Here is a 144,179-nt window from a genome sequence, read left to right as displayed (position 1 = left end):
CCCTCTCCACCATGATCATCCAAGTACACAACTGTGTTATCTCCCTCTAACACCTCCGGCACTGACACTGTATGCTCGAAATATATATCAATCAATCCCTCATTTGTCCTAGCACAATTCACCATGTCTCTTATCTCTTTGTCACTGTTTACATTTCTCAACCCCTTCTCCAAACATTTTCCAGGAACATGCCACCAGCACTGTTTAATGTCATTGTACCCAAGCTCCCTATGGTAGTTCCTTATGTAGAACACATCCAGAGTATCAGTGTCTAGATCACCTAAACAAGCCTTATTGTCTGGAGAATATATCATAATTCCTTCTGCATTTTTTTTGAAGTCACCCCCATGATGAAACATGATGTCCAACTTCTCCTCCATCTGCAAGAAATTTAAAATTTTTACAATACATAGGGAGAATTTGAAAGCCTATTCATGCATTAAAAAGGAAAAATAATCACCACAAGAAAACTTTTTTTTCCAAACCTCCATACTAATCCCTGTTTCTTCCCTGTTTCATTGGTATTACAGCAACCCCACAAACCCCAACCAACATTCAAACCCTAGACACTACAATGACACCAAAACTCCAGAACCTCAACAACACTGACCAATGCTATCATCAAACAACACTGTATTCAAAATGCAAACTTAAAAAAAAAAAGGTTACCTTAAGTCCGATCACAACGTCAGAACCTCGTCTTTGTGGTGAACGAAGGGAAGGGAAGAGCAACAACAACTTCTGATCAGATGACTTCTTCTCTCAAATTTTTGTTAACCCAGCACATACAACCCTACGGCTACGCCATTGTTGGGGAGATGAAGAAGAACTCAGAAGGTGGAAGAAGAAGAGACGAAGTGTTTGTGTTGGTGGAGAAAACTGTTTTTCATATTAAGTAACAACTATACGGCGTCGTTTTTGGCTTTCAAGGGCGCCAAACCCAAAACGACGTCGTTTTGGACATGTCCCACGTGGCAATCTTAGGCCACGTCAGCGTTCCGGTGATGAGTCATCACCTGAAATATGGCCAGGGACTAGTTTGAGTGCTCGGAGCTCTATCTGGAGGACTACAATAGGGAATTCGAAATCTTAGGGATTACTATGAGTAATTGCGTGAATCTCAGGGACTACTATGGGTATTTACTCAATAAAAGTCTGATGAAAACTTTTGAACGAATAAACATCTAAACATCTATTTTAGGTCGTTCAAAAAATCAAAAGCATACTTGAAGAAATTGATTAGCCAAATAGGTACATTATGATGCTTTTACCAATCTGCTACTATTTTGTAAATTTATTATCGAATTGTCATCCTTTTCAATTAATTTGTACACTTATTATCATATAAGAAGTAGTTTAATATCACGACATAGAACCAAGTGAAGATGCTGAAATCAGTGATAACGTAATACAAACTTTTTCTTAGGCAGCGTTTAGTAGAGAGATAAAGATAAAAAGATTGAAATTGAAAAACAAAAATTAAAAGATAGAAATTAAAACAAAAATAAAATTTTAATTTAATTTGTATAAAAAATAAAATTAAAATTAATTAATTAAAATAAAAATATTTTAAATATAAAATAATATTAAAATTTCAGTCTTTACCTTTAAAAATTTTAGTCTCTTATATCTTTACTTTTTAAAAGTACTAAAATATTAAAATTTTAAAGACAAAAACAAATTTTAATACTAATTTTTAAACTAATAAACATAATATTAAATTTTAGTTTTTTCGTCTCTATCTTAATATTTTAAAATAAACGCTGCCTTAGTAATTTTTTTTTTTAAGACACCAGCCGATTGTGTCTCTGAGCCAACATTGAAAGAAAAAATTAGATGTAACTAAGACGACAAAGTGACATCTGTATAAATAATTAAAACAAATGGTAAGGTAATAAATTTAACAGATAATGGCAAACTAAAAAAGTCGTACATGATTGAGCAAAGTAGAATAGTGATGAGTAGACATTTAATGGCAACTTTAACTTATCAAATGCTACTTTACCAAAATTTATGTGGCTTTATTATAAGGCTAATTTTATAGTATTTATGAGTTAGTGTATATATTTTATTTTATTTATTATTTTAATAAATTTTAATTTTTTTAAAATTATTTATTTTTATATTTTAAAATTAAATATTAATTTTAATTTTTTTAATAAATAAATATTATTTTTTAGACACCATAGCATTTGTCTTATTATAATAATAGTTCTAAACTTCTGATGACTTTCTGTTTTTCTTTTATTTAAGTTTCAGACTCTTTTCTTTTACTGTCCCTTGATCTTCTATTTTTATTTTCTTGTTCTTGCTTTTAATATTGGTCCTATCCACCAAGGCACTTATGCTATTATCTAATGATGACGATGATTTGTGGACAATAGGCAAAGATTAGAGACATTTGTTTCGATCTAAATTCAAGAAGTTTTGAACCCTCGTGATCTCTTTGAAATCATGTTGATATTAGTTTTTCTACTAATATTACTTCGGAAATTTTTATATCTTGATATAGCACGCACAAAAAAAGACAAAAAAAAAAAAAAAACGCGCACAAAAAGTTAATAATAATAAAACAAAAATAATAGAGGGTAGGGTCACTCAACAATTGACATTAATAATTGGAGTAATCTAAAAGTCAATGTGTGCCCCGTATTTTCTCAGCGGGATCCATGCATGTGAGATATAAGGATTATTGACGCACTGTCCTAATCAGTGGATTAAGTTCCATATATTATATGTGGTTATAACTTATTTAAAATTTCGAACTGAATATTTGTGATGACAGACAAGAAAATTGTATACTTCAAATTTTAAATACTCATTATTTTTTTTACATAATTGTCACTTTTCATTTTTTTTAATTAATTAATTTTTATAATTATTTAATACATCAAGTATTTAATAAATAAAAATATGTAAAAAATTCCTTATTTAGTTATTTTTAAAAGAAAGGAATATGGTGTTTATTGTTTAGAATTCTAGAGCTCCACACGAGGCAAAGTATAAAATAATATAAAATATTGAGTATATATTTATTTTGGTTCTTAAAGAATTTTAGACTGGACAATTTAGTCCCTAACTAAAATTAGTTACTCGATTGGTCCCTAACAATTAACTCCGTTAGTCACTTAGGTAGCGTTTGTTTTGAAGTACTGAGACAGAGAATGAGAGACTGAAACTCAATATCATGTTTGTTGGTTCAGAGACTGGTACTAAAATTTCTGTCTCTGTCCCTAAAATTTCAGTATTTCAGTACCTCCAAAAAGTAGGGACACAGGGGACTAAAATTTTAGAGATGGAGACTGAAACTTTAATAACATTTTATATCTAAAATATCTTCATTTCAATTAATTAATTCCTATTTTATCCTTTGTACAAATTAAATTAGAGTTTCATTCTTATTTCAATTTCTGTCTCCCACTTTACACCAAACAGAATACTGAATTTTATTTCAATCTCTGTCTCTCAGTCTCAGTCTTTCCATCTCTGTCTCTCCACAAACGCTACCTTAGGTCCTTTACTCCGTTAATTCTAATTAACGGAGGACAAAATAGTCCTTGACAACTCTAACAGGGGACAAAATAGTCATTGATCTCCTCTGTTCGGAAACGACACTGTTCTCTCCCAATTTTCGTCATATCTCGCATAACACTAACAGTCTAGCACTGTAACTTCAAACTACACAATGCACACTCTATAAATTTAATATTTACAAGGAAAAAAAATCCTCAACTTGTTCTCAACTAATTCATACTCAGAAAACTAATGCATATGTCTCTCAACTAGTTGTCGTCTTCGATGGATCCCATGAATCTAGACAGCAAGTCTGATTTGTTAAGACTCGTCGTTGTCGTTGCCATCTCCCTCCTCCTCTGCCCTAACATCTCCATGACCACATTGTCCACCACTCCGATCGCTTCCTTCAGCTTCTTCTCCGAACCAATATTCAGTAATCGCTTCAGTTTCTATATGAGCGGCAACGGTGACATTGCTCGTTGTAATAGCTTGGATGCGAGGTCGAAACTGTCTGCTAACTTGGACTTCAGAAAAGAAGGAATGAAGCACTCGGTGTCTATTTTAAATGAGAATTTACATATGATGTCGAAGAAAAATCTTCTCATGATGTCCTAATGTCCAACAATCTATATTGCTTGCCGGAGAGTGGAGAAAATGTGTGCCCTTGGAGTAATTGTGGAACTTGGTCTTGAGGATGTCGTGGACGTTGTCGGAGTTGGAGGTGATGTTATTAAAGATGTGGAAGTGGATGCTTTTGGTAGGTGAAGTGTAGAGGAGGTGGATGTACCAGTCACAAAGATTTAGGAAGTGTGTGGTCTATGACATGTTGAGGTAGGTGCGACACGTGTGACAATTACACCATAGCTTAATTTTGGAGCTAAAGAGGATGAAGGAAAAGATAGAAAAGAAGAATGTGAATGTGAAGAAGGAGAGTATGAATGTTAGGGTTATGCGAGATATGATAAAAATTGGAGAAGAACAATGTCGTTTTTGAATAAAGGGGTCAGAGATCATTTTGTTCATTGTTAGAGTTGTCAGGGATCATTTTGTCCTATGTTAGAGTTTTCAGGGACCATTTTGTCTTCGGTTAGAATTGACGGAACCAAAGACCTAAGGTAGCGGAGACATGGACAACACTTGTTTAAAAAGTGTTTGGAAGCAGAGACATGGACAGTGGACATATTGTCTCCGAGACAGTTTTTTATACTTTTGTGTCCACTCTTTCACGAAGGACAATGATGGACACGGGATTTGGAAGAGTGGACACAGACAATTTTATAAATTTTGTTTTCCTTTTTTTCCACTATTACCCCTTCTTATCTTTCCTATTGCGTTGTTCAGAGATACTTTTTTCTTCTTGTTCTTCCTCTATCTCTTTCTTTTCCAGGTACTCTCTCCTTTCTGTAGAATTTTTTATTGGGGGTAGATAATTCTTTTCTTTTTATCGTTTTACTTCAATACCATTTTAACCTTATATTATATTATTTGATTTGTAATAAAAATAATAACAAAAATAATTAATCTTAAAATTTTTGAAAGATAAATATTAGCAAAAGTAAAATTAATCTTTTAAAATGCTAAAAAATAATTTATAAATTGTAATTGATTTTATATAATTTAAAGAAAAATCAGTTTTTTATAAAGAAAAATCAGTTTTTAGATAAAAAAAAATAGTTTTTTTTAAATAAAAATAGATTTTTATATGCAAAAACTAATTGTTTTTTCATGTAAAAATGGATTTTTTTTTTAAATTAATTTTTTATTTAAAATTAATTTGGCTTATTAACTTAAACAAAATTTTTTATTAATCAAACTCAAATTTATTTTTTTGTTAATCTTAACCATATGTATTCTTACATATTAATAATAAATTTTAAAATAAAATAATTATATTTATAAATTTTATTTTAATATAAATACTAATATATTTTTTATTAAAATTTTGTGTCTCTTCAAATATTTTTTTTAAGTTCCGTCTGTACTCCTACGTACTCTCATTTTTTATTAAATTAATTTGTATTGATGTAGAAAATTTGGAATCACAGGACTATTTTAGTCATTTCATATAATATTTTAGTCTTGTCCATGTGTATCCAAACATAATACTAGACATTACATTAGTGTCTTATCCATCGTATCCAAACACAATACATAAAAGATAATTTTTAGTGTCTCCGTCCTATTGTCTCCATTTCAGTGTCATGTTCTGTCCTGTCTCTAAAAATAAACACAGCCTAAGTGACTGACAGAATTAATTGTTAGAGGTCAATCGAATAATTAATTTTAGTTAAAGACTAAAATGTCTGATTTAAAATTCTTTGAGAAACAAAATAAGTATATACTGTAAAATGTTATATGGCTAACTGGTGATGAGCACGTAACCAGAAATCATTGAAATAATTTTTAAAAATGTTGTATACTAAAAATCAGACATTAAATTAAATATTATTTATATAACATACATATATATATATAATAATAATAATAATAATAATAATAATAATAACTAATTAGTAATTAATTTTTAATATACATATAAGATTATTTAGGGGTGTGCTACACATCCATATAACCATGTAACCAAGTTGGCCGAAACCCAAATAGAGTCACGCGCATTAATGATTAGTGAAAACACGCACCCAAAAATTTTTCGTTACTTCGCGCTCATTATGAAAAAACGTTACTTCTTCCTCAACACAAAACCGCTCATTCTCTTCGAATATCTCTCAAAATCACTCAAACTTCAGTCACGTTTTCTGCGAAAATCACTACTAGAGAAGAATCGCGAGAAGATTTGGCAAGAAACAACCAGAAACGAACGAAAACAGCAACAGAGATTCGCCTTCCTCCTCCTCCTCATTCTCCTCCTTCTTTTTCGAGTTCCTTCTTCTTCACGTGTTTTCTCCTTATCTTCATTCTTTTGATGTTATTGCTGCTGTATTTTTTTTTTTTTATCTTTTTCTCTTTCTCTCCCTGGTGAAGAAGCAGTAGAAGGTGAGGAGGAAGAATTTTGAATTGTGCAGAACAGAAATAAACTGAAATGACCAACTCCACTGAATTGAAACATTTTTCATGTGCTGAATAAAACGTCATAAACATTTAATCATCAAGAAAAATATTTCTACATGCACAGGGACTCAATTGAACACACTAACAATTAAGTAAATCAAAATGAGCAACTCCACTGAATCGAACAACATTCATGTGCTGAATAAAACGTCATAAACATTCAATCATCAAGAATAGCATTTTTCATACAAAAGAAGTTAACTGAACACATAACGATCAGGTGAATTGAAATGGTCAACACCACTGAACCGAACACAAATCATGTGCTGAATAAACATGATAAGCATTCAATCAGTAAAAAAAATATTTCTGCACGCACAAGGACTCAACTGAACACATTAACAATCAAGTAATGAGCAACTCCACTTAATCAAGCAAAATGTTGGTGTTGTTGGTGATGATTATAACGAAAGAAGAAGAACCTACATGCGCGAATTTGAAAGAAGAAGGAGAAGGAGGAAGAGGAGGAGAAATACTATTCTTATTGATTGAAAGTTGATCACCATTTATTCACCACATGAACATTGTTCGGTTCGGTGGCTTTTGTGATTTTGATTCACCAGATGAATGTTATTCGGTTCGGTGGCCTCTTTTTACTTTATTCAGTGTTTAAGATTATTGTGATAGCATGCAACAATCATTTCCTAGCTGTCTCAACGTAATAACCTCATTCCACTGATTTGAAATTGAATCATTCATTGTTTCCATTCTTATTATGTTGAATTCAATGCAGATCAATAATGAAGAATGCGAGCAGAGAAGAAAAACGCGAATAGAAGAGAACGGCGAATTTTATTAGGTTGAAGAAGAAGAAAAACGAAAACGCGAGAAGAGAACAAGGTTTACGTTGAGAAAGGTTTATCACGCAACATAAAGTTTACGTTATATACGTTATATATGAGGCGCGTCTAATTGAAGTTACTTGGATAACTTAGATGAATACATGGATGTAGAGCTTTTCCCTATTATTTATAACTCTTCGAAATGAGAAAAACTAACATAGCAGATAAGAAACCATCATCAAATATGACTACTGCTAAGTGCTAATTTGTCAAATTAATAATTTCAAGTCAGTGAATTATAATTTAAATGACATAATTTCTCCATTTTTACCTAAAGATTTTGAGTTGGAGCCTCACTTCTCACTTTAAAAAAAATTAATAACTCCAAATAATAACTGCAAAATAACATTGTATTCTCCTAGTGAACGATGAAGAATATTTAAAAATAAAAAATACATATCAAACTTCTTCTTATTTCTATAAAATATAGAGAATAGTAGATATTATAAAACCCATAAATTTAATTTTTATAAAAAGAGGATACCTAAAATGCCAAAATCTATACCTTGAATCTAAAATTTTGGGTTCGAATATATATTGTTTCGCTCTTTTTAAGCCTGTCCGAAAAATATTACTATACACTTAAATATACAGGTGAGTTGTAGACCCCATTATTAATATTGGTCCCGCATGCACACAAACCTCAAGATTCAAGATATTGGCCGAGTAAAAGTGAATTGCATCTTGTATCTTTCTTTAAGAGGTAGATGACACATTAGTTTTTCTAGAAATATTATTTAGTTCGAAAGTTTCTATGTTGAACTGTTGATGAAGCCGTACCAAAAAGAATATGGAATAATAGATCAACTAAAAGATTTTGCAATAAGAGAGAGTCGTCACTCACTCGGTATCAATAATTATTGGAGGGAACTCAACTAATAGCCAGATATTGTGAAGGGGCCGTATGTATCCAAGAGAGCCAGATTTGTAGTTTTGAAAAGTATTCAAGTTATAAATACTTTTCAAAGCATTTAAAAGTGTACTTTTTAAAATTAATATATATTTATTAAAATTTAAATGTCTAATATAGTTATTATATCTTAATAAATATTTCAACGCAAATTAATCTTAATTAATTATTATTAATCATATATGACTAAAACTTTTTCATATATATCTATTATGATTATTTTAATTAGATTTTAAAAAATATTTTATTAAATACAAATATTATTATTTATATTTATAAAAAATTATTTAATTTATTAATTATAAATGCACAATTTCTAAAGTGTTACCTTTCAAAAAGTAATTTTAATAAACTACTACCAACAAGTTAAAATTTTACTGAACTGAACCTAACAACATCACCTTAGCTTTCATAAGTTATTATGAAAAATAAAAATATTATTTGTATATTAAAATTAATTATTAAAATTAGTTATTAATGTATTTGTGTGTAAATATATATATGTTATTTAGTTTATTTTCAATATGTATGTATTTATATTTTTATATATTTTATACCAATAACTAATTTTAACGTATACATAGCATAGTTGTATGAAATATTATGGGTATATAGTGAATCAAAATATTATGGGTAGCATTCACCTTTTAGATAATAGGTGCAAATAAATAACATATTACAAATTGAAAAAATATAGGTACCAACATATTATTTGTTAATTTATTGTCAACAATAATTAATTATTATATTTTAAACACATATATAAAGAAACACATCTAGAAAATATATCTATAAAGATATTTTTATTAAACACAGTCATAAAAAATATATTTTTATTAGACACATCCACAAAGACACTTCCATTAAACACAATTATAAATAAAAGTTGGTAGAAGTCGGTAGAAATGCTAACGTAGGCGGAATTGTCACAAATTTTATTGCAAGAAGAAGATAAATAGAAGAAAGAATTGAAGACAATAGTAAAACATTTAAAATTATGCAAGTCCTTGGAGAAAGAGAGAAGCAAAGGTATCCATGGATTCTTTGTTGGACACCAAACCAATCTCAACACCATCACCATTGCTGCTATCTGAGAAACAAAATGCACCAGTTCTATCAATAGACACCATCTCCACCTTCTTTGGCTTTCCCCACCCAAAATCATTGCCATAAACCTCAAACTTTGGTGTCCCAGCAGCACTCATAAACTTATCATCATGCAAACCATCATGCAAAAGTGATGACCAATTCTCTGCACCACTCAGCACACCATCCTTCAAAGTCTCCAATGCATTACTCAGTGATTCAACGGCAACAACTATTCCATCTTCACCCAACAATCCTTTTGTTTCAGCAACCGCTAATCTTGCACCAATACAGTTTCCAAAGTAAGTTGGAGGAAGAGGAGGATCCAATCTTGATCTGCAATCAACGTTCAAACCCACAAAGACTCTGTTGGTGTTAACCTTCTCAGCTTTAGCTTTGCAAACAATAGCATATGCAAGAGATATCACAAAACTTGACAGGTGAAGATCATTCATAGTCTCTTTCTTCTTTGACACCACTAATTTTCTGAGGCTTTCAATGTTTGATCTAGATAAATGGAACAAACCCCTTATTGAATCTTGTGGACCTTGAAGATTCCAAACCTTGAGGCTTCTGTTGTTGGGTCCACCTTGCTTTAACCAATCACTCAGATATTTTGCTTCAACTCCTTTGGGATCTTCCACAATTTCTCTGTCCAAGAAAGGACTCAGTTCAGGAGGCAAATCACAAGGTGATGATGATGAATCTCCTAGCTTGTTGCAGAGATAAGCCCAAGATTTGATGAAGGATGTTGAGGTTTTTCCATCAAGAACAGCATGGTGTGATGTGATTCCAATGGAGAAGCCATGGTTTGGAAAAAGGGTAACTTGTAAGGCCAAGACAGTGGCTTGATCATCAGAAATGGACAATTCAGGAACAAGATGGTGAACCTCTGAGGCTTCACAAAGGTCAGATCCTGAAAGATGGTTGAAATCAGCATCAGATTCAGCTACAATAAGTGAGAGAGTGTCACCAACGTTGTAGATGATGATGGGTTTGTTGGAATCATGAGGCCAGGTGAGGATTCCAGCAAGAGGGAAATAGTAAGCAAGTGCAAGAGAAAGAGAGTGTTTGAGTTTGGGAAGAATGGTATCATAGAAGAGTGAGGGTTGGTGAGGGAATTCATAGAAGAAAACTCGCTGAACTGGTGGCAACCTTAGCCATAGTATGTCAAAGAAGGTTAGAGGAAGAGAAGTTGAAGAAGGTAACGAATTTTGTGATCCCAATGAAGAGGGAGATACCTTGAACAATTGTACAGTTTTCATGGCCTCTTGCTGTTATGCTTGTTGCTTTCAGATCAAGCAACCATATGTAGATACTTATAAGGTGCATAAATTTTAGTTAAAAAAAAAAAAACAAATTTTAGTTGAGTAACACAGAATATAAATTTAATAACAAAAGTTATTTTAAATTGCACAAATTTATTAGTTGAAGAATACCAAAATAATGAGAGTCAATTAATTCTTAATGAGGGAGACAATGGATTATTTGTACAATGTGTACAATGAGCTATTGAGTTACAAAATGAACATCCTATACTATCTAGAATAACCATTCGAGTACTAGCGATAATAAACATCTTCCTTCCCAAAATCTTAAACTAATTTTGGGGTTCACCAAGAATCGAACTCTTAGACCTTTCGGATCTAGCACTCTAATACCATGTCATGATACCACTCATCCCAAAAGCTTTAACTGATAGAAAAAGGTAACACTAATGATTATATCTCTAATACTCCGTAAACCTCCATTGTACACATTGTATATATATTCTATTGGTTCCTCGTACTTTCCCTTTTTGTTTTTATAATGGACTAACACAAAATGTGGGCACTAATGGAGCTGGGCCATTGGATTGGTTTCTATGTCAGCCTTTCATTTGGGATTTTTGTGTCTAAGGCAACCTTCCTTTGAATAAGACATTCAGGATTGATTTTGATACATAAAAAAAAAAAAAAAAATCTCTTTTCTGAATAGGAATTTATTTCTTGTAATTATGTAAAAGTACCAAAGTATCCTCAAACAATTTAGTGCCAATGTGGCAAAAATATGAGTGGTGCAATGTATCCTCAAGCAATTTTATGGCAAAAATATAGTTTGTGTCAATTTAAGTATTTTTATAAAAATATTAAACAAAAATTGGAATTTTTTATAAGAATTAAAATGAAATTATTTTTTCAAAAAATAAATATAGTATTATTAATATATTAATTTATTTTGTGAACAAGATAATTTTTTTGTTTATATATTATTTACAAACAAGACGGGTAAAAATTATGTTTACATATATCTCGTTTATAATGTCAGAAAGATCACATCATTAAAAATCATGTTTGTAGTATAGTTTGGATTGATTTAAAGAATAAAAATAATCTAATTTTTTATTATTTTGTTTTATCGACTTAATTTTTATTTTTCAAATAAATTCAATTTTAATCAAACGATTGGATTTGCATGGTACAATTTGAATTTATTTTTTAATCCAATAACTAATCTCAAACTATTGTCATTTGAATTTTATTAATTTATATCTTATAAAAAATTTAAATTTTAAAATATTTTAAAGTTAATCATACACATTCAAATTTTAAAATTTAAATTGTCAATTTTTAATAACAATAATTATATTTTACATATTGTGTCAGTTGTAATATATGAGAATAATCACCCTTGCAACTCCAATGATGGTGAGAAAAAACAATTTGTCAATTTCAGTTCGAGTACAGTGTGTTTTTTTTTTTTAATTCACAACATGATAGCCACTAACAAACCAAAAATTTCATAAAAGAGTAATGCTTTTGGAAATCAATCTTCAATGTCATATTTAAAGGAACACCGCAACTAGGACTTTGGTTTGGTTGAGTAATCAAATATGTTACTTTTTAATATGTTGTATTCGAATTTAAATTTTGGCAATAATTAAGAAATAGATAAAATTTTTAAATGTATGATATGTGATGTAATATTTTAGAATATCAATATTTTGAAATATATATATATATATATATATATATATTAGGTTTAATTATTTTGTTGATCTTTATAATTTGTCAAATTTATAATTAAATTTTTATATTTTTTTAGTTAAGTTTTTATATTATTTTTAATTTTATAATTAAATCTTTTTTAGTGTAAAAAATATTAAAATTAATTGAATATTTTTTATAAATTATAAGTATTTATAATTAAATAAATTTTTTATGGTGTATATTTTAAAAAAATATTCTATTAATTTTAATACTTTTTATATAAAAAAATACTTAATTATAAAATAAAAAAATATAAAAATTTAATTAAAAAATATATCTTAACTAAAAATTTAATAAAATTATAAAAGCTAATAAAATGATTAAATTATATTCATTCACCAACAAAAAAAAATGATCAAATCATATAATTAAGATTCTTTCATTCTATCTTATATAGGACAAAAGATTTAGAAGTCCTACTGGTGTCGGACGGCTTGTTGGTGGAATTGAACCTGGCACAAATAACCTTAGACCATTTTTAGGAGGAAATTTATCCCAATCTCTATTTATGATTTATCTCTCATAAAAAATAACTCTATATTAGTTTTTGTATCATAAACAATAAATAAAAATTAAAAAAAAAAATTTTTTCTATTATGAAAAATTAACTTTAGTCTTTATTGTGGTTTCATTTAATTAATTAATTAAAATAATTAAAATTAATATAATTATTATTTTTTATAATAATATTTTTTAAATTTATAAATTAAAAAATAATTCACAGTTAAAAATATTAATATTTAAAAAATTATATATAAAAATAATACACAATATATAATTCGAAATTACACTAATTTATAAAATTATTTAATATAAAAAAAACATAACTAAATTATTTTATAAGATGGAAAAATTAAGTTTTTTTATGTAAATAAATTTAATTAATTATTATAATTATTAATAAATTAAACATGATTAATTTATTCAATTTTTTCAATTAATAATTAAATTATTTAATTAATTATTATTTAAATAATTAATATAATTATTAATTAAGTATAGGTATAATTATTTAATATAATTAATTATAATTTTATATAAATATTTACTTTTATAATAACTTGTAACATCACAAATTATTATTGGAAAAAGAAAGTTTCTATTCAGAGACAGTTATTCTTACCTCTTTCCTCTTGAATAGTGGATTTGGATCTTCTAAATTTTGAATTTGTAATTTAGAGAAAAAAGTATGATCTTCTACTTTTGAATGATTTTTTTTTTATATTTATTTTTGGTCCCACATATAAAATAAATGGTGAAAGATCATACTTTACTCTTTAAAATAAAATTTAAAATTTAAAAGATCTAAATCTTTGAATAGTGGACAGAAACTTTTATTTTTTTCTTTTTCAATAGTTAGTCTCTGCATCTATTAGAAAGAAGACTTTAATTTTTTTTTCAATAATTAATCTCTGCATCTATTAAAAAAGGACTCTAATTTTTGGCCCGTTAGAAGCGCTTTTATAATCCACCACTAATCGTCGAATTAAACCACAGAATTCCCCTTGACCAAAAAAAAAAAAAAAAACTACGGAATTCCCACCTATTGTATCCACAGGTGTGGATCAGTGGATGTTTTAAATAATTCACACCATTTAATTTTTTTAATATATAGTCATAATTTTAAATATTTGTGAGGCAAGAAAAGTATATATATTGTTAAATACTCGCTATTTTTCATATAATTGTCACTTTTCATTTTTTTAATTCGCTAACTCTTAGAATTGTTTAAATACATTAATAATGTAAAAAACTAAAATATATAAAAATTGGTTATTTTAAGAAGAAGAGTATGTGTTCACTGTTCGGAATTGTAGAGCTCTTAGCACGAGGCAAAGTATAAAATATTAAAATATTATATGGCTCACCGGTGTCCAGTTGTCCACGTAACTAGAAATCATTTGACATCTTTTAAACGATTATTATTTACTAATGATCCTTAGCTCACATGACATTCCGTTTCCTCTCCATCTAAATAAAAGGTTCCAGCTCAATTCCTACCAATTGTAATTGAAAAAGAAAAAAATGGTAAGTATTAAGAGTATTTAAATCTAAATCGATCCAAATTAAACCGCTCATTCAAATTGAAAATCGATTAAAATCGTACTCATATTTATTTTTCATAATCGATCCAATTAAATCCAAATCGCACAATGTGATATAATATTATTATTTTATTATTATATTTACAATTATACTTATAACATGTTCAATTTGTTATACATTTTTCTATTATTCATATTTTATTATTACTTAATAAATATTTTATGTTCAAAATGTTATTTATTTATTTATTTTAACTAACCTATAATTTTATTTCTATTGTTATGTTATCGTTAGCTTTTTAAGATATTGTTAAGACTTGTTATGTCATTGTTGATTATTTAAAATTTGATGTTGAGACTTGTTATATGTATTTAATTTTTTAATTAAAAAATCGCAAATCCAAACCGATCCAAACCGCTTGTAATCGGATCGGATCGGATCGGATTTCCAAAAAAATTTCATCCAATCCAAACCGCACCGCATATAAATTAAGCGTTCGGATCGAATGACTCTTTTCCTTAAAACCGAACCAAACCGCATCGCGAATATCCCTAGTAAGTATGTGAGGAGCGTGTGGGTGTGTGTTGTACCTAGTATTGGAGGTTGTCCAATCCACCCGACAAAAAAAAAACGATTATTATTTATTAAAACTATATATTAAATAAACTATCAACATAAAGAGAAATGCTAAATTATTATGATATTTGTTTATTAATTAATCATTAATATTTAAAAATATAGACAAAAATATATTATTAAATTATTAAACTAAAAAATAAATTAATAACTAAAAATAATAATAAAAAATAATAATTTTTGATAATTTTTTAATATTTTTCTATTATAATCTATTTGATAGAACACCCAAATATACCGAGAATAAAACTATTTTGGACTTTTTCTCAACGGTTGACTTTTTCATTCCTAATACATGTTTTAAAAAAGAGACAAATATCTTATAACCTATAAGAGTGGCATGACAAGCTCTCAAATCTACTTCTTTTTGTTGAGGAGAGTCAAATTTTTTTTTACATTAATTGTAAAGTTATTTCTGGAGAAAGTTCAACAATACAACATAGGATGCTAGTCATAGATTTTCACGTTGATCAAAAATTGAGAAAAAGACATCATTCGAAGAATTCAAGGATAAGGTGGTGGCAGATGAAAGGTAAAAAACAAAGAAACTTCCTAAAACGGATAGGAGAAGAAGCAAAGTGGGATAGGAATGAAAGTGCTTCTTCCACAAGAACAAATTCTTTTGTTCTTCTTCTTCCATTAACAAAATTCAAAAATTCAAATTTTTAAATACAGTTAACAAAATCCAATTACAAAAATTAAAAATATCCAAATTCATCTTCAATTACAAAAATAAAAAATTTATAATTTAATTACCAAGAAATCAAATATAATAACAAGACTAAAAGTTAGAGAGAAACAAAAAATTCAAAAATAAAAGAAAAGCAACAACAATCCAAAAATTTAGAAATAAGAACAAGAACAAAACCAACAAATTAGGAGGACAAAAATATTTATAAAAATCACATCACATAATAGTTGACACAAAAGTTAGGCAAACTTACATCACCAAAAGAAACACGAAAATGGCCAAATCCATTTTCAATGTCACACTCATGAATCCCATAATCTGAAAACAGAGTTGCATTGGAGCAAACTCCTAGTGATTTTGGATTGCACAATAAAGATGTTGTCTCAACTATCTCAGTACCACAGCAACCTTTCCTTGCTTCCACAAAACCTATGTTGAACATTTTAAATCAGACGATTAATTAAAAATTAGACAACATGATTTTTTAACAAGACATGAATGCCATGTATGAGATTATTGTATTCCAGTCTTACCAAATTTTAAAGGGAATTGAACAAGGTCATAGAGAGACTTGTAAATATCAAACACAACAATCTAAGATCTCTCAATTTATGCAAATCATGTATTCATGACAAAACACCATTGAATGGTTTTACAAGTTTATAGTATTTTCCAAATAGTTGTCTTTGTTTGTAGAGAAACAGTAGGAAATACCTTAACAAAACTTGAGAATAATCTAACTAGATACAAAGAATACTGGTCAATAAGAAATGAAGGAGGAAGAAGGAAGTTGGTTATTGCAGAAGCAGAGGAGAAAGCAAAAACAGAAGTCGAAGCAAGAAGCAGAGACAGCGAGGAGCAGCGGCGAGAACGCGGCTGTTAGAAATAAGAGACTAAACTGGAGGAAGGATTTGTATATTATTGAATATATTCAAGTTGTCTATTCAAGTTGTATATTCAAGTTGTCTGGAATGATACAATATAAAAGGGTATTTATAGGTACTAAGAGAATCGTAATAATAAAGACATAATCTCCTATAATAAATATTCAGATCTACTAAATAATACTAATTGATCCTAATTGATCCTAAATATATTCTAACATCCCCCCTCAAACTCAAGTGACAACTTGAGTTTGAAACTTATTTAAAACAACGAAATAAAAAAACTGCATAAACTGATAAAATGGGTATAGACGGAACTGTCGGAAGGAAGCGCAGACGGAATTGCCACTTGTCTGAAGGAAGCGCAGACGGAACTGCCGCTAGTCTGAAGGAAGCGCAGACGAAACTGCCGCTAGTTTGAAGGAAGCGTAGTCTGAAGAAAGCGCAGACGGAACTGCTGCTTGTCTGAAGGAAGAGCAGACAAAACTGCTGCGCAGACGGAATTGCCACTGTCTGAAGGAAGTACAGATAGAACTGCCAGAAAGAAGCGCAGATGGAACTGCCGCTCCACAAAAAAATGCAGACAAAACTGCCACAAGGAAATACAAACGAAACGCGGATAGAACTGTCACAAGAAAACGCAGATGGAACTGCCAAAAGAGAGAGAAAACTATATGATTTCTTCATGAGAATAGGTAAGTAGCGGATGACAATGGTGTTTGATCATTCGACTTGAAAAAATACAAAATAGAGAGAACAGGCTAGTCGGCGAGGTAAAAAGGTATCAAATGAGTGACAAAAGTTAAGGAAAAATGGCATAAAAAAAAGTGTAAAAACTACGGTGATTTCACCGCAAGGAACACAATCTATCATCTTCAAGGAGGATACCATGGCTCTGATACCATGTTAGAAATAAGAGACTATACTGGAGAAAAGGATTTGTATATTATTGGATATATTCAAGTTGTCTATTCAAGTTGTATATTCAAGTTGTCTGGAATGATACAATATAAAAGAGTATTTATAGGTACTAAGAAAATAGTAATAATAAAGACGTAATCTCCTATAATAAATATTCAGATCTACTAAATAATACTAATTGATCCTAAATATATTCTAACAGCGGCGATGAAGAGCAGCGGTGCAGAAACAGAAGCTCTCTCCCTGGCTCGCGACGGCAACGGCGACGACGGTCTCTTCCCCTCGTATCTTTTCTTTTTTTATTTTATTTTTTTTAATAAAAAAGACATTTTATAAGAAAATGGTATTTTTGTTATTAGAAACAAAAAATTATTAGAAAGGACGATCTTAAAATGAAATATAACGTTAAGGATTATTCTAAATTAAAAATTACATCAGGACGGTTTCATTCTGACCCTCAACGTTAGGGACCAAAACAATACTTATTCCCTTATATATGATTTTAGTTTTAAAAATATAAATATATCAATATTTAACAAAATTTATTTTAGTATATTTTTATCCTCCTAACCAAAATTCTTTGGGTCATGGATAGAATTCATCAATTTTTAAATGATTATTATTTATTAAAAATAGATATTAATTAAATATAAATTTAATTTTGATGTATTAATATTATAAAATATTTCACACAATTGTATAATTACATCCATTTTTTATGATTATTTACGCAATTAATGTGAAAGGTAATTATTTTTACTAATGTGCCATTACATAATTAAATATATGTGTAAAATTATTTTACACTAACAGTGCATCAAAATCAAATTCATAAATTATTATTATAAAATATTAACTATGATAAATGTATACTAAAATTAGATATTAAAATACACATTGTAATATAAGATATATATTAAAAATAAATAAAATTATACATATGTTGTACATAAATAGGGGGTGGCAATATGTACTCTACCCGCGAGTACCCAACCCGACCCCACCCGATCGGGTAGGGTTGCCAACCCGATCCACAGCGGGTAGGGTAGGGTGCGGGTAGGATTTTCGTGCGGGTTGAGCCTCAACCCTACCTGACCAACCCGCACTCTATATATGTTTATGTTATATACTTATATAAAAATATGTTTTAAGTGGATGTTGAATCAAAGACTTCTCACTAAATGCAAAAGATCCTTAACCACTAAAAGAAAATCATTAATTGATAATTTAATATTTTTTTACATAAAAATCACGGTAAAACACACAATTAAACCAAACCCAACTCAATATTACACAATTCACCCAAATGAAAAAACGTTACATAGATCTCTCCATTCACTTCTCTATGTAAATCGAATGATTTATACTAGATTTAGCTTTTTATGTAAATCTAATTAGTCTGTTTCGATTTATGCATGCATGCATAAATCGAAACAGACTTATTAGATTTACAATATGTAATTTGATAAAAATAATTAAAATACTATATCAACAAAAGTAGGCTATTTTTTTATATCTCATCTATATTTTAAATTTAAAAAATAATTAATAATTTTTTCATGTTTATTTCTACTGAACTTTTTAAAATAGATGGTTTCAAATAACAATAGAGATAGACGGTTAGTTTTAAATTACTAGCATACACGTAAAAAATCACTAATTTTTAGAAAAATAGATGAATTTACATAAAAGTAGTGATTTAAAGCTGTCCATTTAAAATCCGCTCATTATATTTCTAAAAACCAACACATTTGAATTTTTAATTATATATGTTCAAATAAAATTTATCAAAAATTTTAATTTTTTTATAATTTTTTATTCTTTTGAAATACTAATTTTTTAATACTAATTTAAATGTGTTTGTTTTTATAAAAATAAAGTGTTAGTTTCAAATGAACAATTTTATATCACATCAATTTTTTTAGAAATTAGTAATTTTTTGTTCGTGTAAGCTATTAAAATTGTTCATTTGAAACTAACACATTATTTTCATAAAAACAAACACATTTAGATTGGTATTCAAAAAAAAGTATTCCAAAAGAATAAAGAATTATAAAAAAATTAAAAATTTTAATAAATTTTATTTGAACATATATAATTAAAAATTCAAATGTGTTGGTTTCTAGAAATATAATAAACTGGTTTTAAATGGACAGCTTTAAATCACTAATTTTACGTAAATTCATCTGTTTTTCTAAAAACTAGTGATTTTTTACATGTACGCTAGTAATTTAAAACTAACCATCTATCTCTATCGTTATTTGAAACCATCTATTTTAAAAAGTTTAGTAGAAATAAACATAAAAAAGTTATTAATTTAAAATTTAAAATATAGATGAGATGTAAAAAATAGCCTAATTTTGTTGATATAGTATTTTAATTATTTTTCTCAAATTACATATTGTAAATCTAATAAGCCTGTTTCGATTTATGCATGCATGCATGCTGTCCTAGTAAATCTAATCACCCTGTTTAGATTTATTAAGACAGGGCATAAATCGAAACAGCGTGATTAGATTTACCAGGACAGTATGCATGCATGCATAAATCAAAATAGACCGATTAGATTTACATAGAAAGCTAAATCTAGTCTAGCTCATTCGATTTACATAGAGAAGTGAATGGGGAGATCTATGTAACATTTTTTTATTTGGGTAAATTGTGTAATATTGAGTTAGGTTTGGTTTAATTGTGTGTTTTAGTTCTATTTTAAATTATCATCAAGTTATAGAATAATATTGTATATTTTTTTAATCCGCGGGTAGGGTCGGGTACCCGCGGGTTAAGAGTGGGTAGAGTTAGGATTGGGATATTATCAACCCGCGGATAGAATAGGATTGAATTTATATAAAAATCTCTAACCCGCGAGTAGGGTTAGGGTTTGATCCAAACCCTACCCTACCCTACCCTACCCATTGCCACCCCTATACATAAATACATATAGATTAATTTTAACGTATAAATAATATTTTAATAATATATATATATTTTTGAATATATAACATATAAAATAATGCTATACAGTATTCATATAAATCAAATTAAATAATTTTAATTTATTGGGGTAAAATAAAATCTATATATATACAAAATATCCACACGGATCATGTCATTCAATCCGTACTGTGCAATGTGCTGCTTATGATAATGGTTACAAACAAGTCAAACAAATCTTAGAAAGTCACACATGCATTGTATATGATAGGTTGATGCGTTGTCGTCTCAGGCATGAAAGCATGAACTGAATAAAAAACATTGGAAATTCCAAGAGAAATCTTTTACTCATTTCTTATTCTTTTAAAAAAAGAACAACAATAAAATACTGCTGGCACAAACTCATTATCAGCAGGACCTAATCTAATTGATTGACTAATTAAGTCCGATAATAATCACTAATCAAACAATTAATCATCTTCAAGTCCTTCACGAAACAAAGTCCTAAACAGATCCATCACCTGCTTATTAAGAACAAGACCAACCTCAACCCCACCTTCATTGCCATCACTATTCTCAGCCAAACCCATCGTTAGACCTCTATCAATCGAAGCTATCTCAACTTTTTCAGGTTTTCCCCAACCAAAATCAATACCATAAACACCAAACCTATTAGAACCAGCAGTACCAATCATTTCAACTCCTTCTTTAGCCATATTCATGTATTTATCAAATGCTGATGCTTCTACACCACGAAAACCTTCAATACCCAACATTTTTGTCGTCTTGTAAATTCCCTTAGCGACAAGAACCACTCCGTTTTCTTTAACAAAGTCCTCTGGTTTTGCGTCCACAACATAGGCCCACAGACAGTTACCGCAATAGTTTTCAGGTATTGGAGGCTCTAACCTGTTCCTACAATCACCAGTGAAAGCGAACCCGAATTTCTTTCTCTCCTTAAAAATGCCATTAATCGCCTTAGCGATACAAACCAAGACATAGCTGCATGTTAGAACAAAAGTAGAAAGAGTACTAGGTGGTGTGTTTGTAGATTCTTCATCATCACCATTATTAACGTTGCTGTTCCAATTGGACAACACCTTTTTCTTCACCTTCTCCAAATCTGAACGCGTGAGCTTGAACGTTGCACGAACCGAGTCCTTCACCTTGGGTTCGAACGGTAGAATCTTCAAGCTTTTCTTGATGTTGTTCTCATCAGGGAACATTTTGGACATGACATCCGACCAATGGTTCAATAACAAGAGTCCAACATCCTTTGGATCTTTGATAACTTCTCTATCAAAGAAAGGCTCGAATTCGCGAACCAAAATCCGTGATTCTTTCTGTTCTTCTTCTAGGCTTTGACATATGGAAGCCCATGCTTTGATGAACATGGTGGAAGATTTCCCATCGAGAGCAGCATGGTGGGTGCTGATTCCGATGCTGAATCCACTGTTCGGGAACAGAGTGATCTGAAGAGACATAAGAGCAGCACGAGATTCCAGTGTTTCCAGTTCTGGTACGAAGCATCGAGTTTCAGAAGCTTCACGCGGTGAGTTATAGCCCAAAAGATGGTTGAAATCTGCATAGGATTCTGCTATGAGAAGTGAAACACCATCACCAGGATTGTATTGAAGGATTGGTTTATCTGAATGAGAAGGCCAAAGTAGGTTTCCAGCAAGAGGGAGGAAGTGTTGGAGGGTAAGAGAGAGCGAGGTTTTGAGCTTGGGAAGCACATGTTCGATGAAGAAAGATGGAGGAGAGTGAAGCTTGTAGAAGAAGACACGCTCAACGGGGTGGAAGCGGACCCATAACATGTCAAAGAAAGTGAGAGGCAGAGAAACAGTAACATCGGTTGATGGTGTTGGCGGTGGAGAAACCGTGCATTTGTCAAGGATTTTGATGGAGATGTTGTTGTCAGAAGAAGCCATGGATGATGATGATGATGGTGGTTGAAATTTGAGAAACAGAGAAAAATGTGTGGTATATTTGGGCGGCCTGCAATGGCGGTTCTAATGGATCTCTTTTTGTAGAAAAGAGTATGGTGTTCACTGTCCAAAAATTGTGGAGTTCTCAGCACGAGGTAAAGTATAAAATATTAAAATATTATATGGCTTACCGGTGTACACATAACTAGAAATCATTTGACATAATTTTAAAAGTTAATTCTATGTATTTTTTTCTTAAATTATTTTTCATTATATATTAAATAATTATTAAATAAAATAAATAAGTTCGTCATTTAGTGTTTCGAATATGTTGAGATTTTTTTAACGGTTTAAAACAATAATAACAAAGTCTTGTCCTATTAACTATAATAGACTATATGAATTAAATATGTTATTAAGTTCTATCATGTATTATATCTATAAAAAGACCGTTTACATATAGATCTCGTTTGATCACTTTTGAATGGTTTTTTTAGTAGGGATAAAAACAGGTCAGATCAAACTTTATTCTTAATAAACTTAACATGTCATGTAGTTAAATTGGCTTGAGCCTGACCTATAATCTGATATAGACTTTTTTTTAAGTACTAAATTTGACTTGTTATTCAGTTTGGCCCGACTTAACGTCTGTTAAAAGGTTTGATAATTTTTTATTACAAAAATAAAAATATTATTTAAAAAAATCATTTTTTAATAAAAATATTTATATGAAAATTCATGGAGGTAGTAGAAACCATGACAAGGAGTAAGGTTAACATCGTGTGCCTACAAGAAACAAAATGAGTTGGTGCGAAAGTTAGGGAGTTAGATACTTTCGGATTCAAACTATGGTATACAGGAAATATGAATAATAGGAATGGAGTAGATATTATCGTGAATAAGCAGTAGAAGAAGGACGTAGTGGATGTCAAAATGGTGGGAGATCAGATCATTTCTATCAAACTTGTGGTGGAATGAGGTACTTTTCATGTGATTAGCGCCTATGCACCGCAAGTGGGTTCGAACGAGCAACACAATATAAGGTTTTGAGAGGATCTAGAGAGTTTGGTTCAAGACATACCTTCTGGAGATAAGATTTTTTCAGGAGGAGATTTAAATACATGGCCATGTTGAAAGAGAAGTGACTATGTATGGAAGAATCCAGGGAAGCCATGGTTTCGGGGTGGTCAATATCGAGGATAAAACTATTTTGGACTTTTTCTCAACCTTTGACTTTTTCATTCCTAATACATGTTTTAAAAAGAGAGACAAATATCTTATAACCTATAAGAGTGGCATGACAAACTCTCAAATCGACTTCTTCTTATTGAGGCGAGTCAAAATTTTTTTGCATTAATTGTAAAATTATTTTTGGAGAAAGTTTAACAATACAATATAGGATGCTTGTCATAGATTTTCACGTTGAGCAAAAGTTGAGAAAAAGACATCATACGAAGAACCCAAAGACGAGGTGATGGCAGATGAAAGGTGAGAAACAAAGAAACTTCCTAAGACGGATAGGAGAAGAAGCAAAGTGGGATGGGAATGAAAGTGCGGAGGAGATGTGGAGGGAGATGACATAAGTTATTAGAAGAACAGTAAAATAAAGTTTTGGTGAATCTAGAGGGATAGGACTAAGAGACAAGGAGTCCTGGTGGTGGAATGCAAGTGTACAAGAAAAGATAAAGGCAAAAAGAGAGTGCTTTAAAGAGTGGTATTTGTGCCGTAATGCAGATAATTAGAAAAAATATAAGGTGGCTAAGAAAGAGACAAAAGTGATTGTAAGTAAAGTAAGAATAAGAGCATATGAGGGTCTTTACTAGTCTTTAGGCACGAAAGAAGGAGAAAAAAGTATATATAAAATCGCAAAGAGTCGTGAAAGAATAACAAGAGACTTGAATTAAGTTGAGTGCATAAAGGATAAAGATGGAGAGGTGTTGGCTCAAGAGGAGAAGATCAATGAAACGTGGAAGAGATACTTCTACAAGTTATTTAATGAAGGATAGAAGACTCTTTCTCGCCTTAGTCGGTTATGCATGAGGGAAGAATATCAAAACTTTGACTACTATCGAAGGATTCGAGGCTTCGAGGTAAAAGAGACTCTAAAGCAAATGAAAAATGGCAAAGCAATAAGACCTGATAATATCCCGATTGAAGTTTGGAAGGGCTTTGGAGAGAAAAATATCAGTTGATTAACCAAGCTTTTTAATGAGATTTTAAGATCAAAGAAAATGTCAAATAAGTGAAAAAAGAGCACTTTGGTACCTATTTACAAGAATAAGGGTGATATACAAAGTTACAAAAACTATAGAGGGATCAAGCTTATGAGCCATACCATAAAGTTATGAAAAAGGGTAATAGAACGGAGGTTGAGACAAGAGATACAAATAACAGAGAACCAATTTGGTTTTATGCCAGACAGATCCACCACTGAAATGATATACCTGTTAAGAAAGATGATGGAGAGGTATTGTAGTAATAAAAGAGATCTTCATATGGTGTTTATTGATTTGGAAAAAGCATACGATAGGGTACCAAGGGAGGTCTTATGGGAGGTTTTAGAAAAGAAGAAAGTCAGGATCACATATATTCGTGCAATTAAAGACATGTATGATGGGACTACAACTAGTGTGAAGACTCAAGATGGTGTGATAGTGGAATTTTCTATTAGTATAGGATTACACCAAGGATCATCCTTAAGTCCGTATCTTTTCACATTAGTCTTGGACGTACTCACAGAGCATATCCAAGAGCCTGTGTTATGGTGCGTACTTTTTGCCGATGATATCGTCCTTTTTGGGAGAGTCAAGGAAAGACCTAAATAAGAAGTTGGATTTATGGAGATAACCTCTAAAAGTGTATGGTCTGCGCATAAGCCGTAGCAAGACGGAATATATGGAATGTAAGTTCGGTCTGCGAAGGAAAACCCTAATATAGAAGTGAATATTGGAGAAAATAGCATATGAAAAATTAAAGTTTTAATTATCTTGGATGCATCATACAGGATAATGGAGAGATTTAACAGGATGTAAATAATAGGATCTAAGCAGATTGGTCAAAATGGCGGAGTGCGCCTGGTTTATATGTGACAAAAAAGTGCCTTTAAAACTTAAAGGTAAATTCTATTGCACTGCTATCAGACCGACTATGCTTTATGGTACAGAGTGTTGGGCAGCTTAAGGGGAGTACAAACATAAGCTAAGTGTGGCAGAGATAAAGATGTTGACTGTTGAGATGGATGAGTGATCATACGCGATTAGATAGAATAAAGAACGAAAATATAAGAGAAAGAGTTGGAGTAACACTTATTGTGAAAAAGATGGTAGAATCGCGTCTCAAGTGGTTTGGATATGTGAGAAGAAGACCAACAGAGCACCCAGGAGGGTGGATGAGATGAAAGATGGACAAGGGATGAAAGGCAGAGGAAGACCTAAGAAGGCCATCTATGAGGTGGTCAAACAAGATCTACATGTAAACAATCTCTCTATTGACATAATACATGATAGAACTCAATGACATCGTTTGATTCATGTAGCCGACCCCACCTAGTGGAATAAGACTTTGTTGTTGTTGTATTAAATTTAACATAAAACAATATTTATCTTATTATAAATATCAAAATTAAAAATAAATAAATAATTAAATAAATTTAACATTAAATAAATATTAATAATATATTTTTAAAACTAACCAAGTAATTAATTATTAAGTTAAAACTGAATTTTCTAAACAAAAATAAAATTATTTTTTTTATCAAAAATTAATTAAGATAAGAAAGAATGTTATTTATCTATTAATTAATATTTTTTAAATTAATAATATATCAAAATTAAATTTTAAAAAATATATAAATATAATATTTAATTATTTTAAAATAAAGAGAAGAAAATATTTCAATTAATTTTTTATTATTTTAAATTAATATACTTTTTAGTTTTTATACATGGGTCTAATTTTTTTTGGATACTTATATATAGGGATAAGTATTGATTTGGTCTCTAACGTTGAAGGTTAGAATTGAAACCGTCCCTAATGTAATTTTTTATTTAGAATCGTCCTTAATGTTGCATTTCATTTTAAAATCGTCATTTATAATAAATTTTTTTATAAATGACAAAACTACCCTTTTTCTACCATTTCATTCTTCTTGTTCTTCTTCTTCCATTAACAAAATTCAATTACAAGAATTAAAAATACCCAAATTCATCTTCAATTATAAAAATAAAAAATCTATAAATTTAATTACCAAAAAATCAAATACAAGAATAAGACTAAAAATTAAGGAGAAAGAAGAAATCCAAAAACAAAAGAAAAGCAACAGGAATCCAGAAATTTAAAAATAAGAACAAGAACAAAACCAACAAATTGGGAGGACCAATATATTTATAAAAATCACAGCACATGATAGTTGACACAAAAGTTAGGCAAACTTACATCACCTGATCACCAAAAGAAACAAAAAAAATGGCCAAATCCATTTCCAATGTCACTCATGAATCCCATAATCTGAAACAGAGTTGCATTGGAGCAAACTCCTAGTGATTTTGGATTGCACAATACCACATCAGCCTTTCCTTGCCTTCGCAAAACCTATGTTGTTAATTAAAAGATTAGACAACATGATTTTTCAGCAAGACATGAATGCCATGTATGAGATTATTGTATTCCAGTCTTACCAAATTTTGAAGGAAATTAAACAAGGTTATAGAGAGACTTGTAAATATCAAACACAACAATATGAAGATCTCCCAATTTATGCAAATCCTGTATTTAAAACAAAACACCATTGAATGGTTTTACAAGTTTATGGTATTTTTCAAATAGTTGTCTTTGTTTGTAGAGAAACAGTAGGAGATACCTTAACAAAACTTGAGAATAATCTAATTAGGTATGAAAAATACTGGTCAATAAGAAATGAAGGAGGAAGAAGGAAGTTGGTTATAGTAGAAGCTGAGGAGAAAGCAGAAACAGAGGTCGAAGCAAGAAGTAGAAGCGGCGAGGAGCAGCGGCGAGAATACGGCGGTGAGGAGCAGCAGTGCAGAAGCAGAAATTCTCTTCCTGGCTCGCGACGGCGGCTCCAAACTTTGCCGGCGGCGTCCCCCTCCCCTTCCCCCTTTCCCCTTTTACTCTCTGCCCCGCGCGTCCTTTCCCCTTTTCCTATCTTCCCTCCCCGTCGTATCTTTACTTTTTTTATTTTATCTTTTTTAATAAAAAAGACGTTTTATAAAAAAGGATATTTTTGTCATTTAAAAAAATTTATTAAAAATGACGATTTTAAAATAAAATGCAAGAGCAATTTTAAATAAAAAATTATATCATGACGGTTTCGATTCTGACTTTCAACGTTAGCGATAAAAACAATACTTATTCCCTTATATATATGATTTTAGTTTTCAAAATATAAATATATCAATATTTAATAAAATTTATTTTGGTATATTTTTATCCTCACAACCAAAATTCTTTGGGTCATGGATAGAATTCGTCAATTTTTAAATGATTATTATTTAGGGCAATTCACCTAAATAAATTGTTTCACTTTTAAAATTATGTAAATGCATTGTTTCCAAAACGAAGACGTAAATACATTGTTTCATATATCTATAGAAACCGCTACTGGTAGTAGCGGTTTACACAAACACAGAATCCGCTGTTGCCAGCCGCGGATTACGTTGAGTTGTGGCAGCATGGAACCGCTGTTGACTGCCGCGGTTTCTGTATGATTATGATTGGTCATAAACCGCTACTGCCAGTAGCAGTTTATGTGCATTGGGATACGTGTATAAACCGCTAGAGGCAGCAGCAGCGGTTTATGTTGAGTATGAAAACAAATAGTAAAACTAATTTTTATCTAAAAAAATAATTACAAAACAAATAATTAATAGTATATACTATTTAAATAATATACAAATTAAAAAATTTAATTTATCATTCCACAATATAATTTAAAAAATATAAATATGCATGTAATAAATTTTTTATTTGTATTTATTATTAAAAGTGAGACCAAATTATAAATAAAAAATACAATACTCAAAGTATTAAATTATATAAACCAAGACTAATTTTTTTATTCTCATCTCTTTTAAAATTTATAAATAATAAAATAATTTATTTTTAGCCAAAAGTTCACTAAATCATATATTTTTTTCTTTAAAAATCATTTCATTCTCTTTTATTTATATCAACCATACAAAGGAGATTAGGAGAGTTTGGAACATGGGTTGTGTTCTTTGCTGTTGATTTGCAATTGAGGTTCTAGCTAAATAATTTTTTTTTTATTGTGCAACTTTTTTGTTTTATGCCAAAAAATAAAAATTATTTGTATTTTATAGTTGATTGATTGGATAAATAATAGTGATAGCATCATAATTTTGATGAATAAAATAAAAAATATAAATATGCATGCAATAAATTTTTATTTGTATTTATTATTAAAATGAGACTAAATAGCAAATCAAAGAGTGACAGAGTACTCAAATATATAAACTAAGACTAATTTTTTTTATCTTCATCCCTTTTAAAACTCATGAATGATAAAATAATTTATTTTTAGTAAAAAATTCACTAAAGCATACATTTTTTCTATAAAATAATTTTTTTTATCTTCATTCCTTTTTTTATCTTCATTCCTTTTAAAAATCATGAACTTTTGGTTAAAAATAAATTATTTTATTATTTATAAATTTTAAAAGAGATGAGAATAAAAAAAATTAGTCTTGGTTTATATAATTTAATACTTTGAGTACTATTGTATTTTTTTATTTGTAATTTGGTCTCACTTTTAATAATAAATACAAATAAAAAATTTATTACATGCATATTTATATTTTTTAAATTATATTGTGAAATGATAAATTAAATTTTTTTATTTATGATATTATTTAAATAGTATATACAATTAATTATTTGTTTTGTAATTATTTTTTTAGATAAAAATTAGTTTTACTATTTATTTTCATACTCAACGTAAACCGCTGCTGCCTCTAGCGGTTTTCACACGTGTCCCAATGCACATAAACCGCTACTGGCAGTATAGTAGTTTATGACCAACTATAATCACACGTAATCCGCGGCTGGCAGCAGCGGATTCTGTGTTTTGTATAAACCGCTATTGATATATGAAACAATGCATTTGCGTCTTCGTTTTGAAAACAATGCATTTGCGTAATTTTAAAAGTGAAACAATTTATTTATGTGAATTGCCCTATTATTTATTAAAAATAGATATTAATTAACTATAAATTTAATTTTGATGTATTAATATTGTAAAATATTTTACACAATTGTATAATCACATCTATTTTTTATGATCATTTATACGATCAATGTAAAAAGTGGTTATTTTTACTGATGTGCCATTATGTAATTAAATACAGATGTAAAATTATTTTAGACTAATAGTGCATCAAAATCAAATTCATAAATTATTATTATAAAATATTAACCATGATAAATATATACTAAAATTAGATACTAAAATACACATTGTAATATAAGATATATATTAAAAATAAATAAAATTATACATATGTTGTACATAAATATATATAGATTAATTTTAACGTATAAATAATATTTTTAATAATATATATATATATATATTTTTTTTTTTTGAATATATAACATATAAAATAATGCTATATAGTATTCATATAAATCAAATTAAATAATTTTAATTTATTGGGGTAAAATCTATATAGAAAATCTCCACGCGGATCATATCATTCAATCCGTACTGTGCAATGTGCTGCTTATGATAATGGTTACAAACAAGTCAAACAAATCTTAGAAAGTCACACATACATTGTATATGATAGGTTGATGCGTTGTCGTCTCAGGCATGAAAGCATGAACTGAATAAAAAACATTGGAAATTCCAAGAGAAATCTTTTACTCATTTCTTATTCTTTTAAAAAAAGAACAACAATAAAATACTGCTGGCTCAAACTCATTATCATCAGGACCTAATTTAGTTGATTAACTAAGTCCGATAACAATCACTAATCAAACAATTAATCATCTTCAAGTCCTTCACGAAACAAAGTCCGAAACAGATCCATCACCTGCTTGTTAAGAACAAGACCAACCTCGACCCCACCTTCATTGCCATCACTATTCTCAGCCAAACCCATCGTTAGACCTCTATCAATCGAAGCTATCTCAACTTTTTCAGGTTTTCCCCAACCAAAATCAATACCATAAACACCAAACCTATTGGAACCAGCAATACCAATTATTTCAACTCCTTCTTTAGCCATATTCATGTACTTATCAAACGCTGATGCTTCTACACCACGAAAACCTTCAATACCCAACATTTTTGTCGTCTTGTAAATTCCCTTAGCGACAAGAACCACTCCATTTTCTTTAACATAGTCCTCTGGTTTTGCATCCACAAAATTACCCCACACACAGTTACCACAATAATTTTCAGGTATTGGAGGCTCTAACCTCTTCCTACAATCACCAGTGAAAGCGAACCCGAATTTTTGTCTCTCCTTAAAAACTCCATTAATCGCCTTAGCGATACAAACCAAGACATAGCTGCATGTTAGAACAAAAGTAGAAAGAGTACTAGGTGGTGTGTTTGTAGATTCTTCATCATTACCGTTATTAACGTTGCTGTTCCAATTGGACAACACCTTTTTCTTCACCTTCTCCAAATCTGAACGCGTGAGCTTGAACGTTGCACGAACCGAGTCCTTCACCTTGGGTTCGAACGGTAGAATCTTCAAGCTTTTCTTGATGTTGTTCTCATCAGGGAACATTTTGGACATGACATCCGACCAATGGTTCAATAACAAGAGTCCAACATCCTTTGGATCTTTGATAACTTCTCTATCAAAGAAAGGCTCGAATTCGCGAACCAAAGTGGGTGATTCTTTCTGTTCTTCTTCAAGGCTTTGACATATGGAAGCCCATGCTTTGATGAACATGGTGGAAGATTTCCCATCGAGAGCAGCATGGTGGGTGCTGATTCCGATGCTGAATCCACTGTTCGGGAAGAGAGTAATCTGAAGAGACATAAGAGCAGCACGAGATTCCAGTGTTTCCAGTTCTGGTACAAAGCATCGAGTTTCAGAAGCTTCACGCGGTGAGTTATAGCCCAAAAGATGGTTGAAATCTGCATCGGATTCTGCTATGAGAAGTGAAACACCATCACCAAGATTGTATTGAAGAATTGGTTTATCTGAATGAGAAGGCCAAAGTAGGTTTCCAGCAAGAGGGAGGAAGTGTTGGAGGGTAAGAGAGAGCGAGGTTTTGAGCTTGGGAAGCACATGTTCGATGAAGAAAGATGGAGGAGAGTGAAGTTTGTAGAAGAAGACACGCTCAACGGGGTGGAAGCGAACCCAGAACAAGTCAAAGAAAGTGAGAGGTAGAGAAACAGTAACACCGGTTGATGGCGTTGGTGGTGGAGAAACTGTGTATTTGTCAAGGATTTTGATGGAGATGTTGTTGTTAGAAGAAGCCATGGATGATGATGATGATGGTGGAAATTTGAGAAACAGAGGAAAAATGTATGGTATGGTTGGGCGGCCTGCAATGGCGGTTATAATGGATCCCTTTTTGTAGAATAATGTGATTGGAATGTGATGAGAAAGCTCATTATTATATGAAATACGAGGAATGCTAGTCCTAATCAGTTTTGTGATTTGTATTCATTAATTAGTTATTATTAGTATTTTTAAGGATATGAGATTTCATCTAATTCGGTGAGATTATTCATTTTTCTTTTACTGATTAAGTATCAACTAAATTTTAATAAAAATACTGACTTCTTAGACTTTTTCTTTTATTGATTAAATGCTGAATAAATTTTATTGAATTCCTAGATTTTCTCTATAAATTATGGTCACATCACAATTATTAAGTAGCTATATATTAAAATCATTCAATCAATTCTATTAGTATAAAATATTTATTAAAATATATATATATATATATATTAAAAATAAATTAAAATTATATATAAATATATTAATAATTAATTTTAATAATTAATTTTAATATATAAATAAAATTTTTGTTATTAAGTACTTGCATAATATCATCTACATTAATTTAATTTAACTTTTATTTATATGTGCCAAAAATTAGATAAATGAACTAACTTCTCATAAGTCTAAATAAACTACATGCAAATTAGAGCTAATATATACATAAAAAAATTAGATAAATGAGCTAACTTTTCATAAGTCTAAATAAGCTACATACAAATTAGAGTTAATATATACATAAAAGATTAGTCATAGTATATATCAACATAAATATATATTATTTATATAAATAATTATTTTAATTGTTAATTTTTCGTAGACAGGTAGTCGATACTTTTCATGTATTTTAGAAATTTAAGTGGAATTGAGCTTTGATATTATAATTTTAATTTTTAAAACTTAAGAGTAGAGAAGTATGCATGGTAGCGAAATGCGTTTTTGTTGTTGTCTTGGCCTTGCCTAGTTTACATCACAGATGACGAATTATTCAAAGAAAACGAGGGGTCTACATTTGCAAAAATATTATAGGCATATTAAAATTAATCATTAAAATTAAATATTAATATATTTATATATAAATATATATAATTAAATTTATTTAATTTAATATATTATTATATTTTAATATATATTTTATATTAATAATTAATTTTAACAGTTAATTTTAATATATATTTTTATATTCGTTGTCAAATACATGGTTGACACGGCTTCTATAGTTCTAGATATGTTTTCCACTTTGCCGGAGAATGGCATTTTTGCTTTTTGGTTGTCATATTCATGTAATAAATAATTAGAAAATATCAAAACACTTCGTCTCAAATAAGGTTTGAAAAAGACTAATAAATCTAAGTTAGTTGTCTAACTTCTATCACTCTGATGCAAGCAATCATTCTAATTCAGGATTTCCCTATATCACGGGTGTCTGTTAATAGCAAGTTCCCAATTTTTTATTGTAAAAATAATTAAGTCTTTTTTTTTTATCAAATTTAATTATAAATAAATTTTTTATATTTTTAAATAGAGAATATAGAAAGTTTTTCCGGCCATGATTTGAATCTAACAATGTGAACAAATCTATTAATCTCAATATACAAATGTCAAAAACTTTTTTTATCTGCTTTAAATATTAAATTTTATTTTTATTCTTTTTTAATTTTAACTTTAGATATGGCTGATTTAGTGGTCATGGTGGAAAGTTTGCCGGACAAGACACAACGTATGCACTTGTCAAACAAGATTTTTTTTTTTTTTTTAACTTTGACTAAAGAAAAGGTGATAATAACATGGATATTACTGATTAGTCTAATTAACTATTAGGGCAAAAAATGAAATTAAACCAAGGAGGAAAGAATTTACACAAATCAGTCAAAATTGAAATTGTTTCACGAATGAGCTAAAGCACATTACTATATAATTCGAACCAGCATGGTTCGAATTACAATAACACATAATTCGAACCAGAGTAGTTTGAATTAGGATGTAACACTTGATGAATGTAATTCGAACCAACATGGTTCGAACTAGATTTGAGAGTAATTCGAACTAGGCTTGTTCGAATTACGTACTTGCACGCTTCACAAAGCAATTCGAACCTACTTGGTTCGAATTAGTAAAAGTTTTCCTCGAGTAGTAATTTGAACCGGGCTGGTTCGAATTACACGTTTTGCAGCTATAAAAGGAGTTCGAATCAGCCCCACTCGAATCACTTTTCCATCCTCATACCCCACCAAATCCAAGAGAAAACGACCCGGGTTCGATCCGACAAAGACTTGAACGGAATACTCAGCCGATGGGGGACGATCCGGCAAGGTTATATCGGTTGGATGGAGTTGCTCATATAGCCGGGGTCATCAACGACGAGGTTAGTACATAAAAAACTTCGTGCTAGCGGTATATCTGAGTTAGTGGTTTTGCATGCGGTTTTAGTGGCGGTTTATGTTAGCGGTTAATCGTAGTGGTATTGCAAGTGGTTTAGTTGAGAGGTTTTGCATGCGGGTTAGTTGGTGGTTTAGTTGGTGGTTTATGTTAGTTGTTTTATGTTAGTGGTTTATGTTAGTTGTTTTATGTTAGCTGTTTTATGTTAGTGGTTTTTGTTAGTTGTTTTATGTTAGTGGTTTAGTTGTGTGGTTTATGATAGTTGTTTTGCATGTGGTTTTCGTTAATGGATTTTTATGCGGTTTATAATAGTGGTTTATTCATGTGCTTTTGTTGGCGGTTTAGGTTAGGTGTTTTTAGTATTGGTTTTGTTAGTACTTTTGTATGCGGTTTTGTTGATGATTTACTTTGGCGGTTTATTTTGGTGGTATTGGAAGTGGTTGACCATGTGCTTTTGTAAGCGATTCATGATAGTGGTTTTGCATGTGTTTGACATAAGTGGATTTCTTTGTGGTTTATGTTAGCGGTTTGAGCATGTGGTTTTCCAAGTGGTTTGATATATTGGTTTTGCATGTAGATTCTGTTAGCGGTTTCCTTTAGTGGTTTATGGTGTTGGTTATTTTTGTCATTGGTTATTAAGTTGGTTCTAATAATGCGTTGCATGTAATGCGCAGCCACAGCGATGCATCAGGAGCATGCGGCGGCAGCTGGGCATGCAACTCGATGAGAGATACGTTCCGTACTTGCAGATGGCCAGATTATACCATCTTGCGAGACTGAACGATAGATGGTTCTGGTTAGATGAGGCCCTTGTCAGTGCCTTCGTCGAGCGCTGGCGTTCAGAGACGCACACCTTCTATATACCGTTCAGAGAGTGCACGATCATACTTCAGGACGTGGCGTACCAGTTGGGGTTGCCAGTGGACGGGCGTTATGTCAGCGGCTGCCTTTCAGATTTCCAGATATACATCCAGGGTGGCCGTCCAGCTTGGGTGTGGTTCCAGAAGTTGCTTGGAGTGATTCCTCCTCCGAGCCAAGTTCAGAAGTACGCAGTAAACTGCAGCTGGTTCCAGGAGACTTTTGGAGAGTGCCCTGAGGGAGCCGATGAGGAGACTGTGCGGCGATTTGCTCGTGCCTACATCATGATGTTGTTGGGCACGCAGCTGTTTGCCGACAAGTCCGGCAACCACATTCACATCAGATGGCTTCCCTACGTAGCTAGGCTTGAGGAGATGGGTACCTATAGCTGGGGGGTCTGCAGCACTGGCATGGTTGTACCGGTGCATGTACCGAGTGGCGAACAGACATGTGGTCAAGTTAGCGGGCCCACTACAGCTACTTCAGTCCTGGATCTTCTGGCGCTTTCCTAGGTTTAGGCCTGCAAGGTATGACACGTTCAGCTGGCCGTTGGCCTCGAGGTACTTTATTCAGGCTTCTCTATTTCAATTTAACATAGCTAATTCCATGTTCATTAATAATGTATTACAAATCTCTCACACATTTAATTAGCCATAAGACACAAGTGAGATGCAGGTGGCCAGGTTACAACCCTTCCGGTAGCGAGAAGGGTCCTAGAGTGCAGATGTGGAGGCTGAGGATAGATATGTTACAGGACAGGGAGGTGAGTACGCTACTGCCTAAGTTTATTTAGTTAACCAAACTTTATGAATTGGGTGCATGAGTTGGCCTGACAATGTTGAGTTCTCTGTGCAGTTTATCTGGATGCCATATAGCAGCCCCGAGGTACTTCAGGTTGTGCATCCAGAGGCTTTGGAGCCTCGGCATACGGCGTTGTGGCGGTCTGTGACGTCACTGATATACTTTGCCGTCATAAAGTGGCATCAGATAGATAAGGTTCTACCGCAGTTCGGCGGGGTCCAGCCCTGTCTGCATCCCGCCCTGAACATCGACTTTCTGATGTCGAAGACGGCAGAGGCGGTGATCGATGGTTCCCGTACGCTTTGCAGTCATGGCATCTCCATTGGGAGTCCCGTGCGGACCACGTGCTCAGGTTTGATGTTGTTGCCGACCCTAGACCATCACAAAGAGTTCCGCGAGCCTTCCATATGTTGCCTTCACCAGCGAGTACACAGGGAGGTTTCTGACACCCTTCAGGATTGAGTTCACACACTCGGAGATATTCGTCGTCATGTGCCCGAATCTCCGCCCCTCATCACAATGCTGAGTCCACAAGGAATACTCAATCCGGTTCGCCCACTCACACATCGTCGGGTCTTCAGACTGCAGAATATCAAACCAGTAATCAAACTCAACCTCGGTCTTGGCGTACGCCGCGTTGACAAGAAGCCTCCGTGCATCTTTGCCCTTGAAGGTAAGGGCAAAATTAGCCGCTACATGTCGAATGAAGAATGCACGGTATGCAGATGGAGGTAACCAACCTCCGTCGGGAGCCTCAAGCGCGGCCTTGATGCCGTTATGCCTGTCCGATATAACCAGCAGACCCGACTACGGTGTCACGTGCTGACGCAGGTGGGAGAGAAAGAATGACCAAGACTCAGCATTCTCACCCTCAACTAGTGCGAATGCAACAGGTAGTATGTTGGAGTTCCCGTCCTGTGCAATCGCGATAAGCAACGTTCCCCCGTACTTGCCATACAGATGGGTGCCGTCAATACTAACCAGCGGCTTGCAATGACGGAATGCCTCGATGCACGGTGAAAACATCCAGAACAATCTGTGAAAATAAGCTTGAGACTCGTTGAGTTGTCCACCAACTCGAACAGGGCTTGTCCTTAGGACTACAACAGTACAAGGCATCGTCAACTGGACTCCCAACACCCACCTGGGGAGCTCATTGTACGACTCATCCCAGTCACCATAGATGAGGGCAATAGCCTTCTGCTTCGCCAACCAGACCCTCCTGTACGTCGGCCTAAACCCAAAGTGTGCGGCCGTGGCATTTAGGAGCACCTTGATGCTGACAGATGCATCAGCCCTAACCATTGGCATAATGAACGCCGAAATCACATGATAATCCAAACTCCTATGGTCGCTCGAGATGGAGGTGGCAAGACAGGTATGAGGTCCATTGTACCGTTTGACCTCCCAAATGTCCTTGCGCTGCCGGAGACTCAGCCGAATCAACCATGTGCACCCATTCCCGAACTCAGAACACTTGCCCACATACCGGCAATAGTCAGACTCCACTACCTTGTACTGTACTCCTCGGCGGATGCTGTAAGTCTTCACACTTAACAGGGCCTTATCTTTATCCTGAAATTACTGACCAACCTGGAACTCTGTCAGACCAGTAGTCCCTTCCGCATCTCTAGCTCCAAATCCAACAGGCTGCCCAGAAACCCCCTCCTGCCTCATGGCATCCAAGTCCAAAAAGGAAAAATGTGGTGGATACTGCTGTGTGCTAGAGCTAGAACCATCTCCCACCCCGGCAGGCTCATTCGCTTCAATATCATCGCCACTGTCATCATCAATCATATCCGGCTCGACGTCATCATCCTCTGCATCACCCAACAATCCGTCTCCAACCCCAAGCGATGCAGCGCACTGTAAAGAGGTCGACAGAAATTTCCCTGTTCCGACCTTGTCGCCTACGCTGCCATTGAGATCAACAGCGAAAGAAGGGGAGGCGACAGGTTGGACCGGTGGCTCGTACGCAGGGACGGACGAAGAAGCAACGGCAGGTCTGGAGCTAGAACCGGCTGCCGTGGCTAAAGTGGTGGTATTCCGGTTCGAACCCCCTGAGCTGGATACCACATCAACCAACTTTGCCAACAGTTCCAGTGTCCTCACTCCCGATCGTGAAACAATCATACTTCACGGTTTCCTGGAGCACCGTGATTGGAATGCGATAGAAAAACTTCTTAACCCGCTTTGCACCTTCCAGACCAAGTTTCATCAGTACAGACCTAACAAGGTCATCATAGCTCGTCGTAGGCCTCACGATAATACAGAGAGGATCCTTATCAGTGAACTTAACACCGGAACGAGTTTTTCTCTTAATCGATTCTCAGTGGTGAACCAACACTACAAAAATCTCCTCACTAGCCATCTTACACCCTCTAATGAGAGCAACTCACGTTTACAACCATATATATACAGGTCTGGTGCTCACTAATTCAAACCAGTCTAGTTCGAAATATGTTTTGTGTAATTCGAACCAACCTGGTTCGAATTACTTTGGGAAGCTTCTCCTTGTATAATTCGAACTCACCTAGTTCGAATTATGTGTGTTTTTAGTTCGAACCATATTGGTTCGAATTAGTGTGAATTTTTCCTAAGCAATTCGAGCTGATTCGGTTCGAATTATGTGTTATTGTAGTTCGAACCATGCTGGTTCGAATTATATATTAATGTGCTTTGGCTCATTCGTGAAGCAATTTTCAGTTTGGCTGATTTGTGTATATTCTTCCCCCCATTGGTTTATTTCTGTTTTTTGCCCTAACTATTATGATGACAATAACTCGGTAAGGATAATTAATTGGATGGTGAATATTTAAAATTAAGTAATGTTAGAAGACTAATACTTTTTATTAATATTAATTAATATAATAATATTTTGGTTAATATTTTATTTTTATATTATAAAAATTAACTAAAAATAAAAATAAAAAAAGTTAAATTTATTGTTTTTGTCAATATTTTTAGATATTAATATAATTTTTTTAGTCTAATAATTTAATAATATATTTTTAATTTATAATTTTAAATATTATTGATTAACTACTCATAATAAATAAATAAATTTTGCCAACCCTTTTATGTTTCTCTAAATTTTATTAGTCACGTATAATTGTTTTTTAAAATATATTTACAAGAGAGGTAAACTATATTTGTAGCGATTCATAAGAAGGCATGTCAAGCTTTGGTTTTGCAAGTTGGAGGTTTCATTAGGGGTGTTTGTGGTGCGGTTTAGTTCGGTTTTTGAGAGAAAAGTCATCCGATTCAATCGTTTAATTAAATTGCAGTTTGGTTTGGTTCAATTTTTTTATCGAAGCCATTCGAACCAAACCAAACTAATTAAAATCAGTTTGGTTTGGTTTGATTTGTTCGATTTTTCCAGTCAATTCAAAAAAAATACTACCATACTATTTCACAAAGTCATAACATTAAAATCGACAAACACAAATACACAATATTTAACAAAATCTTGATCCAATGAAATTTAACAACAAAAGAAATTCAAATACAACAATTAAAGAAAATGGGAGACAAATTGTAGAGACCTTGCTAAATTCTATGGTGACTTGTGAAAAGATGATGCAATAGACCTACTTCTTGCAATTGAAAGAAAGGGAAGATTTTGCTAAATGCTGCTTCTCGGCGGTGGTGGTGTTTACAATGCCGATGGTTGGGCTGTTGTCCATCTAAAAGAATGAAGTCCATCAGATACCAAAAACTCAAGAAAATCTCTATACATGGCAAGGTACCAACTGCAAGCTACTAAAGCTATAAAGGAATAATAACTTGCATTTTTTACCCCATAACTCTGATTTGGTGAGTCAAGATAACTATTTTCTAAACAAAGAAATAAGATAGGAAATGAAAGGAATAAGAATTTAATTAGAATATAAAGAAGGCACTCATCATGAATGAAAGAAGTCCTATGAGTATGCTGCATTCGTAAATTAAAAAGTTTAGTATAGACTATTAAAAAGCTGTATAGACTACAGAAAAGTAACCAACATCTACAACTACTCTTAGATATAGGTTACTTGTGTAAAAGCATATAACCACAATCTAAAAGTTAAATGAATAGATTAAAAAATAAATCACATAACGAAACATCATAACTAAAATCAATCTGACATTGAAACAGACCACATAGGATTCCAACTTTTAGGATGAACTGCAGGAGCAGGAGTAGCAAAACACAGAAATATTAAATTAAAATCAGCATCTCATAATATTAACTGACTTGTGCTATACTAGATAAAAGGACTTACAATCACTGAACCAGCAATAAAACAACAACCAGCAACAATGAAATCAATAATCAGTGACAAGTAAAATAATAAAACAAATAAAACAATCAATTTTTCTAAACAATGAAAAACAAATAAAACAATAACAAGTTAAACAACAACCAGCAACAATGAATCAATGATTATTGAACATAAATTAGTCAAATTACTTAATTACATACCTGACTCGGAGGCTCGGGCTCCATATCTCACTTGAATCGGAGGCTGGATGGCTCGGTGGTTGGTGCTGTGCTGTGCTGTGTTGTGGGTGGCTAGAAACGCGACTTGGATGAAGGCTTCGGTGCTGCTGGGCTGTGCTGTGTTGTGCTGTGCTGTGCTGGGTGGCTCGGTGGGAACTGGGAAGAAGGCTTCGGTGCTGCTGGGTTGGTGCTCGCTAGAAAGAAGGCTTTGGCGGCACTGCCAGGTGGTGGGAGGAAGGGCTTCGAGCTCGAGACTCCAGTGCAGAGAGCAAGAGTTCGAGATTGAGAGAAGAGAGCAGCTAGGGGCCTAGATCTAGTTTGGGGGTGGGGTTAGGTCACGAGTAAGTCGGGAGAGGATAGTCACGTTTGGGGATGTGGGAGGACGGAGGGTGTTAGTTTTTTTAGGGTTTTTAATATACCAGTTCGGTTCGGTTGAGATTTTCATTGTCAGAATCGAAACCGAACCGAACCACAATAAAAACAGCAAAACATATTATTTTCGATTTGTTCAATTTTTTATTTTTTCAGTTTAGTTGGTCAGTTTAGATCGGTTCGAATTGATTTTGAACGCCCCTAGTTTCCATTACGAATTAAGTTAGAGTCCAAAGCATGCAGAGACTAAGGGATGGATTTGCTGTTTAAGATTGCCATTCTGAACAATTCTTGCACAAATAAAATTTTGAATAACTATAAAATATTAATGATTACTTTTTAATTATTTAATATTAATTAATTTTTATTTTTTTATTACAATATTATTCTTGTAATTTTTATGTTTTAGATGGTTTAAAATTTAATATTTAAAATTTAGATTTTAGAATTTAAAATAAAAAATTATTTTAAAATTAATTGATATTGGTTAAAAAAATTAACTCTTTTTTGTTACTTCTGGTATCTCTCAATATGACCGTTCAATCACTAATCCGTCGCGGATCAAAACTCTATTTAAGAGTTTGTCATTGGTTAAACAAAATTAACTCTTTATTAAACTCTAAAATACTTCAAATAAAAAGAGAGACATTTTCATACCTACTCATTCCACTGTATAAAAAGTCCAATAAACAATCTGACAGCCAATGATTTAATTTAAATCATTCCAAACCAAACAAAAGTATAGTAAAAAACAACAAAAAATACCTTAACATTACTTCATTACATTAAAATATTGTTTTTATGCTTTTTTTAAAGTTACAAAAGTTTAGGTAGGAAATATTATCCAGACTATGGAGTTATTTTTTAAAATATCAGGATTAAAGGTGAATCTTAGTAAATCCAAGACTTAGTACTCAAAGAATATTTCTAAAAGAAGGAAAGAGGTGCTTTTGAGAGTTTATACTATTCGTTTTTGCCAAGATTTGAGAAGATATTTAAAGGTGAATATTGGATATGAAAGGTGTTCTAAGAGAACGGCTCATGATGTTATTGAAAAAATTCAAAAAAAAGCTTACTAGTTGGAATGAGTGTTTATTGAATAAGGTAGAAAGACTTTGTTTGGTTAAATCAGGAATGGCTTTGATTCTGGTTTACAACATGCAGCTTGCTCTTCTTTCAAAGTATGATTGTGAAAAGATTGATTTTTTTATGAGATAATTTTTATGGAGAGGCCAAACTAATGGGAGAGGGTTATTGTTGGTTAAGTAAGATGTTGTTATAACTCCTAAAAAGACGGGTGGTTTAGGTGTTAGAGATACCTACTCAACTAACACGGCGCTTGTTGGCAAATTGGTTTGGGATTGCTTTAATAATAGAGACAAATTGTGAGTTCAGGTTATGACGTATAAATATTTTCGGAATTTAACTTTTCTTGGTAACACAACAGTTAGAACGCTTCTGCCATTTGAAAGTTCATTCTCAAAGTATTTGATGCTATTAGGATGGGTTTAGATGAAATATTGGGGATGTGCAATATTCTGTGTAGTATGATGAGTGGACTCTTTTTGGAAGGCTTTGTGATCTTATTCCTTATGTTCACATATCTAAGTATGAATTTGTAATGGCAAATTTCTGGCATGATGGATCTTGAGAGGTTGAGAGACTTACATCAACAATTCCTCCTGAAGTCAAGCATTTTCATTCACTGTTTGCACTATCCGACTTTGACTGACATGAAACTGGAGTGGAGTTGGTGGCCTACAAGGATAAAAGGGTATAGTAAAAAGAGAGGATTATCGTTAATTGTTAAAAAATAAATTGAATTGGAATGAAAATAGCAACTAAAACTGACTTTGACACTTGAATCTTTCGAAAAAGATCAAATTGACTGTGTGATTTGGGGTTCATAACACTCTCCCGATGGAGGTCTTCCGCTTCAGGCGATATCTAGCTAGTTCGGTTATGTGCCAGAGATGCAATGCGACTCCGGAGACAGTAGAACATTGCTTTATAGATTGTGTATATTTTAGAGTTATTTGGTAGATGCTAGATCCTCGGGTTATTGATTCAGTTGAAGACTTTTCTATGGAAGCTTGGTTTCGGAAGGTCATATCTGGTAAATAGGCTCTTTTAGGGGCTGAAGTGTGATAGTTGTGGAGGTATAGTTGCAATTACATTTTCAATGCTGAAAATCATTGGAAAGATCACAAGGTGGTTGTTCTCATGAGAAGCACGGTCATAAATCTAGGGTTATATATGAATAGGTGTACTTCTTTTAGTACCTTCAGGAACCGTTTGTCCTGGAAACCTCTTGTAGATAATAACTTTAAAGTTAATTGTGATATTAATTTAGTTACGGATTTAAGCTTTATTGAATTTGGTTGTCTTATTAGAAATTCTAATGAGAATTGGATTGTGAGTTGTTCTGGTAGTTATCCTCCCTTATTCATTATTCAATGTGAGTTTTTTATGATTTTTAGGAATCTTGTTTTAGTTTGGAATTGCAGATTGAGAGATATAATGTGTGAAACGAATTATCTGAATATTCTTTATATTTTGTATGACTCTCTTAGTGAGTGTAAATAAAAAATTATTGATTTAGTTAATAAGATTCAAAAACTATTATTAAAACTCTAATATATACAATTTGATTAGATACGTAAAAAAACAAACAAAATTGTAGATTAAATGACAATATCTAAAACAAAAAATAATTTCAACCATATTATTTAATTTGAGTCTTATAAAACTCGCTAACAAATCATTATATTTGATTTAGGATAAATGTTTTGTTTTGTATTCTTCTTTATTATTCAGATAAAAAAAATACGGTTTTCAATTTTTCATACATTGAATTTTGTTCAAAATTTAAAACTTTTACTTTTCAATAGAGATTAATAAATATGCACAAAAATTGAAGCTTAGTTGCTTTTTCTTTTCTTCTTTTGACTTTAGTTAGATTACCGCACCAAAAAGAATATGCACAAACGTTTAAGACTCTGCTTTCCGCCAACTCTGAACAATCCTTAAATAAATATTATTTATATATTAAAATTAAATTATTATATATTTATATATAAATATATATTATTTAATTTATTTTTAATAAATATTTTATAATTTAATATATATTTTATATAAATAATTAATTTTAATATATATTTAACATAAAAAATCATAAATATAAACATTATAGACAAGATAATAGAACCTTAATACGTGCTAGTTCATAAGCTCCATAAGCCTTTTTTTGGTAAATTTTATTTAATTTTTTTAAATAAAAAATAAATTATTTTTTATAATAAATTTATTAATTATTGAATAAAATAAATTACATCATCAAAATGATTAATATTAATTTTTAATTTAATTTAAATTTTAACAATCAAATTAATTAATTATAATAAAATTACTTAAATTTTGTACCTACAAAATTAGGTAATTTTTATATCAACTTCGTTAACAACTATAAAATTCACTCTTATTTTAGATATATTATAGAGATAACTAGGGATGACAATACCACTCGAACTCACGGGTATTCACTCTGTTCCTACTCACTCAGGGCGGGTAATTATCCACCCCGCATCGGAGCGGGTTTTTGGGAGGGACGAAGCGGAGTCGGGTTTAGGTAATACCCGTCCCGCTATATATATAATTTTAATATATAATATGTAAAATAATAAGTAAATGATTAATAATATTGTATTATATTTAAATTTTTACTTTAATTTATGTTATGTATGTGATGATGGTTATATAAATTTTGAAATTTAATTTTATTTATTGGATTTCAATAATTATAGAGGCAGATAGAAGCGGAGCGGGTACTTACAGGAGTAGATTAGAGTTCAACGTTTTAGTATTTTACTACTCACGAGTAAAAGCGGGATGAATTTTATGGGAGTTGTTGTACGACGGGATAGAATAGGATAGAGCAAAAATCCGCTCCTACCCGCCGGGTTGCCACCGGTAGAGATAAGTTATCCTTTATTCAGTTTAAGAGAGGGTCGCTTTTTTTTTTCCCTCTATTTTTATTTATTTCTCTTCCATTCTATATCTTCGTATCTCTCTTTCTTTTCATTCATTCCTTCATTTTTTTTCACGCATGGCTTCTTCTGCAAACAACAACACTAGTGCCATCAAAATCCATGAAAAATGTCTCGTTCCTCCTCCTAATTCTTCTCCCCAATTATCTCTCCCACTCACTTTCTTCGACCTCATGTGGCTAAGGTTCCACCCTGTTGAACGCATCTTCTTCTATTCCCTTCCCACTCCACATTCAACCCTCGATTCCCTCCTTCACCAAGTGCTTCCAACTCTCAAAAACTCTCTCTCTCTTACCCTCCAACACTTCCTTCCTCTTGCAGGTACCATAGTTTGGCCTTCTGATTCCAACAAACCGTTAATCCAATATAACGTTGGCGATGGTGTTTCACTCACTGTAGCAGAGTCTACTGAAGACTTGAACCATTTCTTGGTGAATTCCCCCGTTGAGGCTTTGGATTCTCGCTCTTTGGTGCCCCACTTGGAATCATCGGATTCTCATGCGTCTGTAATCTCTCTTCAGATCACACTCTTTCCAAAGAGTGGCTTCAGTATTGGGATCAGTTCTCACCATGCTGTCCTCGATGGAAAATCTTCAATCATGTTCGTTAAGGCTTGGGCTTATCTATGTCGTGAAGGTCAATTATCCAATGAAGAATCACCACGTTTGGCTCCTGAATTGGTTCCCATCTTTGACAAGGAAGCCATTAAAGACCCAAATGGGCGTGGCATCATGTTCATAAACAATTGGAAACAAATATCGTCCCAGTTGGACCCGAACAACAACGATAGCAGCAAAGGAAGAACCCTTAAGATCATGTCAGCTGCGTTTCCTCCATTGGTGGATGACAGGGTTAGATCCACGTTTGAGTTAACACGTGGAGATTTGGAGAAGATAAGGAACAGGGTGTTGTCTAATTGGGACACCACGGTGGATGATTCTTCTACAAAGCAACAACCAAAGTTGTCGACTTTTCTTCTCACGTGTGCCTATGTTTCTGTTTGCATCGTAAAAGCAACTGATGAAGAATCCAAAGAAAGGGGTAACAATAATGAAAATAAATTCATGTTTGGATTCACTGTGGATTGCAGGGCTAAATTGGACCCTCCGGTTCACGAGAACTACTTTGGGAACTGTGTTGCCGGACATATCGTTGATGCAATAAAAGCAGAGGACTTCAGAGAAGAAAACGCGTTGGTAATTGTTGCGAAAAATATTTACAATAAGATAAGATCGGTTGGTACTATGGAAGGAGCGCTTGATGGAATAGAGACGATGTTCTTTAGAGCGGCGATGATGGTGATAGAAGGGAAGAAAGCACTAGGAGTAGCGGGATCAGCGAGGTTTGGTGTTTATGGAATCGATTTTGGATGGGGGAAGCCTGAAAAGGTAGAGATAACTTCGGTGGACAGAGGAATCACCATTGGCATGGCAGAGAGTAAAGATGGGAGTGGGGGGATTCAAGTGGGGCTCGTTCTTAATAAGCATGTGATGCATCTGTTTAATGAATTGTTTCATGCTGGCTTATATTGAATCAAATTAATAAGCTTTATTTTGTCCTTTGTAATCCACGTGATTCTACAGTTCATTACTTGAATAAAGAAAGTGATCCATGCTACGATAGTGCTGTTGTTTCTCTTTTTTTAGCTGTGCTTTTCATCTAAGCCATTTTATAAAAAAAAGGTATAGAGAGACAATCATTTTAGTGGAGAATGTATACAATAAAAAAAAATCATATAATAATTAATTTAATTAATTTTTAATAATTACTTTTTTGAATTGAAACTAAAATTAGGATTTGCCCGGGGTTGGTTACAAAGACAGCAATCCCACTTTCTCCGCATGTGATTTTATTTCTTGGGAGTGCTAGGTAAACAATGAAAATTAAACAATGAAAATTTTGAATAATATGAACTACCACCAATCAAATGAAAATATACTACATCCTAATTTAATGCTACTAATTAAATTTACTCTTTTAACCATATTAATTCATATTATTTACACATTGTTCAAAAATCTTGTTTGTTACCTATATTTTTCTTTATTTCTTTTCTTCCATTCTCACCGGTCCGTTGCCGTAAGCAACACAAGCCGCCGCCATCCAGAGCACCAGCCAACGCCGCTCTGCTCATCGCGGATGACCGAGCACTCCCTTCGCACACAAAGAGTGATTCGTGCAGCCCCTCAATGCGGCGTTTGTGTAGCCCTCGAGACCGTTGCAACTCTCATTTCCTGTGCAATCGGCAACTGTTTTCTGCTGTAATCCGTAGTTCCGCTGCATCCGTTACCCATTGCCATGCCCGATCCCACCACAGTCGCTACCCTTGACCGCTGGACCTCCTGGCGATTGTGCGGAAGCCGCCACAGCAACGCGGTGACACTGTGGGAAGAAATTCATAAATAGCAAACCCCTGCATTCTCCTCACGCAATCACTATGGGAGAAGAAAATGCTCCACCATCCTGCATTTGACAACTCCCGCAACACGGGAATTAGGTACAAAAGTGAAAGCCTTTTTCTATGCGAATGATCATTACACTAGGTCAGCGGATAGTTATTTTTATGTCTGATGCGGATGGTTATTTACGTAAGTATAACTAAAATAATCTGATTGTTCAATGTAGTAGATATGCACATGGTTGTTTTAATGAGCATTTGGATGATTAGTTTATTAGTTTTGGTTGAAGCATAAAGACTTAACATTTTCAGGGGTGATCAATTTTATATGTAACTGGATGGTTATTTTAATTTGGAGGAGTCACGGCGCTATTGGGGCTGCTAGCTGGGGGTGGGTGACGATGCTACTAGGGTTGCTAAAGGGGGGTCACGACGTTGTTGGGGCTGCTGAGGGGTCAGGCGCTGCTAGGGTTTGGTAGTGGGTAGGAGATGGTTAAAATTTGAAGTTGGGGGTAAAAGTTTTTTGTTACTAGAGTTTAGGGGGTGTTTTCTTATTTTTTTAATCCACCATGGGCCAGTAAACTAGCTTCATTGTACACATTGTCAAGATTTTTCATTGTCTCTCTAGCGGAATTCTTTTATAAATTGAATAACAAATATGCTAGTTTGCTAATAAATAAATACTAGCCAATTTTGTACTTTTTATGACTATAAAATAAAATGTTGCTTTTATAAAATCACAAACTATCGGCAAGTGTACCGAATCGTATTAAGTAATGTCACGGTAAGTGAATTATCGTTTTCACGAGGATTAACAAACTAAGCAACAATGATCAAGTGATTATTCTAATCAGACAATCAAAATTTTGATTTGAGATAACTTAAATTCTAAACAGCAAAGTAATTGAAAGCAACAGTTAATAAATGTAGAAAATAATTTGAAGTAAAACGTTAAGATTTTAAAGATATTGAAACTTTTAGGAATAATGCTTTTCACTTTCTACTTTGATCATGCAAGAATGTTTCTTACGGTGAATTACAATTAATCAAACCTCCAATTTTTTGGTAACTCAATTTCTCTTTAACCTAATTAATCACTATTTCCTTAGTCAATTATTTAAGACAAGAGATTAAGCACATGCATAGATTCAAAACCACACAATTCACAAGTCCTAACCCTAGATGATTTACTTCCGCTTATCAAACTAGTTTCAAAACTTAGAGAATCATGAGAATAAGTTTCAAGCTTAATTCTAACACATAACCTTCTCAAAGTGATTTTAGAATTCAATTTAGATTCAAACTATTTTTCAATATATTCAAATATTTGTGATAAAGAGCGAAACTTAATTCTTAAGAAACATCAATGCATAAATCAAGAATAGAAAAGCAATAACATTAATCCATAAGAATCAACAAAGTTTCTAATCTTAACAGAGGAGATTTGTTGTTCATGATAAAAAAAACCAAATCAAGATTTTAAAAGTGTGCGGAATTGGCTAGGTTTAAGAGTTTCTAAAAATCCCTTAAATACCTCTAAAAACTAATCAATTCTGATGGTAATCAGTGGCTAAGAGAAGGGGAGTTGAATCTTAGCCCCTTTTTTTTGCTGTATATTACTTTCTGCTTTTTGTCTCATAACCAGTCAAGAGACATTTTCTTTTTGTCTCGTAACCGATTAGGAGATATTTTTCAATTTTGTCTCCAGTGTAACAGAAACATAATAGGAGTAGAAGAGAGAGAGAATCACACCCAGAAATATCCTGGTTCAGCTGCTAAGTGCAATGCAGCCTACATCCAATCTCTATCACAACAGTGACGAAATTTCACTATAATCATCAGATTATATACACCAATTCTTCTCTAGGAACTATCCATTCCTATCTAGGACAAATCCAGATTCTATCCCCAAATTTGAACTTGACTTGGACACCTATCAAGCTTTCAACCGCAAAGTGCTAGCCCAACTTGCAAGGGAATCCCCACAGGATCATGAAACACAACATACAGATGTACAAAGGAACTCTTAGACATCTCTGGCTTTTTCTTTAATTTTTCTCTCTCTGCCTTTTTCCTCTCATTGGCTTTTTCTTACAAACCTCACTCTGTTTGCCTTTTACCATGAGACTCAGACAGACAAAACTAAAGAAAAGAAAACAAAATGAAACCCATTGAAGGAAAAGAATTCTATTAGCTTAGGGTAGCTATGAGAACTCTGTGCTTACTCTCCTTTCCTCAACCCTTGGCCGTTCACTCTTATTATAGAAGGGGAAGCTTCCAAGGTTGAAACGGTTCAACCAAGCCACCAACATCTTCTCCAACACATAGCCGGTTCGGACAAAGAGAAGAGAGAGGAAAAACCGAAAATAAATCAACATGCATGTACCTCTCTCTCATCCCTTCTCATCAAACTTCATCAATCTAAGCCTTTCATCTTGACTTTGTCCCCAAGAATGAATTCTGACCCTTGATGAATCTTTGATCCTTGACAGCTCCTTCCTTTCCATATTTTCTTCTTCCTCCACGTAGCTCCAGTAGCTACCTTCTGTCTTGGATGAACAAAAATGGAAACGAGCTTTACCACTGAGATCTTCTTCTCTGACCGAGGCCGATTGCTTCTATTTTTGGCATGAAGATCTTGAAACTTCTTCTTGAGATCTTGCCTTCAACGGAAAAGATCTTATCCACACCATGCTTTGGATCTTCTTTTTTCTTTACTGACCTTCTTCATCCTAGCCTTTTGCTTCTTCATAGCATCACTGTATCTCTGATAACTTGCTCTTGCTATCTTCTTCTCTGACAATGAAATGACCGAAACACACAGAGAGAGAAGAGAGAAGATACAAAGCTTTCAATATACAATTAAATAAAATTGAAATCTCACTAACAATCCCCAAGGAGTGAGTAACATGTAGAGCATTTAATGTAATTAAAGCAATTTAAATTTTCTCTTTCAGTTACCAATGCATAAGTTTAATTTAATTAAAATTTGAATTCCATATCCCATGGAAGTAGGTAACCGAATGGTGTAACAACAAATTGGACCCCTTTGTTTTATCATCACCGTATGACTTTCTTGGGTCACTTTCTTTATTATTTGTTTTATCAAAATGGGCCTGAGGTATGGACTTTTCTCCAATCCAAGCCTCAACAACTTGAATGATCCAATTTGGTACAAAGCAAATTAATTCATATATTAATTTGGGCTCATGTGACTTTGGTCCAATAATCAAAATCTGCACACTAAACAAAATCATCATACAAACAATTGGCATTAATTAAATTAACAATTTTTCTAATTAACATTTTTAATTATGTTTGATCATCACAATAATTTCAAGTTTTCCAAACTCATCAAATTCAAAACCTAATAATCAAACTTAATTGAAACAAAATCAACTAATATCTTTTCCTTAATTAAATTCTATAAACAAAGATCATTCCTTTCAATTGAGGCCCACTCTTTTAGCAAATCTTTATTTATTCATAATTTTTTACTCCCAGAAAATTTAGATGAGCCCATGTGCAACGTGGAATAGTCCACGTTTAACTTGGATGAAGAAGAAGTTTGGACGTGGAAAAAGCAAGCTTGGACGTGTAACATGGTATGAAGGAACTTTAACTTGGACCATCCATGTTAAACGTGTGCGAAGAAGGAGAAGAGGAGGAGATCCAACGTGTAACATGTCTTTCCCATGTTAAACGTGTGTGAGCTCAAGGAGGAGGAAACTTACTGGCCTTTGACCCAGCGTTTAACGTAGCTGGTCTATGTTAAACGTGTGTGACAACACCTGGAAGGGGACTTGTTAGCCTTTGGCCCAACGTTTAACGTAGCTAATCCACGTTAAACATGTGCGATCTTAGATGGGAAGGGGGGAGGGGAGGGGGAGGGGAGGAAGGGGCCACTGGCCTTTGGCTCAATGTGTAACGTGACTCCCCCACATTTAACTTGCTCGAACCCACATGGAGCGGGAGGCCTTTACGTTGCACATGGACTCCCCACGTTTAAGTTGCTCGGGAGGCTTGAATTGTTTAGACATGTAACGTAAATAATGCACGTTACACGTCTGCAATGGCTGAGTGCTGGGAGGCTCTTGGTTCTTGGCCCAACGTGTAATATAGATAGTGCATATTAAACATGGATGCATGTATGGATGAAAATAAGCTTGGACGTGTAATGTGGTTTCTTCATGTTGCACGTCCTTGAAACAAAGTGACTTGAAATTGTTCCTAGAGTTAAGCTCAACGTATAACATGGCTCCTCCACGTTGCATGTTTTTGTTTGTGTCTTTTTTTCTATTTTTTTCTCTAATTCTTTATTTTTTTGTTTGCTCTTTAACTTTACTTTGGTTTGTAACTTGAACTTTTCTTTAAATTTTTCTTTGTTATTGGACAAATTTTCACTAATTCTCTGTAAAACATATAAAAACAAAATACTCAAAATATCTTGATAAAATTATGAGAAAATTAATGAAAAACTACTATTTTTATTAACACAACTCACTAAAAAAATAAAAAATTATCAAATGATACTCATGTATAATTGTCTCAAGTATTTTCCATGTTTTTTTTTTGGTCTTACAAGTTTTTTCCATGGTTAAACGATGAAAGTATATCAAAATATGACCCAAATTCAATCCAAACAATAACAATGGACAAAGATAATCTATCTTAAACCCAAAACAACAAATGATCTATTCAAATCAACAAATATGTTTTGCATCCAAATTGTGATTTGGATCAACCCTAACAGAAAATGCCCATATCAATAGTTTGGAAGTGTGGATGGAGTGCAATTCTAGTACTGTTATTGAGTTTGAACGAGAAACTGGATTCAGGATCCGTTCTTTATCATAGGATTTCGGAATCTCCTAAAAGTGGATTCAGGATCCGTTCTTTATCATAGGATTTCGGAATCTCCTAAAAGTGTTATTCGTATATTAAAATCAGTTATCAATATATTTATGTAAATATATACGTGGTTTAATTTATTTTTAATGTATATTTATATTTCATTATGTATTTTATACTGATAACTGATTTTAGTGGCTGATTTTAGTATACACGTAGAATTTTTGTATCATCCACACTTATAGGGAGGCTAACAACATAAGCATAGATCAGGGTTTAGTTATTTAATATTGCAATGTTCTTCTTAAGGGTGTACATTGAACGGGTAAAATGGGTTCGTCTTGACCCGAATTTTATCTTAAATAATGACCGGGTCTATTTTTGAGATTTTTACCCAACTTTAAATCTGGTGAAATCTTACTACTTTCGGGTCACACTAAAACTGGGTCTAAACCGGTGAAGTACGAGTCTTGATAAATTTTATGTCAAAAAATTATTATGTACTCTATTTATAAAGAAGAAAAAAAATACTTATTACCGAAAAGTTGATATCCATATTTGAATTTGAATTTGTCCATAAATTCTAATTTCATGCTTCTTTGATCTATTTTCTAATTCAACAAGTGTAATTAAAAATAAATTAATAAGTTTATAATTAATATAATATAATATTAGAATTAATTTAAAATATATATACTTTTTTGAGTTTTCTTAGGGTGCACATGGGTCGGGTTCGTCCTGACCCGGACTTAGTCCTAAATAATGATCGGATCTATTTTTGAGATATTTACCCGACTATAAATTTGATAAAATCACACTAAATTAGCTGCTAAAGTATTCAGATCCGGATCGAATCTTTGGACCGAGATGGGTCATATACACCCCTAGACTTCCTCCTTCATGGATAAAGATAAACCAGATTCTGAGGGCTTACAATTTTTGTAGTACTAATTTGGGCCTCTAGCCCCTTTGTTAACCAAACAAAATCAATTATATTAATCTTACCAATTTATCAGAAAACGTTTCTTGGTCTCCACTTCATCTTACCATCCACCTTTATATTAAACTACAAAATATATAATTCTTTAACATCAAATTTGTCAAGAATCAAATTTACAAAAATAGAAATGGCCTTGCATGCTGTTTTCAAAGTGTATATATATATAAAATGGCATGTTGTGTTTATTTTTCGGGAAAAAAAATGGTTCTGACCTTCTAGATGATCAGTGCGAGAATGAAGCTGCCAATGTTTAAATATTACAGTTTAGACCACGGTAATACACTAATACTATCTCTTGCTCACAATATTTATCATTTAATCTTTCATTCTTCTATATATTTGAAATAAAAATTGACCGTAAAATTACTTATAAAATGTTTTTATTTCCTGAAAATCCAACACACAAAATGTGCAAAGTTTTTTACATATGACTGTTAACATCTATAAACAAAAAAATATACAATTTGTTTACAATCAATTAATTAACGCCATACAATAAGTCCTTAGAAAGCTATTCAATATATATATATGGGCAGCACACAAATCCATTTCCTTATTTATTATGATCTTCTAAACCCACTGCACGAGAGCAGACAACAGTAATAAAATCTGTTCCTTAAGACAATGTTGTAAAAGGGTTTTCTATTATATTAATTAAGACAGCGGTTTTAATTAATTTCCGTGACCTTAGGTACGAAGGCGCGCTATTCTATATTGGAATAGATAATACCATAATGGCTGGCCACCATTATTTGAAGTAATAGAAACGAATTTCTTATATAAAGCCACGGTTTTTTACATAAATATTATAGCAATAAGGTGTGAAGTTCAATAGTTTCCTTTTTTTTATATATTAGCAATCCATGCTTATATAAAGAGTGCTAAGCGTGTTGTTTTAGTATTGTGAAAAGAGAAAGAAAGGAAAAGATCTCTTAGGCTTAGCTTTCTCTGTTTTATTAAATTTTAAGTTTTTAACATACAAAAACTGTTCATAATAAGAGCTATGGCTTCAAACAACAATGGCCGCACGGCAAGTGAGAGCTTCAAAGCTCAAGCTCTTGTTTACAGGCACATGTATGGCATCCTAGACTCCATGTGTCTCAAGTGGATCGTTGACTTTCGCATACCAAACATAATCCACAACCATGGCAAACCCATTACTCTTTTAGAATTGGTTTCAGTTCTCAAAATTCCATCGGCTAAAGTTGATAGCACGGATCTTTTCATGCACTACATGGCACATAATGGATTCTTTGATATAGTAAGAATATACAATTCTCACATATACTTCACATATAATTCTCACATATTCTTTGCCAAATTTGTCCTTTTATAAATATTTATATTTTCACTATATAATTTCTTTGGAAAAAAATCCCATTGTCTTAATTAAGTCATTTTTTTTTGTTTAATACAGAATAAACCACCAAATATGCTCTCAAAGCTAAGCTATTAAATTGTTGATAAAAAAAAGTATTCTTCAAATTTGATGATAACAATAAAAATATTTCCAAAATATTAAAAAAAAAAAACTCAACTGTTAGATATATATTCTTAAAAGATTTTAGAGATCAAGTTGTAGTAATTTTTTGTAAATATTATTAGAAAGATAAATATTTTTATTTTAAAATTTTCATTATTTGACATTAAGTAGATTTTTTTTAATTAAAAAAAAACATATTTTTAAAAAGTAAAAAGAAAATCTATAAATCGAATTTTAGTTTCAAATTTTTATACCTTTTTAAATAGTTATTCAAATTTTTTAAATTTACCAAATATAAAAGTCATTTTCTGTTTATCAAAAAATTGTACTTTATTTAATTATTTTTATTGTATTTTACAATATTTCAAAGATATTTTCATGGTTAGAAAATTCGAAAGGCACTTCTATCAGCAATTTGATCATTTGAGAATATTTTTGTTGATTTTCTCTTTAATATATAAGGCACTATCTATCTTAGTTTTCTTAACAAAATGTTATAATTGCAACTATATCATATACCATGCATATGGAGTTAATATTGTATTTACATCTGTACAACAAAGGTGACAATTCATGGTGACGATGATAGCAACCAAGAAGAAGAAGAAAAGGAAGCATTTGCTCTCACAGCAGCATCAGAGCTGTTGATCAAAGGCACTGAAAACCCTTCTATATCTCCGGTGGTAGAGATGTTTCTCGATGATCCAACTCTTTCAAGTTCCATCCATCATTTAAACAAGTGGTTTTATGACGAAAATCGCCCTCTATATGAAATCACCTTGGGAAAACCTTTGTGGGAGTTTCTTGATAAGAACCCTGCAAACTTGAGCTTGTTCAATGATGCTATGGCCAGTGATTCTCAGATGATAAAGTTGGCACTAAAGGATCACAACATGGTCTTTGAGGGATTGGAAACAATTGTGGATGTTGGTGGTGGAAATGGAACCACAGCTCTAATTATCAGTGAGAAATTTCCAGCACTCAAATGTATAGTATTTGATCTTCCAATGGTTGTGGAAAGTTTGAAGGGATGCAACAATTTGAGCTTTGTTGGTGGAGACATGTTTGAATCCATTCCTAAGGCTGATGCAATTCTACTTAAGGTAAGCATTTAATTAGTAGTGTGTTTGCCATAATTAATTTAAATATTTTTTTTAGCTATTTTTAAGTCTTAAAATTAAGATCTCTACTTAAGTTATAAGCATGCATTTGAGAATTAGATTGAACTAGTCGGTTTAATTAAATTTATTGAGAATGATAAAAAATCGGTTGACAATGAATTGGTTAAAAAATTAAAAATTTTGGTTAATTGATAACCATTACAATTTTTTAATGATTAATTGATTTAAATAATAAAATATAATTTTTTTAAATAATATATTTTATACATAAATATATTACTATTATATTCGACTCAGTCCTGGTTAAATCTCGATTTACCTTTAAATTTTTAAATTTTTAATTTTATTAGTTTAATGACTGATTTGATTTTTACAACTTTGATTATAAGTCATTTATCATATTAACTAATTTTAATTTTATTATTTTTATATACATTTAATAAATAAAGAATGAAATAATATTAGTATATATAATGTTACATTTCTTTTCTTCATTTGCAGCTAGTCTTACATAATTGGAGTGACGACAATTGCGTAAAAATATTGAGAAACTGTAAAGATGCTGTTAATACTTCAAGTAAAAATAAAAATAAAGGTAAAATAATCATTTTAGAGGCGGTGATAAATGAAGAACAAGATGAGCCTGAAATTACTCGACTCAAATTTCTTATGAATATAAGCATGCATATTATTCTCCATGGAAAAGAGAGAACCAAAAAAGAATGGGAAAGTATCTTTTATGAAGCTGGCCTCTATAATTACAAAATATCTCCATTTACAGGACATTTATCACTTATAGAGGTCTATCCTTAAAAATGACCTCATAATAGCTTTTACAGCTCTATGAATAAAATAAATATTATGCAAACAACTAAGAAAAAAAAATGTCTACTTTGAATATAAAATTTAAAAATGTATTTTTTATTTAGTATTTATGAATTATTGTTAAAATAAATATGTACTTTTAGATGTAATAAATATATAATTATGAATGCTATATGTATGAAATTATAAATGTTATGTTATATAATATAAGATAACTTTAAATATTGTTTCTTTAGTATTATTATTTTATGTAGTTGTATATTATTGTTTACATGGTATTTTTTATGACTAAAATTTTGTAATATGGTATTATATGAATAAAGCTCTATATTCAAGCACATACGTTGTAACACCCTACCATACTTAAAGTTATGCTTAAGTCATAAGATTGAGATAGTAAGGTATTACGACCTCTAAAAATAGTAATATATATATATATATATATATATATATATATATATATATATATATATATATATATAAACATACATAAGTGTTCTCAAAATATCCTAAAATATACCAAAATATCAAAGTAAACACCTATCTCTCCCTCAACTTCTAAGAGGAGCAGCATACATAAGTTACTTGGAGAGTAAGCTAAACATATATAAACATATATACAACCATAAACCAAAATACACCCAAGGACTACTTCGCTTTCCAGGATCCAGACGCCTAGCGAGGAGCCTCTTGACCTGCATCTGAAAAATAACAATACAATATAGAATGAGAACCGGAGGTTCTCAGCATGGTAAAAGTGCCACACGTATAATAAATAAGGTCCTGAGAATGCCATAGGCAATCCTAGAACTCCGTTATTCAGTTAACCAACTTAAGCACTAACCAGAAGCCATAAACAGAGGTAGGTGTTCTAATTCTACCTAACTTACTCAAGTTCAAACTTAACCTAACACCAATCCATTTCCTCCGTTTTCTCCATCCTTTCATCATTCAGAATGCAACAGCAACAGGCAACCAAACAAGTTCACGCACAAGTAGTGAGCAGATAATACAAATAGCAAGTATAACAGATAGCAGGTGATATATATCAATTAGGCAAACCCAGGAAATGCATAGCAGTCAAACAAATAAATGCATATGATGCATGCTTGTCCTATGGCTGATGGGGCCCATCTGTCAGTTATCCAACCAACCCAACAAGTCCGAAAATCTTAGACTGTCCTCCGTCGCGCATCCCCAAGAGTCTATGCATAGAGTTCACATTTATTCATCGTATAATCACTCAATGGGGGCTATCCATACCCGGGAATTTATACGTGCCCGGTCACCCTTACGACGTAGGGTCAACAGAGTATCGAGATTCAACCTGGAACATGTGGTGGCGAGCCACGGTTTTTATCCAGGAAAACTCGTATCTCAGATATCATTATTCATAAGCCATTTCATAGTCATAATCATTATTTAATCATTCATCAAGCCATGGCATATTAACCTCATTCATTAACCACTTTCTTTTCACACTTTTCATCACATTTGCCTCTTTCTTCACTCTCAAGTTATCTCATACTCCTAACTTCTGCTATTTACCAAACATACTAGTAGCATCTAGGGTTAACAGGGCAAAAATAGGGGTTTTAGAGTTTAAAAATCAGGTTTAGAACAGAAAAATAAAGGTGCTGAAAAACAGGTCTGTGCGTACGCACACACCTGTGTGTGCGCACAGCTCAACAAGAAAGCAGCACGTGTGCGTACGCTTCGCCTGTGCTAGCGCCACCAACAGAAAGCCTATCTTGACGTGTGCGTGCGCACAAGGGCGTGCGTACGCACACTTTTGTGAAAAATACCAGGTGTGTGTGCGCACAGGGGCGTGCGTACGCACAAGTAGATTTTTGCTTCTGTTGGGTGCGTGCACACAGCTTTGTGCGTGGGCACACGTCAGAAAACTTGGTTCTGCTGCAAGTTACAAAAATTCAGTTTTTCGCACCAATTCTCCGGCAACCATAACTTTCTCTACAAAATTCGATTTTTCGCAAACTTTATATCGATCTCAAGCTTGTTAAATCCTCTTTAATATAAAATAAACCTTATCTTTATTCAAAATTTATAGAGCAAGATATGGACTGCAGAAGTTCGTCAAAATTCACATTTTACCAAAAAGTACCCCAAACCTTATTTTTGCCAAAAACCATATTTTCTCCTCCAAGAACTCATTTCCAGCCAACCTAATATACCACAAGCATCAATATAACAACCCTTAACCATAGTACAACCATTCTTACAACCTAGCTCAATAACATCATATTCCTTCCACTTTACCAATTTAGCCACAACCCACATAGTACTACACATACTAATTCTTACCCTTATCATACAATCCTTCAATCCTCATTACAACACTAATTTATCAAGTCAATACCAACAAGTTCAAATTATACCATTTACTATCTCAACCACACCATTACCTTGCCATAATCATCACCATTATACAAGCATATACACATACATATATTTGATTCCCATTATTAATTACTCAACACCATATCATATCAATTTATTCATCAACATCACAAACACTAACCATTTAACATAACAAAGCTTTTCAACCTATCCTATAATACTCTAGCCTAAGTTTTCACACAACCGTAATTATTATACGTGCGAAACTTAAACCATACCTTGGCCGATCACTTAATTCACCCAAGGCAGCCTCACAATGCAAAATTACAGTCCCTCCAAGCTCAATCAAACAGCCCCAAATCAAGCCTTGGTCACCAACAAACCTCCAAGTGATCCCAATTCAATTCCAATGCATAAACACCCACTTAACCTACACCTAATACATATATATATATATGTTCTAATCCAGTTTTCTATTACCAAAAACAAGATTGAATTAGGGTTAGGGTGTTCTTACCATACCCATATGCTCAATAGCTTGAGCCCACAAGTTCCGGAAACTAACTTGAACCTATAACACAAAAATTGGACAAGATTCACTATAGGTTTCCAAGTTTACCAAAGAAAGAGGGATAGAGATTCTGGGCTTAATAGGAGACTTACCAGTGGAATTGTTCGAATAGGAAGGTAGAGCTCGACACGCTGAGCGCGTGGCCGCGAACGGTGCGGTGATCGGAGCCCGGATGAGGAAGTTATGGTAGTTGGAAGGAATGGTGAGGGTTAAGGTTCTTCTTCCCTCTCCCTTTCTGTTATGGCGTCCAGCAGCTAATGAGGAAGAAGAGAGCTGCTGTTTCATTTAAATGTTTGGGTCCGGTTGGACCCACGGGCCCAGTTTGGGCCCCGGTTCAACCGGTTCGGCCTTTCCGGTCCGATTTTGGGCTAAATTTTTGAAATTTGTATCAAAATTCTCGTTTCGACGAGCTCTATCCTATTTTGATATTAGTTTTGCATTTTTAGCTTTCCTAATTAAAATTCAATTTATTAACTAATAATTTACCATTTTTAGCGGGGTTTACATCCTACCCACCTAATTAGGAATTTCGCCCTCAAAATTCAGAGTGAATTACCTGAAAAGAGGTGTGGGTAGTCCTTCCGCATCTCTAACTCAAGCTCCCAGGTATGTTCTTCAATACCAGCCCGACTCCAAGCTACTTTCACCAAGGAAACCTCCTTTTCGCGTAGACACTTGATGCTGGTATCATCAATCCTAACCGGAGTTACTGGAAGCGTCAGATCTTCTCTCACTTGGACTGATTCCGGTTCTAAGACATGACTAGGATCAAAAGTGTATTTACGAAGCTGCGATACGTGGAACACATCATGCAGGTTCGAAAGATGTGGTGGTAACGCGATCCTATACGCCACTAGTCCAATTCTCTTCAGGATTTCAAATGGCCCAATGTAACGGGGATTTAACTTCTTGGTTTTGATTGACCTCCCTATTCCAGTGGTTGGAGTAACCTTCAAGAGGACGTGCTCTCCTTCCTCAAATTCTAAAGGCTTCTGTCTTCGGTCTGCATAGCTCTTCTGACGGCTTTGAGCTTCAAGCATTCGACTCCGGATTCTTTTTATTTGCTCAGTGGTTTCACTTATCATTTCAGGTCCTATCAAGCTCTTTTCTCCTGCCTCATACCAACATAATGGAGACTGGAATTTTCTTCCATACAAAGCCTCATATGGAGCCATTCCAATACTCGCATGATAGCTATTATTATAAGCAAATTCTACCAGAGGCATATATCGATCCCAGCTTGCCGGTTGATCCAAAACACAAGCTCTTGACATGTCTTCCAAGGTTTGGATTGTTCTTTCGGATTGGCCATCTGTCTGAGGATGATAGGCAGTAATTAGGCTTAATTGAGTGCCAAAAGCTCGCTGAAATGCACCCCAGAACCATGATGTAAAGCGAGGATCTCTATCCGATACAATGGTGGAAGGTACGCCATGTAACCTCAGAATCTCCTTTATGTATAAGCGCGCCAACTCCTCCATAGTGCAACTTATTCGAATAGGCAGAAAATGAGCTGACTTGGTCAGTCGGTCTATAACCACCCAAATAGCATCACAACCTGTCTGAGTCCTTGGTAAGCCCAATACAAAATTCATAGCAATGCTCTCCCATTTCCACTGTGGGATTTCCAAAAGTTGAAGGGTTCCTGCTGGCCTTTGGTGTTCAATCTTGACTTTCTGACAAGTTAGGCATTTGGAAACATGTAACGCCACATCCTTTTTCATTCCTGGCCACCAGAACATCATCTTGAGGTCTTGGTACATCTTGGTGCTTCCAGGATGAATGGAAAACCTGCTCTTGTGAGCTTCCTCCAATATGCTCTGTCACAAATCCCCGACATCTGGCACAATTATCCGGCCCTTGAACCTCCACAACCCATCTTTATCTTCTGACACTCTCCATTGCTTGCCTTTCTCAATCGCCAGCAAAATCTTATACAATTCTTGGTCATTCTGATGAGCCTTTATCGGTTCAGCCTTGAAGTCACTTGAGATCTGTAACTGGCTTAGGCATAAAGTCCCAAATTCTTCTCTGATTCCCAGTTTCAATCATTGGAAGGCTCTTAACAACTCTTCCTCTCTTAGCATCATCCAAGCCGCACATAGGGATTTCCTACTCAAGGCATCCGCCACTACATTCGCCTTTCCCGGATGATAGTTTAGCTTGAAGTCATAATCCTTTAGGAGTTCCATCCACCTCCTCTGACGCATATTCAATTCTTTTTGCTCAAATAGGTACTTCAGACTCTTGTGGTCCGAGAAAACTTGAAATTTCACTCCATAGAGATAGTGCCTCCAAATCTTCAAGGCAAAGACAATGGCTGCAAGTTTCAAGTCATGAGTTGGATAGTTTCTTTCATGTGGCCTTAACTGTCGTGAGGCATAAGCTACAACCTTATGATGCTGCATCAACACGCATCCTAAACCTTTCAAGGATGCATCACAGTATACCTCGAATGGTTCTCTCGGCTCAGGCAACACTAATACAGGGGCGGTAGTCAATCTCTGCTTCAAGGCAAGGAAACTCTCCTCACACTCGGGAGTCCATTCAAAAGGAACATCCTTCCTGGTCAGCTTGGTTAAGGGCAAAGCAAGCTGTGAAACCCTTTGATGAACCTTTGATAATAACCCGCCAAGCCTAAGAAACTCCTGATTTCCGTTACCGAAGTTGGCCGCTCCTAATTCATCACCGCCTCAACCTTACCAGGATCCACTGCTATTCCTTGCTTACTCACCACATGATTAAGAAATTTCACCTCAGACTTCCAGAACTCACACTTGGATAACTTGGCATACAACTTCCTATCCTTCAGAATTTGTAGCACTGTTCGCAAGTGTTCAGCATGCTCTTCCTCGGTCTTAGAATAGATAAGAATATCGTCAATAAACACAATAACAAACTTATCCAGATATGGATGGAAAATTCTGTTCATGTAATCCATGAATATCGCTGGAGCATTAGTTATTCCGAAGGAGATCACGGTATATTCATAGTGACCATAGCGCGTTCTGAAGGCAGTTTTTGGGATATCCTCATCTCTGACCCTTATCTGGTGGTATCGGATCGCAGATCAATCTTAGAGAAGACACCAGCTCCCTGTAATTGGTCCATCAGGTCATCAATCATTGGCAACGAATATTTATTCTTCACTGTAACTTTATTTAGCTACCTATAGTCAACACATAAGTGCATGCTTCCATCTTTCTTTTTCACCAGTAATACTGGCGCACCCCACGGAGATACACTTGGTCGGATAAAATTTTTATCCAACAAATCCTCCAGTTGAGACTTCAATTCGGCCATTTCTAGAGGCGACATCCTGTAAGGAGCGCTCGAGATTGGTCCGGCCCCAAGTACTAAATCAATAGCAAACTCAACTTCCCGTTTTGGTGGAAATTCATCAATATCATCAGCGAACACTTCCGGAAACTCACACACAACGGGGATTTGTTCCAAGTTCTGATCATCACCCGAAATACCCACAGCTAACAACAATATCCCCTGACATTCAGCCCCAGAACAGTTCACCATCATGGAATTCAAGTAGTAGTTATTCACTACAACCGGCCCTTCAGTGCCTTCAGGCATGAAATACACTGTTTTTGCCGAGCAATCTAGTAGAACGCAATTTTTGGATAACCATTCCAATCCCAGAATGAGATCAGGACAAATCATCGGGAAACAAATTAAGTTATGCACGAAATCACTCCCTTGTACTCGAAAAGGAACTTGGGGGCAGTGGTGGAGCTTAGTTCAGACAAGGGGTGGCCATGGCCCCCCAAACTTTTTATAAAAAACTTAGTAGTACTTTTTTAAAAGATAAAAAATAGTTCAATTGACTTAAATACTTTACTAATTACTATGACTTAAAGTATCTAATAAATTCAATAAACAACACTCTCTCTATCTTTAGGTTCAAATATAAAAAATTAGATATCTTTTATTTATTTAATTTAATATTATTTTATATTTTACTATTTATTTAATTTAATTTTTTACATGATAAAAAATAATAGAATATTCAATAAGTATTAATATTATTGTATTTATATAGATTGATAAAAAAGATTCAATAAATATTATAAATTTTAATATTTGTCCTTCTAACTTCTTCTTTATATATTTTACAGGATATATATTCAAATTTTTATAAAATAATAATGAAAAATCAAAGAATTGATACATTTTGAGGAAGGCTAATATTTAAGAAGGAGAACATATAACTTTTACAATATCAACACATGTAGATAGTTCTTCTACTTTAATGAATCACGAAGAAAGTGAGATATAACCTTCAAAAGTTCAAAAAGTTATATCTGATAACTTTAACTTTAACTTTTTGGAACGAGATCTTGAAAAAGGGCTTTAAATTTGGCAGTATCACCCAAACCAGAGAGATGAGATTAGACGAGCTTATCTTAAATGAGGTCCATATAAAAAAATATTTTGACAATTATTTTCTATTTGGCCCCCCCAAAATTTTGTTTCAAGTTCCGCCACTGCTTGGGGGCACCCTAACCTAGTCACCATAGCCTCGTGGGTAGCATTATATACCTTTAAATCGTACTCTGGTACTACTATTTTCAATCCTAGCTCATCAGCCTTCTCAAATGCAATAAAAGTATGTGAAGATCGAAAATCAAACAAAGCATTCAAAGTTTTACCCGCCATCTCACATTTACCTCGGATCAATGCCTCTGACCCCTCAGCGCCTATAGAAGAAGTAGTGCATACCCTTCATGGTTGCTGCACTCTGCTTGTCTCATACCTCTTCTTCTCTGGGCAACTACTAGCCAAGTGTCCTAGCTGCCCACAGGAGTAACAAACTCTAATCCCAAACCTGCATGGCCCAGAATGATACTTTCCACATCTATGGCAACTCATATCCTGCTGTGGCTGCTTCCCCTGTCTCCTTCCCTGGTTAGCACTAGCATTAGGCCTCTTGAAGTTGCCTTGCCCCTGGTTGTTCTGAGGGACAAAGCCACCACGCTTAAACTGTCTACCCCTAGGTGCAAAATTTCTCCCTGTGGTCCTCTGGAATGGCATCCTCAAACCCCCTTTTTCTGCTGCATCCCTTCTGACACAATCCTCCGCCACCCTGCTTCTATTAACCAGCTCAGAAAACACCTGAATCTGCATAGGCGCCACAAAGCTCTGAATGTCACTCCTAAGGCCTCCTTCATACTTTATGCATTTCCACTCAGCAAAGTCCTCAGGAGCTCCATGACAGATACGGGAAAAGCGGCACAATTCCTCAAACTTACTGGTATACTCAGTGATGGTCATCTGTCCCTGTTTAAGCTAAAGCAGTTTAAGTTCTCTGGCATTTCTAACTGAAGTGGGAAAATATTTTTTATAGAATTCATCTCGGAACAACTCCCAAGAGATCACAATCCCATCAGGCTGCAGAATGTGCCTCATGCCCTGCCACCAGTGCTGAGCTTCACCATGTAATTGGTAGGTTCCAAACTCAACCCACTGATCATCTGGAACCTGCTGAGCTTGTAATGCTCGCTCAATGGCCTATATCCAGTTATCAGCATCGGTTGGATTCGAGGTCCCTCTGAAACTTGGAGGGTGAACCTTCAGGAAGGAATGCAGTGACATTGAACCATTCTCGTCATTGTTACCATTGTTTCCATTATTAATTTGATTTCCCAGGGCTTCAGCTGTCGCTTGCATTGCTGCTGCCATATTGCCTAATGCAGCCATGAAGTCTATAGGGTTAGCAGTGTTTCCTGATGCCTCAGGCATAGCATTGCCTATTCGGCCTCTACCTCGCCCGCGTCCGCGTCCACGAGTAGACATCTGGTCCCTATACACACCAAACAAGTGATATCGAGTTGATCAGTCTCAATATCTCAAGTTCAGTGCTTTAAGTCCCAAATGCATGCTCATGAATGTTTATCCCACATATATCAGTTAGATATTCTAATAGCACATAAACACATACACAGAGAATGCACAAAAGCACAATCAGTCCGTCCTCAGGCTCTATAGGAACAAACTGCTTTGATACTATAATGTAACACCCTACCATACTTAAACTTATGCTTAAGTCATAAGACTAAGATAGTAAGGTATTACGACTTCTAAAAATAGTAATATATATATATATATATATAATAGAGAAAAGGATACTTAACTAGGAGCCTTGAAAAAAAATGGGTAAAACAAAATTGCAAAATAAAAAGCGCAACGCTCAGGAAAGGATTACTTGCGTGCTAAGAAACCTAATAGGAACATGATAAAGATAAGCAAAAGAATAAAGGACAACCAAGGAAGCAGCACAACTAGCCCCTGACTCAGCCTGCGAAGCTAAGGCTGGCCGGAGGATATATATATACATATAAACATACATAAGTGTTCTCAAAATATCCCAAAATATACCAAAATATCAAAGTAAACACCTATCTCTCCCTCAACCTCTAAGAGGAGCAGCATACATAAGTTACTTGGAGAGTAAGCTAAACATATATAAACATATATACAACCAGAAACCAAAATACACCCAAGCACTACTTCGCTTTCCAGGATCCAGACGTCTAGCGAGGAGCCTCTCGACCTGCATCTGAAAAATAACAATACAATATGGAATGAGAACCGGAGGTTCTCAGCACGGTAAAAGTGCCACGCGTAAATAAATAAGGTCATGAGAATGCCATAGGCAATCCTAGAACTCCGTTATTCAGTTAACCAACTTAAGCACTAACCAGAAGCCATAAACAGAGGTAGGTGTTCTAATTCTACCTAACTTACTCAAGTTCAAACTTAACCTAACACCAATCCATTTCCTCCGTTTCCTCCATCCTTTCATCATTCAGAATGCAACAGCAACAGGCAACCAAACAAGTTCACGCACAAGTAGTGAGCTGATAATACAAATAGCAAGTATAACAGATAGCAGGTGATATATATCAATTAGGCAAACCCAGGAAATGCATAGCAGTCAAACAAATAAATGCATATGATGCATGCCTGTTCTATGGCTGATGGGGCCCATCTGTCGGTTATCCAACCAACCCAACAAGTCCGAAAATCTTAGACTGTCCTCCGTCGCGCATCCCCAAGAGTCTATGCATAGAGTTCACATTTATTCATCGTATAATCACTCAATGGGGGCTATCCATACCCGAGAATTTATACGTGTCCGGTCACCCTTACGACGTAGGGTCAACAGAGTATCGAGATTCAACCTGGAACACGTGGTGGCAAGCCACGGTTTTTATCCAGGAAAACTCGTATCTCAGATATCATTATTCATAAGCCATTTCATAGTCATAATCATTATTTAATCATTCATCAAGCCATGGCATATTAACCTCATTCATTAACCACTTTCTTTTCACACTTTTCATAACATTTGCCTCTTTCTTCACTCTCAAGTTATCTCATACTTCTAACTTCTGCTATTTACCAAACATACTAGTAGGATCTAGGGTTAACAGGGCAAAAATAGGGGTTTTAGAGTTTAAAAATCAAGTTTAGAACAGAAAAATAAAGGTGCTGAAAAACAGGTCTGTGCGTAGGCACACACCTGTGCGTGCGCACAGCTCAACAAGAAAGCAGCACGTGTGCGTACGCTTCGCTTGTGCTAGCGCCACCAACAGAAAGCCTATCTTGACGTGTGCGTGCGCACAAGGGTGTGCGTACGCACACTTTTGTGAAAAATACCAGGTGTGTGTGCGCACAGGGGCGTGCGTATGCACAAGTAGATTTTTGCTTCTGTTGGGTGCATGCGCACAGTTTTGTGCGTGGGCACACGTCAGAAAACTTGGTTCTGCTGCAAGTTACAAAAATTCAGTTTTTCGCACCAATTCTCCGGCAACCATAACTTTTTCTACAAAATTCGATTTTTTGCAAACTTTATATCAATCTCAAGCTTGTTAAATCCTCTTTAATATAAAACAAACCTTATCTTTATTCAAAATTTATAGAGCAAGATATGGACTGCAGAAGTTCGTCAAAATTCACATTTTACCAAAAAGTATCCCAAACCTTATTTTTGCCAAAAACCATATTTTCTCCTCCAAGAACTCATTTCCAGCCAACCTAATATACCACAAGCATCAATATAACAACCCTTAACCATAGTACAACCATTCTTACAACCTAGCTCAATAACATCATATTCCTTCCACTTTACCAATTTAGCCACAACCCACATAGTACTACACATACTAATTCTTACCCTTATCATACAATCCTTCAATCCTCATTACAACACTAATTTATCAAGTCAATACCAACAAGTTCAAATTATACCATTTACTATCTCAACCACACCATTACCTTGCCATAATCATCACCATTATACAAGCATATACACATACATATATTTGATTCCCATTATTAATTACTCAACACCATATCATATCAATTTATTCATCAACATCACAAACACTAACCATTTAACATAACAAAGCTTTTCAACATATCCTATAATACTCTAGCCTAAGTTTTCACACAACCGTAATTATTATACGTGCGAAACTTAAACCATACCTTGGCCGATCACTTAATTCACCCAAGGCAGCCTCACAACGCAAAATTACAGCCCCTCCAAGCTCAATCAAACAGCCCCAAATCAAGCCTTGGTCACCAACAAACCTCCAAGTGATCCCAATTCAATTCCAATGCATAAACACCCACTTAACCTACACCTAATACATATATATATATATATATATATATATATATATATATATATATATATATATATATATATATATATATGTTCTAATCCAATTTTCTATTACCAAAAACAAGATTGAATTAGGGTTAGGGTGTTCTTACCATACCCATATGCTCAATAGCTTGAGCCCACAAGTTCTGGAAACTAACTTGAACCTATAACACAAAAATTGGACAAGATTCACTATAGGTTTCCAAGTTTACCAAAGAAAGAGGGATAGAGATTCTGGGCTTAATAGGAGACTTACCAGTGGAATTGTTCGAATAGGAAGGTAGAGCTCGACACGCTGAGCGCGTGGCCGCGAATGGTGCAGCGATCGGAGCCCGGATGAGGAAGTTATGGTAGTTGGAAGGAATGGTGAGGGTTAGGGTTCTTCTTCCCTCTCCCTTTCTGTTATGGCGTCCAGCAGCTAATGAGGAAGAAGAGAGCTGCTGTTTCATTTAAATGTTTGGGTCCGGTTGGACCCACGAGCCCAGTTTGGGCCCCGGTTCGGCCTTTCCGGTCCGATTTTGGGCTAAATTTTTGAAATTTGTATCAAAATTCTCGTTTTGACGAGCTCTATCCTATTTTGATATTAGTTTTGTATTTTTAGCTTTCCTAATTAAAATTCAATTTATTAACTAATAATTTACCGTTTAGTGTCGTTGTTCTTCTTCTAAATTCGCGCAAGCAGGATTTTTTTCTTCTTCTTTCTCTTTCATTATCATCATCACCAACAACACCAATATTATGTGGTTTTGTTGATGATTGAGTTTTTTTTACTGCTTGTTTAAATTTGAACTAATTTTAGTTCATTTGTGAATTAACTGAGGTTCACTTGATGCTGTTGTAAATATTGACCAAATTTTTTATTTCTTAAGAAATTTCGGTTCATTTCTTAGTTTAATTTAGGTTCATTTGGTTTTGTTTCCCTTGAATTTGTTGAACTTATTCATGTGTAATTGTTTAGTTAGTTTTTGTTCAAATCGAAACTAATTTTGATTCATTTGTGAATTAACTGAGGTTTACTTGATGCTGCTGTTAAGTATTGACCAAATTTTTTATTTCTTAAGAAATTTTGGTTCATTTCTTAGTTTAATTTAGGTTCATTTGGTTCTATTTCACTTGAATTTTTTCTCCTCATCCTCCTCTTTGTCTTCTTCTTTTTCGTCATTTTTTTGTCATCTTCTCCTTATTTTATTTTCTCAAAATTATTTTTGATTTACTCTCTTGAGAGAAATAAAATAAAAAAAAGGATCGCGAAGAAGAAGGAGGAGAGGAACACGAAGAAGAAGAAAGAGGAATGCGAAGAAGGAGGAGGAAAAATGCGAAGAAGTAGAAGAAGAAGGTGGAGGAGGAAAGAAACGCGGAAACGTTTACGTAGTTGGAGCGTGTATTCATGCTCCACTAATGAAATTGATTTTTGTTGGGGTTAGACCAACTTTATTGGACTTGGTTGTCAAAAAGACTTGACTGTGTAGCAGCTCTCTTAATAGTGTGAATTTAGGCTATGTGCATTTATAGAGACGGGACATTGAGATAGGGACACAGAGACACAATTATGTTTGACATATGAAATATGGACAGAGATATTTTGTCCAGAGATATTGAATTAGTGTATTTTGTGTTTATCGTGATAGGAAAGACACAAAGACACTAACAAGAGACACAATTTATTTTTTATTTTTTTATTATTCTTGTTAATTTTTTATAATTATACTTTTTATTATTATATTTTTTTAAAATTTTTTAAATAAAAAAATAAAAATAAATTATATTTTTATAATTTATTCTACTTTATTACCAACAAAAATATAAAAATACTAAATTTTGTATCTTTATCTTTTAAATTTTATTCTTAATGTCTTATTTTATTCTATTTTCAAAAACAAACACAGCCTTAAAGTTGATGTATGTTACTAATTAAATGTTTCGCTTTTGAATTAAGGTTTTAGTACTTAATAGTATTTTGTATAAGTTTGTTGAACGAGAGATTTTTAAACAATTAATATCCCTTTCAGCAGAGTCGAATCTACGTTTAAGAGGCTGGGGCAAGTGCTCCTACAAGAGTTTGTAATTCTTTTACTTAATATATAAGTATATATAATAGATGTTTATATTAGTTTTATTAATTGCCTCTATTATTAAAATTATTTTAAATTTTAAAATATAATTTCTATAGATAAATTTTAGTGACTTATTTATTTTTTAATTAGTTAGTTTTAACAAAAAATATAATAATTAATATTTTTTGGTATCTTAAAAAACTACAATAATCTTATTTTATTTACGTATTTTTTTTATGAAAAAATTACATCTTTGAATTAAAGATAAAAAAAAAAGATAGAACATACTATGTATAAATTCAAATGAGATACAAAATTTTAATTGTGCGAAAAATTATTATTATTATTATAGTAAAAAAGTAAATATTTTAAATATTGTACTAAAAAAATAAATTCAATATACCATTGTTGATCTAATATAAATATTATTAAAATTATTATTTAATATTTTTATAATATAAACAGTAAAAAAATTAATTATAAATTTATTTTTTAATCAAATTAGATTAATCATTATATTTTTATATATTAAATGACAAATCTTAGATTAATATATATAATTATGTTAGATTATATGTATTTATGCGCCTACGTGTAAAATTTTTACTCCTATTAATTAAAATTTCTAGATTCCTCTCACATAAGCATTTATCATGGGATTTACATATCCACTTGCATGTAAGAAGAATGTCAAGTATCTAAGAATGAATTAAATCACTTTTTTTCTTGTAAATATTTCGGCTTGTTCATATTATCCATATATATGTTAAATAAGCCACCTAGGTTAAGGTCATTTTCAGAAATTCATCGATCTCTCTAATTTGAGGAATCGCTAGATAAGGTTTAGCTAGATAAACTCTATGGCAACAACAGAGATTGAAGAGATCTAGAATTTAACTTGGAACAAGACTACATCAAAATCTTAAAACGTGTGGCTTAAAACAAAAAATTTTGTACTATTTTGTCAACACAGTATAAAAAGTGTTAGGGTTGCAAGTGTGAGGGATATTGAAGTTAGTCCCACATTAACGAAAGTATAAAAGAGTGAGGAGTTTATAAGATGAGAGACTCATTAATTTACTACCTTAAGGTTTTGAGTTGGATGTGGTGTCTTCTCATCTTATGTTCTCTCACTTGATTCTTTCTCGAAATCTTTCCGGTGATCGAGAGCTTCTCACGGTTGGCCCAAAAAAAAGGACTAAACGTTCATAATATATATAGTTAAAAATAATATAACAATTTTTAAAAAATTACTAATAACTAATAGTATTTATTAGAATATATTAGAAATTTAGAATCAATTAGCATTCATTAAAATTATTTAGCATATCTAAATATTTATTATAGAATATTACGTTTTTATTATTTCGATTCTCTTAACACTTATAAATATTCTTCTATATTTTATCATTTTATACAACTTGAATAGATATAAATCCTTTTTCTATTGGTTTTTTTTACCGTTCAAACGGTGTTAATTGAATCATAGTAATTAAATTCGGTTTGACTCGGTCCTAAACTCAGTCTTCAGATAAACTTTGGGATGAATTGGCTGGAAGGGGAAAATTCGTTACACTGGTTTTTTGTGAAATATTTGTATAAGTGTAACTAATAAAGTAATAAGGAGATTCCAACTTGTCCACCTAAACCTTATAGCTATTGAATTAGAATTCCTATTGCGATATTTTTTTAAAAGAAAAATAATAGGAGACCAATACTTTTATTAATATTAGCCAATCTCGCTCTATGTAAGAATAATTAAGATATTGTTGAGTTAGTTAGTAGATAAGAGTGTAATTAAGATTATATCCAAGATTGGCTTGGTGATTATAAAGTTCTATTAGTTGTTAAAAGTCCCTGAATTTTACTATATATATCAGTGTTGTACTAAAGATACACAATTCAATACAAACTATATCATTGATTCTTTCTCTGCTTTTCACTCTATTATTTCTACTTGTGACTACTACTACTACAAATCTTATATGGTATCAAGAATTATTATCGATCCATGGCCAAAAGCACTTATTATTGAAGGAAAGAATGACAGTTTGTATTCAATTGTCACTTTAATTTGGTTACAAGCCACTGATATAGGAACTTTTAACAACTACCAGAACCTTATAACCACCAAGTCAATCTTTGACAGAATCTTGATTACACTCGTATCTACTAACTAAATAATATTTTATTACTCTTACACTCTTATTATTCTTTTTTATAGGATTTAAAGTTGAAAATTAAGGATTTAATTAGTACTTATTATTTAGAGTATTGACCAAAAATAATAAATTTTCTTTTTTATAGGATTTAAAGTTGAAAATTAAGGATTTAATTAGTACTTATTATTTAGAGTATTGACCAAAAATAATAAATTTTGGAGTAAAGTGATAATTAGGTCATTGACGATTTTGATTTTGGACTAATTAATTTTTAAAAAAATAAAAATACTAATTAAGTTCTCTATAATAACAAACGGTAGACATGTTATGTTCTTTCGTCGATTCATCAAGTAAAATTTAATAATCGTGCTTATATGTACCATTAAGGGATAAGTACTGTTTTGATCCCTAAGGTTTAGAATCAAAATCAAATTCGTCCCAATATTATTTTGAATTTAAAATCGTCTCCAACCTTTTATTTGGTATTAAAATCGTCCTTTTTAATAAAATTTTTAATTTTATTATTAAATTATCCCTAATAAAAAAATATAAAATTTAAAAAAGGAAAGAACAAGAGGGGGAGAGGAGGAAGAGGGGAAAGGAAGAGGGGGATAAGGGGGAAGGAACCGGGGAAGGGAAGATGAGGGGAAGGAAGAAGAGGGGAAGGGGAAGGGGAGACGGCGCCGACGAAGCTTGGAGTCGCCGTCACTGTCAGGAATCAAAACTAGAAGGAGAGAGAGCTCGCGAGGAAGAGAGGAGATGCGAGTCAGGGAGAGAGCTCGCCGTCACGCTCCGCCATTGCCGCTGTTGCTATTGACCTCGCTGCCACTTCGCGTCCTTGCCGATTCTGCTTCTGCTTCCGATTCGGCTTCTGCTTCAGCTTCTGCTTTCGATTCGGCTTTTGCTTCTGCTTTCGATTTTGCTTTTGCTTCTGCGTCTGATTCTACTTTTAATTCTGATTTTGATTTGTTATTTTTCTGATTTCATTATTGTTCTGTGTTGAATTTGTTGTTGAATTTGATGTTGTTGTTTATGAAATTGAATAATGTGTTATTGTTAGTGTTGAATATTGTGTTATTGAATCTGATTATTGGTATTTGGTGGGAGTAAAGGATGTGGTGGTGATGGAGGGTATTTTTATTCGTAAAAAGTCAAAAAGACGATTTTAATACCAAATGAAACATTGGGGATGATTTTAAATCCAAAATAATGTTGGGGACGAATTTGATTTTAACCCTAAATCTTAGGGACCAAAACAGTACTCATCTCTACCATTAACTATAGTAATATGTTTGTTTACGAAAGATTATTGCCTCGAAGATAGCAACGAGCATAACTTTATTTGCTTCGTTAGGATTTGTGGTAAATAAAGAGTAATTGATGAGGATTATATATATAGAAACTATTATAAATGATATTGTCTACATATTCATGTGGCAGTAATGAAACACCTCACTTTAAATAATGGTATACATAAGCACCATCATTAAATTTTACATGATGAATTGACTAAGGACATAACGTATTCATTGTTTACTATCATAGATTGATTACTTGATTAGAACTTTTTTTTTCAAAGACTAATTAGTTCAAAATTAAAATTCTCAATAACCTAATTGTTACTTTATTCCACTACAAAAAATTTTGGTTAAAACGGCAGTTTTTTTGGGTATTTACGGAGGTTTGAACCGCCATTATTACCAGGAATAGTGGTTTAGAAAGCGACGTAATTCTGGGCGCCATTTTGGTTATTACAGCAGTTTTTAAAAAACCGCCACAATTTTTTTTGGGTTAAAACGGCTGTTTTTTTATAGGTTAAAATGGCGGTTCAAACCGCCAATATTTTCAAATAAAATGACGGTTTTGGATAGGTTTAAACGGCGGTTCAAACTACCGTTATTTTCAGGGTAAAAATGGGGTCTTTGGTTGATTAAAATGGCGGTTATGAACCGTCATTTTTACCTTGACAAAGTAGCATTTTTGGTTGGTTAAAATGGCATTTTGAACCGCCGTTTTTACCCTAACAGTGGTATTTTTATTGGTTAAAACGGCATTTAAAATCGCCGTTTTTACCCTAACTAGTTTGGCTAATACCTTGAAAGTAAGAAAAATAACATAATATCATGATCTTATTTTTTCTTGTGTATCTTCTTTCTGGTTGCTCAATTCAAAATATCTTCCACCAAAATTTTGCCATCTGCTTAAAATGAAAAGTGCAAATAGTAGTAGTTATTCACTCTGGTAGTTGAATTAATTAACAAATTTAGATTCTTTATCTACTCCTATTTATAATCTTCATATGACTATATATTCTATTATTCTATCAATAAATTTGGGAATTAGGTTTTGTCATCACCAGTTCTTCTCAACTCTCTATTATTTTTCATATCTATACATATATATTACTATAGATATTAAATCCGACCAGGTTGAGTACGAACGAATTTGTTTGATTCAGTAAGTTAAACCATGTCGTTTGTGCTAGCCTTTAAAAATAATTCCAAAATGGCTACTGTGGGAAACCGAACCTGGTATCTTCAGTTTATTAAACAACGACAACCATGGCAAAAACAATAATCAATTATTATACAATAGCCAAACAAAACAGTAATTTTAGAGAATTTTTCCGCTTATGACTTCACACAATTTAATAAAGTTAATTGCGTAACAATTGGCCACTGTCAAAGACAGCATCTAACTATATCTATGTTATAAAGGATAGTAGGTAGGGGACTGAATGACATTAACCATGTGAAGAAACTCTGAAAACATCAAATTAAGAGTCACACTATTATTTTTAATGGACCTTTCCACAAGTATGTATGATTGAACCTCATCTAGTAGTTGAAACAAAAAATAGACATGCGTTAAAAAACATCAAAAACTTGTCCATCTAACAGCGCCACAATCTCATAAGTTAGAACAACATTACTTGCCATGAACTTTCAAAGTTACAATTCCAAAACATAATTGAACTTTCCTATATAAGCAATTCAGATACTCGATATCATAACTAATAATCCAAACCAAAACTATAGCGCGATGATGATAACATAAGCAAGCAAGTAAGCAATTCACTAAGTGGGAGCTAATCTGAAGAGCTTTATAGGTTGAATTGTGAGCTTGTGAGATCCAATTTTCAGCTTCTTCGAGTTTAAAGCTTCCTTTGACTTCTGATTTGGTGGCTTGAAACGCAAGAGCAAGTCAGCGAACCACGAATAGTTTTCCTTCAACTTCTTCACGTAAATAAAAAGACAAAATGAATAATTGAGGTAAAAGCACAAATTTACACACGCAAATCAATAAATTGTAACCAAAACATGAAAGATTCAAACCAAAGCTCAATTTCAAACCAATAAAAAAAATCAAATCACTAACTACCACAAACTTAAGATTCATCCTTATATTAAACAATCGAAGATGAAAAAAAAAAGCTAAATCAAGAGAAAACAGAGGCCACAATAATAGACACAAAAATAGAAAATAAAAAGAAGACATACCTACAAGGTAAGTGACATATAATCAAGAAGGCTTGGTGACCAATGCACCAAGCCGCACAATGCGTCAATTCCTATCTCTCAAAACCCTGACAGTTATACAATTAAGATGTCATGCCAAAACCTACAATTATTATTCAAATTGAACAAGCAACACAAGAACAAATAGGAGACACAGAGGGAGAAGTCGAGGAATTTGGCGGAGAAGACGCAGAACTAAGATGGAAAGGAGAGGAAGCTAGAGGAGACCTCGCCGAAGGAGATTACCATGGGAGGAGATGTCACCAAAAGAGGTTTTCGTCGAAGAAGATGTCATAGGAGAAGATCCGAGATTGTTGCACTGGCCAGAGACATCCGAGAAGGTGTGTGTGGCTTGGAACCTGCGATTCCGTTGAAGAAGAAGCGACGGTGGAGGCTGAAAGCGGCGGTAGCGACGGATAAAGGAGGACGAGACGAGGGAGAGATAGAAAGGAGATCGAGAGCGAGACGTCGTATCTGTGTTTCAATGAGCTAGAGATCTTAATTTTCTCATTTTTATATGTGTGATAATGGCGGTTCAAAATCATCATAATCACCAGAACCGCCACTAAATATAAAGTCAATTACGGCAGCAACAAAAAATATCATAATGTTTAAATATTACGGCAATTCTTTAAAATTGTCAAAATATCAATACCATTTTAAACTCTTTTTTTGTAGTATTTTAAATTTTATTAGTTGTATAATATTGCTCTTTTTAAAATATAAATCATATTCCACGTATTAAAATAAGTTTAAGTTTAATTTATATATGCGTTTTATACGAGTTTAAAATAATCGATTCGATTTGTACTACTAAAAACTTGTCATTAGCCACGAAATTTTAGCTATGATCTGATTGAAGTTTTATGACAAACTCAAATAGCAGTAGCATTCTACAGAATTTTACAGGAATGAGACCACCGTGGCACAGTTACCCAGGTTTATTATTCTCAACTTTTGTATCCCTCTCTTGAGACTACCGTGCAAAGTTACCCATGCTGATCCATAGTAGGAGTGTCTGCGGTGTGGATCAATTTTGAGTAAAATTCATTTGATTTGGATACTAATTTTATTTATGGTGTAGTTTGGATTGGATTGGATTTACGATTTTGTAAATTAAAAGAATTATATATATATATATATATATAAAATAAGTTTCAATATCAAATTTTAAATAACTAACAATAACATAACAAGTATCAATAATATCTTAAAAATCAACAATCACATAACAATAGAAATTAAACTATAAGTTATTTAAAATAAATAAATAAATAACATTTTGAACATAAAATATTTATTAAATAATCATACATAAATAATATAAAAATATATAACAAATTAAACATGTTATAAATATGATTGTAAATATAATAATAAAATAATAATATTATAACACATTGTGCGATTTGGATTTGATTGGATCGGTTATGAAAATTAGATCTGAAATTCGATCCGATCCACGGTTGGCAAAAAATATAGAATCCAATCAAATCCAAATTAGTACGATTTTAATCAGTTTTTTATTTGGATTGAATTGGATAAGCAGTTTAATTCAGATCGATTTAGTTTTGAACACCCTAATCCACAGGTTGAACTAGTGGCCAAAATTATATTATTGGTCAATTACTATTTACTAGTTCAATTTTAGTAATTATACTAAGATTTACTTATTTTATTAAAATTTTTAGTTAGGTCTTTGTATTTATTTTAATTAGATTTTTATACTACTTTTAATTTTGTAATTATTAAGTCATTTTCATGTCAAAAATATTAAAATTAATAAAAAATTTCTCTCAAAATACATGCAGTTAAATATCTAATTAAATTTGTAATTATAAATATTTTTAATTTACAAAAAAAATATTCGATTAATTCTAATATTTTTATACTAAAAAGAATTTAATTATAAAATTAAAAGTAAACATAAGAATTCAATTGAAAAAAAATATAAATACTTAATTACAAATTTAATAAAATTATAACGAGCAACAGAATAATTAAACCTTACATTAATAATTAACGTAAGTGTATACAACTTGAATACATTATTGTCGATTTAGAAAATTAATTTGTTTTTCTTAACGATTTGTCCAAAATAAAATAAATTGTAGAGAGGAGTAGTAGTAGTGCAGCAACACCAAACTCACCCAATTCTGTTATAACTGTCTGGACAGAATTGAAAGAAGTTGGTTTACCTGCCCAGGAAATCATTTGATCAATGTTGATATTTACATGCATACTAATTGTTTACCCTCTAATTGTATTAGATATTGAAAAATACACACATTCAATTCAGGTCTAAGATCAGAATTTCTCATTCTTTTACTCTCCTCTTCTACCTTATATCATCTCTTCTGTACTTTCACATAAATAAATACAACGTTTTTTTAGCAACAGAGAGAGAGAGAATAAAAGTTAGTTGATTACTTGATTATCAATATATTAATTGTTGCGGTCAAAGCAAATCATGTATGTTGTGCACTAGACAAGTGTATCAATGAATAATTTGACTGTAGAACAACGTTGAATGATTTATCATGTATATGTGTAGTGTAAAGATTTGATTGCAAAGTGTTACGTGTTTATATTTTATAAAACCTTGATTAGAAAAGTTTAAACTATATATAAAAATTTAATGAAAAACTTACACAAAATATAATTACGGATCTCAATATTCCAAATTTATAGGCTATAAAATCGAATAAAAATTATACGTATTTGTAAAATAATTCAATATTTATTTTCCTGTTTCAGATATTTTTTTAAGAATAAAATACTTTAAATTTGTCACAAAAAATTACAGAAGAGTTCATAAAAAATTCACATTAACATAGAGACTGGCATACCCAAAAAATAATTAAGATATGAACGGACCATTCAATTTCTTGTAAGTGTTGGACGCTTGAAATATTGTCAGTCGGAATTGTAATTATGTATTATTATATGCGGAGCCGACATAATAGACTTAGAGACAATAAAGTGTTTAATTTTTGCTTTCTCTAAATTGTATATATATACGTTTAATGGTAAAAACTCCATGTGAATGACGATTTCACGTGAAGTTGATATCTGAGAGTCGTTAGATGAAAATTTAGTCAAATCATTTAACAGTTCTCAAGTTGATTTGACTAAATTTTCATCTAACGGCTTTCGGATATCAATTTCACATGAAGTCGACTGTATCTGAGTTTCCACCATGTTTAATATAGTTGATATTTTATGTACGTTGTTGAACTGTGTTGTATTCTATTTATTATGTGGTGAAAAATCGCAGCTATCGCCTATCAGATTAAGTTTTTTATGATCTTATGTTGCGATATATTTTACATTATAAATTAGAGGATCCAAATTTCTGACGAACATGTATGACATGTAAGAGTATTATTGAGAGAGAACGAAAACTAATATGAAAGAATGAAAATTATATTTGCAGATGGTGAAAATTAGTAAAGTTAATTTTAAAAAATAAATAAATAATAATTAAATAAAATAAAAGATAATAAATAATTTTAATTTATAATTTTAGAATTTTAATGGTTGAAAAAGAGAAGAATTATATACCTTTAATTAACGGATGGTTCATATTAAAGAGACTCACTTATAAATTGAGTTTTTTTTAATTCATTTCAATCAAGTCATCTAGATAGAATAACATAATATTTCTTTGAATAATTTTTTTCTATATATGATAGAGAGAAGTGTGTTCTTTTTTTGTCAAGAGAGAGTGTTATTGTAGTCTCCTTATGATAAAGAGAAGTTATAATTCTCAAAAAAAAAAGTTATTTAATTGTTTTCATATTTTATACAAATTTCTAATTTTTCATCTTTATATTTTACTGTGTCATTTGTCTGGTACCTAACACAGATTTTCTCAGTAACTTGTTAATCAATTAAGGAATACAAAGAACTAGCTATTTATAACATACACTAAACTAACTACCAGAATTAGTTAAGCTTCACTTACCAATTCAATAAAGAAAACAAGAATTTAGTTCAATCAAAAGTTCTAAATTCTATTTCAGCAGAGAGTTTCTGCTGACTATAATTTGTTTGTTGTGTTTCAGGCTACAAGATTTGTTCCATAATAAATATAATAATCTGTTTCTGATTTTCAATCTTCTAAATTGTTTGCCTAATCAAAATCTGAAAAAACAATAAATCTTATTTTAGATGATTTATGAAATTCAGGTTTGAGACGTAGCAAAATATTTAAGACCATCTCCAGTAGGGAACTCATTTCAGTTCCTGTTTATGGCCCACCTGTCATAAAAAGTAACTCCACATCAGCTTTTGCGTCATAAACAATAAATAGGAACTCAAAGCATCTCTCTCTTCTCCATTAGGAGGAACTAACTTTAGTCCCTGTTGTGGTCCCACTTAATTAATTAATTAAAATACTTGAAATTAATGTAATTAATTTTTGTTAATAATGTAATTTAAATATTTAAATTTAAAAATAATTCACTATTAACAGATATTAATATTAAATAAATTTATATATAACAATAATACACAATACATAATTCGGGATTACACTAATTTATAAAATTACTTAATACAAAAAAAATATATAATTAAATTCTATAGTTGACGACAAGCATTGTGAAATTGCCATATGAAGAAAGAGTTGAGTTGGTTTGGATCCATTTTTTCGAACAAAAAATAATAGTAGCAGAATTTTGATTTTGTAAACTTGGAAGAAGATGAAGAAGAGTAGTAGAGAGTGTGAGAATAGAAGTGTATCTAAGTGGTATATATAGAGTAAAAAAATATTAATTTATTAATAATAATGGTAACATAATAACAGCTAGTTTCTAACAGCTATTTTTACAACGGTTAGTTTTACAACGGCTAAATTAATATAACAATATAAATTATTAATTAATTAATTAATATAAATTATTAATTAAATAAAAATATCAATATTTAATATAATTAATCATTATAATTATTATTAAATTAATTATTATTTAATTATATAATATAATAATTTAATTAATTAATATAATTATTTAATTAATTAATATTTTATATAATTATTTATTTTTTATTTTATTTGCCATTTGGCAAATTTATACTGGTTAATGGGAGTCCCCATTCAGAGGGACTCCCTTGCTTTGAATCACGTGAAGGAACTCAAATGAATTCCTCTCCAACGCCAATCTCTCTTTTCTCTCTGACAGGCACAGTGGGAGGGCTCTATTTATTTGCCCGTTGGAGATGCTAAGTACTCTCTTAATTGTTGTCCAATGTTGAGTAGTCACAAATTGGCTTAATTTATTCATAGAAAAAGCAATGTCAAGTCTAATGGTCAACACATATTCCAATTTCCCACAATTGTACGATACAAATTGGAAGTTATAAAAAAATGTTCCAGATTGAGCTGTGAGTCTAAGAAACTAACCATATATAGGAATTTGCATTGGTTTTGAACCTTGCTCTTATTTGCAATAACAATAGACCAGCTAATATTTTAATATAAAAAAAATAGAAATTAGAAATAAATGATATTTTAAAAAAATAATTTTGATAAAAAATAAAACAAAACAAAATATTTAAAATAAAAATAAAATGTTAGAGATTAAATTAAGATTTAATTAAAATTTGAAAAATTAAAATAGGGGTGTACGCAGATCAGATCGGATACGGAATTCGCATTTTTTAGTGTCAGATCTGATCCGATTCGATTCGCACATTTGCGGATCGCCCGCACATTTGCGGATCGGATCGGATCGGATATCAGGTATATCCGCATAATTGAACATTCTCTTTTTAATCATATTTCTATGTAAAAGAAATTCAATAAAAATATTTCTTTCACACTTTTAAATCTATTTATTCCTAAAATATTTATAATTAATTTTTTTTAAATAACAAAAATAAAATAAAATAATATATAAATAATAACTACTAACTAAAACATACAAACAAGTAAATATAATACCATATATATACTTTTTTTAGTTATTATTGTGCGGATCCGCGGATATAGAGCTGATATCTGCGATCCGATCCGTAAAGAGTGCGGATTGGATCTTATCCAATCCGATCAGACTGCGGATTGAATCGTATTCGCAAATTGGACACGGATATTTACCGCGAATTTACGGATACGATCCGATCCATGAACACCCCTAAATTAAAATAGTACTTTATCTTATAAAAAAAAATTACTTACCTTCTAGATCAACAACCTCGTCATAATGGAGCTGCAAATATTCAAATCTAAACATCAGATATTGTCCAATAAATATATAAATTAGCGATTTTAAAATAACTATATCAACCTCAACAGTCAAAAACGGGGTAAACAAGGAAAATTATTAAATTAACGACCTGCTGCATGCAAGATGAAACCTTATACTATAAATTAAACCAATGTGAGTTCAACATGAGCATGCAGCAAAAAGATTAAAAAAAAAAAAAACACCAGCACAATCAAAACTATTCACAAAAGGGTTATGGCTTCAAACAATGGGCGCAGCGCAAGTGAGAGCTTCAAAGCTCAAGCACTTGTTTATAGGCACATGTTTAGCATCCTAGACTCTATGTGTCTCAAGTGGATCATTGACTCTCGCATACCAAACATAATCCACGACCATGGAAAACCTATTACTCTTTTAGAATTGGTCTCCGTTCTCAAAATTCCATCAACTAAAGTTGATCGCATTCATGTTTTCATGCGCTACATGGCGTATATTGGATACTTTGATATAGTAAGATTCTATAATTCAGATCACTTTACCTCTTTTCTCTTTAATTTATTAAAAAAAAGTTTTATCTTAAATTATTTAAGATTAGGTGTAATTCCCTCATTCATCTTTTTTTCCTCCAAAATAAAGTTCGAAATAATCAATATTTTCTCATTTTTTATTTATGTATTTACTTATTTAATTCATTTGTTTGCATTATTAATTAACCTAAGATTTCAATTCTCATTATTTTGGATATTAACCTAAATCTCACTATATATTATTTAATTCGTCTGTCCAAAAAAATTAATAAGTACTAAATATATTTATCATGAAAAAATTATTGAACACATAAAAGTATTTATAATAGAAGAAGCCAATGAAATATCTGTACAATGTATACAATGAGGGTTTAGGAATGTTCGATTCATTAGGATATCAAATGTTTATTATCCCTGATTTCCGGATGGTTATTCTAGATAATATGGGTGTATTGTGTTTGAGAAATTAGTAGTATTTTATCTTGAATGTTCATTTTTTAACTCATATTCGGCCAAATAAATAGCCGTACAAATATTCCATTGGCTCCCTAGCGAAATTTTTTATAATATACACATTGCTATATCTTGTAATCATAGGTGTTTATATAAACACTTTGTATATCTTTATGTTTTCCCATCTCTCTAATTTTGTATTTACTTAGGTTACTTTGATTTTGAAATTTTCAATATTTGCATTTTAATTATATGAAAAGATTAATATTTATATCTGTATCTATAAGACAAAGGTTAGAATCCATGATGGCAATGAAGAAGAAGAAAAGGAAGCATTTGCTCTCACAGCAGCATCAGAACTCTTGATCAAAGGCACTGAAAACCCTTGTATAGCTCCATTGGTTGAGTTCGTTATGGATCCACTTATTTCAGATTCCTTTAATTATCTGAGCAAGTGGTTTTCCGACGAAGATCGCCGTCTATACGAGATCACCTTGGGGAAACCTTTGTGGGAGTATCTTGACAAGAATCCTAGACTCTTGGGTTTGTTTAATGACGCTATGGCCGGTGATTCTCAGATGATAAAGTTGGCACTAAAGGATCACAACATGGTCTTTGAGGGGTTGGAAACAATTGTGGATGTTGGTGGTGGAAATGGAACCACAGCTCTAATTATCAGTGAGAAATTTCCAGCACTCAAATGTATAGTATTTGATCTTCCAATGGTTGTGGAAAGTTTGAAGGGATTCAACAATTTGAGCTTTGTTGGTGGAGACATGTTTGATTCCATTCCTAAGGCTGATGCAATTCTACTTAAGGTAACCATTTTATAGTGGATTATTAGTAGTATGTTTGTCTTAATTAATTTCAAAATTAGATTAGATTATTGAAGTTACTTTCTTTTATTGTGAACTATATTTACGTTTTTATTTTCTGTTTATATTTTTAGTATTTTTAAGTTAAAATCTTGTGAAAAAAATAAAAATAATAATAAAATTATATATTTTTTTCTCTTATTTTCTTTTTTTTTTATAAAATTTTAAAAACAAAAAATAAAAATACAAACAAAACACCCATATATATAATATTCATAAGAGTTTCGAAAACATATTGTTTTAGTATAATTACCTTTAATAAATTAAAAAAATTAGAATATAATCATTCTTAATTTGTTAAAATTAATCTCAAAGTAATTAAAATTAGATTTTTTAATATTTTAAATTTTTAGATGTTACAACAACTAATAATTTTTAATTATCTTAGCTATATACCAAAATTAATTATTGAAATCGTGAGCCACTAGTATAAATATAAATTGAAATATTCAAATATATATTAAAAATAAATTATATAATATATATTTATATATAAATATATAAAAACTAATTTTAATTTACAAATAGTAATTTTGAATAATTTTTACCCTCTATATATATACCAAAGTAAAAGGATGCATGCCATTAATTAATTGAATTTACATATATATTTAGTTGAAAACTTTGGAAAGCTCCCTACACTTTCTTCTTACACCATGTATGCTTTGCCATTTCATTTGGTGACACTGGATGGAATAGCTTCAAATGGTTAAGTAACTATTCAGAATAGATGGTTATTCTTAAAAAGTTTATATAAATGTAATTTTTTATTTTTACTTTTATCTAAAAACAATAATTTGTCAAAAAATCACACAATTGAAGTCAACTTTTTTCTTTTACCAAATTAAAAAAGCTAGTTGAATAATAAGACACTCAATTTCATTTGTAAAATTAGTCAGCGGAATTCACTACAACAATATAGACTATATTTTAGGATTATTATGTGTCAAAAAAATTAAAATTTGTCAAAAAAATAAATTTTGACACTATTTTAATTATGAAAATATGTTAATAAAAATTTTGTCAAAAATAGTATTTTTAACATATAAGTAATTGTAAAAAAAAGTTTAAATCTTATTTTGATAAATATTGGCCGTCAAAAATAATTTGTTAGAAAAATTTGAGAATATATTTTTTGTGATACTTATTAACCGTCAAAAATACTATTTATTTTAACACTTATTGACCATAAAAATTTTTTAACAAAGAATGAGACGAGATCTTGAAACTGAAGAATAAACTGAGATTTTGAAAATGAAGAATGAGTAGAATAATCCTAAACTGAGAGCAGTGTGATGCCAAAATTGATGGAGCTCAACGAAGAAAATGAATAATAGAGTAAGTTGAAAACAAATGAGTGTCAAAATTGAGGAGTAATTTTCTACAATCAAATTGTTCATCAAAAAACATAGAGAATTTGACATTTGTGATATTTGTCAAAAATATATATTAATTTTTACACTTAATTATGACTGTTAAAAAAAATCATGTTCAAATAGCTCTCTTTTCTTGTAGTGATTGTTTTACATTGTAAAATGGTTGTGATGTATATCTTTATCTTCTTATGCAGCTAGTCTTACATAATTGGAGCGACAACAATTGCATAAAAATATTGAGAAATTGCAAAGATGCTGTTAAGGTTTCAAGCAAGGATAAAAAGGGTAAAATAATAATTTTAGAGACCGTGATAAATGAAGAACAAGATGAACCTGAAATTACTCGACTCAAATTTCTTATGAATATAAATATGCAAATTATTCACGGAAAAGAGAGAACCGAAGAAGAATGGAAAAATATTTTTCATGAAGCTGGCCTCTATGATTACAAGATATTTTCATTTACTGGATATTTATCACTTATAGAGGTCTATCCTTAAAAATGACGATCTCGTAATAGTTTACAACTCTATGAATAAAAATAAATATTATGTAAAAGAATAAAATACACATTTTATATAATCGCATGTATTGTTGTTTAGATGGTACTTTTTATGAATAAAATGTTGGAACATGGAAAAATAAGACTGTGAATTTAGTATTGATGTATGTTACGAATTAAATGTTTCGTTTTTTAAATTAATTAAGGTGTTAATAGTATTGTTTAATTTTATAAATCCCTTGAATGAGAGTTTCTTGCATAATCAATATCTCCCTCTCATAAGCATTTAGCATCAGATTTACATGCACATGTAAGAAGAAATGTCCAGTAAAGGTGTGAATATAAAGGATTAAGTTGGTTTTCATCTTTTAATCACGAACAAAACCGTAAAATCCGAAATGTCAAAGATAATAATATTTTAAGTGAGTGTGTTGGATTATTATAGATTAGGAGTGCTCGCGGTGCGGTTTGATTCGGTTATTTAAAAAAAAGTCATCTGATCTTATTATTTATTAAAACTACAGTTCGGTTTAGTTCGATTTTTTTGTCAAAACTATTTAAACCAAATCAAATCAATTAACATCAGTTTGGTTTAGTTCAGTTTGTTCGGTTTTTTTAATTAATTCAAACAAAAACAATGAACAATAATATGAGCACATAGCTCCTTATAAATTCATAATGATACAAAATTAAAAAAAAGAAGAATAAGATAAAACATATAAAAAAGGATAGGAGTGGATGCAACTTCTATAAAACAAGGAACAATCATAACAAATAATATTTATAAAAAAAAAACTAGATTAATAAAAAAAATAATTCAATCAATCAATAATCAATTTGTTGGTGGTCTTATATTTGCAGATTTATTTGGAAGAGCATTACATGCCCGCCAGTTCCACCTTCACTTTTACCAATATTATCCCTCATACTATGATCAAACTGCAAAAATATTACAGATACAACATTAAATATCAACACAACCGTGAAATAAAATAAACCAAAAATAGAATAACAATAAATCATTGAATCAATAACAAGTTAAAAGCAAAAAATAGCAGCAGCCATCAGACCAATAATGCAAGAAGACCTATCATGTTTATTGTACTTTTTGCACCATATTCGAAGGTTTCAAAAATAGATTTAGAATTATTCCACCCGTGAAAATTTTTACAATAATAGCGGCTATTATTATCAACCTCATCACATCACCAATTCATCAAAACCACACAAATACCACCAAAATCATATTTGGAGTCTCCACTTTTTAATTAACAGATTAACAAATTCATATTCAAATCAATTAGCAGCAGCAATAATAAGAATAAACATTTAACAATAAAAGTTAACAGTAGCAGTAGCAATAATAATGATTAATTAACAAATTAAAAAAGATAATAGTAGGAGACTAGCAGCAGCCAGTAAAAATTAGAAGACAAAACAGTAAATCAAGAAGTAAAATCAATAGAATACAGAAAATCAAGAAGCAAAAAATAGCAAGAGGCTGGATCAGAAGTAGAAGAACCAACCTGACTCAGGTTCCATTCTTGACGATTTACTGATGCAGACAGACTGGATGAGTGCAGGGAAGACGACAGAGGATGGGGCTACGAGGACGACGGCGTGTTGTTGCGGCCTTCGTGAATCCGTGGAGAACGATGGCATGCTGCTGGGAGAGGACGATGACGTGCTGCGTGGAGCCGTGCCGAGGAGGACGACAGAGAGAGAGCGGTGCTACGAGGAAGGGAGAAGGAGAGAATAGGGCCGCGGGACGCGAGTCAGGGTTGGTGTTGTCCAGCGGCAGGCCGACAGCAATGGTGGAGGCGCGGAGTAGAAGGACGAAGAGGAAAGGAGAGGGAGAGCAAAAGGCACTGAGAGTTCAGAGGATTTGATCGAGGCAAAGGGGCAAGAAGAGTTAGGGTTATGTTGTTGCTACGACTATTAGGTCATTTAGGGGTAGGTTTAATTTAGGAAATCGGTTCGGTTCGGTTCAATTAGGATTTTTCTTATCAGCACCGAAAATTGAACCGAACCGCAAAAAATTGCAAAATCTTATTTTTTCGATTTTTTTTGTTTTTGATTTGTTCGGTTATTGGTTTTCTTGGTTCGGTTGGTCAGTTTTGTTCGGATTGGATCGGTTTTGAATACCCCTATTATAGATGGTATCAGAATTGGTGTTCAAATTCATGTGTCAACAAGATATCAATTATAGAATGAAAAAAATATTATGCTTTATAAAAATATGAATAACTCTTTTTTTAGATGTATTTTGATAGATTGAATGGTTTAATTTCCATCCTTTTAATATAAATAAATTTTAAGGCTTAAAATGTTAAAACGAACAATATTTTTAAACGAGTGGTAGGTAAGGGTGGCAGCCGAACTAGTCCACCCCGTCTTACTCCATCCCGCATGCAAAAAGTCCGTAATTTGGCGAGTTAGTCCACCCCACCCAATTTATACCTAGTGAGGCGGTTCCAAATTTCTACTTATCTTACCTAACAATAAATTGGCAGGTTAACTTTACCAATTTTTTTTTGTTAATTATTAAATTATTAAATATTAAAAAATAGATAATTTCATAAATATTTTAATAAATTTATAATTTTTAAAGATATAAAATTAAATAATTATAATTTCTAAATTCACAAACACTAAAATATTTATAATTCTAAATATCTAATAAATATAATCAACAACTAAGCTTTTTGAAACAAAATAATGAAATCAACATTATCTAAAGCAAAACATTGTCCAAAACATATAATTAAACATTATCAAAGTATCTAATTTATCAAACATCGTCCAAATCATAGCTTAAAGTAAAACAAACAAATATTCCAAACACAAGCACAAAAGTAACGTTCCAAATTTGATTATCATCTTAAAGACAAAAGCTCGCCCTCGCCAGACGAAACCTGCCAAAATTCATGGATTAAGCAGTTCTAGTTAGATGGACATTTTTATTATAGCTACCTCAAATTTATAACCCAACCCACTTTTTTGACGAGTTACGCGAGTCGGCCCGATGGGTTTTGGCTCGTTTGTCACCCCTAGTAATAGGGATGGTAAAGCAGACTACCCACCCCGCCCAAGCCCACCTCAAAATTAGGGCGGGCTAGCTCACTCTGCTAATTTAAGTAGACTAGAATATCTAATCACTACAATCGAAGTATTGAATAGCGGCGATTTACTTTGCAAATTCCGACAGTTTTAAACTGTCGTAAAATCATATCTCGGCGGTTCGCCAACCGAGACCTATTAGGGTGCGGAGATTAATTTTTGCAGTGTTTTCAATAACCGCCTCTATGTCGTACTAGTTTGTTTTTGCGGCGGTTACAAATCACCGGTATTCACAAAGGCAGGATTTTTAAAAAATTATAATCGTTTAAAATTGTCGCAATTTTTTTTAAAAATAGAAAAATATAAATTAAGGCAGTCCAGTACTAATTTCCATCCATAATGTAACAACTTTTTCTTATAAATACACATGGAAATATAATAATTAGATAGGCAATCATACCATTTTTTTACAAATCCAAACCAAATAAACAAACATAAAATAAAGGTACCTAGTACATATTAAGTCACTAACTATAACAATAACCAACCTATTATTTAATTAAAAATATATCCGTTTAAACTAATAGAAAGAAGTACATAACTAATTATATTTCTAACCGTTATCAAATTTTAAATATTTTTTATATTTATTTGTCATTAGTATCTTTTGAAATTATTTTTGTTAGTATATATATATATATATATATATATACTCTCACTTTTAAAGTGGAGAACAAAAAAGTTACACTTTCTCTGTATTTTTAGCCCCTGAAGTTCACAGTTTATAGAACATTCCCATGGTGGTATCTGTGATAGCGTAGTGATTGTGAAGTAGTGGCAACAGTGTGTTAGTTTGTGAAGTTTTATTTTGTCCTTTTTTTTCCCCTGTTTTCCTCTTTATTATCTACTTAATACATACTTATAAATGGGTAGCACTGATATCGGTCCGTCTCATATCTCTCTTAAATCACAATAAAATTCTTGAAATGAATTAATCTGATTTATTAACTAAACGCATAAGGGTAATCGGTTAGCCTGTAGTTAAGTAGTTAATGACGGTTGCTAGTTATAACAAATTAGAAAAGAATTTGTTAGTTCTGTTTTATTGGTGACCATAAACAGTCCGAATTTTAAAATTGAGATTCATAAACAAACAAAAAAATAAACAGGTGAATCCACATAACTCACAAAATTAAGTAGGTTGGACTGGTCCGTTTCAAAACCCTAATTCTATCATACAGCTTAATACAACACAATTCAACTCTTCTTTCTACTCTGATTTATTTTCTATTAGCTTCAAGAACCTTTTAAAATGGAATAGGATACCCACTTCATTCACAAACTTACATGTTACATGCATGCATGGTTATTACTTTCGTATATATTCTATGCATATGTGTCTAAGATTCTGAAATTTTTAACACTGATGAGTAAGTTTGACAGAATTATAATGACAATGGAAACCGCTATGGATTCAACTACTTCAGTCATTGCTCAGTTGATTGGTAATGCGTTGGTTGGACAGTATTATACAGTTCTTCATCAATCTCCAGGTTCGGCAATTCGGTTTTACATTGATTCTAGTGAATTAAGCCAACCTAATTAATGCCAATGTTATGTATCATCACAAATGTATGAAAATGGTGTTTCATTATTTTTTCTGTGTATTAAGTTTTCCCTGCTGTCTTACTAAAACAGGAGAAACAGCACAATTTGTATGATGTAAAAGTAATTACTTTTTTTATCTTGAGAAAATTATTGCAAAACAAAAAGAGTATCAATTTCGAACTATATAAATATTGAGACTTTGATCATTTAGGGTCCGTTTGGTTAATGTCTATGTCCATCAGAGACATGGACACGATGGTACATGTACACCGTTTGTTTGCTGAGACATAAAATTTTAAAAGACACAGTTACAGGCAGATGCACATAAAAAACATGTATTTAGTGTATCTCTTTCAAGCTGTGACACTAAGACACAACCCATGAAACACAGATTTTTTGAATTCTATCCCTAATTATTTTTTAAAATTTCAACTATTGTCCTTTATCTTTAACACTTGAGTTGTTTTAGTTTGAGGATAAAATAGACTTTTGAATTAAATACATGTGTCTTGTGTATTATCACCAAATATATTATAAAATTTGTGTATCTTTGTGTTCATGTATATTTGTGTCTTTGTGTCTATGTCTTTTTAAAGCAACTAAGCCATGTGGGAGTATACAACAAAACAAGTATTTTGGGGGGAAAAAAAAGAAAAAATATAGGATATCAATATACTATCTGCCAATTTATTACCAACAATAATTAATTATTATATTTTAATTACAATTAGCATTGACATGTATAAGGAGATACATTCACAAAAACACTTCTACTAGACACAGCTATAAAAAAGATATTTTTATTAGACACATCCACAAAGATACTTTTATTAAATACAGCCATAAACAAGAGTTGGCAGAAGTTGATAGAATTTTTATTGATTACGTAGCGGGATTGAAAAAAAAAATTAAAAGGCATGTGACCTAGAGTATGTTTTCATCAGGACTATTTAATTTAATGTGTTAAAATAAGTTTGATATTGGATATTGAATTCATTCAAACCAAAAAAAAAAAGATTATGGAAAAAATAATTTCATAATCAAATTATATACATATTAACAATATAATAGATATAAATTTGGATCCTATTGTTGTAACAATAAAATTTTATAAAGAACAAAATTATGGTTAAAAAACATAGAGCGCGAACTATAGATAAAAGAGAAAATGTGTGCATATATAAAAACCAACACACAAAATGTGCAAAGTTTTTTATATATGATTGTTAACATCTATAAACAAAAAAAAATATACAATTAAGTAAGGCCTTACACTAGTCCTTATGATAGAAAGCTATTCAAAAAGAAAAAAAAGAAAAAAAAAAGAATGGGCAGCACACAAATTCATTTCCTTATTTATTATGATCTTCTAAACCCACTGCACGAGAGCAGACAACAGTAAAATCTGTTCCTGTTGTAAAACGGTTATCTATTATATTAATTAAGACAACGGTTTTAAATTTCCGTGACCATTTGAGCTTTGTTGCTGGAGACATGTTTGAATCCATTCCTAAGGCTGATGCAATTCTACTTAAGGTAACCATTTAATTAGTAGTGGATTAGTAGCGTGTTTGCCCTAATTAATTTAAATATTTTTTTAACTATTTTTAAGTCTTAAAATTAAGATCTCTAGTTAAGTTATAAGCATGCATTTGAGAATTAGATTGAACTCGTCGGTTTAATTAAATTTATTGAGAATGATAAAAAAATCAGTTGACAATGAATTGGTTAAAAAATTAAAAATTTTGGTTAATTGATCTAACCATTATAATTTTTTAATAATTAATCGATTTAAATAATAAAATACGAAAAATTTTTAATTAATATATTTATACATAAATATATTATTCTATTATATTTGATTCAGTCTTGATTGATGAATCTCAATTAATCTTTAAATTTTTAAATTTCTAATTTTATTAGTTTAATAACTGATTTGATTTTTACAACTTTGATTATAAGTCATCACTTATCATGTTAACTAATTTTAATTTTATTACTTTTATATACATTTAATAAATAAAGAATGAAATAATATTAGTATATATAATGTTACATTTTTTTTCTTTTTTTGCAATCAGTCTTACATAATTGGAGTGACGATAATTACGTAAAAATATTGAGAAACTGCAAAGATATTATTAATGCTTTAAGTAAAGATAAAAATAAAAGTAAAATAATAATTTTAGAGGTTGTGATAAATAAAGAACAATATGACTTTAAAATTACTGGCTCAAATTTCTTATGAATATAAGCATGCATATATTATTCTCCATGGAAAAGAGAGAACCAAAAAAGAATAGAAAAATATCTTTTATAAAACTGGCCTCTATAATTACAAGATATCTCCATTTACAGGATATTTATCACTTAAAGAGGTTTATCTTTAAAGATGACTTCATAATAATTTTTACAACTCTATGAATAAAAATAAATATTAATATTATGTAAACAACTAAGAAAAAAATGTCTACTTTGAATGTAGAATTTGAAAATGTAATTTTTTTTATTTAGTATTTATTAATTATTGTTAGAATAATTATATAATTTTAGATGTAATAAATATATAATTACAAATGCTATATGTATAAAATTATAGATATTATGTTATATAATATAAGATAACTTTAAATATTGTCTCTTTAGTATTACTGATTTATGTAGTTGTATGTATATTATTGTTTACGTGGTATTTTTTATGAATAAAATTTTGTTACATGGTATTATATGAATAAAGCTCTACATAAGCGCGCACGTTTACTGTCGTCGCTTTTTCTTCTTCTTCTTCTTCTTCTTTTAAATTCGCGCACGCATGTTCTTCTTCTTCTTCTTCTTCTTCTTTCTTGATGCTGCGTCTTTTTCTTCTTCTTTTACTTTTTCGTTATCTTTCTCTTTTGTTATCATCATTACGTACCAATAACACCAATATTATGTGTTTTTGTTAATGATTGAGTTTGTTTACTACTTGTTCAAATCTGAACTAATTTTGGTTCATTTGTCACTTGATGTTGCTGTTAAGTATTGACCAAATTTTTTATTCTTTAAGAAATTTCGGTTCATTTTTTAGTTTAATTTAGGTTTTTAGTTCTGTCTCACTTGAATTTGCTGAACTTATTCATATGTGGTTGTTTAGTTAGTTTTTGTTCAAATCTAAACTAATTTCGGTTTCTTTGTGAATTAACTGAGGTTTCACTTGATGCTGCTATTAAGTATTGACCAAATTTTTTATTTCTTAAAAAATTTCAATTTATTTCTTAGTTTAATTTAGGTTCATTTAGTTTCGTTTCACTTGAATTTCTCCTGCTCATCTTCTGCTTCGTCTTTTTCTTCTTTTTTCTTCATCTTCTCCTTCTTATGTCATTTTCTCAAAATTCTTCTTGATTTACTCTCTTGAGAGGAATAAAACCAAGAAGAAGGATCCCGAAAAAGAAGGAGGAGGAACACAAAGAATAAAGAAGAATACAAAGAAAGAAGAGAAGAAACGCAAAAAAGTAGAAGAAGGAAAAAGAGAAAAACATGAAAATACTTACATAGTTGGAGCATGTATATACATTTTACTAATGAAACTTATTTTTATTAAATTTGTGCCAATTTAATTAGATTTAATTATTAAAAAGATTTGAATGTGTAACAACCATCTTAATAATATTGTTGTATAAATTTGTGGAAAGAGAGATTCCCAGTTCCTAGACAATCAATATCCCTCTCACATAAGCATTTATCATGGGATTTACATATGCACATGCATGTAATAAGAAGAATGTCAAGTATCTAAGAATGAATTAAATCACTTTTTTTTCTTGTAAATATTTCGGCTTGTTCTAATTATCCATATATATGTTAAATAATAAGTCATGTGTAACATCCTAATTTTCAGCACGTCATGATCGTACCAAAAGTGAGGTGTTACTAACCTATTTTCTTTATTTACTATTTAATATTGAGCCTTTAGTTCGATATCACATTTCAATTTTTATGAAAATGTCAGAAAATTTTGTTTCTCATTAATCAAAATCATTCATCAAAAAACACAGGTAATAATAATTACTTAATTATTAATAATGATAAATATTATACAAAAAAATTGAAAAAACTCAGATACAATTCCTATCCCTTTGTATAAAATAAAAACCTAAATAACAACGGTGAGGGAATTCTATGAAAGCAACTCAACCCATAAACTTAACTCAAATAAGACTAATAATCGCCCGCAGCTTCAAACTGAGTCTTCAAACCTGTGTCACTGAAAGGGTGGAAGATTTTGGGGTGAGAACAAACCATACGTTCTCAGTAGGGAATGGAAATGCCGTAAAAGTAATAAATATAATGCAAATAATTAACGTGCTCAATAAAACTATTTTGTTAAACCTTTGGAAATACTTTTTACTTTAACTTTATATAATTAATTATCTTCTTTAAATTTCTGAACCTAAAACAAATTTCAATCACAACCCCAGTTCTCAGTCACCTCAATACACAAACTAATAGCACAAGAAACGGATCAACACACAAACAAATTGCAATCAGACAAATAGCACAATCACAGAGAAACAAAATAAGCAAACACAATCAAATGCAAATGCACAAATAAGGATGATGCATGCCTGTTCCTAACGCAGGCCATGAGTTCATGCGTCGGTTGTCTACCCGCAACCCGACGTTACTCGGGGAGAACCCTGAATATGGTTTTTTTACTGTGTCAGTTAGACACCTTGGCATCACGGTTACCCGTGTCAGTTAGGCCTCATCATAATAATATCTTAATGTGTATCACAGTAAGAAACAGTGCTATCAGTTAGGCGCGTGGACCCTTTCGCATTAGCAATTTGGCACAAGGCTCATTCAATATACAATATGCTATCAGTTAGATGGACATTGCCGCATTAGCAATCTCAGGCTATCAGTTAGGCGGGCACTTCCGCATTAGCACTTTGGCACAAAGGCCCATTCACATTTCATTTTCATGAATCATAATCTATTTCAATTATTTATTTCACTCGTGACTTTTCATTTTACCTCCACATCACCGATTACACACTCATACCTCCGCATTCCCATATTATTAAACGTACATCGCATCACCGCTTAACTATACATACATCCGCATCACCTTATTTATTATTCACTTATCATTGCCTCAAGTTTCTAAACAGCCAAACTTCTTTATCGTTTAATAAAAATCCATTTCCTTAATAACTCGAGCACAACTCACAACCACATCCAGCTTTAATCATAATTCAGAGTAATCTCCACAACTAACTTCTTCCAAATACATTTCATTCAATAATTAACTTATCATATTCCAATTTAGTAACAATTAAGCAACCTTACACTCCCAATTTTATATCTAAGCCTAGAACTCTTCCAATATCACAATTTCAACTTCTATTTCATTAAACAAAGATATTAGAATTAGTAGTATAATCCCAAGAACCCAGAGTCAATAATTCACAAAATTACACACACATATTCATTATAGTTCATCAACTTCCAACAGCGTTTTTAAGCATACCCTCATCATCATCAAATCACAAACCAACAGAAAATAATCATCCTCAAACACAGTCACAAATCAATCTCAGAACAATTTCATCACATTCAACCATGCATATCCACAATCACCAACAATCTCAATTTCATCAATTAATCAAACAAGACATTTATAAATTATTTGCAATTACTCACTAAACTTAAATGGCATTCATAAATTAAAATAATTAATTTTAAAATAAATCCCCTACCTCAACTCGTTAAAACTAAAAACCCAAACGCATTAAAACCCCCTTTCCTTGCATCTTGTAACTGCCACAGCGTCGAACCATTTTCGAGGCAATAATAGCGACTTCAAACACGACATGCAAGCATCGATACTTAGTCCTATGACAAATAACGCCGCAAAACCTCAGCCACATAAACAGAAACCGATATATCAAGGGTTCCAAAAAGAAATTACCTGCTGAACTTATTAGAGAAACAAAAGCAGCAGCGGCAGCTCAAGGGAACAACCACACAGCCCATGATAGCGGCGGTAGGGGATGGCGGCTCCAAAAAGATTCTGCGGTGCACCACAGCTCGACAGCGGTGCAGATATGGCGAGGACGAGCTCCACCTCCTCCCCGCGTGCAACAGCGCCGATGGAGGACGCGGCAGTGGTGATGACGACATGTAGACAGCGGTGGCAATTCTCCAGCTCCAACAACGGTGGCTCCTTCCTCCGCGTCTCCTCTCTCACGCGGCTCTGCTCGACAGTGGCTTCAAGGCGGACCAGCGTCGAGGGTTTCATGACGGCAGCTAACAGACACGGCGCCTCCTCCCCTTCGGCCATGGCTCCCTCCCCTGTTCGCGATTCCAACGGCGGCGGCAAGGACGGGTTCAGCGGCAAAGATCCGATGAAGCTGGCGGCGATGACGCAATGGTGATGGCGAGGCGTGGTGCAGTGGTGGTGTGGCTTCTCTGCAGCCCCCTCTCTCTCAGGGCCGCGCTCTATCTCCCTCTCCTCTAGTCTCTTGACGGCGCAGCGACAGCGGCAGTGAGGCCCACCGTCCGCGACGTGTCTTCCTCCTCTCCGTTCCTCTCACTCTCTTTTGTTCTTTTCTTTTTTCTTTTTTATTATTTATTTTTGATTTATGTTGCTGCTGCTATGTAATAGTGTTTTGGAAGAAAAGGGAAGCGGTGTGGCAGTGAAGGGATTGGGAAAAATTAAGGTTTCATTTTGGGGATAATTATTAATATAATTAGGGTATAAAGTAGTATTAAAAATTAGTTTTAATCCAATAAAATTATCTTTAAAGAAATTACTACTAATTAAATAAAAATTAGAAATAATTAAATTAATTTTCTTTTATTTATAAAACAAAGTTCAACATCTAAATATTCAAAATATAGTATATAAATTTTCATTATTTCTCAATTACTAGAACTTCAAATTATAATTTAGAAATTACTCGATTTATATGTAAAAATCTCCGAAAATATAATCTTGATTAAATAGAATAAATCGTAAAATAAATTATTATTTAATTTTTGAAAATCCGGGATCTTACATCCTACCCCACTTATAAAAATTTTTGTCCTCGAAAATTATTATAATAATATAAGTTCAAACACAACTCAAAGAAAACAGAATCTATAAAGAAAAGTATAAGTATTGTTAAGGATGAACATTCGAAAAGATTCAAGTAAACAATTAGACTCACAAGCAAGCAAAGGGACACAAGAAGGATAAGGTATGGTTGGGAACACATTCGAAACAAAGAATTCTATTGAGGGTTGGCACGAATAAGATTATACGTCGAAATAAGACTAACTTCATAACTCCTAACGCTCTCAAATCCCGTAAGTTGCATCACCTATTACTTCTATTTCGTCTATGATAACTTGTTAGTGTTCCCATGTACATAAATTATTAGTATTAAGTTGGCCAGACTTAACACCATGAGGTATGCAATGGTAAGCTAACAGCGTTAATCAACAGACAGTCATGCATATAAAATCTAAGCTTTTATCGTTAGGACAACTGCTATCGTATGACAGACACTCAGAGTATGCAGTGAAACATAATCAGTCCATTCCCAAGGCTTTAACAGGGATGAACTGCTCTGATACCATAATGTAGCACCCTAACTTTCAGCACGTCATGATCGTACCAAAAGCGAGGCGTTACTAACCTATTTTCCTTATTTACTATTTAATATTGAGCCTTTAGTTCGATATCACGTTTCAATTTTTAAGAAAACGTCAGAAAATCTTGTTTCTCATTAATCAAAATCATTCATCAAAAACACAGGTAATAATAATTACTTAATTATTAATAATGATAAATATTATACAAAAAATTCAAAAAAACTCAGATACAATTTCTATCCCTCTGTATAAAATAAAAACCTAAATAACAAAGGCGAAGGAATTCTATGAAAGCAACTCAACCCATAAACTTAACTCAAATAAGACAAATAATCGCCCGCAGTTTCAAACTGAGTCTTCGAACCTGTGTCACTGAAAGAGTGGAAGATTTTGGGGTGAGAATAAACTACACGTTCTCAGTAGGGAATAGGAATGCTGTAAAAGTAATAAATATAATGCAAATAATTAACATACTCAATAAAACTATTTTGTTAAACCTTTGGAAATACTTTTTACTTTTACTTTATATAATTAGTTACGTTCTTTAAATTTTTGATCCTAAAACAAATTTCAATCACAACCCCAGTTCTCAGTCACCTCAATACACAAACTAATAGCACAAGAAATGGATCAACACACAAACAAATTACAATCAGACAAATAGCACAATCACAGAGAAACAAAATAAGCAAACACAATCAAATGCAAATGCGCAAATAAGGATGATGCATGCCTGTTCCTAGCACAGGCCATGAGCTCATGTGTCAGTTGTCTACCCGCAACCTGATGTTACTCGGGACGAACCCTGAATATGGTTTCTTTACTGTGTTAGTTAGACACCTTGGCATCACGGTTACCCGTGTCAGTTAGGCCTCATCATAATAATATCTTAATGTGTATCACAGTAAGAAACAGTGCTATCAGTTAGGCAGACCCTTTCGCATTAGCAATTTTGCACAAGGCTCATTCAACATACAATATGCTATCAGTTAGATGGACATTCCCGCATTAGCAATCTCAGGCTATCAGTTAGGCGGGCACTTCCACATTAGCACTTTGGCACAAAGGCTCATTCACATTTCATTTTCATGAATCATAATCTATTTCAATTATTTATTTCACTCATGACTTTTCATTTTACCTCCACATCACCGATTACACACTCATTCCTCCGCATCCCCATATTATTAAACGTACCTCCACATCACCGCTTAACTATACATACATCCGCATCACCTTATTTATTATTCACTTATCATTGCCTCAAGTTTCTAAACAGCCAAACTTCTTTATCGTTTAATAAAAATCCATTTCCTTAATAAGTGCTTGTTTGTGCGCCATTATTTGGATAAAAAAAGATCTTTTTTCAATGGAAAAATATCTTTTTTTTATTTTTTAACGTATTTGAAAAATTTCTAGTAGTAAAAGTAAAAACACTAGAAAAATTAAAAAAAAAACATCTTTTTTGAGAAGCTGTAATTTACATCTTTTTTAAAAGATCTTTTTTCCTTAAAAAAAAGATGTTTTTCATATAATAAATAAACAAAAAAGTACTTTTATATTATTATACCTAAACATAATTGATAGATAAAAAGATCTTTCTGCATGAGATATCCAAACATAAAATTACTTTTACTTTTTAATAAGATCTTTTAAAAAAATATAACTCGAAAAAAGATCTTTTCTTAGAAGCTCATCCAAACAAGCCCTAAACTGATCTCAAATGATTACTTAAAACAAACTCCCTTCTCAAAAGATAGAATTTAATACATTATACTTTTCTTAATAAATCAAATTCAAAAAGAGAATAAATCTTTCTCCAACTAAATAAGTCTCAAATAATTTAACTTTTCAAAACCAAATCTTTTAAAATAGCATTTCAAATAAAGTCCTAAATTTTTTAAAAATTTCGGCAGCACTTCGCCTAAAGCTTGGACTTAACCACACTTACGGACTGGGTTCCTTCTTTCTCAACAATCCATCAACCCTCTTATCAACAATTATCACCACAACAGATTCTCAATAATCATCTCATCATAATTCAGTTTAACGACTAACATCCTATCATCAAATAAATTCAGAATTTCCATCAATCATTCTTTAAAAATAAACAAGTCTAACTTAAAAAATTCATAACTAATTTTCCAAAACCAATTCTCAATCAGTCACCAATCAAGTCCATTACTGTTACCATATACTGAATAACTAGCTTATCAACAACCGATTCAATATTAATTCATCAAAGACCAGAATTCCAATTCATTCATCACAACCATCAATAACTCGAGCACAACTCACAACCACATCCAGCTTTAATCATAATTCAGAGTAATCTCTACAACTAACTTCTTCCAAATACATTTCATTCAATAATTAACTTATCATATTCCAATTTAGTAACAATTAAGCAATCTCACTCCCAATTTTGTATCTAAGCCTAGAACTCTTCCAATATCACAATTCCAACTTCAATTTCATTAAACAAAGATATTAGAATTAGTAGTATAGCCCCAAGAACTCAGAGTCAATAATTCACAAAATTACACACATATATTCATAATAGTTCATCAACTTCCAACAACGTTTTCAAGCATACCCTAATCATCATCAAATCACAAACCAACAGAAATCATCATCCTCAAACACAGCCACAAATCAATCTCAGCACAATTTCATCACATTCAACCATGCATATCCACAATCACCAACAATCTCAATTTCATCAATTAATCAAACAAGACATTTATAAATTATTTGCAATTACTCACTAAACTTCAATGGCATTCATAAATTAAAATAGTTAATTTTAAAATAAATTTCCTACCTCAACTCGTCAAAACTCAAAACCCAAACGCGTTAAAACCCCTTTTCCTTGCGTCTTGTAACTACCACAGCGTCGAACCATTTCTGAGGCAATAATAGTGACTTCAAACACGACATGCAAGCATCGATACTTAGTCCTATGACAAATAATGCCGCAAAACCTCAGCCACATAAACAGAAACCGATATATTAAGGGTTCCAAAAAGAAATTACCTACTGGACTTATTAGAGAAACAAAAACGGCAGCGGCAGCTTAAGGGAACAACCACACAGCCCATGATAGCGGCAGTAGAGGATGGCGGCTCCAAAAAGATTCTGCAATGCACCACAGCTCGACAGCAGTGCATATATGGCGAGGGTGAGCTCCACCTCCTCCCCGCGTGCAACAGAGGACGCGGCGGTGGTGACGGCGACATGCAGACAGCGGCGGCAGTCCTCCAGCTCCAACAACGATGGCTCCTTCCTCCGCGTCTCCTCTCTCACGTGGCTCTGCTCGATGGTGGCTTCAAGGCTGACCAACGGCGAGGGTTTCACGACGGCAGCTAACAGACATGGCGCCTCCTCCCCTTCAGCCATGGCTCGCGTCTTCTCCTTCCTCCCTTATTCGCGATTCCAACTGTGGCAGCAAGGACGGGTTCGGCGACAAAGATCCGATGAAGCTGGCATCGATGACGCGATGGTGATGGCGAGGCGTGGTGCAGTGGCGGTGTGGCTTCTCTGCAACGATGATGACCACTCCCCCTCTCTCTCAGGGCCGCGCTCTATATCCCTCTCCTCTGGTCTCTTGACTATGCGGCGGCGAGGCCCACCGTCTGTGATGCGTCTCCCTCCTCTCCGTTCCTCTTCCTCTCTTCTGTTCTTTTCTTTCCTTTTCTTTATTATTTATTTTTTATTTATGTTGCTACTGCTATGTAATAGTATTTTGGAAGAAAATGGAAGCGGTGTGGCGGTGAAGGGATTGAGAAAAATTAGAGTTTTATCTTGGGGATAATTATTAATGTAACTAGGGTATAAAGTAGTATTAAAAATTAGTTTTAATCCAATAAAATTATCTTCAAAGAAATTAAATTATTATTAATTAAATAAAAATTAAAAATAATTAAATTAGTTTTCTTTTATTTATGAAACAAAGTTCAACATCTAAATATTCAAAATATAGTATATAAAATTTCTATTATTTCTCAATTATTAGAACTTCAAATTATAATTTAGAAATTACTTGATTTATATGTAAAAATTTTTGAAAACTTAATCTTAATTAAATAGAATAAATCATAAAATAAATTATTATTTAATTTTTGAAAATTTGAATTTTACACCACCTAAGTGAAAGTCATTTTCAGAAATTTATTAATCTCTCTAATTTGATGAATCGTTAGATAATGTTTAGCTAGATAAACTCTGTGGCAGCAACAGATTGAAGAGAATTTGACTCGAAATAAAACTACCTTAAAATCTTAAAAAGTGTGGTTTAAAACCACAAAATCTTGTACTGTTTTGTCAACACAGTATAAAAAGGACTAAATGTTCATAATATATATAGTTAAAAATAATATAACAATTTTAAAAAAATTACTAATAACTAATAATAATTGTTAGAATATATGAGAATTAATTAGCATTCATTAAAATTATTTAGCATATCTGAATATTTATTATAGAATATTACGTCATCTTTATTGTTTCGATTCTCTTAACACTTATAAATATTCTTCTATATTTTATTATTTTATACGATTTGAACAGACATAAATTCTTTTTTTATTGCTCTTTTTTATCGTTTTAACGGTATTAATAATTTAATCACAATAATTAAATTCGGTTTGACTTTGTCCTAAGCTCAGTCTTCAGATAAACTTTGGGATGAATTGGCTGGAATGGGAAAATTAGTTACATTGGTTTTTTGTAAAATATTTGTAAAAGTGTAACTAATAAAGTAATAAGGAGATTCTAACATGTTGCCCACCTAAACCTTATAGCTATTGAATTAGAATTCCTATTGCGATATTTTTTAAAAGAAAAATAATAGGAGACCAATACTTTTTTCTCTATATAAGAAGAAGAATGTTAGGGGCCAGCAACATTTGTGATTTGTAGCCATTAAATAGCCATCAATGATGGTTTTAATGGTGTTAGATTAGTGTGAGATTTTATCCAATGGCTCACTTTTCTTTACTGGTTACATGTTAGCCAGAATTTAACAAAGTTGCTGATTCCCTAGACTTTTCCATATAAGAATAATCAAGATATTATTGAGTTAGTTAGTAGATAAGAGTGTAATCAAAATTCTATCCAAAATTGATTTGGTGATTATAAAGCTCTATTAGTTGTTAAGAGTTTTTTAATTTTACTATATATATCAATGTCTTGTAACCAAAGATACACAATTCAAAACAAACTATCATTGATTCTTTCTCTATTTTGCACTCTCTGTTCCTACTTGTGACTACTACTACTACAAAAATATTATATGGTATTAAGAATTATTATCGATCCATGGCCAAAAGCACTCATTATTGAAGGAAAGAATGATAGTTTGTATTCAATTGTGTCTCTTTAATTTGGTTACAAGCCACTGATGATATAGGGACTTTTAACAACTAACACAATCTTATAACCACCAAGTCAATCTTTGACAGAATCTTAATTACACTCGTATCTATTAATTAAATAATATTTTATTAAATAATATTTTATTACTCTTATGCTCTTATTATTTTTTTGATAGGATATTTAGAGTTGAAAATTAAGAATTTAAAATTTAGTACTTATTATTTAGAGTATTGGGTAAGTATTGACTAAAAATAATAATTTTGGAATAAATAATAATGAGGTCATTAAAGATTTCGACTTTGGATTAATTAGTCCTTAAAAAAACAAAAATACTAATTAAGTTTTCTACAATAGCAAACGATAGACATGTTATGTCTTTTCGTCAATTCATCAAGTAAAATTTAACAGTCGTGCTCATATGTACCGTTAACTATAGTAATATGTTTGTTTACGGAAGATTATCGTTTCGGAGATAGTAACTTTTAGAGTAACGGAAATGTTTGGTAACCAAAGAAAATCAGCCAAAAACAGCCATAACTTGCCTTATTTAGCATTCATTAATTGTCGCGACAATTAATGAATGTTAAATAAGTCAACTTCATTTGCTTTGTCAGAATTTGAGGTAAATAAAGAATAGTTGACGAAAGTTATATATATAGAAATTATTATAAACGATATTGTCTACATATTCATGTGGCAATAATGAAATAGGTCACTGTATATAATGATATACATAAGTACCACCATTAAATTTTATATGATGAATTGACCAAGAATATAACGTATTCACCGTTTGTTATCACAGATTGATTACTTGATTAGTACTTTTTTTTTCAAAGGCTAATTAGTTTAAAGTTAAAATTCTTAATAACCTAATTGTTACTTTATTCTAAATTTTGTTAGTCGTATAACATTGTTCTTTTTAAAATATAAATCATATTCCACGTATTAAAATAAATTTAAGTTTTAAGCACTCCTTTTTCTCTTCTAAGTGCTCCGTCTCTATCTCTTTTTCTCCCAGAGGAAGAACTCAACTATCGAAGAGTATCATGACCACGGCTATAGAGTGGAAGATATACTCCCCGAATTCTCTCTTAGAGAGCCACGGGTATTGAAGTAACAATGTCTGGAAGGTGGGTGCTGCTGAAACTTCTTAAGGATATGCTGTTTCCACCCGACCAATCGGTTCTGGCCCAGATGCTAATTCAAAAGTGTTCACACGCCAACTGGGTGGTAAGCTGCAGGATCTGGATCAACTGGCACGATATATTATGCTTTTATATATGCATTTTACACAAATTTAAAATGATTGATTCGATTGGGACTACTAAAATAACTAATCATTAAAGTCTCATGGTTTTATCTTTGACAATAGGGATGATAGCCGAAATCTCCCACACTCACTCGTCAAAATGCGTCATGCTAGGGAGAGGTATCCACACCTTTATAAGATATGCTTCGTTCCCCTCCTCAACCAATGTGGGACCTTACAGACTCTACAATTAATATCTTGTTGACACATTAATTTAAACACTAATTTTACGAAAATATTATTTGTACATTAAAATTAGTCACTAAAATCAGCTACTAATATATTACGTATAAATATATATGTAATTTAATTTATTTTTAATATATATATTTATATTCTAACATATATTTTATACTGATATGTGATTTTAATAAATAATTTTAATATACCGATAACATAATTACTAATTTTAATACCATCTATAGTAACTTTGCACACCCGCTTAAAATATTCTTATCTTTGACATTTGGAATTTTAAGGTTTTGTTCGTGATTAAAAGACGAAAACCACTTAGCGTGTCGACAAGAAAAGGTATTCACACCTTTTCTGGATACTTCTTCTCACATGCATGCATGTGCCCTGTGCATGTAAATCTGATACTAAATTCTTATGAGAGGGAGATATTGATTATCTAGGAAACTCTCACTCAAGGGATTATTTATAAAACAATACTATTAACACCTTAATTAATTTAAAAAACGAAACATTTATTAATTCATAACATACATCATCAACACTAAATTCACAGTTTTATTACAATGATATTACAATATTTTATTCATAAAAAGTACTATCTAAACAATAATACACACTATTACATAATAAAATGTGTATTTTATTCTTACATAATATTTATTTTTATTCGTAGAATTATAAATTATTACGAGATTATTTTAAGGATAGACTTCTATAAGTGATAAATATCCAGTAAATGGAAATATCTTGTAATTATAGAGGCCAGCTTCATAAAAGATATTTTTCCATTCTTCTTTGGTTCTCTCTCTTCCGTGAATAATTTGCATATTTAATGTCATAAGATATTTGAGTCGAGTAATTTCAGGTTCATCTTGTTCTTCATTTATCACTGTCTCTAAAATTATTATTTTACCTTTTTTACTCTTGCTTGAAACCTTAACAGCATCTTTACAATTTTTCAATATTTTTATGCAATTGTCGTCACTCCAATTATGTAAGACTAGCTGCATAAAAAGACAAAAGATATATATCATAATCATTTTATAATGTAATATCGTCATCAATCCCGCTAATTAAATGGTTACCTTAAGTAGAATTGCATCAGCCTTAGGAATGGAATCAAACATGTCTCCACCAACAAAGCTCAAATTGTTGAATCCCTTCAAACTTTCCACAACCATTGGAAGATCAAATACTATACATTTGAGTGCTGGAAATTTCTCACTGATAATTAGAGCTGTGGTTCCATTTCCACCACCAACATCCACAATTGTTTCCAACCCCTCAAAGACCATGTTGTGATCCTTTAGTGCCAACTTTATCATCTGAGAATCACCGGCCATAGCGTCATTAAACAAACCCAAGAGTCTAGGATTCTTGTCAAGATACTCCCACAAAGGTTTCCCCAAGGTGATCTCGTATAGACGGCGATCTTCGTCGGAAAACCACTTGCTCAGATAATTAAAGGAATCTGAAATAAGTGGATCCATAACGAACTCAACCAATGGAGCTATACAAGGGTTTTCAGTGCCTTTGATCAAGAGTTCTGATGCTGCTGTGAGAGCAAATGCTTCCTTTTCTTCTTCTTCATTGCCATCATGGATTCTAACCTTTGTCTTATAGATACAGATATAAATATTAATCTTTTCATATAATTAAAATGCAAATATTGAAAATTTCAAAATCAAAGTAACCTAAGTAAATACAAAATTAGAGAGATGGGAAAACATAAAGATATACAACATATATAGAAACACCTATATATGATTACAAGATATAGCAAAGTATATTTTTTGTAAGTATTCAATTTTCTAAAATATTAATCATAATTATGAATTTAGTGCAATAGTTTTGAATTTGTTCATACTAATTTAGTTAATATCCAAAATAATGAGAATTGAAATCTTAGGTTAATTAATAATACAAACAAATGAACTAAATAAGTAAATACATAATAAAAAATAAGAAAATATTAATTATTTCAAATTCTATTTTGGAGAGCAAAAAAAAAAAAAGATGAATGAGAGAATTATACCTAATCTTAAATAATTTAAGATAAATTTTTTTTAATATAGATTTAATTACTCTGTCAATTCCTATAGTTTCATTAAATTTTAACTAGATCTCTATACGTTTTTTTCTTTTCAATTAGATCCTTATACCATATCAGATTTTGTAATTAATTAAGTTCCTGCCGTGACAAAAACGTTGATATTAACAAAATATTCTATTAAACTATATATAGAATATTCAGTTAAGTGTTAAGCATATTCATTTTGCTTAACGAAATATTCCGTTAATTCTAATATTTTTATCACGGTAGGGATTTAATTACAAATCTGATATGGTATAGGACTCAATTGAAAAGAAAAAAGTATAAGGACCTAATTGAAAATTAAGTGAAATCACCTTTAATATATTAAAGAGAAAAGAGGTAGTAGAGTGATTTGAATTATAGATTCTTACGATATCAAAGTATCCAATATACGCCATGTAGCGCATGAAAACATGAATGCGATCAACTTTAGTTGACGGAATTTTGAGAACGGAGACCAATTCTGAAAGAGTAATGGGTTTTCCATGGTCGTGGATTATATTTGGTATGCGAGAATCAATAATCCACTTGAGACACATGGGGTCTAGAATGCTAAACATGTGCCTATAAACAAGTGCTTGAGCTTTGAAGCTCTCGCTTGCGCTGCGGCCATTGATTGAAGTCATAACTCTTTTGTGAACAGTTTTGATTCTGCTGGTCTTTTTTATCTTTGTGGTTGATGCTCATGTTGAACTCTCATTGGTTTAATTTATAGTGTAAGGTTTCATCTTGCATGCAAGAGGTGATTAATTTAATAAATTTTCCATGTGTACCACGTTATGGATTGTTAAGGTTGATATAGTTATTTTAAAATCCCTAATTTATTGGACAGCATCTATCTGATGTTAGACTAAAATATTGGAGGCTACTCCGATAAAACGTATCTTTTTAAAAATAGTTTTTAATAATTAAAATTTAACACATATAATTGATTAAATCGTATTATTTTTGTCAAAATTAGGGCAAACAAATTAATTTAACCAAAAAATGGTGAATCAAATTTTAAATTGGTCTAAATTATTTTTTTTTATAAAAAATGACTACAATACTTCTAGTATAGAAAATGACTAAAATACTCTTATTATATATATTAATTTTGAGAATCTTAAATTTTAACTCTTTTCTTCTTTGTCGTCATAGGTTAGGATTTAGAATTTTCAATATATATATATATATATATATATATATATATATAAAATAAGGATATTTTAGTTTTTTTTTAATAGAAATATTGTAGTTATTTTTTATAAAAAATATTAATTTAGATTGGTTCAAAATTTAATTTATTAATTTTTTGTTTAAATTAATTTGTCCAATTTAATTTTAATAAAAATAATACAGTTTAATTATTTATATGTGTTAAATTTTAATTTTTAAAAAATATTTAAAAAAAAAAGATATTTTTAACATCTTTATCTAAGTAACTCCTTTAAATATTTACAGCACCATTATAAGTTTATGACGCTCTTGTTGATCTAGAAGATAAGTGATTTTTTGTTTCCTTCTATATATGATCAGCTTTTGTATCGTACAATTATGGGGGAATTAATTACAATATATATGTTGACCATTAGACTACTTGACATTACTTTTTCTATGAATAAATTAAGCCAATTTGTGACTACTCAATATTGGATTATTGCACTAACAATTAAGAGAGTAGTTATAGGTCAATATTAATGTATTATATATAAATATATGTAAGATTTAATTTATTTTTTGATGTATATTTATATTTTAATATATATTTTATATTAGTAATTAATTTTAGTGATTAATTTTAGTGTATATATAATATTATCAATTAAATTTATATATAATTTTAAAAAAGTAAAAAAAAAATTCAAATATAATCAATTTTAATAAAAATTTAATCAAATCAATCAAATTATTTAATTATTTTTAATTATTAACTTCATATAAAATTGATTACATTTAAATTTAAAAAAAAAACTTAATAATTGTCTCTAAGTCTATTATAACGGCTCCGCATATAATAATACATAATTACAATTCTGGCTAACATTATTTCAAGCATCCAACAACTCTTTTTTTTTTTTAAATAAAAATATGAAATTCAAACCCGCAACATCTTAATTGAGTATGAAAAACTATGTCATTTAAGTTATAATTCATTGGTGCATCCAACAACCCTTGCATGAAATTGAACGGTCTGTTTATATCTTAATTATTGTTTGGGTATGCGCGAGTTTCTATGTTAATGTGAATTGTGTAAGTTTTTTATTAAATTTTTATAGGTTAAACTTTTCTAATCAAGCTTTTATAAAATATAAACACGTGATACTTTGCCATCAAATTTTTATACTACATATATACATGATAATTGATAAATCATTCAACGTTCTACATTTAAATTAGGTGTTCTAATAAAAATTTTATGATCGTCATAATGTAAAAATATTTTATTTTAATTATTGAATAATAAAGTATAAAATTTAATTTTTATATATTATAAAAATATTATTTTTATTTAATATGTGATTAAATAAATAAATTATATTTTTTAAACAAAAATTATTATAAAAAAATATTTTTAACATATTTAAATAGAATCTTTTCACAATATAAAATACTACAACGAATTGAAAATAAAAAAAATCTTTAAATATTAATTAAAAATTCATTAAATTTCGTAAGAATAACGCTTTAAATTTTAAATTTTTATTCAATTTTCTTTTTAATAACTTATAATCAGATCTCGATGAACCTTCAAATTATTAATTGTTATACTTGTCTAGTGCACAACTTACATGATTTGCTTTGACCGCAACAATTAATATATTGATAATCAAGTAATCAACTATTCTCTTTGCTTTTTTTTCTTGAATGTTTATATACTAATCATTCTACAAGAATGAATAAAAATCTATAAATTATATCTTTTTATTTGTAATATACAGTGTAACAGTCCAAATCACTCACTAGCACGATATTATTCGTTTTGACACATAAGAACTCACAATTTTGCCTTTGATAATAGGGATGATAACCGAAATTCTCCACACTCACTCGTCAAAACGTGTCATGCTAGGGAGAGGTTTCACACCCTTATAAGACATGTTTCGTTCCCCTCCCCAACCGATGGGGGACCTTACAACCGTGGCACAATTAGTCACGTTTATTATTCTCAACTTTTGTATCTGTCTCTTGAGACTACTGTAACACTCTCACTATCAGAATGTCACGCTTCTAACTGCGCTACTCTGATAGGAAAAAGTATTACGATGAGTTTATATACTTAATATTAAAATAGGAGCCTTTGACTCGACACCGCATTGCCGATTTCTTTTAAAACCGGAAATAAATACTTTAACTAAAAAAAACAAATAGGCATAAATTTATATACAAGACTTCTTACATAATAGCTAATAATTTAATAAACATACAAAACACACAACTCCTATCCCTCTTACAAAAGTTGTAATAACAAAGACGAGGGAAGAAAAATAATCTAATTAATACAACATCATATAAACCAAAACGCAGTATAACTCTTCATAATGCTCTTTCATCCGATTCCTGAAAAGGTAAAACTGTAGGGGGAGTGAGAACCTAACCACACGGTCTCACCACGGAGTTTCAGAATTGTCATAAGAAGGTATTTAATAAGAAAACTGTTTTCAAGTTCAGTGATTATCATTGCCTTATGAATCCTTTTAAAAACCAATAGCTATTCGCTCAAAACCTTTTCAAAGAAACCAATGTATAATCTTTCAGAAATTCAAAACCTTTCTTTTCTTATAAAAAAATCAAATCTTAATTAGAAATCAACCACGCAATCAATCAACACAATCATCAATTCAGTTCCAAAGTTCATTCTCAGATGTAGCACACTAGGACAAAAACAGGCAAGACAGACAAGGAAAGCACAGGTTTAGGTAGCAGTTACAGCAATAATTCAGGTAGCAGTTCAGAACAGTTTAACAATTAGGCAAACCAAAACAAGTTCAAACCCAAGCAAAGCATACAAATGCATATGATACATGCCTGTCCTATGGCTAATGAGCTTATCTGTCGATTATCCAGCCAACCCGACAAGTCCGAAAACCTTAGACTGTCCCCCGACGTGCATCCCCATGAGTCTATGCATATTTTTTTCTCATATATATATATATATATATATATATATATATATATATATATATATATATATATATATATATATATATATATATATATATATATATATCAAATCGTTCAATGAGGTACTATTCCTGAGAATTTATAGTGTCCGGTTACCCTTACATCATAGGGTCAACAGAGTATCGAGTTTCAACCTGGTACACATGGTGGCAAGCCACGGTACTTTACCCAGGAAACTTGTGTCTCAGATAATTCAAATTTATAAGCCATATGGATAATTCATTCAACATTCATCGACATCTAAGTCATTCTCAATATCATCATCATTCGTCAATCCATATCTCATTTCCAAATTCATTCGAAAATCATATTTCAAAGTCAATCCTCATCATCCTTTAACCCCAATTCAAAACACAATTCATTCTTTGATAAATAAATCAATATTAAAACATGTAATGTTTAAAACCAAATCTTTTCAGATAATACTTTAAGCAAAACTTCCAATTTTATAAAATTTTGGCAGCATCTCTAAAACTCGGACACTGCCACCCTTTTCGGGTCCCATCCAAACATTTCTCAAACCTTTTCTCAACCTCTCCAAATCTCAATCATTTTCCAAAATTCAACTAGTTCCAAAATCAAATTATTTTCAAATCGAACCAATTCCAATAATAAAACTCTTTTTAAAATCAAACCAGCTCAAATATTAAATCATTTACAAAATCAGACTAACTCAAAATCAAACCGCTTCCAGAATCAATTTATTTTCATATCTCAAATTATTTCCAAAATCAATTCATTTATATTACCAAGTAAACTCCAAAACTAAGAAAATCCACTTTTCATAATAATCAAGTAAATAACATTTCAAACCGGTTTTTTATCAACAACCATATACCACTCACGCAATCAAGCACCCAATAATCCAGTCTAACAAACCATCACATCCATAAGACAAATATAATCACAAAAGTATATTTTTTTTGCATCAATATCTATTTATCACAACTCTATAATGTAAAATAGATTTTAAGAAAAACCCCTACCTCAATTAGTCGAAACCCACAAAGCCAAAATCGACTAAAAATCCTTTTCTCTTGGCCCAAATACAACGACATCGAATCCGACCATTTTCCGTAGTAGTGACAGCCATAGAAGCACCGTACACAATAGTAACTCAACCCTAAAATGTTAACGTCGCAAAATCCTCAATAAATTATAACGAATTGCTAACAGCGAGAGTTCCGAAACAAGAAAAACTCACCGAATCAAGAGAGAAATAAAAGTTGGAGCTATTGCAAACCCAACGGCCATCACCGGCAAGAACGGAACCTAACAAAAATAATGGAAAGTGAAGGTGATGCAGAATAGCTATGATGGTTAATCCAATCAGCACCGAGAGTGGCATCAGTAATTTCAACAACAGTGGCCATGGTTACAGCAAAATAGAGAATTCAAACTCAATGGAATCAAAAACAGAAATGAATTCAATGGGACTGGAAACAGAGACCGCTTACGATAAAAGAACGAATAGCAGCAATAGGAGAGGCAACCCCCTTCTCTCCAGTCCGTGATTCCGACAACCAGAGGCACGGCGGCTGTTCCCCAGTGACAATCGATGGCAGCGGCTGAAGCTTCTTCGACGGTGACTGAAACCAACACGCAGAGATAATAAGGTTTTCGGAATCTCAAACGAAGGTAAACCAAACTCAAAAACCCTTACCGATGGTGAATCTCTGTGGCGGCAGCGGAGTTTCTCGACAGCAGAGGCACTGCGGTGGCTGAGTACGGATCTCTCCTATCTCTCCTATGCTCCCGAGGTCTCTCTCTCTCTCTCTCTCTCTCTCTCTCTCTCTCTCTCTCTCTCTCTCTCTCTCTCTCTCTCTCTCTCTCTCTCTCTCTCCCTTCGCATACGGCGACGGTGCAGGCTGGAGGTGACAGCGCGAATGGCGGCAACAAAACTGGAAGCTCCTGCGACGCAACGACGGCGAGAGTCTAGTCACTGCGTCATCCCTTCCTCTTCTCCCCATCGCTCCCCTTCTCCTCCTCTTGTGCGTGAAGACGACACGACTGCGACGACGAGGACGACACTGAGCACGGCGCGACAGCGAGCGGGACACAGTCTTGAGCAGCGGGGCAGTAGTGCGGCGGCGGCTCCTCTCCGGCACTCTCTTCCTCCCTCTGTGATTTTTTCCTTCCCTATTTTCCTCTTTCTTTCTTTCTTTCTTTCTTTTCTGAAGGGATGGAGCGGAGTTTGAGTTAGGAAGTGGTGGTAGTTAGGTTAGATTAGGAGGGGATTATAGTTTAATTTAATTAAAATTAGGGTTTTATTTGAAAATTTTGAGTTAGGATAAAATTCATATGAGTAATATAACAATTTTATAAAATTAAGTGTAATAGGATAATTAAAAACCTGTTTTAATCCAACACTAATATTTATTAAAAATACTATTTAATTATCATTTTATAAATTATTCTTAAATAAATAATTCTAATTTGATAACTATAGATAATATAATTAATTTTCTTTATTCATAAAAATTAAAGTATTAATTTCTAAAATCACAATTATTTAAATCAAATAATGTAAATTTTTATTATTTTACGACTCTGAAACTTTATAATTTAAATGTGAGAATTACTCAATAATTATAAAATTAGATAAAATTTTTAATTTAATTATCAAAACTTGATTTAGTTAGATTTAATAAAATAATTTTTGAAATTAAAATCTTTAATGAATAAATAAATTGAAATTAGTTCACAATAAGATTTTTCGAAAATTCTGAGTCTTACAACTACTGTGACAAAGTTTCCCAATTCCCATGCTGATCCACAGGTTGAACTAGTGGCCAAAAAATATTTGTCAATTACTGGTTCAATTTTAGTAATTATATTAAGTTTTAATTATTTGGTTGGTTTTTATAATTTTATTAAATTTTTAATTAAATTTTTATTTTTTTAATTAGATTTTTATACTGTTTCTAATTTTATAATTATTAAATTATTTTTATATTTAAATATTAAAATTAATAAAAGATTTTTTTCATAATACATGGAGTCAAATGTCTAATTAAATTTTTAATTATAAATATTTTTAGTTTACGAAAAAATATTCAGTTAATTCTAATATTTTTATATTAGAAAGGATCTAATTATAAAATTAAAAATAACATAAGGATATGATGAGTCCATATTTTCCGATATATTTTGTCTTGATTTGAATGGATTCTAGCATATGAACTCATATTTAAACACCAAAATAGCATACTTTTGTATTTGATTCTAAATATAAAAACATGCGTTTTAATACTTAGATTAGTGATTTTAATTCCACTTTTATGTCATTCGATGCCGTGATATGGTTTGTGAGTGATTTCAGGCCTTAGAGGCAATAATGGATGGCCAAAAGTGGAAGAAAGCATGTACAAGGGAGAAAACATGAAGAAAACAAGAAAAAGCACACACAGCGAAGTGTGCGTGCGCACAGCCCTACGTGCGTACGCACAAGCGAGAATTTCCATGTGTGCGTGCGTACACGCACAGGTCAACTTTCAACCGAGTGTGCGGACGCACACCTCTGTGCGTCCGCACAGGTCCCTGCACGTGATTTCATTAAAGAAACGCGTGCTGCGCGATTTTGGGGGCCTTTGGCCCTGTTTTGGAAGCTCCAATGCTGAAAGGAAAGTGCTATATCAAGGGGGATTGAAGCCATATGAAGGCATGAGAGTAAAAGGCCACATTTTACATTTTTGCTTAGCATAGTTAATTAGGAGTAGGAGTAGTGTAGAGTAGAAAGCTCTCCTAGGATTTATGTAGGTTTCATGTAGTAGTTTATAGCTAGCAAGCTTAATTTTGGATTTTGATGATCTTTAATTGTAAGTACTCTTTAATTCCTCTTTAATTACATTGTCTTTATCTTCAATTTCTTTTGGTTCAAGTTACTTTGTTCATATTTGCAATTTTGTGTTTCTTAAAGTTTTTATCAATGAATTTTATGTTTCATGCTTCCTTTATGTTTGATTGCTTGTTTATGTTTGGTTTTGTTGATAGTTGGTTATAGTTTGTTATTTTTCCTTACAATTTTCTATGTTTTACTTTTATGCACACAAGGTGTTTGTGAAAATGTCAACTCTAGATTTTGAGTAGATTTTTCCACCTTGTGGTTTGAGTTCCTAGGATACTACAATCATAATGTCCGACATTTAGTGGTAATTCTTGGGTAGATAGTTGACTCTTGTTTCCATTGACGCTAGCCTTTTATCAACTAGTTTGGTAAGTTGGTTAGGACTTATGGATTAAGGTCAATTATGCTTGCTTGACTTACTCCTCGATGGTTGGGGTTGACTAGGCGAGATTGACCTATTATAATTACCATAGTTGTGGTTATGGCGATAATAGGATTCCTTGGATCCTCATTCCCAAGTTAAGGCCCCTTTTATTGCATTTCTAACATTTTCACTAGTTCTGATCTTATTTCCTTTTTACTTGCATTAATTACAATTTTGATCATTCCTTAGTTCTTTTATTACTTAGTTCTTTCAATCTTTAGTTCTTTAATCCAAAATTCCCTTTTGTCCCCTTAACAACCGAAAGAGAAACACTTCCAATTGCATTCTAGGGAGAACGATCCGAGGTTTGATTACTCTCGGTTATATTTTGTTTTGAATTGGAATATTTGATTTGAGCATTACTTGTTGGCTAGGAACTATATTTACAACGCCAATCTTATTTTGAGATCAAATTTCTAGTCGACGGAAATGTACACTATCAGGATCCAATTAAAAAAAAAATAAATATACTTAATTACAAAATTGATAAAACTATAACAACTAACAGAATAATTGAACCGTATATTAATAATTAACGTAAGTTTATACAACTTGAATTCATTATTGTCGATTTAGAAAATTAATTTGTTTTTCCTTAACGATTTGTCCAAAATAAAATAAATTGTAGAGAGGAGTAGTAGTGCAGCAACACCAAACTCACCCAATTCTGTTACAGAATTGAAAGAAGTTGGTTTACCAGTCCAGGAAATCACTTGATGAATATTGATATTTACATGCATACTAATTGTATAAATAGCTGACTCTCTAATTGTATTAGATGTAGGAAAATACACACATTCAGTTCAGGTCTAAGATCAAAATTTCTCATTCTTTTACTCTCTTCTTCTACCTTAGCTTATCATCTCTTCTATACTTTCATCTAAATAAATACAACTTTTTCTAGCCAGAGACTCAGAGAAACTGAGAGAGAAAGAGAATAAAAGTTAATTGATTACTTGATTATCAATATATTAATTGTTGCGGTCAAAGCAAATCATGTGTATGTTGTGCACTAAACAAGTGTAACAATTAATAATTTGAAGGTTCATCGAGATTTGATTATGAATTATTAAAAGGTACATTGAATAAAAATTTGAAACTTCAACTGCAATTAATTCTTATGGGATCTAATAAATTTTTAATTGGAATTTGAAGATTTTTTTAATTTTTTATTTATTTTCAACTCGTTGTAATATTTTGAGTAAAGTATTATTTTTGTTTTTAACGTTTGAGTTAAGTTTTAAAGTTGTCTCTAACATTTAAGTCGTCCTATTTAAGTTCCTAATATTTTACAATTGGCTCAATATTTTCCTGCTGTAAGGGATCTATAACATCCCAACTTTTTGAATCAAGTCATTTTTTATAACTAATTAATTAATTAAAATGATAATGATTTAAGATTTGAATTTAAAATTAAACATATGAAAACACTAGTGGTAGTAAATCTTTAATCGACAATAAACAACCTTTTAAAATATAGTCATAATTAATTCTACATTTATTAGATTTGAATGATATTTAGTTATATGAAAAAATAAGAATACTAGCTCTATTCCTTAAGTTCAGTATAAAATTAAATTCAAATTAAATTAGGTAGATAAATCTGTTACAAGTTCATAGTAAAAAATCGCGCTCTTATCAGCCAGCCTGATATACTAACAATATTTCGAGAAAATCTCAAGCTGTGGTTATCCGATTGACTTTGTTTAAGATTCATTTTAAAGTTAATTCAATTATCTATAAATTTGTCTCTAATAGTTATTTCCAAATTCCAAACTTAGAAAACGTTATAGGACTCGCAAAGTGACAATTCAGATTGAAGATTTCACCTAAATGCCTCGTAAAATAATCTGCACATACCTAAGAGCTATTTGATCCTTCATTTCTCAATCTATTCCCTTTTTATATACAAAATATTCTAGTATACACAAAGTCTAGCCATGAAACAAGTCTTTCTTCACTAACAAACCGCATCTATTTGCATCGGAATACCTAGCGGAACTTCACTCGAGGTAGGAGTTTTATGCAAATTTTTATGTCATATATAGATGTTAGCATTACATGTCATGATATAATGTCTCTTCCCTTCATACGTATTATGCATTACAATAAAAATTTTATGTGCATAAAGAACTGAGGGAATGATCCTTCGGTAAGGGAAGGTGACCCCCAAAGACAAGATAATCGAGATGAATCCTTCGGTAAGGGAAGGTGATCGGCAAACTTTTGGGAACCTTCGGTAAGGGAAGGAGACTCCCATCAATTTTATATAATAAGATATCTTTATTAATATAACTCTTTTCTCGTGTATGTCTAAATAACCTTGATTATAAATTGAACTGAGGGAATGATCCTTCGGTAAGGGAAGGTGACCCCCAAAGACAAGATATCGATATGATCCTTCGGTAAGGGAAGGTGATCGATCGAGATGATCCTTCGGTAAGGGAAGGTGATCGCCAAAATGTTTGGGATAAGAACCTTCGGTAAGGGAAGGGGACTCCCACATTTTATACCGATTTGAACTCAATAGCTTCCATAAAAACCACGAGAAAAAGTAATGAAAAGTGCAATGAAAAGTGTGATCATGATTGTTTTTATTTTATCTTTTTTTTTTATTTATGATTATGTTTATTATTGCATTCAAGGATCCTTCTTTTTTCCAAAATTTTTTTTTGTATGATGTATGATATTGTTTAAAATCTTTATTTTATTCAGATCTATTCTGTTTGACTTATCTATGACAATGTTACTATTCTTCTCTTATTTATTATTTATTTTGTCTTGCTTTATGGCCTATGAGAACATCATACCAAGATTTATGAGTTTACCTTTATATGTTTTAACGCTATAGGTATTTTGTATGCGTCACACATGTCATAACATAAGTAAATGAGAAGCATCTAAAAGTCACACCATTCCGACTAATAAGGACTTTTGAAAATAATAATTGAACAACATTGTATTATCACCGTTTTTATTTTAAAACTCGGAGTGGCTGGAGATGGATACAATGACACCATATAGATAAACTATTGAGAAACTTTTGTTTCTCACCCCTCTCTCCGTACCATCTTCAGGAAGGATGTGGTACAAAGCAATACACTGCTAAGTTGAGGTGAAAAAATAAGTGCGCTATTAGGAGCGAGCTATCAAGAACGTAAATATGAAACATTAAGCGTTTATCTTAAGAAGGAAGAATAGAGACGAATGTTTCAGTCATATTTAAACAAATTAAGAGAATTAGGATTTCCTATGTGTCTTGTTTTATCCTTATTGACTGATTGCAATTGTAACTATATATGATGTTTTCTTTTTTATTTGGTATGAGTAAAGCTTGTCATTGTTGTGCCTTCATAGTTTAGCACACCAATTTTTCATGTTAGTATTTTTAAATCCACTTATATTTTTCAACTAGTAACTATTCTAATAAAAACTAATTATTCAATATTTTTATCTATAAATTATTTTATATAAATATTTCACATTTATTTTAAAAGAAAAATTTCGCAAGGTTTTGAATATCAACTACTAAATATAATCCAAATAAAGCTTAACTCAGTTTAAAAGTATTAGGGTGTTACAGGATCTGTTAACAGATTGACGGCAGAACAAAATTAAGACGATTTTGAAATGTTAGGAACTTAAATAAGATGAAAACGTAAAGGACAAAAACGATACATAGAAATAAATTTTAATTTTATCCTTCAATAATATCAATTTTTTACGATACATAGTTATTCAATTATTTTTTAATCACATATAAGTAAATTACACTTAATCACATTACTTTCATTATAAATAAATTTATTTTTTATAATTTTATTTTTAAAGAATTTTACACATCATGAAATATTTGTAGAATGACTAGTATATAAACTTGCAAAAAAGAAAAAAAATAATACATATACAATAAAGTATAAATTGTACCTTTTGTCTCTAATGTATCAAAATTATTTAATGTTTAGTTTAGTTCAACTTTATTTTTATTTTTATTCTTCAATAATATCAAGTTTTTACGGTAGATAGTTATTCAATTATTTTTTAATTTTATTCTTAATCACATTATTTTTTTCTAAGTGACTTTTTTTATTAAGAGCAAAATTAAAAAATAAATTAAATAATTATTTGTCGTAAAAAATTAAAATTATTGAAAAAAATATTAAAATTTATTAAAAAGTTAAAAATAAAATTTAATTTAATTAAACATTAAAGAAGTTCTATATATTAGAAACAAAAAGATATAATTTATAAATTTTTACTCATACTTATAGAATGATTAGTATATAAACTTTCGAGAAAGAAAAGCAAAGAGTATGTATATATATAATAATTTATTTCTATGTATCATTTTTGTTTCCAATATTTTCGTTTTATTTAAATTCCTAACGTTTTAAAATCGTCTCAATTTTGTCCCGTCGTCAATTCTATTAACAGATCACTAATGGTAGGACAACATTGAGTCAATTTTGAAACGTTAGGGATTTAAATAGGACGATTTAAACGTTAAGGACAACTTTGATAGTTACCCCAAATTTTGGGGACAAAAACGATACTTTACTCTAATATTTTACATTGCTAAAAAGTCCTATTTAAAGATGTCAAAAATATATTTTTATGATGATCTTTGTTTAAAAAGTATAACTTATTTGTTTAGCCACACTTTAAATAAAGATAATATTTTTATAATATATAAAAACCAAGCCGTACAATTTATCATCCAATAATCAAGATGAAGTATTTTCACATGATAATAATTATAAAATCTTTAGGAAAGTAACGTAAAGATCTAATTGAAAAAAAATATATAAATACTTAATTACAAATTTGATAAAATTATAAAAACCAATAGAATAATTAAATCATATATTAACAATTAACATAAATGTATACAACTTGGATACATTATTGTCGATTTAGAATTTTTTTTTCCTTAATGATTTGTCCAAAATAAAATAAATTGTAGAGAGAAAGAGAAAGAGAATAAAAATTAGAATTTTTTCCTTAATCATTTTTCCTTAATCATTTTTCCTTAATGATTTAGAATTTTTTTTTTCCTTAATGTATACTTCCATATGGATAATACAACTTTTTTAAGCCACAGAGAGAAAGAGAATAAAAATTAGTTGATTACTTGATTAAAAATATATTAATTGTTGCGGTCAAAGCAAATCATGTAAGTTGTGCACTAGACAAGTATAACAATTAATAATTTGAAGGTTCATCGAGATCTGATTATAAGTTATAAAAAAGTAAATTGAATAAAAATTTAAAATTTAAAGTGCTATTCATACGAAATCTAATGAATTTTTAATTGAAATTTAAAGATTTTTTTATTTTTTTATTCTCTTTTTTATTTTCAATTCGTTGCAGTATTTTATATTGTGAAAAAGTCCTATTTGAATATATTAAAAATATCTTTTTATAACAATTTTTATTTAAAAAATATAACTTATTTATTTAATCACACATTAAATAAAAATAATATTTTTATAATATATAAAAATCAAGTCTTATATTTTATTATTCAATAATTAAGATAAAATATTTTTATATAATTTTTATTAGAGTAGTCATTTAATTTAAATGTAGAACGTTGAATGATTTATCAATTATCATGTATATATGTAGTATAAAAATTTGTTTGGAAAGTATCACCTCACGTGTATATATTTTATAAAAGCTTGATTAGAAAAGTTTAAACTATAAAAATTTAATAAAAAACTTATACAATTCACATTAACATAGAAACTCGCGCATACCCAAAAAATAATTAAGATATAAACAGACCATTCAATTTCATGCAAGGGTTGTTGGATGCTTGAAATAGTGTTAGCCAGAATTGTAATTATGTATTATTATATGCGGAGTCGTTATAATAGACTTAGGGACAATTATTAAGTGTTTTTTTTTTTTAAATTCAAATATAATTAATTTTATATAAAATTGATAATTAAAAATAATTAAATAATTTGATTGATTTGATTAAATTTTTATCATAATTGAATGCACCTGAATTTTTTTTTATTGACATATATTTAACTACTCTCTTAATTGTTAGTCCAATAACCAATATTGATGAGTAGTCACAAATTGGCTTAATTTATTCATAGAAAAAGCAATGTCAAGTAGTCTAATGGTCAACATATATATTGTAATTAATTCCCCCATAATTGTACGATACAAAAGCTGATCATATATAGAAGGAAACAAAAAATCACTTATCTTCTAGATCAACAAGCGCGTCATAAACTTATAATGGTGCTGTAAATATTTAAAGGAGTTATTTAGATAAATATGTTAAAAATATCTTTTTTTTTAAATATTTTTTAAAAATTAAAATTTAACACATATAAATAATTAAACTGTATTATTTTTATTAAAATTAAATTGGACAAATTAATTTAAACAAAAAATTAATAAATTAAATTTTGAACCAATCTAAATTAATATTTTTTATAAAAAATAACTACAATATTTCTATTAAAAAAAAACTAAAATATCCTTATTTTATATATATATATATATATATATATATATATATATTGAAAATTCTAAATCCTAACCTATGACGACAAAGAAGAAAAGAGTTAAAATTTAAGATTCTCAAAATTAATATATATAATAAGAGTATTTTAGTCATTTTCTATACTAGAAGTATTGTAGTCATTTTTTATAAAAAAAAATAATTTAGACCAATTTAAAATTTGATTCACCATTTTTTGGTTAAATTAATTTGTTTGCCCTAATTTTGACAAAAATAATACGATTTAATCAATTATATGTGTTAAATTTTAATTATTAAAAACTATTTTTAAAAAGATACGTTTTATCGGAGTAGCCTCCAATATTTTAGTCTAACATCAGATAGATGCTGTCCAATAAATTAGGGATTTTAAAATAACTATATCAACCTTAACAATCCATAACGTGGTACACATGGAAAATTTATTAAATTAATCACCTCTTGCATGCAAGATGAAACCTTACACTATAAATTAAACCAATGAGAGTTCAACATGAGCATCAACCACAAAGATAAAAAAGACCAGCAGAATCAAAACTGTTCACAAAAGAGTTATGACTTCAATCAATGGCCGCAGCGCAAGCGAGAGCTTCAAAGCTCAAGCACTTGTTTATAGGCACATGTTTAGCATTCTAGACCCCATGTGTCTCAAGTGGATTATTGATTCTCGCATACCAAATATAATCCACGACCATGGAAAACCCATTACTCTTTCAGAATTGGTCTCCGTTCTCAAAATTCCGTCAACTAAAGTTGATCGCATTCATGTTTTCATGCGCTACATGGCGTATATTGGATACTTTGATATCGTAAGAATCTATAATTCAAATCACTCTACTACCTCTTTTCTCTTTAATATATTAAAGGTGATTTCACTTAATTTTCAATTAGGTCCTTATACTTTTTTCTTTTCAATTGAGTCCTATACCATATCAGATTTGTAATTAAATCCCTACCGTGATAAAAATATTAGAATTAACGGAATATTTCGTTAAGCAAAATGAATATGCTTAACACTTAACTGAATATTCTATATATAGTTTAATAGAATATTTTGTTAATATCAACGTTTTTGTCACGGCAGGAACTTAATTAATTACAAAATCTGATATGGTATAAGGATCTAATTGAAAAGAAAAAAACGTATAGAGATCTAGTTAAAATTTAATGAAACTATAGGAATTGACAGAGTAATTAAATCTATATTAAAAAAAATTTATCTTAAATTATTTAAGATTAGGTATAATTCTCTCATTCATCTTTTTTTTTTTTTGCTCTCCAAAATAGAATTTGAAATAATTAATATTTTCTTATTTTTTATTATGTATTTACTTATTTAGTTCATTTGTTTGTATTATTAATTAACCTAAGATTTCAATTCTCATTATTTTGGATATTAACTAAATTAGTATGAACAAATTCAAAACTATTGCACTAAATTCATAATTATGATTAATATTTTAGAAAATTGAATACTTACAAAAAATATACTTTGCTATATCTTGTAATCATATATAGGTGTTTCTATATATGTTGTATATCTTTATGTTTTCCCATCTCTCTAATTTTGTATTTACTTAGGTTACTTTGATTTTGAAATTTTCAATATTTGCATTTTAATTATATGAAAAGATTAATATTTATATCTGTATCTATAAGACAAAGGTTAGAATCCATGATGGCAATGAAGAAGAAGAAAAGGAAGCATTTGCTCTCACAGCAGCATCAGAACTCTTGATCAAAGGCACTGAAAACCCTTGTATAGCTCCATTGGTTGAGTTCGTTATGGATCCACTTATTTCAGATTCCTTTAATTATCTGAGCAAGTGGTTTTCCGACGAAGATCGCCGTCTATACGAGATCACCTTGGGGAAACCTTTGTGGGAGTATCTTGACAAGAATCCTAGACTCTTGGGTTTGTTTAATGACGCTATGGCCGGTGATTCTCAGATGATAAAGTTGGCACTAAAGGATCACAACATGGTCTTTGAGGGGTTGGAAACAATTGTGGATGTTGGTGGTGGAAATGGAACCACAGCTCTAATTATCAGTGAGAAATTTCCAGCACTCAAATGTATAGTATTTGATCTTCCAATGGTTGTGGAAAGTTTGAAGGGATTCAACAATTTGAGCTTTGTTGGTGGAGACATGTTTGATTCCATTCCTAAGGCTGATGCAATTCTACTTAAGGTAACCATTTAATTAGCGGGATTGATGACGATATTACATTATAAAATGATTATGATATATATCTTTTGTCTTTTTATGCAGCTAGTCTTACATAATTGGAGTGACGACAATTGCATAAAAATATTGAAAAATTGTAAAGATGCTGTTAAGGTTTCAAGCAAGAGTAAAAAAGGTAAAATAATAATTTTAGAGACAGTGATAAATGAAGAACAAGATGAACCTGAAATTACTCGACTCAAATATCTTATGACATTAAATATGCAAATTATTCACGGAAGAGAGAGAACCAAAGAAGAATGGAAAAATATCTTTTATGAAGCTGGCCTCTATAATTACAAGATATTTCCATTTACTGGATATTTATCACTTATAGAAGTCTATCCTTAAAATAATCTCGTAATAATTTATAATTCTACGAATAAAAATAAATATTATGTAAGAATAAAATACACATTTTATTATGTAATAGTGTGTATTATTGTTTAGATAGTACTTTTTATGAATAAAATATTGTAATATCATTGTAATAAAACTGTGAATTTAGTGTTGATGATGTATGTTATGAATTAATAAATGTTTCGTTTTTTAAATTAATTAAGGTGTTAATAGTATTGTTTTATAAATAATCCCTTGAGTGAGAGTTTCCTAGATAATCAATATCTCCCTCTCATAAGAATTTAGTATCAGATTTACATGCACAGGGCACATGCATGCATGTGAGAAGAAGTATCCAGAAAAGGTGTGAATACCTTTTCTTGTCGACACGCTAAGTGGTTTTCGTCTTTTAATCACGAACAAAACCTTAAAATTCCAAATGTCAAAGATAAGAATATTTTAAGCGGGTGTGCAAAGTTACTATAGATGGTATTAAAATTAGTAATTATGTTATCGGTATATTAAAATTATTTATTAAAATCACATATCAGTATAAAATATATGTTAGAATATAAATATATATATTAAAAATAAATTAAATTACATATATATTTATACGTAATATATTAGTAGCTGATTTTAGTGACTAATTTTAATGTACAAATAATATTTTCGTAAAATTAGTGTTTAAATTAATGTGTCAACAAGATATTAATTGTAGAGTCTGTAAGGTCCCACATTGGTTGAGGAGGGGAACGAAGCATATCTTATAAAGGTGTGGATACCTCTCCCTAGCATGACGCATTTTGACGAGTGAGTGTGGGAGATTTCGGCTATCATCCCTATTGTCAAAGATAAAACCATGAGACTTTAATGATTAGTTATTTTAGTAGTCCCAATCGAATCAATCATTTTAAATTTGTGTAAAATGCATATATAAAAGCATAATATATCGTGCCAGTTGATCCAGATCCTGCAGCTTACCACCCAGTTGGCGTGTGAACACTTTTGAATTAGCATCTGGGCCAGAACCGATTGGTCGGGTGGAAACAGCATATCCTTAAGAAGTTTCAGCAGCACCCACCTTCCAGACATTGTTACTTCAATACCCGTGGCTCTCTAAGAGAGAATTCGGGGAGTATATCTTCCACTCTATAGCCGTGGTCATGATACTCTTCGATAGTTGAGTTCTTCCTCTGGGAGAAAAAGAGATAGAGACGGAGCACTTAGAAGAGAAAAAGGAGTGCTTAAAACTTAAATTTATTTTAATACGTGGAATATGATTTATATTTTAAAAAGAACAATGTTATACGACTAACAAAATTTAGAATAAAGTAACAATTAGGTTATTAAGAATTTTAACTTTAAACTAATTAGCCTTTGAAAAAAAAAGTACTAATCAAGTAATCAATCTGTGATAACAAACGGTGAATACGTTATATTCTTGGTCAATTCATCATATAAAATTTAATGGTGGTACTTATGTATATCATTATATACAGTGACCTATTTCATTATTGCCACATGAATATGTAGACAATATCGTTTATAATAATTTCTATATATATAACTTTCGTCAACTATTCTTTATTTACCTCAAATTCTGACAAAGCAAATGAAGTTGACTTATTTAACATTCATTAATTGTCGCGACAATTAATGAATGCTAAATAAGGCAAGTTATGGCTGTTTTTGGCTGATTTTCTTTGGTTACCAAACATTTCCGTTACTCTAAAAGTTACTATCTCCGAAACGATAATCTTCCGTAAACAAACATATTACTATAGTTAACGGTACATATGAGCACGACTGTTAAATTTTACTTGATGAATTGACGAAAAGACATAACATGTCTATCGTTTGCTATTGTAGAAAACTTAATTAGTATTTTTGTTTTTTTAAGGACTAATTAATCCAAAGTCGAAATCTTTAATGACCTCATTATTATTTATTCCAAAATTATTATTTTTAGTCAATACTTACCCAATACTCTAAATAATAAGTACTAAATTTTAAATTCTTAATTTTCAACTCTAAATATCCTATCAAAAAAATAATAAGAGCATAAGAGTAATAAAATATTATTTAATAAAATATTATTTAATTAATAGATACGAGTGTAATTAAGATTCTGTCAAAGATTGACTTGGTGGTTATAAGATTGTGTTAGTTGTTAAAAGTCCCTATATCATCAGTGGCTTGTAACCAAATTAAAGAGACACAATTGAATACAAACTATCATTCTTTCCTTCAATAATGAGTGCTTTTGGCCATGGATCGATAATAATTCTTAATACCATATAATATTTTTGTAGTAGTAGTAGTCACAAGTAGGAACAGAGAGTGCAAAATAGAGAAAGAATCAATGATAGTTTGTTTTGAATTGTGTATCTTTGGTTACAAGACATTGATATATATAGTAAAATTAAAAAACTCTTAACAACTAATAGAGCTTTATAATCACCAAATCAATTTTGGATAGAATTTTGATTACACTCTTATCTACTAACTAACTCAATAATATCTTGATTATTCTTATATGGAAAAGTCTAGGGAATCAGCAACTTTGTTAAATTCTGGCTAACATGTAACCAGTAAAGAAAAGTGAGCCATTGGATAAAATCTCACACTAATCTAACACCATTAAAACCATCATTGATGGCTATTTAATGGCTACAAATCACAAATGTTGCTGGCCCCTAACATTCTTCTTCTTATATAGAGAAAAAAGTATTGGTCTCCTATTATTTTTCTTTTAAAAAATATCGCAATAGGAATTCTAATTCAATAGCTATAAGGTTTAGGTGGGCAACATGTTAGAATCTCCTTATTACTTTATTAGTTACACTTTTACAAATATTTTACAAAAAACCAATGTAACTAATTTTCCCATTCCAGCCAATTCATCCCAAAGTTTATCTGAAGACTGAGCTTAGGACAAAGTCAAACCGAATTTAATTATTGTGATTAAATTATTAATACCGTTAAAACGACAAAAAAGAGCAATAAAAAAAGAATTTATGTCTATTCAAGTCGTATAAAATAATAAAATATAAAAAAATATTTATAAGTGTTAAGAGAATCGAAATAATAAAGACGACGTAATATTCTATAATAAATATTCAAATATGTTAAATAATTTTAATGAATACTAATTAATTCTCATATATTCTAACAATTATTATTAGTTATTAATAATTTTTTTAAAATTGTTATATTATTTTTAACTATATATATTATGAACATTTAGTCCTTTTTATACTGTGTTGACAAAACAGTACAAGATTTTTGGTTTTAAGTCACACTTTTTAAGATTTTAACGTAATCTTATTTCGAGTCAAATTCTCTTCAATCTGTTGCTGCCACAGAATTTATCTAGCTAAACATCATCTAACGATTCATCAAATTAGAGAGATCAATGAATTTCTGAAAATGACTTTAACTTAGGTGGTGTAAAATCCGAATTTTCAAAAATTAAATAATAATTTATTTTACGATTTATTCTATTTAATTAAGATTAAATTTTCGAAAATTTTTACATATAAATCGAGTAATTTCTAAATTATAATTTGAAGTTCTAATAATTGAGAAATAATAAAAATTTTATATACTATATTTTAAATATTTAGATGTTGAACTTTGTTTCATAAATAAAAAAAAACTAATTTAATTATTTTTAATTTTTATTTAATTAATAATAATTTAATTTCTTTAAAGATAATTTTATTGGATTAAAACTAATTTTTAATACTACTTTATACCCTAGTTACATTAATAATTATCCCCAAGATAAAACTCTAATTTTTCTCAATCCCTTCACCTCCACACGCTTCCATTTTCTTCCAAAATACTATTACATAGCAGTAGCAACATAAATAAAAAATAAATAATAAAGAAAAGGAAAGAAAAGAACAGAAGAGAGGAAGAGGAACGGAGAGGAGGGAGACGCATCGCGGACGGTGGGCCTCGCCGCCGCGCAGTCAAGAGACCAGAGGAGAGGGAGATAGAGCGCGGCCCTGAGAGAGAGGGGGAGTGGTCATCATCGTTGCAGAGAAGCCACACCACCATTGCACCATGCCTCGCCATCACCATCGCGTCATCGCTGCCAGCTTCATCGGATCTTTGCCGCCGAATCCGTCCTTGTCGCCACCGTTGGAATCGCGAATAAGGGAGGAAGGAGAAGACGCGAGCCATGGCCGAAGGGGAGGAGGCGCCGTGTCTGTTAGCTGCCGTCGTGAAACCCTCGCCGTTGGTCCGCCTTGAAGCCACCATCGAGCAGAGCCGCGTGAGAGAGGAGACGCGGAGGAAGGAGCCATCGTTGTTGGAGCTGGAGGACTGCTGCCGCTGTCTGCATGTCGCCGTCACCACCGCCGCGTCCTCTGTTGCACGCGGGGAGGAGGTGGAGCTCGCCCTCGCCATATCTGCACTGCTGTCGAGCTGTGGTGCATTGCAGAATCTTTTTGGAGCCGCCATCCTCTACTGCCGCTATCATGGGCTGTGTGGTTGTTCCCTTAAGCTGCCGCTACCGTTTTTGTTTCTCTAATAAGTCCAGTAGGTAATTTCTTTTCGGAATCCTTGATATATCGGTTTCTGTTTATGTGGCTGAGGTTTTGCGGCATTATTTGTCATAGGACTAAGTATCGATGCTTGCATCAGTTGCATGTCGTGTTTGAAGTCACTATTATTGCCTCAGAAATGGTTCGACGCTGTGGTAGTTACAAGACGCAAGGAAAAGGGATTTTAACGCGTTTGGGTTTTGAGTTTTGACGAGTTGAGGTAGGAAATTTATTTTAAAATTAACTATTTTAATTTATGAATGCCATTGAAGTTTAGTGAGTAATTGCAAATAATTTATAAATGTCTTGTTTGATTAATTGATGAAATTGAGATTGTTGGTGATTGTGGATATGCATGGTTGAATGTGATGAAATTGTGCTGAGATTGATTTGTGGCTGTGTTTGAGGATGATGATTTCTGTTGGTTTGTGATTTGATGATGATTAGGGTATGCTTGAAAATGCTGTTGGAAGTTGATGAACTATTATGAATATGTGTGTGTAATTTTGTGAATTATTGACAAGAATCCTAGACTCTTGGGTTTGTTTAATGATGCTATGGCCGGTGATTCTCAGATGATAAAGTTGGCACTAAAGGATCACAACATGGCCTTTGAGGGGTTGGAAACAATTGTGGATGTTGGTGGTGGAAATGGAACCACAGCTCTAATTATCAGTGAGAAATTTCCAGCACTCAAATGTATAGTATTTGATCTTCCAATGGTTGTGGAAAGTTTGAAGGGATCCAACAATTTGAGCTTTGTTGGTGGAGACATGTTTGAATCCATTCCTAAGGCTGATGCAATTCTACTTAAGGTAACCATTTAATTAGCGGGATTGATGACCATATTACATTATAAAATGATTATGATATAATCTTTTGTCTTTTTATGCAGCTAGTCTTACATAATTGGAGTGACGACAATTGTATAAAAATATTGAGAAACTGCAAAGATGCTGTTAAGGTTTCAAGTAAAGATAAAAAAGGGTAAAATAATAATTTTAGAGACCGTGATAAATGAAGAACAAGATGAACCTGAAATTACTCGACTCAAATTTCTTATGACATTAAATATGCAAGACCAAAGAAGAATGGAAAAATATCTTTTATGAAGCTGGCCTCTATAATTACAAGATATTTTTATTTATTGGATATTTATCACTTATAGAAGTCTATCCTTAAAATAATCTCATAATCATTTATAATTCTATGAATAAAAATAAATATTATGTAAGAATAAAATACACATTTTATTATGTAATCGTGTGTATTATTGTTTAGATAGTATTTTTTATGAATAAAATGTTGTAATATCATTGTAATAAAACTGTGAATTTAGTGTTGATGATGTATGTTATGAATTAATAAATGTTTCGTTTTTTAAATTAATTAAGGTGTTAATAGTATTGTTTTATAAATAATCCCTTGAGTGAGAGTTTCCTAGATAATCAATATCTCCCTCTCATAAGAATTTAGTATCAGATTTACATGCACAGGGCACATGCATGCATGTGAGAAGAAGTATCCAGAAAAGGTGTGAATACCTTTTCTTGTCGACACGCTAAGTGGTTTTCGTCTTTTAATCACGAACAAAACCTTAAAATTCCAAATGTCAAAGATAAGAATATTTTAAGCGGGTGTGTTGAGTTGTTATAGATGGTATAAAAATTAGTAATTATGTTTTTTTTACATTAAAATTATTTATTAAAATCAAATATCAGTATAAAATATATGTTAGAATATAAATATATATATTAAAAATAAATTAAATTATATATATATTTATATACAATATATTAATTACTGATTTGAATAGTTAATTTTAATATATAAATAATATTTTCGTAAAATTAGTGTTTAAATTAATGTGTCAACAAGACATCAATTGTAGAGTCGAATAAAATATACCTTATAAGAGTTTAGATAGTTCTTTTTTGTAGACATGTCTTGGTAGGTTGGGTGGTTTAATTTCTATCCTTTAAAAAAAAACAAACCTTAAAATGTCAAAAATGGACAATATACTCAAACGAATAGTAAGAATGGCAAAATAAGTTCATCCTGTCCAGATCCACCTCAAAATAGGACGGACTGGCTTGCTCTGTCAAACTTAAATGGACTAAAATATCTAATTTATCCCGTTTAATGGCTGGTCAACCGGTCTAACTTGTTTTTTTTTTTTTCTAAAAAAAGTTAAATGAACATAAAAATATAAATTTCACCTACTTGCCACTGAGGTAAGTTAATAGTTGTGTTTCGATGCTTTAATAAATATATATTGTATAAATTTTGACATGATGGAAATATAACATTAAATAGCAAGTACATTAACTGTTCGAAATAATAAAAATTATGTGCACGAAAAATTGTCAAATGCTGAAATTGTGTTTTTAATTATTATTTGAATTGGTAAAATTTAATTTTATTGTTAATTTGATTGTATGCTATAGAATGCAATAAAAATATAAATTATAACAAAAATATTTAACAACAAATCTTTTTGTATACAATAAAAAAAATAAACAAAAATACACTTAAAAATTCACAAGCTGGTCACAATTACGTCCAAATTATTTAGTGAGTTACGCACATACACACATTGTTTTGTTCTAATAGACATATTCACCCTTTTGACAATGAGCGTGTGCCTCCGTTAATAATACTACACACAACACTTATAATGTTTTGAGTACAGAATGACACTATTATTATGAGTGACATGACAATTTGTTACTATATAAAATAAAATCTTTTTAAAATTAAATTATTAAGTGAAATTAAACCTAAACTCTATTCCATTATCTTCAAAAATGGTAGAAATTTATGAAACTTTAACAGAGAATGAAGATCATGGTTTCACTTCTCTAGAAAATGAAGTCTCAAATCCCTATGTTGTGGGAGTAACTTCACAAAATGGTGGAAGTACATGAAGTTCTTCGTATCAAAGAATGGCGAAAAAAATTTTCTAACCTACGATTACGAGTCTACAACTTCACCTTCCAGCTTTATTCAACAGTAAACTGTGAATAAGAAGAAGAAGAAAGAGAGCAGAAAAAAGAAAAAAATGAGAGATAAAAAAAAAAACAATAAAGTTAGTTGATTATCAATAGGTTAAACTATTTTGTCAATTTTTATAATTTTATCAAATTTATAATTAAGTCATTAAATTTAAAATTTTTTAATTAGATTTTTATACTATTTTTAATTTTATAATCAAAATTTTGTATACTTATAAAAATATTAGAGTTAACAAGATATTCTTAAAATAAGAAAATTTTTAAATTTAAAAGATTTAGCTCTTAAATGTGGATATCTTTAAAAATTTAAACTAATAAAAAATACATAAATAATTATATTTTTAACTATTTTAAAATTTAAAATGTTTAAAGACTTATTTATTATTTATATTTTTTAAAATTAATTTTATTAATAATATAAACACCATCTATATATATATAGTCTCACTTTCTCTGTGAACACCAAAAAAATTCACTTTCTATGTGTTTTTAGTCTCTGAAATTCATAGTTTATAAACATTCACATATATGGTGATATCTGTGATAAGTGATAACGTAGTGATTATGAAGCAGTGGCAACAGTGTGTTTGTTTGTGAAGTTTTATTATTTCCTTTTTTTCTCTTGTTTTCTGTAACACCTCATATTTTTTAAACTTTAAATTATTAATTTATTTTAAATTATGATTTATTTATTAAATTGAATTTATTATTTTTAAATATTATTTTATTAAAAGTAATTAAATTAATTTATAACTATTTAAGTTTAATTCAATTCAGATTCTTATATATATTTTTGTTATGATAAAATATTTTACATAATTAAAACTATAATTTTAGTAATTTATAAGTAATGAAAATTATATATATATATTAATTTGAATAATTGACATTTTTAATTAAAAAATAGAGTTTAGTTAATAATATTATTATCGAATTCGATATCTGCCGATATGAGAAAATATCGGTATTTTTCGATGAATTTAGCTTTGCTAATGCTTCATCGTATATCTTTTATCATTATGTTACTAATATCATTTATATTAGTAACTCATATATATTATTATTATTTGTGTTTTAATATATTCACCAGTTTTTATATTTATTCATTTAAGATATTTATAACTTGAATCGCTGACTCAACAGTTCCAAATCGTGACACCCAGCCACCATGTGTCACCAAACTAATCTAATTATTATTATCACCCTTAGTCATCATCATTAGCAGTTTCATTGAGGGAAAAGAGAGATAAATGATCGTGGGTGAGAGAGAGAGATATTTTCATGGCATCATTGAGCTTTCGGCTTCGATTTCTTGAGTTCCGTAATTCCAATAAAAAATTAATCCAATTAAAGTGTTCATATTCTCATTCTCATTACGTTGGTGTCACTTTTGTTTGGGAGAAATCGATGCGGAAATGCTGTTCCTTCATGCAAAGTTTGGCCGAAGGAGCCCCGGAAGTGGAGTAGCCGGTTTTGACATTTTCTTCTTCGATTTCTCGTTCAGAAACCTTCCTGAAAACTTCGGTTGTTGTGATTTTTGTACGGAGGTAGGGTTTGGTAATTTTATAATAATTAAATGTGAATTGGATAAGTGAATGTTAGTTTGATTGATTATTGTTTGAGTTTGATTAAGTTTATGTTGAATTATTGTCGTTTGCTTGAGATTTTGGTTCAGCTATGCATGAACAGCCAGTTGGGGTGTTTTGATTATTTTAGGGCTGTTGTGATATGGTATTTTGAGATAATTTTGATGATTTTTGATGACTGCAAGATTAAATTAAAAGCTGTGAAAAATCGGTTACCGAAACCATTGAAAAACTAGTTAAAAATCAGTAATTTTGATGAACCTTCGAAAATGGTTTTAAAGTTAGCTCGAAGAATATGAGAATGAATGAGACATGTGACTCCGGATAAGAGGCAATGGCGTTGTCCACTTGTTCCGAGAAAAAGATGACGAAGAAGAATGAAAAAAACTGAATTTGATTAAAAAATTGAATGAATATGATAAATGAGACATGATTAAAGATGACTGATGACAAGTATATCTGTGTTTTCTTTCTGGTTATAAGAGTGGCAGGGCATCTATTTCCTCTAATGGTGACAGGGGATATAATCCCTCTAATAGTGACAGGGCACATAATTCCTCTAATGATGACAGAGCACGTATTCCCTCTAATGGTATTAATGCGCAACAGAGAGACATGTGTCCGAATTAGCTACCGGACATGTCGGGTTTGGCTATATAACCAACAAATGAGATCATTAGCCATAGGACCGACATGCATCATACTTGTTTGCGCATATTTGTTTTTGAGTATATTTTCTGTAATTGTGGGTGTATTATATGATTATTTGATTTATGTGTTCTTTATTTGTTAAGTCTAAACGTATTCTATTGCTCGTTGCTGTTGGCTATGGTAATAAAATGAACATAATTATACACCCCGACTCTACTAAGAACTCCCTGGTTCTTACCCCCTATTTCCACCCCTTTCAACTACAGGTGCGAAGGTTTAGTGCGGAGCTACAGGAGCATAGAAGGTTATGTTTACAAGTTGAGTTGTTAGAGTTTATTTTCCTCTCGCCTTATTAGTTAGAATTTTATTAAGAGGGATAGGTTTTGTAATTGCTTTTGTATGTAATAGTATAATGTATTATTAATATTAAGTATGTGAATATGTGTTATCTGTTCTTGTTGAAAAATTTTTAAGTTTTAGTGAAACCATTGATACATTTACGCGTAAAGGCTCATACCTTATTAAATATATGAGAGTCATCGTAATACCCCCGCTATCAGAGTAAATGTATTACATTGTGGTATTAGAGCAATTTTTCGTATAGAGCTTGAGGAATGGACTGACTATGCTTTACTGCATACTCTGAGTGTCTGTCATGCAGTAGGACTTGTCCTAATGACAAGAGTTTGAGTTTTACGTACATGATTGTCTATTGATTAATACTGTTAGCCGACCGTTGCATTCCTCATAGTATTAGGTCTGGCCAACTTATTACTAATGATTTGTATATACAAAAATACTAATGAATTGTCATAGATGAAATAGAATTAATAGGTGATGCGAATCACGAGGTTTGGAAATGTTAGGAGTTACTTTTCAAAGATCCGTTTAGTTTCGACTTACGATTCTTATCGCAAGAGAATTGCCACATAATTTCTTGTTTTACCATTTTCATTGGAGTTCTTTGTTTCGGATACCTTTCCTGAACCATGATGTTATTCCCTTCCGATCATAATTCACCATTCGCATATATCTTTGCTTGACCATGTTTTTAACTGTCCACTTGAACCTTTTGGAACATCCATCTTTATCATAGTTTGGTATCAGTATGACTTTCATTATCCTCATGTTTGAAAAAGGAAGTTAGTATAAATCTTTTTCATTATCAATTTTTCAGGGCGAAAATTTTTTTAAGGTGAGTACATTATTATAACACTCCATATTTTTTAAACTTTAATTATTATCAATTTATTTTAAGTTATGATTTATTTAATAAATAGAACTCATTATTTCTAGATATCATTTTATTAAAAATAATTAAATTAATTTTATAACTATTTAAGTTTAATTCAATTCAAATTTTTATATATATTTTTGTTATGATGAAATATTTTACATAATTGAAACTATAATTTAGTAATTTATAAGTAATAAAAATTATTTATATATATATATATATTTTAATTTGAGTAATTGACATTTTTAATTTAAAAATAGAGTTTAGCTAATAATATTATTATCGAGCTCGATATCTGCTGATATGAGTAAATATCGGTACTCTTCAATGAACTTAACTTTTCTAATATTTCATCGTATATCTTTTATCATAATGTTACTAATGTCATTTATATTAAAAACTCAAATATATTATTACTTATGTTTTAATATATCCACTTTTTATATTTATCCTTTTAATATATTTATAACTTGAATCGTTGTCTCAGTGGCTCCAAACCGTGACACCCAGCCTTCCCATGTGTCACCAAACTAATCTAATTATTATCACCCTTATTCATCATCATCAGTGGTTTCATTGAGGAAAAAGAGAGAGAAATGACCGTGGATGAGAGACAGAGAGAGTTTCATGGTATCGTTGAGCTTCCAACTTCGATTTCTTAAGCTCTGTAACCCCAATAAAAAATCTAATTCGATTAAAGTGTTTGTATCATCCTCCTCATTACGTTGGTGTCACTTTTGTTCGGAAAAAATTGATAGCGGAGCTGCTGTCCCTCCATGCAAAGTTTGGTCGAGGGAGCCCCGGAGGTGGAGTAGCAATTTTGACATTTTCTTCTTCGATTTCTCGTTCAGAAACCTTTCCTGAAGCTTCGGTTGTTGTGATTTCTGTACGGAGGGAGGGATTTCTGTACAATGGTAGAATTTGTTAATTTTAGAATAATTAAATGTGAATTTGATAAGTGAATGTTGGTTTGATTGATTATTGTTTGAGTTTGATTAAGTTTATGTTGAATTATTGTTGTTTGCTTGAGATTTTGGTTTGGATATGCATGAACAGCCAGCTGGGGTATTTTGATTATTTTGGGACTATTGTGATATGGTATTTTGAGATAATTTTGATGAGTTTTGATGGCTATGAGATTAAAGTAAAAGTTGTGAAATTTTGGTTACCGAAACCGTTGAAAAACTAGTTAAAAATCAGTAATTTTGATGAACTTTTGATGAGTTTGATTTGGTTCTTTGAAAAACACAAAACCGTCATGTTTTGACTATTTTGTGGCCAAAATATAATTAAGAAAGAGTTTTTGGGCTGAATGTTAAATAAAGAAAGTGTGTAAGTTAAAATAGAATTTTTAGAATTTTAGTGATTAAAGTATAATTTCTAAAAAATTTGGGGTCAAAATAAATTTTCAAAAGATTTAAGAATTATATTATCTAATTTTTAATTATTAAAGAAATGATTATGTTTTGAGTTTTATCTATAAAAGTATTGTGTTTGAATTTGATTTATCAAGAAAAGAGTTTGAGAAATTGTTTGGATGCGACCCGAGAAGGGTGGCAAAGTCCGAGTTTTAGGAGAGGTGCGGTCGAAATTTTTAGAATAATTATGAGAAGTTTTATTTTAGTTAATTTGGATTGAAAGAATTATATCATTTGATTTTGATTTATTTAAGAAAAGAATGAATTATATTCGAGTTTAAATGATTTTGTTTTGAAATAAGATTGGTTGTCGCTCTCCTAAAGTCTAGAGGTCTTCTCGAGGGGTTTAACTAATAAATGGTTTTCTTTCGTCTTTTGAAAAGAGTTTAAATTCGAAAACGGTTTTGAAGTTAGCTCGAAGAATATGAGAATAAATGAGACATGATTATGGAAATGATGATTTATAAATGAATGAGATATGTGACCCCGAATAAGAGGTAGTGGCGTTGTCCACTTGCACAGGGAAAGAGATGAGGAAAAAGAATGAAGAAAACTAAGTTTGATTAAGAAATTGAATGAATATGATAAATGAGACATGGTTGAGGATGATTGATGACAAGTATATCTGTGACAGGGCACCTATTCTCTCTAATGGTGATAGGGCACATAATCCCTCTAATGGTAACAGGGCACTTATTCCCTCTAATGGTATTAATGCGCAACAGAGAGACAGTGTCTGAATTAGCTATCGGACATGTCGGGTTTGGCTATATAACCGACAAATGAGCTTATTGGTCATAGGACAGACATGCATCCACTACAAGGAAAAGCAATATTTGTAATAAAAAAAATTATTACAAAAAATCAGAATTTTGAAACAAAAGAATTTTGTAACAAAAAAGGGCCGTTGCAGTATGTCATACAAATAACCAAAAGTCGTTACAAAAGTGATAACAAATTTTGATGTTCAAAATATTTTTGCTGACAATATATTTTTTCCTATCATAAAATTTTGTTACAAAATACAACTTGATTTTGTAACATTTTTTTCTTTAGTTACAAAAGCAAAATAATTATTTTGTAATAATTTTTTCTAATACAAATTGTATGCATAATTTACCAAATTATTTTTTTTAATTAACTGATATATTAACTATTTTACTAAGCAAGTCAACATTTATATAATATATAAAAACATACATAATTCAAACATGTTTCATTTAACTAAAATTGTTTTAAAACAAAATAACATTAGTGAGTACATTGATTAGTTCTACAAGTTATATTTATTGCACAAGTTCAACCAAAAGTTAAAAGTCTAAGGTAGATTAGTGTCTCTATGAATCAAAATATTCTTGAGCCCTCAAGGTAGCATGTTGTCACCATTTTAGCACTCCTGTAAATAAGAAAGACCGAAACAAAAAATTAGAAACAAGATATAACACTAATTATAATTTTTTTCATTAACTTTTATCCAAAATGTTTAGAAAAATTTTGGCAGAACCTCCCCTAAAACTTGGATATTTCCACCGTCTACAGTTCCAACAAAAACAACCAATTCACTACTTATTTCTCCGCCAATATACAACCAAATTTATCAAACCAAATAATAAGACATTTGTCATTTCTCAACCATGACACAAGTAAAATGTGATAAACAGATCCATATACAAATTAAACTATACTAATAATATATAAATCATGTAGGAATATGTATTAAAATCTTAAGCAATTTTAGGAGTACCTTTAATTGTCTAGTTTCTTTCGTTGTCAAAGCACGTTATGAAAGAGTTCACAACGGCTTCTTGAGCTTCCAATTGAGCTTTCACTCGAACTAGGGGATGCTGGGGCTGGGGCAGGGGTTGCCGGGGCTAGAGCAGGGGCAGTTGGGACTAGAGCAGGGGTTGCTAGTATTGTAGAACTAGATGCGGTAGCCCTTTTCAACCTTCGTGAGGCCATTATGTTACGCAATCTACAATAAAACTCACAGAGATAACATTAAAGAAATGAAATAATAAAATATTTACATAATTTAATACACAATTACACAAAAAAAAAGCACATCAACATCTGTTTTAGAAATCACTAAACTTAGTATCTTTCAATTTACATAACTTCTATTACAAAACTTTAATTAAAATAAATTTTAGTTTGGAGACTCCTAACTTATTTAGTAACAATTGTGTCTTGGTTGCAACTCAATCGCTATTTAATTCCAAGAGTTGCAAGCATTGAAAGTTCATGCAAACTTTGTTGAAAACTGATTCTTTCCAGCTTTGATCAGTAATTTTAAAAAATTCACAACTCCCAATCTTTAACTCCTAAAATTATGAAATTTTAGAACAATAAACCAAGTTAATTAAAGTTTAAAATAAAATTAGTTTCACTCCAAAACTCAGATCAGAGGAGTCACAAAAAGACAAACAAGTTGCTGCCCTGTTTGAACTTTTCTGCTCCAGGATAGATTTATCGACCTAATTTTAAAAATTCGCCATAAATTGTACATTTAACAAAAATGCCTCAAAATTTTTAGTCCAGTTTCCTATATTCTCAAGTTTAATTCAGACTTAGTCCCACACAATTCCAATCATCACAGAATTAGTTATAACTTTTCAAAGTTTCTGACTTCGTTTAAAAGAAATGCAGAAAATCAGATTTCATAATTTAACTTTGAAAAATCATAACTAATTCTCTAGTTAATACGAAACCTTTTAAATATGAATCTTAGCAACCATACTCATTGTAATTCACTTAACTTTTAATCTCATATTACTTCAATCACTATCGAATTGCTGGTCTGCTTTTCAAAATTGGCGTTTATCTCAAAAACCAGATTTTCAACAAAAAGTTTAGCATTTCAAGATTCAACTTTCAGTACCTCTCAAAATTAAATCTCAAAGAAATCACCAAAAAATTCCACCATCATTACAATATATTTATAACCAACTCAACAGTAATCAACTAATACAATCCATCAAATCTAGCATTCACAACAATTAATTGTCAAACAATTCACAATCCACATAATCAATCAATAACACTGAATCAACAATTCCAATCACATTTCACAGCCATAATTCAACATTCATATAATCAATTAATTACTCATGATAATTAAACCAATTTACAGTTATTCAATAAACTTTATGGGCATTCTAAAATTAAAATTATTTAAGTTAAATCCCCTACCTCGATGTCGCAATCGCATAATTTAACATAACAACTCCCTTCCCTTTCAGTTTCATGGCAGCAGCAGCGGCGACTCCCACGCAACCGGAACGGCAGAGGCATGGTCTTCACAGCAGTGACCGGGATTGTAGCAAAACAGAGGATTCAAATTGGATAAAAATTAAGAGCAATCACAGCCCAGAATCAAAGTAGCAGTCTCAGACTCATCACTGCAGCTCCAGCATTGGCTCTCGACAGTAGAAGGTCGGCGGCACATTCTCTAGTGGCAATCGACGACGGTAGTAGCTTCAAAGGGGACGGAATCGCAAACCCTAATAATCAGAACAAAAACTAGAAGCAAGAACAGAACAAAAACCAAAAGCAAAACAGAACGGAAACCAAGAGCAAGAAAGCTTTCCTCGGTTCATCTTCACAGTGGTGGCGAGCTCCTATGGCGGCGGCAAGGAGAACACCCACCAATGCGTCCTTCGACTCCCATTCTCTCTTGGCCAGTTGCGGATCTTCCCTTCTCTCTCCCCTCTGCGTGCGACGGCGATGGCTACGACGATGGTGACAAGCCCTAGCGACGGCAGCAATGAAGCACGACGGCGACAGCCCTAGGCGACGACGATGGAGATGGCTTCGTGCAGCTCTAATGGTGACGACAGCTTTGGGCAACAATCCCGTTCGCAAGCTCTCCCTCTATACACAATTTCTTTTTATTCTTAAACTGTTTAACATTTTGAAAAAAAAAAGAATTGTTATAAAATATACTTATATTTTGTGACAAATAATTAACTTGTTATAAACAATATTGAATTTTGTGACAAATTAATTTTTTGTTTCAAAACAATTAGAGTTTTTGAAACAAAAAGATATTTTGTTACAAAACAATTGGAGTTTTTGAAACAAAAAATATTTTATTACAAAATATTTCAAATTTTTGTAACTACTTTTTTTTGTTACAAAATATTATAATATTTTGTAACAAAACACCATCTCGTTATAAAAACTAATGTAATTTGTAACAAAAAAATCAGGTTGTTACAAAATATTATCATGTTTTGTAACAAATTGTAATGTTGTTACAAAATATTATTCTTTTGTAACAATTACCAATTATTATTACAAAAAAATTTTTTGTAACCATTTTAAATTTGATACAAAATTTTTGTTACAAATGTTTTATTTTCTTGTAGTGATCATACTTGTTTGCACATATTTGTTTGTGAGTGTGTTTTGTGATTGTGGGTGTGCTATATGATTGTTTGAATTTTGTGTTCTTTATTTGTTAAGTCTAAATGTATTCTATTGCGTGTTGCTGTTGGCTATGTTAATAAAATGAACATAACTATACATCCCGACCCTATTAAAAACTCCCTAGTTCTTATCCCCTATTTCCACCCCTTTCAGCTGCAAGTGCAAAGGTGTAGTGCAGAGCTACAGGAGCATGGAAAGTCATGTTTACAAGCTGAGTTGTTAGAATTTATTTTTCCCTCGCCTTGTTAGTTAGAGTTTTATTCAGAGGGGTAAGTTTTGTCATTGCTTTTTGTATGTAATATTATAATGTATTATTAATATTAAATAAGTGAATATGTGTTATCTGTTCTTGTTGGAAAAGTTTTAAGTTTTTAGTGAAACCATCGATAGATTTACGCGTAAAGGCTCAGACCTTATTATTAAATAAACTCCGTTAGGGAGACAATGAGGAATCTTGACAATGTATACAATGGGCTAGTTTATAGCCCACAGTGGATAAAAAAAATAAGAAATACCTTCTAAATTCTAGTAACAAAACTTTTACCCCCAATTTCAAATTTAAACCATCTCCTACCCACTACTAAACCCTAGCAGCGCCTGACCCCCTCAGCAGCCCCAACAGTGCTATGACCACCCCTCTAGCAACCCTAGCAACGCTGTCACCCACCCCCAGCAGCCCCAACAGCATCGTGATTCCTCCAATTAAAATAACAATCCGGTTACATATAAAACTGATTATCCAAATGCTCATTAAAACAATCATCTGCATATTTACTACATTGAATATTCAGATTATTTTATTTATAACTATGTAAATAACCATCTGCATTAGATATAAAAATAACCATCCACCGACCTAGTGTAATGAACATCTGCATAAAAAAGGCTTTCACTTTTGTACTTGATTCCCGTTGTCAAGCGGAGGATGGGGGAGAGAAGAGTGCAGAGGCCTGCAATTGCGTAGGAGAGGGCAACGGCAGGACCAGTGTAGAGGTGAGCAGCGCGTCCAGTGGTGACAAAGACATCGGCGCCAACCATGTCGCCGATGCCGAGGGCGATGTGGTCGTACCAGCGGAGAGTGCGGCGCATTTGGGAGCCAGATTGGGCGCGAAGGCAGGTCATCTCGTCGCAGGAGGTGGAGACTTAGACGGCACGGATTGCAAAGCAAGAATGAGTGTGAGAGAGACGTTGGGAGGGAGAAATCGCCGACGCAGGGGAAGGACTTTTCCGACTGGCACATTCACGGCTACACGAATGACACAACCTTTGCAGCAGTGTTGCTCAGTCGTTCGCGGTGCGCATGGCGGCGTCTGCATGAACTGCGATTAATTAACTGCTTAATTAATTAAATTAAATGGCCCAAATTAGGTTCAAAAACTTATAAAGTGAATTAGAAAATTTAAATATACTTTTTAGACTCAGTAGATTTTTCTGAGTTAGAAAATGTATATTTCTACGAAAAACCACATAATAAATCGAACCGGTAAATGAACTGGTAGTACCGGCTTAAATCGATCTGGTACTGTGCGAGAATAATTAAAAATAGTAGAAAAACCTAGGAAAACATATAGAATTGAAAAATGGACACTAATTTTAAAGGTTTGGCCTGTAATTGGGCCAAACGGGCCAAAAACTCTAACGGGTTGGACCGGGCCCAAGTTGGGCCCAAGCCCAACATATATCACACTCCATTAATGAACTCATGAGCCATAAAAACACACACAAGGGTGAGTGGCTGAAGTGAAGGGGAGAGGAAGAGAGAAAAGTTACTATTCACATACAACTTCAATCCATCATATCTCGAGCTACGGTGCTCCGATTCGCGTGCTGTTAGCGGCAACGTGAAGCTCTTGCCAAGCCTGTTACTTTCATCCATAGGTAAGATTTCAAATTTTCCCTTCCTTCCTACAGCCCTAGGAATTTCGAATCTGGTGGGTTTTGGTTTTGAGTGAAATTTGTGTTTTGGTTGTTTAGGTACTAATCATTATTGAGGGATTGTTGGGTTCTATCCCAAATTTCAGTGGATAAGGTAAGATTTCTTAATAACCCTTGTAAATTGATACATTATGAATGTTATGTTTTGATTTTTATGAAATATATTATGTTAGTTTGAATATTGGAGCTTGTTGGAATTACCTTGGATACTTAGGAGCATTTGGAGTTGGATTGGTGACTTGATTGTGTTTGGAAGCTTAATTTGTACTCAATCTTGGGTTTTTGTGCATACTGAAAATTGGCCAAGGTATGGTTTCGGTTTTCTCTATGTAATATATAATATTTCTAGACACTTAGGCTGGTGACCCATATGATAGGTTGAATTGAAATGGCTTGTTGAATTATTGCATGATGATGTATGATGTATTGATGACTTTGATGATTTGGGTGAGTAATGTTGTTGAGTTTAACAAATAGTGTTGAATATTGATATTGTGAATGGTTGAGGTTGATTATTATGATTGGTAGTGATAGAATGATGATTGATGAGTGTGTTGGTGGAGAAAGGATTATAGTGTCATGTATTTGATATTTGAGGTTGATGATATTGTAATGTGAGTGAAAATTTGATATGAATGGTGAATTGTGACACAAAGGGT

The 144,179-nt window shown here is 31.5% G+C and overlaps 6 protein-coding genes and 1 long non-coding RNA gene across 10 annotated transcripts; 2 read left to right on the top strand and 5 right to left on the bottom strand.

Annotated features, from left to right (window-relative positions):
• Positions 1 to 9,251: 9,251 nt before the first annotated feature.
• On the bottom strand, positions 9,252 to 10,838 carry LOC112744586 (malonyl-CoA:anthocyanidin 5-O-glucoside-6''-O-malonyltransferase). The gene has a single exon (XM_025794257.3). It carries the CDS (start codon positions 10,686 to 10,688, stop codon positions 9,333 to 9,335), a length of 1,356 nt encoding a protein of 451 aa, XP_025650042.3. The 5' UTR covers positions 10,689 to 10,838; the 3' UTR covers positions 9,252 to 9,332.
• A 10,054-nt stretch (positions 10,839 to 20,892) lies between these two features.
• LOC112744585 (phenolic glucoside malonyltransferase 1) lies at positions 20,893 to 22,738 on the bottom strand. Its single transcript, XM_025794256.3, has one exon. The coding sequence runs from the start codon at positions 22,493 to 22,495 to the stop codon at positions 21,035 to 21,037; it is 1,461 nt and encodes a 486-aa protein (XP_025650041.1). The 5' UTR covers positions 22,496 to 22,738; the 3' UTR covers positions 20,893 to 21,034.
• A 7,631-nt stretch (positions 22,739 to 30,369) lies between these two features.
• Positions 30,370 to 32,284, bottom strand: LOC112744584 (phenolic glucoside malonyltransferase 1-like). The gene has a single exon (XM_025794254.3). The coding sequence runs from the start codon at positions 31,966 to 31,968 to the stop codon at positions 30,508 to 30,510; it is 1,461 nt and encodes a 486-aa protein (XP_025650039.1). The 5' UTR covers positions 31,969 to 32,284; the 3' UTR covers positions 30,370 to 30,507.
• Positions 32,285 to 44,776: 12,492 nt separating this feature from the next.
• On the top strand, positions 44,777 to 46,551 carry LOC112744583 (malonyl-CoA:anthocyanidin 5-O-glucoside-6''-O-malonyltransferase-like). Its single transcript, XM_025794253.3, has one exon. The coding sequence runs from the start codon at positions 44,994 to 44,996 to the stop codon at positions 46,464 to 46,466; it is 1,473 nt and encodes a 490-aa protein (XP_025650038.1). The 5' UTR covers positions 44,777 to 44,993; the 3' UTR covers positions 46,467 to 46,551.
• Positions 46,552 to 53,989: 7,438 nt separating this feature from the next.
• Positions 53,990 to 130,630, top strand: LOC112740691 (isoflavone 7-O-methyltransferase). 3 transcript variants are annotated; one of them, XM_072215210.1, is made up of 6 exons: positions 53,990 to 54,444; positions 55,230 to 55,769; positions 83,729 to 83,968; positions 124,081 to 124,320; positions 129,827 to 130,066; positions 130,151 to 130,630. In XM_072215210.1, the coding sequence occupies exons 1-6, from the start codon at positions 54,187 to 54,189 to the stop codon at positions 130,181 to 130,183; spliced, it is 1,551 nt and encodes a 516-aa protein (XP_072071311.1). In that variant the 5' UTR covers positions 53,990 to 54,186; the 3' UTR covers positions 130,184 to 130,630. The 3 variants fall into 3 exon arrangements, with proteins under 3 accessions (XP_072071311.1, XP_072071309.1, XP_072071310.1); XM_072215208.1 differs by having other exon boundaries at positions 130,147 to 130,628; XM_072215209.1 differs by lacking the exons at positions 129,827 to 130,066; positions 130,151 to 130,630 and adding an exon at positions 124,402 to 124,914 and having other exon boundaries at positions 53,993 to 54,444.
• Positions 75,196 to 76,448, bottom strand: LOC112740689 (uncharacterized). The gene is made up of 3 exons (XR_003171283.2): positions 76,208 to 76,448; positions 75,944 to 76,029; positions 75,196 to 75,679 (listed from the first exon to the last, which is right to left on the bottom strand). It is a non-coding gene; the product is annotated as an uncharacterized lncRNA (long non-coding RNA).
• LOC112744580 (isoflavone 7-O-methyltransferase-like) lies at positions 105,569 to 107,851 on the bottom strand. Of its 2 annotated transcripts, none has more exons than XM_025794250.1 (3): positions 107,544 to 107,851; positions 106,163 to 106,693; positions 105,569 to 106,081 (listed from the first exon to the last, which is right to left on the bottom strand). In XM_025794250.1, exons 1-3 carry the CDS (start codon positions 107,796 to 107,798, stop codon positions 105,776 to 105,778), a joined length of 1,092 nt encoding a protein of 363 aa, XP_025650035.1. In that variant the 5' UTR covers positions 107,799 to 107,851; the 3' UTR covers positions 105,569 to 105,775. The 2 variants fall into 2 exon arrangements, with proteins under 2 accessions (XP_025650035.1, XP_072072238.1); XM_072216137.1 differs by having other exon boundaries at positions 106,163 to 106,687; positions 107,544 to 107,841.
• Positions 130,631 to 144,179: the final 13,549 nt, after the last annotated feature.

Source organism: Arachis hypogaea, chromosome 14 (genome assembly GCF_003086295.3).
Source record: "Arachis hypogaea cultivar Tifrunner chromosome 14, arahy.Tifrunner.gnm2.J5K5, whole genome shotgun sequence".
Classification (NCBI taxonomy): domain Eukaryota; kingdom Viridiplantae; phylum Streptophyta; class Magnoliopsida; order Fabales; family Fabaceae; genus Arachis; species Arachis hypogaea.
This window is presented reverse-complemented; position numbering and strand designations above follow the sequence as displayed.

What these genes read in the sequence shown, in the direction of transcription:
- LOC112744586 (XM_025794257.3), bottom strand. Translation starts at nt 10,688, where the DNA reads ATGAAAACTGTACAATTGTTCAAGGTATCTCCCTCTTCATTGGGATCA.
- LOC112744585 (XM_025794256.3), bottom strand. Translation starts at nt 22,495, where the DNA reads ATGGCTTCTTCTGACAACAACATCTCCATCAAAATCCTTGACAAATGC.
- LOC112744584 (XM_025794254.3), bottom strand. Translation starts at nt 31,968, where the DNA reads ATGGCTTCTTCTAACAACAACATCTCCATCAAAATCCTTGACAAATAC.
- LOC112744583 (XM_025794253.3), top strand. Translation starts at nt 44,994, where the DNA reads ATGGCTTCTTCTGCAAACAACAACACTAGTGCCATCAAAATCCATGAA.
- LOC112740691 (XM_072215208.1), top strand. Translation starts at nt 54,187, where the DNA reads ATGGCTTCAAACAACAATGGCCGCACGGCAAGTGAGAGCTTCAAAGCT. An exon ending in ATAATGGATTCTTTGATATA is followed by an intron (nt 54,445 to 55,229) that starts GTAAGAATATAC and finishes TGTACAACAAAG; the next exon opens with GTGACAATTCATGGTGACGA. An exon ending in CTGATGCAATTCTACTTAAG is followed by an intron (nt 83,969 to 124,080) that starts GTAACCATTTTA and finishes GGTGATTCTCAG; the next exon opens with ATGATAAAGTTGGCACTAAA.
- LOC112744580 (XM_025794250.1), bottom strand. Translation starts at nt 107,798, where the DNA reads ATGACTTCAATCAATGGCCGCAGCGCAAGCGAGAGCTTCAAAGCTCAA. An exon ending in ATATTGGATACTTTGATATC is followed by an intron (nt 106,694 to 107,543) that starts GTAAGAATCTAT and finishes TGTATCTATAAG; the next exon opens with ACAAAGGTTAGAATCCATGA. An exon ending in CTGATGCAATTCTACTTAAG is followed by an intron (nt 106,082 to 106,162) that starts GTAACCATTTAA and finishes CTTTTTATGCAG; the next exon opens with CTAGTCTTACATAATTGGAG.